We start from the raw sequence: 144,179 nt of genomic DNA, 5'->3' as shown, positions 1-144,179 counted from the left end.
CCCCCTTCTGCACCCCACTACCAACATCTTGGCAGTTACACTGCTTGCAATATTATCTTAGTATTGGACACTGTTAATATGGTGTTAATTCATTCATAAAATGATTTGTGTTGGCTTGTAAGAACTAGGTGAAAGTAAGAATGTCTCTCTCCCTGTAAACACTACTTTCCCTGCTCATCCATCCTCTCGCTGTTAAGTGAGGGCCTTTTTTGTTACTGGGTTTCTTGAATTATTTGTGTTAAGATTTTTTTTTTTTTTTTTTTTTTAACCTAGGGGCTAGCATCTGGTTTTTCAACCATGTGGGAGCAGTAGAGCAACAGTTAACTATGACCCTCCTCCCTACTGCTTTGTAGCTTCAGAAGCTCTGGCTGGCACCAAGAGCTGACCCTGCCACACCTCCTGGCCACTCACGACTCAATGCCCTGCTCCAGCACAGCTGCTCTGAAAGGGAGACAGAAGTGTAGGAACTGGAAGAGGCTACAGGAAGGTAAAGCATAATTTGGCAGTGGTGGTGCAGAGGTAAACAATGTGAATTAAATGCCATAGTTAGACATATGCATAGCAAAAAAATTTTATATGCCTGGTGTGTTTTCTGTGATCGTATTATCTGGGTTAGTGGCTATTTATTTTGATATCTTGAGCCTTTAGTTTTTAATTCCATTGTACTAGACAATAACTGTCTATATCTGTGCAAGTATTCACCATAAAAATGTCTTTGCCTGAAAAAACAGAAATAAAATATTTAATATTTCTGGTTTGATACAACATTGTTACTTACTCTTCAGTTTCTGTGGTCTTCTTTAAATCGATATGACTAATGACTTAAAAATTAAAACAGCCACTTCCCACCCCAGTGCATCAGTGGTGGTCTATTTAAATGTTTTGAAGAATAAAAAGTTTAAATTTATAAACACAAAACTAATGCTGAAATTAATGCTAAACAGCTAATTAATTCAAAAAAGAACATTCAAATTCAGTTGTTTTGAGGTTTTTTTATTACACATTACAGAGGAATAGCTGTAAAAGATGTATTAATTTTGAAGGGAGTTCCACTGAAACTCTATGCGCCACATACTATATTTCTGTCCCCAACTGGATTTTTTTCATGAAGTTTATTATCATGAAGATAATAGAGTCAAAAGATAATAGCTTTACTTTTTTACTCTGGAATTGGTTTTTGCTTTGGTAGAATTAATATTCTAAATAAATATTCTAAATAAACAAATAAATATTCTAAATAAACAAATTAATTTTAATATCTTTTTGTTCAACAACTGTGTTTGTAAAACTGAAGGAAAGTAAAGTTGAATAAATTTTTTTTTTCATTTTGTATCTTAATGTACTTTTAAAATGCATTTCTGAACGAAATAAAAAGGAAAACAAATGACATATTTCATGCTTGACAGGTAAAATTCATAAGTAAGTTTAGTCAAATTAATTCATGTTCGTATTACAAGCATTCGCTTATGAGCAAATAGGACATACAGGAATGAAACATCTGTTTATTTTACAGTGGGGAGAATAGCAAAAAAAAAAAAAAGTTGCTAAGAATATCTGTTATTCAGATGTACCTAATCCCTAAAAATTAATAATGAAAAAAAATAAAGTAGTCTCCTACTTGAGCGCTAATTCCAAGATTACATTAACTCAAACTAATGTGTCTTGAATGTCAGAATAAATTCTGAGTAACATAGGAATTGTTGAGAGTTATGTATTCAGATATTCAATGAAAAAGAGAAAGGAGAAGAATGAAAAAGGCAGCTGGAGATTTACAACATGTTTTTAGGCAATGAAAAAATAAGTTTTCTTAGAAGAAAAAATAATAAAGAAAGGGCTCTGATAATTATCAATATCTATATGTACACACAATTATGTTTCTGATAAGCAAAATGGCTATAGTCATGGACAGCTCATAAGACTTAAACACATGATTTAAATCAATCATGTTCATATTAAACTGAAGAGGCATACAGGCTAGTGTTAATGTGATAAAAATAATGGAATAAACTGATTTGTTTTGGAATAGAATATTAAGAGTGAGGAAAAGAAAATATTATTCTAAAAATCTATTCAGGACCACTACTCACGTAATTCTGTGAAACCTGAATAATTATCATGTAATTCAATTTTTCTCCCTAGTAAGGACGTCACTTTTTTGCTTGCAATTAACAACTATTTATTAAAGACTTATACTTTGTTTACTAAATTACAAGTAATGAATATTTTTATTATTGTTGTAGTTATGAATGATTGGTTTAGAACAAAATATGATCTTTCTGAATTCTAGTTCTGTTGACATTTATGAGGTGTCCTGCTCCTTTTCTACAATAGTAATGAAAATAAGTTTAAATAGTTTTCTGTTCAACTGAGGAACTTAGAGTTTTTCACATTCAATATCCTTCATCCTTTAATTTTCAATCTTTTTTTGCTGATTTTGAAAAACTTTTGACAATTTTTGCAAATATAAGCACAGAATTTATGAAGGTATATCATAAAAGTAATGGAATCCTGAGTTAGTGAATTTGCATTTGTGTGTTGAGTTGTAATGAAATTTAGACTAGAACCTTACTTTTCAAAATATTATTATTGCTGCTGTGCAGCTAATGAGTCTGTCACCGAGACTGTTCATCATTTCTGAAGCAGTAGAAAAAGTGAGTTGAAGCTGTCATTGGATTGACTATACAAGGAAGATCTTCCAGAAAGTGTGTGCTGTCTATGGCCTCATCCAAATGTGTACATTACTATTTAAAAAAAAACCAAACCTATCAGCAAACCAACCAACCAAAACCCCCCCCCCCAAAAAAAAACAAAAAACAAAAAACCCCTCCCTCCAAAAAAACCCAAAAAAACCCCACACCAAAAAAACTCCACAAGGCATCTGCTGTGGCAGCATCACAAAGTAGGAGAGGAGGGTTTTTTCAAGGACATTCTTGAAATGCACCAACATTTGCCTATGCAGCATGCACACAATCTTCTTTTCCCTAAAAATTGTAGTTCTTACTGTACTAAGTACTGAGGAGAATAGGTGTGCCTGTTGGTCTGGAGCAATGAGGGAAGTTGCAGCCAGACGATGCATGGCAATGACTTTAGAAACACTGGAATCATTCATTATTCATGCTGTGTCACATCTGTTGGAGGTAAGGTTGCTCAGGATGAGATTGATGAAAAGCACATTTTAGGTTGAGGAAGACAATCATAATCTGAAGAAAAAGGATATAGAAAAAAAATCTCTATCAAAAAAATAGAATACAAAGCGCATTATGATCCATGTTGACATGCTTAGTATGCCATATTTTCTGTACACTAGCAGATGACAGACCAAGTAACTTAGGAAAGATGTGCAATGAGCAAAGGTGTGCAATGAGAAGAAACTGCAAAGATTTCTTATCTATATCCTGGCAACAGAAGTCTTCATTTTATTCTTAGGCTATGTGAACGACGGCTCTATTTCATAGGAGCAGAGAGCAGATACATCAGATAGAAGTGACACTTCTGTGGAAGGGCAAATTTGGAAAGACAGCATAATGCAATAATCTGACAGTGCCCTAGTATGAACTCTGCAAATGCCAGCTAGTGACTGTCTATGGACAGGAGAACACTCTGCCCTTTTCCTGTCTTTTGTCAGCTGTTACCTGAGATGTAAACCCCTTCAGAAAAACGTGCAAAGAAAATTTACCAATAGTAGTGTTACTTAATGTGTCATGATTATCTCCCTTGTCTTCATTTACATGAGTAGCTGTTTTCTGATTATTGTAACAGTTTTCAGGTGATTATGGTCTCTACTTTGTTTCTTATGGTCTGTAATAGTAGAAAAAATAAAGAAGTTTAAAATACATTTAGTTGTTCAGAGTCTGAGGGACCAGTTGAAAAGTTCTGCTCGGTGGCAGTAAGCTGGTTATCAGAAAGGTTGTCTTTGTTTTCTAATATTCTTGCCTAGGGATATGTAGGGGTTTCTCAATTAGCACAGCTAAAATAAAAGTGATTTCTGTCCTCTCGGTTTTCATTTAGAATTTTTTAGTTAACCAAAATGTATTGTGTAATCTTGGTATGTACAAAATGCTGCTGTCCTAAGATACAACACAGTACAACCATTTTGCACATTTGATAGTACATGCTTAGTAGAACAAATTTTGTGGGCTATAAATTGAAACAAAAAGATTGTTTCATAATTTTTTTTTTCATAAATTCATAAATTGGCCAGGTTACAAGATGTGGAGTATTTGCTTCCTGATAGGATGAATTATGTCTTGTCTGTATATCAGTGTCCAACTGTCCCACTCAGAAGTTTTACCACAAATTTCAACCTGCACAGCAGCTCAGTACAGAATCACTGCTTTAGCATGTTTTAAAATCTGTTATGGTTTAGGTGAATGCAGTACACCTACGGGGAGTTCTCATCCCCAGTCATCCAGGTTAAAAGTTGGTACACTCTAGAACAATGAGATTGCAGTCCCTAAGAGGTGTTACAGCCCTCACAGTGCTTCACAGGTGAGAAGATGCTGTGCATTCTCAGCCCTGCGTACACAAAATAGTGAGTCTGGGTTCATGCTCTCAGGAGGCACATGCATAATATGCAGACTCAGTTTACCACTAACTCATTAAGAGAGAATTATGATTTTACAGGCATTGCATGCAGATGAATTATGTTCACATAGATGTCAAAAAAACCTAAAGAGAGCATCCTGTTTTCTCACCACTAATTTTTGCTAGTAGTCCTGTACTGAAAAATACCCTCCACCTTTTGTATGATTTTCCTCAGCCAGTAAGACCCTAGGCCTCTGCCTCATTCATTTTACAGTCCTCAGAACTCTTGTTCTGCTTGCTGGCAAGTCCAGATTGAAGTGCTTTTATGTCTTGCACCCAAACTCAAACCCTTGGGCCTGGACCAATTGTCTGGTTTGCAGGGTAGGTAATAGGCAACTTTGAAGTGCACCAGTATTTTGTATATTTGCACAAAGAATTGAGACCACAGCCAGGAAAACCATTAAGAATTTTATGAGGTTCAACAAGGCTGACTGCCAGGTTCTGGACTTGGATCACAACAACCCCATGCATTTCCACAGGCTGAGAGTGGAGTGGCTGGAAAACTGCCCAGCAAAAAAAGGACCTGGGGATGCTGAGCATGACCCAGTGTGTGTCCAGGTGGCCCAGAAAGCCAGTGTCATCCTGGTCTGTATCAGCAGTAGTGGAGCCAGTAGGATCCGGGCAGTGATCATCCCACTGTACTTGGCATTGGTGAAGCTGCACCTTGAGTACTGTGTCCAGTTTTCCATTCCACTCACTGCAAAAGAACACTGAGGTTCTGATGTGTCCAGAAAAGGGCAATGGAGCTGGGTAGAGGTCTGGAGCACAAGTCTTGTGAGTAGTGTCTGAGAGACCTAGGGGTGTTTAGCCTGGAGAAAAGGAATCTAAGGGGAGAGAGTCATTGCACTTTACAAATGCCTGAAAGGAGGCGGTCTCTTCTCCCTAGTAACCAGAGGTAGGATAAGGAGAAACAGCCTCAAAATACTCCAGAGGAAGCTTAGATTGAATATTAAGAAAAGTTCTTCAATAAGAGGGCTGTAAAGCACAGGACCAAGCTTCCCAGTATTAAGTAACCTGGGAAGTAAACTGAGTGGTTAAGTAACCAAACCTAATTATAAAAAATAGTCTAATTAGAGGATAGAATGGGTTGTGTTGGTCAGTCACAGATACTAGTCAAAAAACCAGTACTGACCAGCATCTTGATTATGGGTGAATGGCACCATTTTAGCCCCTTTGTCTCATATTTCTTGTGCTTGCTTTTTTCCCATCCACTTTCTTTTCTATTCTTTGTTTCAAAGCCACTCTATTCCTAATATATTATTGCCCAATTTTACTAGAGGTTTACTACATCTGTACATAAATTTGTTATGACGGATATGATTACTGGGATGTTGTTGGACTAGCAAGGCTCTGTGCCTTACTACTGTTCCAATTAGCTTGTGAATAATTTCCCCTAATTTAATGTTCTGTGAGATCTGGACATTCCTCCTAGCATTGTCATAGCTTTTGTCAGCTTCTTGCTATGTTGCTTTTTATCACTAGCCAATTTCCCATGTCATGTCCTGCAGTTTTCCATGGTCTGTCCATTTAGCTAAACCTCAGTTGCAAGCATAGTTATCCGACTACAGGCACTACAATTCTAAAGGTAGATTTACTGACTTGCACACGTGGTACAGCTCACTTGCATATACGGCATACAATTCCCACCCCGTTTATCTATATGGAGAATTGTCCTTACCTTTGATTTCATTGAGAAAATTCATTCCAGAAGGAAAATAAATAACTGTTGCTTTTACTATAGTTTTCTTTCATTTTTCCTCCACTTTGCCACTTCATTTGGGTCTTAGCTGGACAGTGTAGTCAGTGTTGTGAAAGTTCATGCTGGTAGCATATAAACCATGGTCTATCATGTTTAGAATGCTTGACAAATCAAAAGAGGGGACATTTTAATTTTATTTTTTTCACCTTTGCAATGGTGCTCTCCCCTCACTGAGAAATACCAAAGGTTTCTGTAGACTTTTTTGGAAATATATACTCTTAAAACATTTTTGCAACACTTACAAGGACTCATACTGTGATCGAAACATTTTTTTACTGAGTGCACACTTGCAACAGTGGTTATGCAATGTGGCATTTCAATAAGTTCTATTTGGTTCATTATAACTACATCTTTGATGGTTCTGCAATTCTCAGTGTGGCAGGTAAATATGGCCTCTTTTATTCCTTGAGATGGAATGGTCCTTTGTCTGGCAGCAGTAGTCTTCCTGTTCTTGGTACCCTGATTCCTATGAATTTTCTCTTGAGTTAATATTGATGATTTAACAATTTTGGCCTTTCTTAACTGAAAAGGTTTAAAGTTGTGTTGCTATGTAAGTGAACCTGTTTGTGTGATTACAAAATAATGACTTTTTAACCCTTCAACAATTATTTTCCCCTTCAGTTAAGGTGGGTTGAGTTCCAGAGTTGAACCTCATGAAGTTGGATGATATTATGAAGGTGATAGCATTGAGTGGGGTTTGTTCATTTTTCTGCTTTATTAGTGAATGTATCGGTTATTCAAAAAGAAAACTGCCTTGGTTTACCTAAAGAAAAAGAAATATAGCTGTATTTATGGACATGATTAATTATAAAGAGTTGAACCTTCTCTTCTTTACAGCTAAGAAAAGTGTGATTGTGTACTGCATGCAAAATGGTTCACTCACCTCTTGCTTGTAATTATTTTGTTTAAATTGAAATGTCAGTACTGTGTGATTAAAAGCGTTGCCTACAGGGAATCTCTATAATAAAAACCTTCCTTCTCTGTCTTCCTCATTTTGATGTTTAGCTTTTGCTTTAAGTTTTAGGGTAAAACAATTAACCTTTAAACAAAACAAAACAAAAAAATAATACTTAAAAGACAGTGAGAATATTCCCTGGTTTTAGTTTTCTCTTTTTAATTAGGTTTATACACTACCAGTGGCATAACCCTTCAAAATCCTCACTGGTGAGGTCTTAAGGGTGAAGAAGTCATCAAAGAAGGCAAGGAGAGATCATCATCATCTTGCACAGAATATAAAAGCCATCACTCTTTATGTGTTAGCAGTTTACTCTGAGACTTGTAATACCATAATGAACTATTTACAGTTACATGATATTTATTTATAACATCATGTAACATGTTAGTATATATGATACCTTCTTTTGAAAGGAAATCTAATCCAAGGAGACAAAAAGTTAACTAAATGGATTCTAAGATGTCTCCATTCAAAAGACACTTAAAAAACAGTTTTGAAAAAAAGCAGGTAGATACGACTTTGCTCTTCTTGTGTGTCACATTGCCTAAATAGGATCCAAAAGCATGTCCAAATTATTTCTTAATTTTTATTCATGCTTGATAGTAACAAAAAAAATGTATTGATTTATATATATTTCTTTTAATATGTAGTTGAAGTTTTACAGATATGTATTCTGCCTACTCAGAAGTGCATTGTCATGATCAGATGAAAGCGAATGTTATTTTGAATGCAATTTGTTCCAAATAGAGGTCTAAAGAACAACCTTTGGAAATTTCATCCTTCACCTGTACAGTGCTGTCAAAGCTATCACTAATATGCTGGAATTATAAGCCTTAAGTGTAGGAAGAAGTCAGCAGTGCCAAACTCTTTACTTTTTTTTTTTCCCGTGTCTATTTTGTCCATTTTCTATCTACATTGCATTTATCACCCTTCCAAAAAGGGAAAAGATAATTAAAACATGATGGTTGTTTCTATGGGCAGTTAGATGAATTGGGGCAATACTAGGGAGAGGTCGCAGAGAAAAGAAAATATCAAAATATGCCAATAAATCAATAGTTTGTCTAATCTCTGTCAAAAATCTCTTCTGCCATGTAATATCAGCTTGGATTTACATTGTCACTTGTTTGAAGATCTGCAAGATCTTTGAATTCCATTGTCCACTACATTCAGTTACCTAGATAACAGTTTCTTTCAGTGGGGAAAACCGAGGTGACTTAGGCAAATGGGACGAGTAACACGCTTTGCTTCCAATTGGGCTTTTTAATTTCTGGTTCCTCCTGTCCTTCCTCTTCCATGCTGATGGATTTTGTCTGACTATGTAGTGTGGAGGCCAAGCTAAACTCCCCCCTCCTTTGCAAAGGTATTCAGATCATTATGGAAGGTGACATTCATCATCCCAGAGGCTGAAAGGTCCGCTGAAGCCCTTCAAACCTTTATGAAAATGTCTTTCAATTACAGGTCTCCATCTCTCCTCCTTGCCCTGCAGCTTAGCTGATCAAAATGAGGGCAGCATTTTCAAGCTGTGCTGTAAGAATTTCTGTTCTGATTTCTGTAACTGAAGAAGTTGAACTCAGCAGTCTTGACCAGAGAGAAGCAGAGATGAATTGTGTTACAAGACGGCAAATTGCCCTCCTTCCCATTTACATTGTTGAAAATAACCTTCAAATATACGTTTGAAAAATCCTCTTGCTTCTGCCATTCAGCAATTGATATTATAGATACAGACAGCAGAAAATGAAGATTGTACTTCACTGTCAATGATTTCCTGAAGATTTAGGTAAATTGAGTAATACAAGAAAGAAAATTACTTTAAAAAACATATTAAATGTCTTTTATAGTATCAGGCTGGAATTCACTTTGTGATCTAAATAAGAAATTCTGAAGAAAATTCAATTTTAGAGACTTATGTTACCCATTGAAACAGGTAATAAATTTACCAACATCCTTATTGCTCATAAACATCTGCTAGTTAGCTCTAGTCACAACAAAATTCTTGAGGCAGCAAAGGAAACAGCTGCCACATCAAACACAGTGTTGATGTTGTAATGAATTTTATTGATTGCCCTTTCTCATGCTACATATAACTCTTCAAAACCTGCAATATACATTTGCCTGTTCAATAATTTATATATTAGACTTGCTTGTCTATGTGAAACATACTGTAAATGCAAAGAAATCAATATATTGACTGGCAGAAAGTTAAACTGCATGCTTCTACAATGCCTTTGATAGGAAAAGCTGTGGAAAAAGAAATTGAAAATTTGAGCTGATTTGGTTGAATTGAAACTTTCCTTATAACAGTGACCAAGTCAAATATTTTTTAGTGCATACAATGATATTTTCTTGAAAATTTCCTGAACTGAGATCTTTGGTCTGTTAAAAAAAAAAAAACAAAACACCAAACAAGACAAGTGTGTAAAATATTTGCTTCCTTAAAGAAGACTTTTTTCCTGGAAGCTGTTATTCTCATACAAAACTTCCAAAAAAAAAAAAAAATCCGGGGAAATAAGTTACGAGGCATTCTAAATGATCGGTCCTTTTCTCTGTTCATAACATACAACACATTCCCTAAAAATAGGAAGATGAGTGCAAAGTCAGAATAACAGAATAATTCAATCTGACAAGCACAATATTATGCTGAATTCAGAACATATTTCTTAGATTTTTGTCCAGTCAGGTGTCTGTCTGATCATACATGAGCAAAAGAACCAAAAAGTATCTTTTTATTTTTCATTGTGTGTGTCAAGGGAATTGGTAGGTTACTGTATTGTTACCTTTGTCAGTACATTTTGAAGAAATACATTACTAGATATTCCATTACAAGAATGGAAAGAGAATTATTCCCTTCTCAACATTTTTTCACTGTTCAGAGTGAAAATCATTCATTAGTCTCATTAAATAGGAGGTGATTCCTAATTGATCCCTCAAGGTAGACAACAAGCATTAAAATTCAACCTCTTTCCAGAGCAGAGAAAGGGGTTTTTTCCCTAGATATTTCTTAAGAATTTAGGGGACAAAATATAATGTTAATGACTTAAGAAAAATTATGAAATTAAATGCTCAGGAAGTATGCATAAATATCTATAAGGTGCAGAAACTTGAGCTGGTCATGAAATTTGAGTCTGAGGAATATATTCTCTCTCTGGGAGAGAGATTTTCAAATTATTCAATCTCCAGAGTATAGAATCATAACAACAAGAGCTGAAGGAAAGCTAGTTAATCATCTTGCCTCTCTTCCTCCCTGAGGATTCTGAATGCTTCTCAAGCTTCTCTTCCCCTCCAAAACTCCTTATCTGAAATTTCATTTTAATTGTCTAAGACCTAGAAGGCAGAAATCAGAAGTAATGGAACTTCTGTGACGTCTTAATATAGTCTCACGAGTCCTAGTTAAATTACAACAGTGCTATAATCTATCCCCCAGAAAACAGAGCACAGACCTGATGTAAAGATGTGTTTGCATAAGAATCTAATGGTTTTTGTATTTTGCATATGAATTTTGTAAGTTAAACTTAATTTTTCAGGTGTATAAAACTACCCAGTGGAGGAGGAGCATAACCTAAAAAATTCTTCGAAATACACCTGGTTGTGGTTGAGAGAGAACCATATTTTAGAGCCTTTGAACTATGTACACATACATCTTTTCCATACCCATTCACATTTTGTTCCAGTGTGCAAAGCTAATCAATTGTACTATGGGACCTGAAGATGCCTTTGAAACCTGTCTGATTGACAGATATAAATATGTGTATCTCTTGGGGATACCCCTCTATGGATTCAAAATCAACACCCACTGTGTACTTCTATGGCTAATTGCAAAACATATTGGGCTCACATTCAAGAGATATTGTATTGTGAAATCACAAAAGTTCAGATGTCTTCAATTCCTGCAAATGAAAAACCAATACCTTGTTGATGTGATGGAATTTGGACCCACTTGTCCCCAGATATCTCATAAGACAAATACATCTGAAAAAACCTGGGGAAAGAGGGTAACTTTACCTTTATGCTCTAAGCTTTTGAAGGTTTCAGTAGTCGATGACAAAATGAGTTATCTCTATCAGTCATGATAAAATTTGAGAGGAACTGAGGTTTTCAAAGTATAATGTATAATTTGATCTATAGCAGGAAAAGGAATTTCCTGCAATGCAGCATTCTGGCTTGACATTCTTATTTATCTCTCATTTACTCTTTCCTCTATGAATTATCTTTGATACTGTCAGTGAACATTGTTATCAACAATTAACCTAAATCAGGACAGTGCCAAAATAATTTTATATGTAGCTAATTTACAGAACAAAATACCTGTCTATTTTCATTGAGGATCTGATGTGATGTGGAAAAGTAGACTTCATTGCTGGTTTTATATGTTTTCATTCTTAAATAAAGAGAAAATCAGAACAAATCTGCAGAAATATTTACTCCATTAAGTCTAAAAACTCTTCTTTTTTGGGCATACATTTCTGTAAGATTGTTCTGAAATAACAAGACAAGATCACTTTTGCTCTCCATCTCAGAAATAAGAAAATAAAAGACTAGAATAACCTGAAAAGACCAAAAATTGCAATAATATCATAAACAGAGATGGCAAAAAACACTCTGACAAAAATAGATCCCAAGTTAGAGCCAAAGAAAATGTCAGAACACTTGAACGGTTTGTACGACTGTATTTTATTTGTACAGGCTTTGGTAATCCTCCAGACCACAGAATCACAGAATATATGTTAAGATGGAAGGGACCTACGAGGATCATTGAGTCCAGTGACACTGCCTGTGCCTGAGAGCACTGTCCAAACACTTCTTGAACTCCGTCAGGCTGAAGCTGCGACCACTTCCCTGGGGAGCCTGCTCCAGTGCCCAGCCACCCTCTGGGTGAAAAGTCCTTTCCTAATACCCAACCTAATCCTCCCCTGACACAACGCCAGGCCATTCCCTGGGGTCCTGTCACTGATCACCACAGAGGAGAGATCAGTGCCTGCCCCTCCTCTGCTCATGAAGAAGTTGTAACTGAAGTGAGATCTCCCTTCAGTCTCCTTCGGGCTGAACAGAACAAGTGACCTCAGCTGCTCCTCATAAGGCTTCCCCTCAAGGTCCTTTTCTATCTTTGTTGCTCTCCTTTGGACACTATCTAATAGCTCAATGCCTATTTTATATTGTGGCACCAAAAGTGCGTGCAGAGCCCAAGGTGAGATCACAGCAGTGACGAGTAGACCTACCACTGACCACAATAAAAGACTCATTAATAATTATAAATCAGTCCTCTTAAAAGTGTTTATTGCAAGTGCTTTGGACACATGGCAGTGTCAACTACAAATATAGATAGTTCATAACTTCTGCAGAGTTTCTATTCAAAGAAATCTAGCTTGATTATGAATAGCACAAAAATCCATGTGGACTTCAACAATATGGTTGTTTATTTTGCTGAATTTCTAGAAAAGCAAAAATATGGAAACATATGTGGTCAAGCCCACAGTATATGGGAACAGAAAGGTCTTACTCATATAGTGAGTGTGCTGTATTTTGCATAACAGAGGATGTGAAGAAACTGGGGTTTTTTTGGTTTGGTTTTTTTTTGTTTTGTTTTTGTTTTCTGGTGGTATTTTTTTTCCTAGATTGGTATCTATTGAAGTATCTGAGTTTAAAAAACATTCTGCATAGCTGAACTCTGTAAATTTTACTCATGTCTTGTTAAAGGATAGTTAGTTCAGATGCCAAATTTGCTAAGTTTCTGAGTCTGATGTTCAGGTTTTCAACAGAATTAATCATACCTGGGGGAACTAATAATTTGATGAAATTACAAAGAACACTGTTGTAAAGCCCTGCAATAACAATGCTGGTGATGTAAGGTGTAGTAGTGTTAGATTAGATTAGTCTGTTAATTCACCACTTCATCCTCCAGAATAACTTCTATTTTTTCATGTTTTCTAATGGCCTATTTGCACATCTCTATCTCCTTTGCATTAAAGTCTTCTTGAAAAGCGAACGAAAACTAAAGCTGCATTTAAATATTCATTTGAAAATGACATTTCTTCAGGGAAATCGATTTTAATGAGCAATGTTTACTAAAAGCTATAATTGGTTACACATAAGTAATTGGAGAAATTCCTAGCTGCAGCACTCAGCTTGCAGCTCATTTTCTAGCCATTAACTCTTTAACAGTAGGGGTTGTAATAAAAGATCAGTCAAATAACTACTACTGACTTGTACACTAGATGCGGTGTAAAATGTCTGTTTCAAGGCAGGAAATGTCTCTTCGTGACTAAGAACTCTGCATTTTCTTTTTGTTGAACATTTTTGTTAAAGCAGTAGGCATCATATCACAACATTTATGTGCATACAGTTAGTATGTTACTCATTTTCAGTGTTAAAAGCCACTCAGTTTTCAGATGTTTGTAAATTGGAAACAGGTATTTTTCAAGTTGTATAATCAGCAGAAGTGATATCCCTGTGTGTCAGCTGATGATTAGTGTTGGTTGCAAACTATGTTGTTTAGAGTAGAAATAATAGTTTATACTGAAGGTCAAAAAGAAAGTCAGATTTATGTAATTGCTGTAATACAATAGTGTGTTATTAAGGCAGCACATGTATATACCATTATAAATAAGTATAGAAGTATTGGTGTGTATTCATACATGTGTGTTTTTGTACAAACAGTACCTCGGGATTGTGTATTTGGATAGCATGCACCTATGTGGTGTCTTGCCTATGTTGTTCTTTCAGTTAACCGGGCATGTAAAAGCTGATGAGGCAAAAAACCCCAGTCTCTACCTTAATTATCACAAAGTCTGAAAACTGGAACAAACAGCTCAGAAACGCATATATGAACAAGCACTTATAAGTTACTTCTGTTTTGTTATATTCACTCTCTGCACTCTCTGGGGCTCTTTTCCTTTTTCCTTACCTATTATTTGAATAGAAAAAATTTTGTTTTATTAAGCAAAACTTTCTTTGAGGTCAATGGAAAGTCTCACTGTGAGAATGAGTTCAGAATTGTTTTGCTATCCATGACATTTTTATTTACTCAAGGGTGATAAGGCAGTAATGTTCTATGTCTGCTTATAGGGCAAAGCTAGTTGTAACCTTAGAGATCTTTTAGGGTTTCTGGCGCTGAGGTCCTTGAATACTTCCTGTACAATTAAAAAAAAAATCTAAATTATAATTACATACTCTATGGCCAATAAGAAATCATAACAATGGAATTCACAAGTGCATCTTAGATTCCCAGAGCGAATAAGGTTGGAAACGACTTTCAAAATCATCAAGTCTGACCTTTGACCAAACACCATTGGATCAATTAAGTGCTATGGCACTTAGTGCTGTGTTCAGTAATTTCTCTAACCACTTGCAAGCATGTGATTCCACCACCTCTCTGGGCAGAGTTTTCCAATTCTTGGCAATCTTTCATGAAGGAATTTTTCCTGATGTCTGACCTGAACATCCTCTGGTGCAGCTTCAGGCTGTTTCCTCTTGTCTTGACACTTTTTCCCTGGTAGAAGGGGCCAATCACCACCTGGCTGCACCCTCCTTTCAGGCAGTTGTAGAGAGTGATAAGAGAGTTGTAGAGAGTGAACCTCCTTTTCTTCAGACTAAACAATCTCAGCTCCCCCAGTTGCTCCCCATCTGACTTACTCTCTGGACCCTTCATCATCTCTCTTGTCCTTCTCTGGACATGCTTCAGCTCCTCAGTGTCTTTCATGAACTGCAGGGCCCAGAACTGAACACAGAACTTGAAGTGTGGGCTCACCAGTGCCGAGTTCAGGGGGACAATCACTGCCCTGCTCCTTCTGGCCACACTGTTGCTGATCCAGGCCAGGATGCCATTGGCCTTCTTGTCCACCTGGGCACAGCTGGATCATGTTCAGCTGCTGTTGACCAGCATCTCCAGGGCCTTTTCTGTCAGTCACTTCTACAGTTGCTCCACCCTCAGTCTGACATGCTGCCTGGGGTTGCTGTGACCCATGGGCGGGACCCAGCACTTGGCTTCATTAAACTACATAGATTTGGCCTCTGCCCATGTATCCAGACTGTACAGGTTCCTCTGCAGAGCCTTCCTCCCCTCCAGAAAATCAACACTTGATGTCGCCTGTGAATTTATGGAGGATGCACACAATCCCTTCACCCAGATCATTGATGAAGGTGTTAACCCTCTGGATAGTTTTAACCCAGTGAAGAGAGCACCTGTCCAAGTGATGGGCTGCCAGCCTCTCCAGGATAATTCTGTGTGAGACTGTACCAAAGGCTTTGCTGAAGTCTGGGTAGACAACCCAAAGTTTTTCCCTTATCCACTGGGTGTGTCACTGAGTTATAAAAGGAGATCAAGTTTGTCAAGTAGGCCTGCATTTCCTAAACCCATGCAAGCTGGGCCAGGTTGACTAATCTTGCATTCTAGCTATCAATTCCTCTGAAAACCTTCTACTTTTTAAAATCATGTGCAAATTTATTTGTCATCCATGTATTGTTGATGCAGCAAGTGCATTGAAACTATGTGCTTATGTCAGTTAATATGCAGATGGTAAAAACCCATGAATTTAATTATATAAGACAGAAACTGCCTGAGTCCTTTCAAAATGGTCAGAACTTTTGTTCTATGCCTGTTATGAGCCAGGGCTGTAATGTCTGAGCTTCAGCACAGTATACTGACATACTTGCTAGTATCTTCAGCTAGATAGGAAATGAGATAAATCATGTGGAGAAATCTCAAATGATTAGTGATGACTAATAGAAAAGGTCAACTCTCTTTTGTGCTTTTGCTTACCTGAAGATAGAATTTTTGTTCATTATCAACTTGTTTTAGGCAGGTGATACAATGTAGTGTTTTTTACTCACTGCAGCCTTTTAGCAGCCCTGTGATCTCTGAAGCAATGAGTTTCCATGGATACTAGCTTATTCTTCCCCCAAGTTCCTAATAAAAGTGTCATATGATCCACACACATTTGCAAGTGTTTGCATTTCATACATGACTATTTGTAATGTCCCCTTTTAGACACAGATTGCGTTCAGCAGAAGTGCAGAAACATGTTTTCCATCTCAGAAGCAAAACAAAGTAATTTCCTCAAGTGACAGAGGAAAACTGGATTATTATTGTAAATGACAACAATGAAATCTCTGGTATAAACGAAACCAAAACCTGTATCTTGTCTTCAGCTGACAGAGTAAGCTTGGAAACTGTTCCTCCAGTGCATTGTGATTGTTGTGGACTGAAGAGTACTTGATTTTCTTGAGTTCCTATCTGGTTTTCCTATTTTATTTTCATTAAATAAAAAGAGGCAACAGTCCCCCGCTCCCAGTGAAACCACAACAACCTATGGCCCTAAACATCAGTTCTTGCTTGTGTTTTTCTTTGGATAGGCAAAACCCCACAGAATGAAAATGCTTTGTTAAGAATGGAAACAGAAAGTAATTTTTTTTTTGTAATAATAATTAATTAATATCTGTCATTCTCCTAGCATCTGAAATATTTGTTATCATTAGAAAATTTCAACTCACTAATATTTCAACTCACTAACAAGTTTTTTCTGACAAGAATGGGCAAAATTATTGACAAGGTCATTGCTGCTTCTTAGGGAAGTCAGCTGTCCATTCTCAAACATCTGCATATATGTGCCAGCATAGGTTTTTGTGTGGCCATGTGAATAGCTGGATTGATAAATTAATCTGATTTAGAAACAAGTTTAGGAAAATGATAGATTTTGCAGGGTGTTTTTCAGGCCTGTCACTCTGTGATCTGATTTGTTACTGTTCAAGTTGTTGCCTAGCTGTGTATCATGTCAAAAGGGAGAAAGAGGAGTTTGTGAGACTTAGGTGGAAAAAAAAGTCTGATACACTGCAAAATTCTAATGAGGTGACTATTGAAGTCTGTATGGCAGCCTTCAGAAACAAGAGGCATCACACTGCACTTGAAAAAAAGCTGTTGTTTGCAAGCTAAAAAAACCCATGCTGTTATACTTGTGGATTCTAAATTTAAGAACAGAAACAGAAAGCATGTAATCTCCATCTGCCTAGATAACATTGCATGATGAGAAGACACTATCTGCATTTATACAGACATAATTTTTTTTAATTAATATATTCTCACATTTTAGAGCTTTGCTGTTTGCCAATTTTTCCCCTTTTATACAAAATCTGTCACTGTAGCTTTGTTATTTATACATATTTTTTTCCCACGTGTCCTTTGTCTATAATTACTTTCTGGTAAGCATCCACTTCACATAGAAATATATCAAACACACACATGGGCAGTACTTTGTCCAGACTTGCACATGTAAGTATTGTAATATTGATATATATTTTTTTAATGTAAGCTCTCTTAAGGAATGATCTTTACAAACACACAAATTTCTTTATTTTGTAAACATCTCTATTTCTTTCATGTTGGCTGTTCATAAGTCAGACCAGAATAATAGTCCTCTCAGCTTCAGTGGATTATCTCCAAGCTTTGATCAGAAAGTGAACACTCCTTGCTGAAATGTGAAGCCTGCCAAGGCTTCATGTAGTACGACTGTTCCGTTCAGAATTTGCTGGTTGTCCATGGAAGTGTAAGAGCATATTGATCAGCGCACACACAGTGGGATGAAACTTCAGCATGAGAACAGAATGCAGTGGGAAAACTTCAGTTTATATTTTTTTAGGGTGAACAGGGAAAGATACATAACTATATATCTATACATATATATGTATATATATATCTATATCTATATCTAATCTATATCTATATAGCTCACTTGCTTATTTGAATCCAGTGTGAATTTACTTGACTGCAAACTGAATAGCAGTATTTGGTGGTTGCTTTCATTAAAGGAGAGATGTGAATCTACATAATTTTGCCCTTATTTGAAAAAATGGAAAGGTGCATGTATGTTGAACATGTAACCAGAATGCTTATCTTGCTTGCTTATGTGTAGAAAAGAGGAACTGTTGAAAATTTTGGATAAAATGGACAGCAGAGATGAAAAAATAAGACTTCCTTCAATAAAATACAGTAAAGTAGCACTGGTCTTAATAACTAGCCTAATTTTGGTTTTTTTTTATTTCCATGCTAATATTAAACTTCAGAGACTGTCTGAAAAATAAGAGAAATTCTACAAAAAAATATATTGACATTCCTTCAAACAACACTTTTCTATCTGGTGTCCAAACTGAGAGGACTCTCACTTTTTCTGTATGTGTCTAGGAAAGATTAAGAATAGAACATTATGTCAAATACTGCAGGTAAACATTTTCAGAACTCCCATAAGAAACTGCAGAACTTGCAAAAATACTCAACAAGTGGAAAGACATGTGTGTACTAAATATATTTCTTTAGTTTAGGAAATCTAGCATATTCATAATTTTTATACCTAAACAGAAATATTTTCTCAAGATTTTTCTCAAATTTCATATTTTAATTCAAGTGTTAATATATAGCTTCATAACAGAAGAAAAAGAAACTGATAGCAAAATGCTCAAACATTGGGAACAATGGATAGAAGGGCAATGGATACTGAGTATTTGGTTTTGTTTTCATTTTTCTTATACTTCAACTTTTATTGCACAATTCCAGTTTTTATTCCGTAGATATTTCTGATAGCTGAAAATACATAGAAATCTGCTTGATTTCAATCAGTAATGGCTGCTGAAACTTTGCTTTCCATCAGTAAGTATTCCACAGTGTTTTTGAAAGACCATGTCAGATAATCTTATCTTCATTTTTTCTCTATTAAATTTACCTCTTATGTCAAATTCAGACTTTGTCAATGGCACTGACTTCACTTAATTTCCCTTCTTGACCATAATATGAACCTTCCAGGCAAGGGTGATTTCTATAGGGGAACATATTTTGCTCTTATCAGGTTTAAATTGCTGAAGTTTTAAGCAGAATTCTGAAGAAGACTAATCATTCACTGTAGCTCTTAATTATTCTCTGGAATTTTAGAGTTGAGTGAAAAACTCTAAATTGTGTCTAACATCAAAGACATAACTCACAAAGTAGATTGTGACTAGGACAGCAGCCTGAACTCAACTGTAGAAAAGTACAAAAATACATGTAAGATATAAGTACAAAAAGGCATGCAGATATAATACATATGGACTTCTTTTTATGACTTTTTACTGAACTCTAAATCTCAGTCTTATTGTAGTTGCTCATGGGAATTCCTTAGACTTGAAAAAATGCCTATCCATAGCCAAATATGAGAAGTTCCTCAGCTGAGGTGATGGAAAGCTGCTGCTTCTCTTGTAGGATCTTTAACAACATGTTGTTGTACGAGAATAGTTCATCTCCCTATGTTTCCATTGAGAAGGCAAGGAACTTCTTTTGCACTGAATAAAGAGAAGACGGAAAGGAACTAAGTGGATATCAATGTCCTTTTCAATTCTGTAATTCCTCAGGCAATCAGATGCTTTTGTACCCTCTTTCTCTATAGTGAAGTTTTAAGAGAAAATTTTTTGTTATTGATAAAAGATAAAACATGTTTCCAATGCCAAAACAAATATTTTAGTTATTTCTTAAGTAACTGGAAAGATTAATTTCTTGCAATTCCTTCAAGGGAACCTTAAGCAAAGGATAAAGGAGAAAAATTGTAGAGATAATAAAAATTTTAAAAACACAAAGGAGTCCTCATTATTCATTCTGTCATGGATGTGCAGAACACTGTTTACATAGTGAAAGGAAAAAGTGAAAGGACTATTTAAAAAAACAACCAAAAAACCCAACCAAAACCAACAAAAACAACAAAACAACAACAAAAAAAGTCCCCAAAACCAAACCACCCCCTCCAAACAAAACAAAACAAAACAAAACAAAACAAAACAAAACAAAACAAAACAAAAAACCAAACCCAAAAATAAAGAAAAAGAAGAGAAGGATTGTCTGAAAGTTATTGAGTGCATAGTTAATGTCTGATAAGTCTATGCTGAGCTGCTTCTATGACAGATAATGTTAGAAACAGAGTTTAACAAAGTAGAATCAATCAGATTTAATCTCTCCATCCTTGCATATTCAGATCAGGACAAAACTGGTGTCAATAGAATTAAAATATTCTTTTCTTGATGCTGAGGGATTCAAGAACGTCAGGTGTTTCTAAGCAGAGTCCCCAGTGCATTCCCCACAGACCAAGCCAGTCATTAGTTTCTCAAAGGGATGTCAAAGGATCTTTTCCTCAGCTAAGAGTTGCTGACTCCATCAAGAGAACAGTGTTTTGAGGAGAGTGATTATTATGTGAGTGTGTTTAATAAACAATGGAAATATAAACAGTCAGATTTCCTTAGTGGATCAGTATTCTACTTTGATTAGTATTCTTAAGAATCACTAGTGAAAGAGGTAAAAAAAGGAGTCGCATATTCTTGCTGATATTGTGTCGGAATCACTTTCTTTTAAAACAGTATAATGGAAACTGTTAGACTCAAGATGTATAGAAAAGTGGAAGTCTTAGGTAAGGAACCGCTGCTCTTATTCTGGACTTCCTCATCTGAGTCAAGTCAGGTTTTACTGTAGTTAAGGACTTAACTCCCAGTAAGAACAAATTAAACCAAATACCTCTGAAAAAAATCCTTTTCCTAATCCTGAGTTTATTCCATCTTCTTATCACTAAGGGATAAGCATTATGGAGTGAAAGTTTTACGAGGAGAGGAAAATATTTAGATTGGTGCTTGAATGCAAGGAGATCAATTGCTCTTCATAGTTTACAAAAGAAAGTGATAATTAGCAAAAAATTTGGGCACAAGCTGTGACATAAATGAGAATGTAAATGATTTTATCACACAAAAAGTTTGTGAAAAATATTGATATTTTTCTCTGCATCTCCAAATATCAGCGTGCCACAAGGCTAAAAGCCAGTTTAGCAGCTTGATAAGGAAAAGGTGTGTCTCACTAACTACTGAATAAACTAGTTTATTGGCATAGATAAAAATAACCTTTTCAAAAAGCCAGTTCCATAACTGAATAAGAGGACTGTTGCACCTAATATTAGTGAAAGGAAAGTTTTGCTTGCAACCTTTCTAAGAGGGAAGCTGTCAATACTTTGCTGTACAAGATAGCTAAGCAGAGAGACAGGAAGGATGTGGAATGCAGGTTAGAAGCCTATTCCATGACTCATAAAATGTAGCTCTGGTGTAGGTTTTTACCTGAAAATGTGAGATTATATCTTTATATCTTTAAATGGCTTGTGATTGACTTCTTAGGTAATGCCTATAAATTAGATTACGTTTTTCAGCTCTCCTTTTTGTCCTGCTATGCTTTCTTAGTTACTAACAGCAGTTCCATACTAGAGGCTCATCTTTTCAACATAACTTTCTGTTAGTTTATTCCCAGTTCTTACAAAGGGCAGGACTTTAGCATCTACCTATGTGCCTTCCACAGAATAGAAAACAGATCTGCAAGTAAAACAGTTGCACACATAGCAACTCCATTTCCAGATCCCTGTGCTAATTTAAGGAAAGAAAATTGAAGAACACAATTGCAAAATGACCTTTAACTTTTCATGCATTGCATCAATTAACCGTGGTGGATTTATCTTTACCATCTTTTTCCCCCCAGTGTTTGAACTCTACACATTCTCTTGTCTAATGACTACTGGAAAGTACTTAGGTAGCTACTGGGTCACTGAATAAGGGGTAGAAACATTTCAGATGACTGTTTATCATTATTTTGCACCTGTGGTTACAAAATCCATATATATATTTTATCCAACATCATAGTGGTTAAGAATACACAGAACTGAGAGAAATAACATGGGTTATAAATTTATTAAAGAAGGAAATACCATTGGAAGATAAAAAGTCTCTCTTGTGTAAGTTACAAACATTGTGTGCAGTATTTGTAACTTGCAGCTACAGTTCCTCCACATGTGAGTTTCTGATTGTTCTAGGGGACAACAATCTTGATATGTGTTTTAAAACTCATTGGCTTAATGATTTTACCCAGTAATCACTTTAAGCAAAGATTATGATTTTCTTTGCATTGAATTCATAAATAACTCAGGTAATTCCACAAGCTGTCCTTCTTCATTTTCCCTCATTTTTCTAATGTTTTCTACAATCCTGTGTTGCTGGTTGCACCTTAAGTCATAATACAAGTGATAATAAAGTATGTACATATGCAGTGTTTCCTTATATATTGAAATTCTAAAAATAGCCTGTAGTGATGATCATTTGTCTTGTCCCTCTTATTGTGGAATTGGCAGTCATCAGTCACCAAGAATTTTGCCAAAGGTCCAAATGAAGTAAATCTTACAATTATTAATATTACCTCCTTTTTTAATGTTAGAATTTGTAATGTTCTTCTCAAAAACAAGCAAATCTGTGTTCTTCATATATTAATTCATAGTTAGGAAGGGATTGAATGGAAATATCAAGAGTGGTTTTTTTAAAAATCTTTGTTAATGTACTGATGAAAAAATTGAGCTATGCAAATAAAACTGAGAAGACTTGAAAATAATAAAAATTACTAGTTTATTAGCTTTGCTGCAGGCTAGTAAAGCAACACCTAAAAAAACTCAGAGTACTTTTACGATCAATGAAATAAGGATGTTGACGCAACTGAGAAATTAATGTACACACATATATATACTTAAATGAACAAAAATGTTCAGGTACCATTATTTCCTTGAGCTGTTTCCTGAATACCCTCTCTCCAGTTCTCCTGGCTTGACTGATTTATTGTCAGAACAACCTTAAGAATAGTTTTGCTGGCAATTCTGGCCAAATTACAATCTGATAAGACCCCTGAATGAACTTGAGAGCTGCCCTGGATCCTGATATGAACTGCAGTTCTCTTGGCACATTCCTTGCACTGATTTTCAGGAGGAAGTCTAGCAGCTGACACCCATACACATCTTTGGTGGGGAACATTTCCTAGAAGCAGCAGAACTCTTGAGAAATATTCACACTTTGTTGGTTGGTGATTTGGTTTTCCATTTATGTCATTAAATAAAACGCTAAAACCAGTGTGAGATTTTCACTGGCAAGTGTTTTTCTTGACAAGAAAACTGTTTTGTAGCTTGTTTTATCTCCTGTATCACCACTGTGTGAGTGACATTTCATTACCTGCTAGAAGAAATGAAAGAGACATACTGATTAAAACTCATTGTGCAGGTAAAAACACACTAATGTTGCAAAAACATTAATGCTGGGGAGAGGAAGGGTTATCACACAATTCATTCTGATGTTTGAGCGTCTGCTAGAGAGACACTGCATATCTACAGAACATCTAACACTGCCTGAAGCCAAATTGGTATTTTAAGTGGCTGTGAGATCAATACCTTGCACTGCACAATCAGATGACCTACTCATCAGCCCAGTAAGGACAAAATTAAAGTGTCACTGCAGGTGACGATATCTCCTTCAACAATAGGAGCAGAATGTTCCTGTTGTTAAAAGTATTTGCAAATATTTATAAACCCTAATCCTCTCTTACCTGCAGCAGACCTTGCCACTGTGTAATGTTCATGTAACATGTATGATCTTGTATGCCAATATTTAAGTTGTAGTTTTGCAATTTTGAAAGGTTCTTTCAGTTCAGTGTGTTTGAGCAATCTGTTCTCAGCTCTGTCTCACAGATTTTGCTCAGAAGATGCGTTTGGGGAAATTTCTCAGCATCATTTACTCTTAGACGAAAACAAATTTGTCTTGTCTACACCTGCCACACCAAGATGCAAATATTTATTTTAGACTATAACCTTTTCTTGTTGCAAAGAAACTGGGGATTGATCAGTGGATAGACAGAGTTGCTGGTGCTGAGAGATTTTTGACAACACTTCTCTGACAGGTATAGATTTGTCAAATTATTTCAAGTTGTTTACATTTTAAATGCAAGCATTTTAATGAGTTAGTATTGTTGCACCATTTATTAAGATCATGTGCCCTCATTTGTTGTTGTATTAATGTTACTATTATTAAAGTTAATGTATTTTGAAGTAAAATAGAAAGACTGAAGATTCAGGAAAAATTGAATTTTACTATTGTTTTGCAGATAACACTGCAAAAGAAAATAATTGAAAATCTTGAAGTTAATATTTTAGAAAGATAAAAGACAGAACATGGGTCTGATAAAAATTTCTAAGTAAGAAAAAATATATAGGAGAATTAGATATTGAAATATTTTTCATATACTTTAACATTTTGTTATGTGCTCTATTTTTGACTTTTACTGCATATAATACCTGTTTTTACAAATACTATAATAATAGCATGTATTTTGTATATAGTAAAATATAAAAGCATTTTATGTTCATAAATTTCTATTTTTATATTATATATTAATATATTTTTCTCTGTTTCTAAAGTTATATGCACCAGGTAGCAATTCTAACTTATTGCATGAATCCTATACAAATTTTAGAAAGTGGAATAGTAAATTTATCGGCAAATAAATTTATCATATGAAACTCAGTACTTTTATTGTTGGCATTAATTATTTGTATTATGTATTATTTAATACAAATTTTTCTTTTTATCATGCATATTAATTATAAAAATTACAACAATAATAATAGCATTAGTAAGAGGGTAGCAGAAGCTGTCTGCAAGTAATTGTGTGTAAAGAAGACTTTATTTTGTACCTTATCCTGGAAAGAAAGTTTTTTAAGATACCTTTTGACTTATTTTGGTATTGCTTAAATATTAAAAATGGGTCTAAATTAACCCTTTATGAAGAATGAATGAAAAAGTAAAGGAGAACTGCACAATGACTTCTCAAAAAACTTTTAAAAAGTTAATCCTTAAAACATACACATTTTAGCCTGGATTTCACATTGGAGTCTCCAGGAACAACTACCAGAGTGTGAACTGGAAACTGCAAGTGTCATTGTGACGTAGTTTTAAGCCTCCCAGAAGGAGGATCAGCCTGTAGTGCAAGATTGTCTTGGTAGACAGAGATTTATTCCCAGCTGTGCCTTCAAATTGTTATGTAATCTAAAATATTCTGTGGGGTACAGGTTTTTATCAGTGGACTTTATGAATACTCAACACTGGAGACACTCAGAACTAAAAGTAATCTCAAATACTGGGGTTTGCCTCTTAGTTTTCTCATGTGTTAAAAGAAGTTTATAGATACTATGGAAATGCAAATCCTCTATTCATTCTTTTTGACTGAACATCAGATTTAACCAAAGTGTAGGGATTTGAATTCTGAAAACCCCTCCTAGCCAAGATTTGTTTTTCTTTCAGGATTCATCTCTTCATCATTTGATGGTCTTTTTCCTTCAGACCTAATTTCTTTTAAAGTGGGAAATTTTGCCCAAGATTTCAGATTGTCAGGGCCAAGACATAGGAGCAATCTAAAAATCTTTGTGTCTCACCGTTCTTCATGCACATCCCTCCTTCAAGAACACGTACAGAGGCCGTAAAAAGTCTAAAAAGCATCAAATTTTATTGTTTCCCTAGTAAAGATGTTTTGCATTTAAGTAGTACATTTTGGTTTTTTTTCTATATGGATCAGATGTATTGCACTCTTATGAGCAAATGTGTAACATATAAAACTAGATCTAATACTTAATCACAAATGTTTGGTCCAAACATGGTTTCTCAACATGTTGTTGAACCTATTGCACCTATGGGTACCAAATCATCAGTCCTGAGTCTTCATACAGAGTATCTAATAACCGGCCCACATGTCAGAGTAGTCAAGACTGGGCAGGCAGAATGAAAGGGAAGCCTGGCATAAGGTAAGAATAGCAAGTCGCAAACACCTCGGTCGTGCCTCAGATGTTTACATAGATCGAATTTACTCTTTCCTGTATAACCGTCTAACAGAACTATGAGGAAATAAAAAATAATCTGGACTTTGTGGAGAATAGAACTTTATGAACGAGTCTAGAGGAGGTCAAGTTGATTAGAGGGCAGGAGCAGCTTTCTTACAAGAAAAGGCTAAGAGAATTGGTATGTTCAGACTGGAATGGAAAAGGTTTTAGGGCAGCCTAATTTCAGCTTTACAGTGACTGAGGGAACCTACAGTAGAGATGCAGAAAAACTATTTACAAGGGCATGGTCAGGACAAGAGTAATGGCTACAAACTGAATGGCAGTAGGTTTAGATTAGATGTTAGAAAAAAAATCTTAACTGTGGGTGTGGTGAAGTACAGGAACAGACTGGCCAGAGCATTTGGTGGTCTCCATTATTGGAAGTGTTCAAGATCAGGCTGGATGGAGCTCTGAGCAACTGGTTGTATTGGAAGGTGTCCTTGCCTAGGGCAGTGAGGTTAGAACAAGATGATTTTTAGGGTCCTTTTCAACCCAAACCATTCTATAATTCTATGATATCTAAGATACATAAAGACGTGTTATCTAGCATATTGTGTCAGGTGAAGCTAACACAATAGATCTAGCAACTTCCCTTGCAATGTTAAAAGCCCTTGAGGTACAGATGGAAAAAAAAAAACAACCAGAAAAGAAAAAGTGAGGTGTGATTTCTCCCTTTTTCCTGCTCTGGAGTTCATTGGATAAAAGGTCACTGCTGTACCTTCCTGTCAGTGGCAAAATCCAAACAATCATCTGTCATCGGAAACTGACTGACACGGCCATAAACAGCAGGCAGGATACCACAATGTTTGTGTCACAGCTGCATGCCACTCAAAAGCCCATTCAATGGAACAGAGCATGGTTTGCTCTAAGCCTCAGCTGGAGAAATTCAGTCACTGCAGTGGGATAGCACCCTTTCAGATTTGGGAAGTCCATTGTAGCCTGCTTCTCTGAAGATTAAAACTTCATTAAACCTTTTCAGTTCATTACTAGTGGAATTCCTCAATGACAAGTATTGAAAACTGGAAGATTTTTCATTTTACCTTGATAGAAGGAAAATTTTGGAATATTTTTGTAAATTGAAACAGACAACAATAGCGTCTTTGAAACAGAAACATAGCCATTACGCATTGTGGGTGTTCCCTGATGTGAGATCCTGAGCTGCCTTCTCCTCTGGTGGGAGACCAGGTGAAAACCAACATTTTGTTAGGGCATAGATTAATCTTCTTAAGGAATAAAAACAACATATGTAACACAGCTGGTAATTATCTGTGAAATATATGTTGTTGTTTATAAATGTGGTTATTTCACACAAACAAAATCTGGGCCAGAATATTAAAAAAAGAAGCCGTTATATTTTTCTTATATTTGAAGGTTCTTATTGTTCGTGCAAACTATTTAGATACTATCCATAATACTCTCCAAAAAAACCGAAAATTATATGTGAGTAAATGAAGTCATTTTTGCAGGTGTCAAAGAACTCAGTAATTTATTTTCTCCGTTTGTCTTGTAATTTCCTAATGATTAGCTTTTTTGCATTTTTCTGAAGGATGTGAAATAAAGGTGCAAGTGAGAAAATTTACTGCAGTTTGCCAAATTTTATATTTGGTACATTATTTTGGATTTATTTTCCAATTACACTGAAGACATATTTGTCTTTCATTTTGATGACTAACAAAAAATAGAAAAGAAAATCAGTATGAAAAAAACCCCATTGCTCTAATGTCACAATATATGGATTACTTTTTCAAGATTTCATTTCCCAAGTAATTCAAGTGGGGTATGTGTAACTTAGATCATTATATTTTTCTGACTTAATTTAAATAAGCAATTATTAGGTTTTCTGAACTATTCATGGCTCTTGTTTCCAGATAATTAATTGTCACACATAGTTCAGATTCCTTTTATGCAAAATGTGTATGCTTAACCAGGAGTGCCTTAGGACATTTCCAAGATGAAAACAAGGTTTTCATGCTTATATTTATCATTGATAAGTAAGTTATGGAGGCACACGCTGTGAATGAGAGAATTAGGTATGTCTATATAGGATCAGATAATACAGATATTTGTATCTAACAATAAAGTAGCCTGACAACAATTATTCATGCAGTAAAAGTATCTATAAGGCTAGATACTTTCAAAAATATTTAACTAGAAATTCTTGGCAGAAATTGTCCTCAAGGGAAGAAAAAGCAAAACAAAACCAAATCTTTCAAATAATTCTTTCTTAGTAGCATACCGCTTTTGAGTGGTGCTTGAGGGAACAAGAGACAATAATGAAGTTACAGTTTTCATTATTATGATTGTTTGTCCCTTTAAGAAAAGAAAATAAAAAACAGTTGAGTCCTTTTGCCTTGGGTCCTGAACTTCTCACTGACAGATGAGAAAGCTGAGGTTACTCAAAAATATGAGTCATTTAAGTGTAGGTGAAGCAGAAATAAGAAAAGAGCTTCATAAAACAATGGCACTGAAACACTTTTTAGTTTGTTCTGTAGTTTCCAGAGGATGCAATTTGCCACTTCAGTTCTAAGCTGGTATAATTGAAATGGATAGAATCTTATTGGTAAAAATAGCAATGACTGTATTGTCAATTATATGCAGTCTTCTTAAAACTTCTTCAGCTGTGGAAGTGATCTTTCAGAAAACTGTGCCTATGTTGTCTATTTAATTTGAAAAGATGTTGGACAAGAAAGAAAACACTTACTGAAATTAAAACAGAATTTTTGTCTTCAGGGCCTGTTGAAAGAAGTGAGGAAGGTTTTCCTTTACTCTATGTCTTATGTAAAAATATGACAAGTTAAGTAGTGCTGGTAATTTGGCAGCTCTGTGTTACTTGATACCCACTGTACCTGAATGTTAGGACAGACATTTGAAATTCAAATTGAATTTTGAATTTGAGTGCAAGTTAATGAATGTCAGGAATATTGATTTTACATATCATTAATGCATCTTTAAAAATTATTAAAGATACAAAGCAATGAAGATTGATACAATTTTTAGAAAATGATATTGATGACATAAATTTACATACAGAAATAGAACACAAAATATACAATTATTTAGTATTCAAGCATAAGACACATACAGTGGGTTCCCTTGTTTTTGACAACTTTTTTACATTCTTTTGCTATTATGTAAACCTTAATGTTTGGCATCAAAAAGAACCCAAAAAAACAAGCAGTCAAACTGGATAAAATTCAAAGAACTTCTTCAACACACTTGAGTGAACTTCAAATTCCTTTAGAGCAGTGGTTCTAAGGCCTTTGCAACAAAACCTCAAAGGGAGGGCACTGGATTGGATGGTCAAACCCCAATGTGATAATAAAATGTTACTTTCATAGACAGCTGTAGGAAATCAGTCCCACAGTCATGAGACATACCATGAGGCATGAGGCTCATGGCATGATGCCATGCTGAAGAAGGTGAGAGAGTATCAGGTGGAGGCTGGATGACCTTTATCACTGCAATGAACCAGGGAAAAGAGGGAATGATGCTAATGTGTGATGGTCCTGTTCAGTCCTTATGCAAGACCCTCAGTCTGTAAATCTGTTACACTCTTTTACATAAACATTGGCTTTCCCCATGCCCTTTACGATGGAGGTAGGACAAAATACTGGACTAGAGTCACATCTCCACTTCTCCCAAAAGTATAACTGGGCATCTAAAATACTCAGTGGTAGAGAATAAGAATACAGCTACTTTACAGAAAAAAATGATGAATTTGCTTTTCTCTCCTCCACAAACCAGGGGTGACACTTTGGTAAGATTTGTACCTCCAACCACATTGAGGTATACCTGGGAACACCTTTGAATAGCACTATACATTTATATTTTGCAGCTCTAGCGAATTTATTACCAGCAATATAAAAAATATAAAACTTTTGTTGCTCAAAAAACTGAACTGCTGGTAAATCTATGTTTTTGAAAGTCCTTGCTGAAGTCAACCAGACATAGTGTCGCAATGGTTAACTACATTATTGGTGAATTTTTGATCAGATCATGAATGAGACCAATCTAATGATATAACCCACACTACTGCTGCACCTAGGAACGCAAACAGAATTAGAATGCCAAGTTGGTTAAAATCAGGAATTAAGCCTAGTCACATCCAACTCCTTTGATTCTGAGACCCATATGGAAAACAAGGTTTTGGAGGGCTTTTTCTTTCAGACTGTGCTACTCTTAACACAACAGTAGCCATACAGAATATTGCACTAAATCTTGCATCCCAGGTTCTAAAGTAAGGAGGACTATGATTTTCATTGTCAATTTCGTACACATTCTGTAGTCAGCTCCATATTGCCAGTTGTGAGAGGATCTGAATTAACTGACTACAGTACACTGGGCTACTTTTCCAAAACAACATTCCCATTTAACTGCCTTTAAGACCATGCATTTCTGATAGATTATATTTTGTAGATGTTCCTTTGTAAGAGTGTCAGCATATTTTACTTTATTCTTGATCTAGGACCAGTGAATAATGATCACTGAACATGTTGCCTGATGAAAATGCATCTCTACAGAGCAGCAGCTCATTAGGAGAATATATGTGTATGTAATGTCTTTTCATCTATATGTTGTTAATATAAGTCTAATTGTTACAATATTACTGGTATACTGTAAGATTTCTTCAATTTACTAGATTTTCTTCAGATCACAGCTACATGTTCCCTTTAATCTTCATTGGAAAGCCAGCAACATGACAGGACAATAAAAAAGATGGCTTATTTTATGGGACATACCACTTAAGAGGTTTGGAGGCCTCCGTGTTCTAATCATAGATGTTTTACTTGGCAAGAAATATTTGTAATTAGCAGAGCATTGGCATGACTATGAACAGCAGCACTAACCTATATGCCATCTAGAAGAAGTATGAGTCATTATCCGTAGGTTTAAATTCCCTTTATGATGCCTCTAGTAGATAAGAAAGAAAATACCTAGAGGCAGTTGTGTGAAATCAAGGATAAGAATATATTTTCAGTGTTGTGTTGTTCAGAATGGAGAAGACAAGGCTTCATGGAGAATTCACTGCATCCTTCCAGTACCTAGAGGGGGTTTATAAACAGGAGGGAAAGGGGCATTTTTTACTGGGAGAGAGTGTCAAGAAAACGGTGACAGTTTTAAATTGAAAGAGGGTAGCTTTAGAATAGGTGTTGGTAAGAAATTCTTTACTGGGAGAATTCTGAGGCACTGGAAGAGGCTGCCCAGAGAAGTTGTGAATACCACACCCCTGGAGGTGTTCAAGGCCAGGTTTGATGAAGCTCAGAGCAACCTGGTCGAGTGACAGGTGTCCCTGCCTGTGGCAAGGGAGTTGATGTAAGATGATCTTTAGGGTCCCTTCAAATTGAAATCATTCTATGATTTTATTATTTAGTTTCTGCTATTAAAATGTCATAGTGAAAATACTAGAAGTGTTTATGTGTAAAAGTAATAGACATTGCCTGAGTGTTAATGACTGAATAGCATAATTTTATACTGCAGAATCATACATTGAACTCCAAGCAGAAAATTGTGCACTTATCTTCAAAACTGTGCATCCCAACATAGAGAAAGCACGTTTAATACATGTGCATATATTTTGCCATTTAAAACCACAGCAAATTTCAGTGCTCTTACACTTTCTCTGTCAGATTCTCTATTGATTAACATTTTCCTGTCTAGCAGGTCACATTGTAAATATGTTTCTGTATATATTTATGAGTATGGCTAGTATTATGCAATATAAAGACAAGGAAAATTAATACATTCATGCATTAACTTCTATTTCTTTGAAAGATTTCTTGGCTTCTCTGACCTGATGTACCTCCAACAGAGAAATAAGCTACAGTTGACTTGTTCAACTAATGTATCAGTATCACAAACTTCAAGCCCATAAAATTCTGGTGAGCTACTTTGAGTTATTTTTGTCCTCATATCCTATCATAATGCTCTGGAAATCAGGAATAAAAGAGTCATTTTACTTTTTGCCTCTTTGATAAACCAAAAATGTTATCTCTCATTTCTTCAGGGACAAGACAGTGCAATCTCTGTTTTGTGGAGGAAAAAAAAAAGAAAAAAATTATCAAATGCAAGGGTAATGTTCTAAGAGATGCATAATAAAGATAAAGTTGTGGAAAGAATGTATTGTGCTAGGGACTGTACAGAAGAAAATAAGAAAGATGCTGCATTATGTATCAGCTGAATCTCCTATGAGCCAAAGCTCTGGATTTCACTGGATTTTATCACTGAATTCCAACAGTGATAAATCTTTTGCTTCATTTACTTTTGCTGTTAAGTAAGGTGATCTTCCTTTATAAAGATGATTCATAATCATTTTTCTGTGGCATGTTTTGATTTTGGACTTGACAGTACATGGACTTATACTTAAAATAAGACTAACTTCTGATCCAGTCATTTTCTGTTCCAATCCTCCTTTATAGTATAATGAAAGACTAGAGGTCAAAATCCACTTTACTGTCTCTGTAAATACCTGCTCCAATGTTTTCCAAAGGTGCAAAGCATAATGACCTGCAAATGCTCAAGTTGCAAACCCAAGTCCAGCTGCTGTCATAGGTCTGGCCAGCTGTTAGTCCAGCCTGGCTGGGCCCCAGATGGCTCCCAGAGGGACATGGGTGCACTTGGCACTGTGTAGGCTCTCAGAGGCTGTGACTCCTTCCATGATGAAAGGGAGAAGGGAATATGTAGTTGATGTGTTACCAACTTTCAGAATTATTTCAATCAGCACACTCAGCACCCCACTCCTCCAAATTTGTAGATCTTGTCAAAGCAGCTTGAGTTTTCTCAGTTCTCTTCTACTTGTATTTTCTCCTTCTGCCTTGTGCACGTACTTGAGACATCCCTTAGGACTTGTGAAATGTAATCTATTTATTTATTTCTAAAGAAATATGTTTGGGTGATATTTTTGGGGTTTTTTTTTTGGGGGGAGTTTTTTTTTTTGTTTTGTTTTGATTGGGTTGGTTTGGGGATATTTTAGTTGTGGATGCTGGGTTTCAGTTTTACTGATGAAAATGTCATTATCAAGAATTTTTATTTGCTTTGCTTTGGTCATTAGAGGTATTTTTTAGCAGTTTCTACTCTTGGGAGAAAATACTGATACTGTTGAACAGATTATGTGGGACTATGAACACGACCACATTTTCACTTCCTAGATCAGTCTCTTCTCTTTACTCTCTCATAGGACAAAACTTGGTAATTAGATGCTGTATTCACAAACCTTGTTTCAGGAAGGAGTTCAAAGTAAACTCAAAATTCTATTTGGATCTTTTAAAAAAAGTTCCCTGACCCCTCACATAAAACCATATAGACTACTAAGAGCTAAGAGGAAATTTTCTCTCATGTATTAACATGAAAAAAATACAAAGAAAATACCAAGATATTGCTATTTTATAAGTATTAGTCTTTTATATCTATATATATTGGTCTTTTATATCAATTGGTCTTTTATATCAAGTCTTGGTATTTTATATCAATACCAATATCATGGTATTGATATAAGTTTCTGGCATAAAAAACCCTAACAAGAATCCTACAAGTAGTAGTATACATCTTATTCTCAAGTGATTTTTAAAAGGGGTTGTAGGTAATATAATAATTCAAAATTATCTCTTAGTGTAAAAATTAAAACCAGCCAAAAATATTACAAAACAATTTTGCAAACTCTAAAAACTAGTCAAGAAAGCATTATAAGAAATTAAATGCAGATAAATACACAAAGTGATGAACGAGGTCAATCCTCAGTTTAGATACAGAGTGATGACTGTAACATCTCAGAGATATTCTAGGCATAAAAGAGGCATTAGAAATTTTTACAAAATAATAGCTATGAGAACATATATACAGCTAAATTCCAATGTATTACTGTATAAAGTTTCAGCCTAACTAACTCTTGAATACTGTTCACAGTTCAGAGACATGATACACAAGTAAGCAGCAGAACAGCTCATCTCCTTTTATTATAGTCTGAAAATAATCAATTTATACAACAAAAATTCACCACAGACTATGAACACAAAAGCTATAATTAGTAAAAAACTTTTTCAGCACTTAAGCTAGTAGGTTGTAGTGGTTTGTATCCAGACAACATTTTTTTCCTTCTCAAAGGTTAATGTCTGCTGAAAACAGCCAGTATCTTGTGCTGAAGCCCAGAACCATTCCCAAACATGTTCTGGGAATTCATTCATTGACACAAATTATATTATGTTATGCCTATGGGCATCTTTTGTCTTCAATCATCAGAATAAGTTCTCAGACTTGTACCCTAGCCATGTGCAGTTGACTAGCAAAAAAAAGTAAGTAGGCATCTGTTACAGGCTTTTGACACAGATGGGATATGCATGTAAATAAGTCATTGCTCCAAAACAGTCTGATTATTTTACTTTTAAAAGTTTTCAGTGGTGCTGAAAAGAAGAATCTTCTTTGGGGTCTATACTGACCTTATTACCATTTCTGAGAGAAGATTAGAAGCACGGGCTGCATCAAAAGCAGTGTGACCAAGAAGTTCGAGGGAGGTGATTCTCCCTCACTTGCTCTCATGAGACCCCAGGTACAGTTCTCCACCCAGGTCTGGGGTTCTCAGAACAGGAAAGGCTGATTGACCTGTTTGAGATGGTTCAGAGGAGAGCCAAAAAATATTAGAGGAGTGGAATGTCTTTCTTATGAGGAAAGACTGAGAGAACTGTGGCTGTTCAGTCTGGAGAAGTGAAGGCACGAGGGAGACCCCCTTGCAGCCTTTCAGTACTTGATGGGGTTTATAAAGAAAAATGGCCACAGACATTTTAGTAGAGCCTACTATGCTAGTACAAAGGTCAATGATTTTTTAAATGAAAAGGAAATATATTCAGACTAATTACAAGTGTGAGGAGCCGTTTTAGTCTTGTTATGCCTCAACAAAGATGGTCAGAGGCATGTGGGGAAGGGGTTGCACATGCGCCATGTCCAGGAGTCAGCCAGGAGAAGATGAAGGAAAGCCTTGTCTTTGGGGGGACTTCATCTGGCAAGCAGTTCATGTCCTGTATGGGACAGGCAGTCAGCAGGGGAACACTGAAGGCATTGTACCCCAGAGACTCTTCCCATTCAGATGGCAAAAGGTCTCTGCCAATATCTGGGATATCGGACTGGGCCAATGGTCTCCTGTCAGCAGCCAGACTTTGGGAAGAGCCAGGAGCAGAAAAAGTAGCTGCATCATACCCCTTGGGGAGTTCTTTGGGGTTGTTCCTTTCGACTCTTCTGAGGCTCTTCAAATTTGCTTTTAGAATTCTGCCTTTTGGGTCTCCTGCCCTCACTGGCTCTTGCTCACCCTCACATCTGTCCTGCCTCTCTGTGTCCCAGAGCAGCACCTGGCCTGCTTCGTCTCTGTGTCCCTGCCTGAGCCACTTGCATCCACCCCATCTGTCTCTGAGTCTGCCCACTACTGTGATCCTCATCGTGACCCTGTCCAGGCTCCTGCCCTCCTGCCCACTCCCCTTCCCCTCTCACATCCGGCCACTGCAGGAGCTGTGCCCAGGTTGGCTGTGTGCACAGTCCTACCTCAGGACATCAAGGCCACTCCCCAGTCTCTAGACAGTGACAACACTCTCTTTTCGCTCTGTCTTCTCTGTCCCTCTCTCTCCCATTTTTCTTCTTCTTGCTCTATGTTCTCTAGCCCTCTTTAATTAAATAAATCATTTTTATTTTGCTCTTTCGTTACCAAGAAATGCTTCTCAAATGTAATGTTTGCCTTGTTTGGCTTAATTTAGTTCCTGACCATCCATCATTCAGTTCCGCACATTGGAACGTGACAACAAGGAAAAAAAATTATGATGGTGGTGTTGAAACTCTGAACAGAGCTGCCCAGAAAGGCAGTAGATATGCCTGTAAACATTAAAAGTCAGATTGGATGGGTATCTGAACATCTTGATGTAGTTGAAGATGTCCCTGCTTATAGCAGAGTGGCGGACTAGATGACATTTAAAGGTCCCTTGCAACACAAACTATTCTGATTCTATGACTCCTTCTTTAGGAATTTATAGTTCTGATGTACTTCTATATATGTCTTGGGTCATGCCAACAAGCCACTGATGCCTTCTTAGAAGACACATTGCTGTAAAGGAAATGTCATCTCTGTAAGGAGACACAGATGAGAAGGACATGATGTAATCTGTAAGCTAACTGCATGCCTGCAAACAGATTTTTCTCCTAGAGTTTAGTTTCACAGTTTAAGGATAGACTGTCTGCAGTGATCTTTTGATTTTTTTTTTTCCCTTTAATTGCATGTTTACTCAGGATACAAATTCTCCTCTCATAAAAACAGAGGAGCTGATGCACTGAATGACCCTTCAAATAATACTAGATACATTGTCTCTGTACCACAGATAACTTCAATGCTTTTTCTGAGCATCTGCTTCACCACATGAAAGATCTAGCAATATCTCTTTCAGAAAATATAGTAACATCGTGATTTATCTTACTCATTCCTTCCCTTCCAGTTCTCCAAGAACACAGGCTAAAATTGTGGTTTGCTACTGCCAAAAATAAATAAAACAAAACACCTCCCTTTTCTTTCAGATGCTCTCAAATTGCCTTGATGGAGGCATCAGGGTGGATATCAAAGGCAGAACATTTTACAAAATTATCTTACCAAAGATGAAAAATCTTACAACTGCTTTATTAATGAATTCTCAAGACCATAAGTTTAAAAACTAGAACAGCAGCAAGAAGACACTACCTTGAAAAAGAAGACTGAGCAAAGGTAAGACCTGATTATCACTAGTGTTTATGATCAAAATATGCTAAATATTTTTGTTGAATTTTAATAGACTAAATTTTAAGAGATTGAAGTCTCTGCTTTTGTGAATAATTTATTTGAGAAGTTGTCAGTCTGCTTAGCAAAAATGTTTTTCTCTTTATAAACTCAGAAAAAAACCCATTTTTAGAAGTCTTCTGTGTTAATTCAGAGGACTTTTATGATTGTAGGAAAACCAGATTATTGGTAAGGTAGGATCATACAGGGAGAAATTTTCAAGGTTTTTATTGAAATATTAGTCTTTGTCACAAGACTCAGAAATATAAAAAAAATCTATAAGTGGCAATTAAGAAATAAAGAAGGAAAGAAATATTAAGCCAAAAGTTTCCATAAAAATGACCTCTAAGCCTTCAAGAAATAGATTAAAAGAATCTGTGATTCAGAAAATTTAACAAAATACATTCTTATTTTTAAATTTCAGGGAGTTAAGTATGGAAATAAGAAAAATTAATTTAGTTCTTACATGAAGAAATCATGGTATTTCCCTACACTGTACTTCTTGGTGCACCTAATTTTATGTAGCTGGTTCAAAGTCTTACACCTGACATATGTAGAAAAGGTAGTGAAGCTGTAGATGTTCCATGTTTATTGTTAGTTTTTCAATTAGATTTTCCCACTGGCTTTTAGCTTTTCAAATTGTAATTAATATGGGAATTGATTCCAAATTAGTTAATCTGTTTATGTTCTTTTCTCAGACTGAGTAAAATAATTTTTGGTCTCAACTTCCATTGCATTTAAGCATTCATCTGTAGAAAATGTCTTGAACCATAGTAGAAAACTAAAAACACACACCTTCCTTCAGGTCCAGTAACATCTCTACACCTCTACACTCTGTTATTTCTCCTTTTTTTTTTTCTGTGAGTTTTAGAGGCAAACATGCATAGCTCACACCAAAAGATTTGAATGTTCTAAGCTAGCAAAAGAAGAGCAAAAAAATAACTCTTGAGCTCCTGAAGATCTCAAAAAGAAGACCCACTGCTTTCTCATCAGTATTTTTACTTAACACCTTTTTAGTTGGAATATCTAAGCTTACTGCAAGTTTCATATACTTTTACTCAACAGCAAAGCTAGCACAATTCTAAACCAAGCCATCCACTTCCAATACTGTAACACATCTTCCTTTAATTTTATCTATTCCTCTCTTTGAGGCTGAGTTGCTAAACAGGTAATTGATGTGAACAAAGTAAAAAATGCTCTTGGGAAAAGAAAGGATTGATTTAGAGGCTTGCTGCTCCTTTGTTCCTGAAGTGCTGATGCCTCTGTACTGCCCTTCCCCCTGTAAGGTTCTTTATATGAGCCCCCTTAAATAACAGTGCTGCTTGTCCTACTAAAAGAAACTAATACACTACCTGATGTAACAGACAGTGACTGTGTTAGGTAAGGGAAAAAAAAGGGAGAGCATAAATTTTTGTCAGCCTGAAAAGCAACAAGCTGATTCAGCTGTATGATACACCAAAAGAAGAGCATCAGTAGGAGTTTAGGTGCATCAGTTTGGGCATACCAGTTTACATTTCCATATTGTGATCTAGAATAGCAAGCACAAACCTTGTGTTTGCTATTCTTAACAAAATTCTTGCTATGTCTAGACCTTTCCCTTTAGTATTAAGACCTCCTTACCAAGACCCTGTATGTCAAGGACTAAATAGCAGAGTGATCTCCTCAAGACAGCTACCTTTGTATTCTAAAGCAGTCTTTTGCACACACTGTTAATCTGCTTTTAAATATCCTCTAGGAGACAAAATATGGTTATGGTTACAAAACAATGCGGTTGGAAAAATGGAATTTTAGACATTTATCCTTTTTTTTCACAATCTGTTGATATGCTTGGACAGAAAGCTTGTGCACTACTCACAGGCAGCTTTCTTCAGTCAGTGAAAATTTTTCAAGATAATCAATGGACAGAATTCAAATGTCCAGATGCAATTCCTGCAGCACCTTCTGGACATCAGAATGCATTTAAGCTTCCTCTTTCCCAAGACAATTCTTATTTTATACAAAATGCCTTTTTTTTTTTTTTTTTGGTATTTCTTTCAACTTTTCACTGTAGTTCTCTGAATTTTTAGGGATTAAAAGTTGAAATATGTTTCAAACTCATTTGAAGTTGATAAAGTAGCCTTGCAATATTTGCTTAAGTTAGAAAGACAGTCTGACAAAAATGAACAGTTTAAAGTGACTAACCAACTGAAATTTCAATGACAAGAAACCACTTGGATAATCAACAGAAGTTCATAGTTAGTCTGATGCAGGGTTGATGTGTTTTCTTCCTGTTGATTTTTTTTTTTTTTTACTATTAGTGTTAGTTAAAGGCAATAATTTCACTGTGCTTTGACATCAATGGTGTTGAGAAGACATCTAGATGTTCACAAGAATTGAAGGAAACTGACATTTCTATATTGTTACCTGTGAATCATCTAGGATACTACTAAGATGATGTGTCTGCACACAAAAAAAGTGTCCATGACTAAAAAATGGGGGAGTATACTTGCATGTAGTGCAATCTATTTGTGCCTGTATTACTTAACTGAATTCTGCCACAAAACTCTTCAGACTATTGATTTAGCTTTAAGTCCATGTTCAGAAAACACTCTCCAAAATAAAATGCAAAAGTATGTCCCATTTGTGGCAAGAGTCAATTGTCTTGAATTATTCTAAATTTTTCTTTAAAAAACAGAGCTCAAAAATCAGGAGAAATACAAACGTTAAAATCAAATATATAGTATCTTACTTTCTTTTCAAGTGTTCACTTGAATTTAAGTCTTAAACGTTTATAGTATGCACTGCACTTTACTGTTTTTATGATCATAGTTATGACCTAGAAAATTATATTATTATATTGCATTATATTAAGCACTGTGGTTTTGTCAAAAAAAGGAATTTCCATTCCTGTTGTTTGAAGTGGGAAACAGTCAAAAAGATCTTCAAAACCTGCTTCCAAAATGAATGCCACAAATAAAAAGTATGAATCAATGAGGAAAGAAAAGATGAGGAAAGGAGGAGCAACTAATTTAAAGGCCACCAGTATTCTTTTCGATTTTAATCAACATCATGACAAGAACTTCAGATGCTACAAATATGAAAAAAGCAAATACTTTAATGCTGCAAAGATTATCACTTAAAAATCCACACCTGATATTAATTACTCAAGATTTGAAATATTTAGATGGTTTAGAGGATCATTATATGAAAAAGTGAAGTTTATCTAGTTTATATTCAATATGGACATTAATGATTTTCATTTATTTAAATATGATTTGTGTCTAATTTGCTGATCAATAAATCCTACATAAATGTGTGCAAAACAGAAGTTTAAATCTGTATACACAGTTTATATAACATTTTGTTTCTTCCTTTGGCTTGCTAATACTTAAGATGGTAGAAACACCACAATTCTTTTATTCAATTCACATTATTCACTTCAGGAAAACTTACCATTGCAAAACATGGAAAAACTTTACCTCTGTTGAATTTAAAAGACTACAGGTTAAGTTCAATCCATTATACATAGGGCTATAAACAAAGATTTTGACTACCATGTACTTGAGAAAAGAGTATGTTTTTTATTTTGACAGAAATTGCAGTTGTCGGAAAAGATACTATTCACAAAAATTTTCTAAAATGTATTTCCTCTAATTAATGAACTTGTTGGATAGGGACCAAAGCAGTAAGACTTGCATATTCATAAGCAAGAAGGCAGACAAACACACCTACCAGAGTAGTGAAGAATGCTCCCCAACCATTTCCAAAGGGAAGGAACCTAAGTCCAGCTATCCAGCTACCTTAAGTGCATGTATAACAGTAATGTGGGTAACAAACAGGAAGAATGGCAGCTTCATACTAAACCCATGAGTTATGAACACCAGAGGAATCATAGAAACTTGTTAGGAAAGCTCACAACTGGAAAGCTCAAACTCTTTCAGTGGAATAGGAAAGAAATCGGAGGTGGATTTGCCATTTACGTAAAAGGGGGAAGGTAAAGGTTCATTACTAAACAGGGATTGAAACTTCACTAATACTGCTGAAAAGAGAGAGATGTTCAGTATCCTCTTTGCCTCTGTCTTTGCCAGTGCCATTGGACCCTAGATCACATAAACAAGAGGCTGTGGTGCATACATTGACACACTGGTGCTGTAAGATGGACTGAGCTGTGATCTCTTGCAAGGACACAACCCACATACATTTATGGACTCAGAATCTACCACAAGGTGTCAAATAAAAGAAGTGACTGGCACTGTTTCAAGGCCACTGCCTATGACATTTGATAAGCTGTGAAAATCAAGGGATGACACTCATTACTGGAAGAAGGCAAATGTCATGCCTACATACAAAAAGGACTCAAGGACCAGGAAATTACTGGCTTACTTCAATATCTGGCAAAGTAATGAAACAATTCTTCTTATAAATTATTAGAAAACAAATAAAGAGTCAATGGGGGAAAGCCAGCATGGGTTTAACAAAATCAAGTCATGACAGACTAACCTGATCACTTAACTTAGGGAGAGCAGTGGAGGTTTCTTACAAGGACTTCAGCAAGGCATGAACCAAAACACTGTTTCCCTTGCCTCCTACTGGAAAAAATTGTAAGACACAGATTGGTTGGATAGATGTGAAATGGATAGGAAACAAGCTAACAGGCTGCAGTCAGAGCATGCTGTTCAAAAGCTTTTAATCAGATGGGAAGCCTGCCCAAAGGTGGCTCTCAGGATTTGACAGAGGGCCCTATGACCATTCAGTGTTTTCACATTTCACCTTGACAATGAGATAGAAAGCACTTTTGTCAAGTTTCTGATGACCTGAAACTGGGTGGTTAGATGGACAAGTGGCTCAGCAAGATGGAGAGTGCCATCTTGGGGGAGGGCCTTCTCAACCATTTTGTTTTATTTTGTTCCTGGGGAGTCCATGAGAATTCAGCACCTTTTTATCAAGTGATAATTAGTGTAATATTTACCTGTTGCTGTTTCATTTCTTAGTAAAGCTTTTTTTCTTTTTCTCACTTATATATTTTCACATTCATCTCTTATTTGTGAAAGGGGAATGGTTAAAACTAAATGGGAGGTAATTTATTTTCAAGTGTCTGCCTGTTAAATTGCCTCAAACCAAGACAGAAGGGTAGGAATGGGAAGACTCAGTTTAATTGGATAGAAAAAAATTGGTAATAATTACATAAAATAACTAAAATATACAAAACCTTGGATGCACAATGCACTTGTTGACCACTCATTGACAGAAGTCCAGCCAGTTCCCCTCCATTTTTATATTAAGTATGTTCTACGGCAGGGAGTATCTCTGTGGCCAATGCAGGTCAGCTGTCGTGTCTGTGTCCCCTTCCAGCTTCTTGTGGGCCTTCAGCCTTCTCACTAGTAGGACATGAGAAGCTGAAGAGTCCTTGACTTACACGGGGTAAGCCATACTTAACAATAACCAAAATATCTGTGTGCCATCATCATTATTCTCATACTAAATCAGTAATAACATCACAATAACAGGAAGAAAAGCTCTATCCTAGCAAAGATCAGAACAATCAGGGAAAATACTTTCTAGAGGGAGAGTGGCTGGGAGAGTGAAATATCAAGAAGAGAATGAAATTTAAGGAAGAAAAGTGCGAGGTTCCACACCTGGGATGACAAAGGTGTGTGTCTGGGCAGCAGCCCTGCTGAAAGGGTTCAGATGGACAAGTCAGTGTAGCACTGCAGCAATGAAGGTAAACACATCTGCAAGTGTATAATAGCACAGAGAGAGAAGTGATAATCCCAAAATACTCAGTGCCTGTCATGCTGCACCTGGAGTAGTGTCCAGTTTCTGGTCCCAACAATCAAACAAAGATGCAGACAGCCTGGAGACAGACCAAGGGGAGTGACAAAGATGACCAAGTGGCTGGAGAGACAGCTCTTGGGGAAAGACTATTGGAATGAAGCTTTTGTCCCTGAAGGCCCTGGGGGGATCACTCCAAGTGTTCCAGTATCTGAAGGGTGTCTACAAAAAGGATGGAGGCTTTCTTTTCCAGAGGGGACAAATGGAAAATACAAGTGGAAAAGTTTATAAGTTACACCTTAACGTAAGAAAGAAATTTTTTACAGTGAGAACCACCAATAACTGGAACGTCATCTCCAAGTATATGGTTAATTGCCATCCCTGCACATTTTCAAAATGTAGTTGAAGTGTGCAAGATAATTTCATCTAGGCTCCCTTTCCCACAATAGGCTGAATGTCTTTTGCAGTCCTTTCCAAACTGGGTTGCTCCATGGCTTAAAAGTTCTATGACATATTTGACACAAGACGCCACATCCTTAATATGGATATATTTCATAAACATGACATAAGATTCTGGACTCATACTCTTAGACTTCACTGCTGTCAGGACGCTGTGCCATTCATAAATCATCGAGGAAAACAGATTGTTCATATTTTCTTGCCAGAATTTTTGTAATTGATGAGTGCATGTCTTGTCTAACCCCAGAATAAGGGAGTATAAATGAAAGGGGGAAAAAAGCAAGAGAAGTATTTTTTTAGTCAGAATAAGGACACAGAGTTAGGTATCCCACTTTAAGGCAAATGTACTGTTTGTTGTGCACAAGACAACGCTGAAGCACCAAGAGACAGCAGTCAACAGTTTCCCACATATTTTATTAAAAATTACATAGCATTGGATTACTAAAGTTATTAGTAAGGGACACATTGCCTTTCAGAAATTATTTTATTCCTACCAATTAAGTAATAGAGTGGTTATTTAGATGCTGTCACTTATAGACTGGTAAAATTAGTGTGATTCAGAAACAGCAACAAAAGATTCCCAGATAAAGCCCCAAAGAAGGATGTTGTGACCAAAACACCTGATCATTTCCAGTAGAGAACTTGCTAATGGAAATTTTAATGGTGCATGCAGTGATAGAGGAACTTCCAACAGCAGACAGTAGCACAGCAGGGGTGTAAAAGCTTAGTTATTTGGAATTTGTGTATCACAGATGGAATAGTGAAATTTTTGTGTTCCATCTTAGTCCAAAGAAGCCATTTTCCATTTTACTTTCCTGTTCCGATTTAAGCAAGTGTGAACTATCCACACATTTGCATTGATGAGTTTCTTCTGTTCCACAAAATTTCTGCGCATACCAAGCTAGTAAATGGACTCCCTAGGAGTACTACAGACAGCTTGAAAATCTGCCTTGGTCCCTCTACAGTAACATCAGAACAATAAAAAATATTAATGTTCCTTTATGCTTATTAAAAAAAAAAATAGAATTTGAATAACAAATTACAGGAGGAATAAATCTTTCTTGAAAATTCTTCAATTTTATAGCAACTCTGGTAAGAAAGCAAATCAGCACACAGAAGTAGCTCACAATATATTTTCCCCACAAACATAACTGTTTGTGGGAGAAAGACTGGTAAAGATGAGAAGATACATATTTTTAATTTCATAAATAAAATTATTCATAGAATTGCTACACTATTTAAATCCAGATTGATTAGTGGTACCTATATATGTAGTTTTTGCTTTAGTTTTGAGAGGACTTCATGCTCTTTTTAATTCAGAAAAGATATTTTATAATTTCAGCCTATGTGAAGACTATAGATTGTGCTAGGTATAAAACAGCAGCAACAACAAATCCAGATAATAAAATGTTTTATTTGGAAGCAAAATTACAAAATTCATATTGGAATGGGGGAACTTGAATTCTTTTCCTTAAAGAGGTTTTACCAGATATATTTCTATGTCAAGAGGAAAGAAAGGCAAAAAAATTCAGATTCTGCATTCTGGTATCTCAAAGCATACATTTATAAGGTTAGGTGCATTAAACAAAAAGTCACTTGTCATCTGCTCTCCTTCAGAGTTTTGCTGGCAAAGGTTCCAAGGAAACAGTACGGTCGGAAGTTTTCACAGGTGAATCCATCCTTCTGTATTTATTTGGTCATTAGGGAATGCATGCACATGCAGGAAGCGATATGAATGTAATTTTTTTCCAACATGTACATGTCACACGGATTGATTTGACTAAGAAATTAATAATATGAAAATTTATTGTTGGGCTGCTTCCAGAAGCCTAATATTTAAAGCAGTGTCTGCCTTTACAAAAGCTTTTATTCTTCATTCCCAGTTGAGGTTCTGATTTTCACAGAAAGATTTCAACTGTATATCTAAGCAGAAGAAATAATTTGGTGAAGCTAGAAAATTTTCTCTTATTATCCAGTAGCTCAGAGCAGCTGTATGCAAAAGAAGACTATGTAACAACCAAGAATGTGACATCAGTGTAAAATAAATTTCAAGTTATTATGATTTAATCATCCACTGCAAATATAAAAAACAAGTACCAAAACAGCATGTAAGTAATGCCCCTATATGCTTGTTTCATCTGTTTCATTTCATTGTAATTTCATACATAATTAAAATGAAATAGAATTTAAAATTGCATACTGGGCTGAGGTACACATTCAATGATCCTTTGTCAACATCAATGATTAGTTTTTATGTATTCAAAATTTTAATGTTGCATTGTTGTATATGTAATGGATAAAATGGACTTCAAGGCAAGCATTCCAGTCCCACAGCCTAGGCAGCAGCAATGAAATATCTACTGAATAAAACAAATCCAAGGTTGAACAATTCAGCCACATGGCAGAAATGGCAATGAATCAACTAGAGACTGTAATGAGTAGCACCGAAGATGATGAAAATAAAAAAATGACCCCGCCCATTCTTTTCTTTCTTCAAAAACATGGGCAGCACAGTACAAATGTGTTTACAAGTCAGTATCCCGGCACTTGTCAAGATGGTGGTATTAACATTGTGACCCACTCTCTGGTTTTGCAGCAGCAGGAGACCAAAAATATTTCTTCTTCTTCTGAAAACCAAGATGATGACAATTATGATGACAATGTTTGCAATTTTTTAGAGTAGAAGGATCTCAAAATCTTGCTCTTGCTCAATATGGGCAAGGATGCTTCTCCAAATGTTGCCATCAATACAGTATGTCTCACTATCATCTCAAAATGCACATTCGAGACTATTGCATAGAATCAGGACAGCAGGTTGTGAGAAAAATCCAGAACAGTGCCATAGACATGCTTTTACCTTCTGCCTTCCACTTTGCAGCCTAATGTTGAGTCTCACCAGGCCCCCACTGGGTTGGGTCAGATTGATGACAGAAGAGAATGTCATATTGTCACATTTAGGGAAGACCAGATGCAGTGCAGTGACTTTCCATCACTTCAGCTGGTGATTTAAACCTAGTAAGAACAACAGGTCTTTCTGACTGTGTTGTATTTGCAGTCCACTTTTCCAAGACAGTGCTGTACAGAGATTTTGAGTGAAAGTCAGAGAGTTCAACTCATCCTTGTGTGACTGCCTAGGTCGCATTACTGACTTGGTTATGGGAAAGCAAAATAATTAGACAGTAAAATAGAAATAAGGGAGTAGTGAGGTTAGTTATGAGATGCAACAACTCTTCTTGTTAGTTCAGCATTTGTTATACAGAAATTACTCTTAATATATTTATTTTACCATAGCACATTCACAGCTTTTTGTCTGTTTTTGCATTTTTGTAATCAAACACCATGCAGGTTATCTCAGGAGGTTTTTTACCTTCTCCTGAGAGTAGGAACTTAATTATGTAAAGCTAGAAACAACCTTTTTTCAAAGAATAGTTTTCATGTTTTCTTTAAGTTGTGGTCTTATCTTCATCAGTTTTTATGATATAAAGGGTATGCATTTGCATAAAAGTAGGAAATTCTCATCAGCACAGCTGGAAGACTGAGAAAAGGTATCAAGAAAAATAATGAAGGCAGCTAAAGGAAAAGGAATGAAATGGTCCTAATTTTTTAAGATTAGTTGCAATAATACAAGCGAACAATTCAAAATCATATATTTTATATTTCTTTCAAAATTGAAAAGTACACTTCACCCTCAAACACTCATTAAGGAATGAATAAACTGTGCTGACAGTAGTGTGATATGACTTAGAACTGAACAAACTTGTAGATGTTACGAGAAAGAAGAAAAGGAAAAAAAGGAAAAATGGAAAAGGGAAAGGAGAGGGGGAAGAGGGAAAAAGGGGAAAAGAGAAAAAGGAAGAGAAAAGGGAAAAGGGAACAAAGGAAATGGAGGGAAAAAGGAGTGCTGCTTTTCTTATTGGCCTGATTTGTTCCTCAGCTTGGCACTCTAAATAACCTCTATTTAAAGGCAAAAAATAAACAAAACCCAACAAAACTAAGCCAAATATGTAAACCCTTTCAGGAATTATGTTCAGTAGAAGACAGATTAAAAAGACACATACTGTAGATTTTAATATAATTTTTTCCAAAATAAAGCTTCAGCTTGTGTTTTGGGAATCACAACCATGGCAAATTAAAATCCTTAATGTTGATATAGAATTTGCAGTACAAAAAGAAAAACTGATTTTGTTTCAAGGGTCTGGAATTGTTGATCAAAGACAGAAAGATGCTTTTAATTCTACCCACAATATATGGAGAAAGGGGGCATGGAGTATGCTGCTCATTTGTAATCTGAGATATTCAAGATACTTAAATACTGACCCAAAACGAAGAGGATTTCAAACATGCAAATAACTTTGTCATAGAAGAAATATAGATGATCTAAACTCAGGAGGGCAAATTAATGATTTAATTGTGTGCTAAGGACATTAATTATTGTTTATGTTGATATGTGGAAAAATATTGAAAGACAAAGCTCAGGAAGAAGGAGTGTCCAGGCTGGCAAACAAAAATATTTCCTTCCTGAAAAGTGGAACAAATGTTTCAAATCCTAAAGCACACTGGGTTATACTTGCTGGTGATTCTGAATGAAATAAGAATAGTACCTAACATTCAAACTTTTCCTAGAGTCATTTATATTTGAAGTTCAATCTTAGCGGTACATATTTAAGAGAAATTTATTTGATTCTAATGAAGTACTTCAATGCCATTTGTAAAGAGTACTTCTGATTTAGGTTAAAAATAGACTTGCAGAGAGAAAAAAAATGCTGTATCATGTCAAACATTTTTATCTCCTTTACCATTTGGTATTTTTTCTATGACAATACTACCATGAAATTCCTATCATCTACCTTTATGAAGGAGATCTCAATCAGGATATGTAAAATTTTGTCATTGTACAGTTTTAACAATGCTTATATGAAAGTGACATTCCTTTCCCCCTTTTTTTTTTTAAATTGAAAAAAAAAAACCCAATGATTCAGTTCTTACACTACACAGACTTTTCTATTATTCAACCAAATAATTAGACACACACATGCCTCTACAAAGTTTTGATTTACTTGAAGATAGAATAAAAAAATTAGTTAGACTAAAGGAGCAACAATCTTTTTCTTTCTTTTAGTCACTAGGCAAGAAAAAAAAACAGTTTAATTTCTTCATCTTATCAGAGAAAATGAACTATAATTTTCATTTCTGTACCTGCAGAATTTTAATAATCTAAGACAAATAACAGTTCTCACGTAAATCTTTAGATTCTTATTACAATTTGCCATCTTCAGAGAAAACCTTAATACAAACAGCTCTTTTTGTATTTGCAAACATAGAATACTCATATTTGGGAAAAGAAAGAGAAAAAAGAGAAAAAGAGAAAAAATAAAAGAAGAAAAGAAAGATGAAGAAAAGAAAGGTAAAGAGAAGAAGAAAATAAGAAAAGAAAGGTAAAGAAAAGAAGAAAGGAGAGGGGAGGGGAGGGGAAGGGAGGGGAGGGGAGGGGAGGGGAAGGGGGGGGGAAATCTGTTTTCATGTTTTTTCTTATTCTCATTATCCAAGTCTCATTTGACTGACAATAAAACATAAAACCAAGCATCTTTTGGCTGTGACAATAATTCCTGAGTGATCTCCCAGCTCTTATCTCAAGCCACAAGCTTTTTGCTATATTTTCTTTCCCCTGTTTAGCTGAGAAGTGATAGAGTGGCTTTGATGGGCACCTAGTGTGCAGCCAGGATCAAGCCACCACAGCTTGCAACAATTCTTTGATACTGGAGGGCTCTCCCTGGAGCTTACAGGGATGTGCATTTCTTCTTCATTTTTCTCTTTATATTATTGAAATCCTCTCACTTCTATTTAATTTCCACCTACCTGATTCAGTGTCTAGTGAGATAGTTCTGAAAAATGCATGCACATTTTGTCATTATTTGTTCTGTGAAAATCAGACATCAATGGTTTTTGACATACATTTTAATTTTTTTACAGCTCCTCTGTTTTCTACACCAGAAAAGTTAGATAATCCAAATGCAGTGGTTCACAATTTAAAAAAATTATGAGATACTTTGCTATATTACTTAGAGCATTTTTTCTTTAATTTTTTCCTTTTAATTTTTTCCTTGTGTCCTATAGGAAAGGATGGATTTTTAGAGCAGACTGCAGAAATTGCTGCACCATATCCCATTCCTATTTATACTCTGTTGAACTTAAGTAAACTAAAACCCTGATATAGGCTTACCCACCCCTGTGAGAATAGTGATTTGCTGTTTTTAGCCAGCCAAAAGAGCTTCCAGTTCCACTGCCTCACCACCCTCACAGAAAATAAATTTTTCATTATAATTAATCTAAATCTACTTTCAGTTTGAAGCCATTCCCTGCTGTGTTGTCACCACACGTCCCACTCTGGGCCTCTTGTAGGCCCCATTTAGGTACTGTCAGGCTGCAGTGAGGTTCCCTGGAGCTCCTCTCCAGGCTGAACAACCGCAGTTCCCTCAGCCTGTCTTCCTAGTACAGGTGCTACAGTCTTTGGATACTTTTTGTGGCTCTTCTCTGAGCCCACTCCAATAGGTCCACATATTTCCTGTGCTGGGAGCCTCAGAGCTTGATGCAGTTCTCTGACGGGATTTCACCAAAGCCAGAATCTCCCTTGACCTGCTGATCACAATTATTTTGATGTAGTCCAGGATACAGTTGTCTGTTTTCCCAAGCCAAACTAAATTTTGAAGTTCAGATATTTAGACAAGTTTTCATGTTTGATATAGTGGAACCTAAATCTATTTAATGTGTGGGTGCTTATGTATTCTGTTCCCAAAATTGTCTTGTTTCTTTCTAGTGGCTTTAAAAAAAATAAATCTTGTGGTGGTATCACATGCAATATTGTTTTTGTAATTAGGTGATCAACAAAATGACTGCTGTCCCAAATATCATTCTTCAGCATTACCTAAATCTGCAATGAAATTGCTTTGTGCCTATTTTATTATTCTCATGTCCTGTGTTGAGTATTGTTTTATTTAATCAGTAAATGTAGCTGCTTATGGAGGAAGACATTTTTCATATCATTGCGTTCACTTCAGCTTTTTTTTTTTACCCTATTTCTGACTGCTTCTAGTTTAGGTGCTTTATTATACTCTGTACAATATAGTTTACTAGAGATAGTTTTGGTAACTTTTCATTAAGGAGAAACTACATGATTTTACCCCTCAGACTGAATATTAGGACTCTAATCTCCTGTTTACCCTGTAAACCTGAGAGACATTTTTTCCTATGGGGCCCTGTGACAGAGAATGATTAAAGTGATTTCAAACATAAACTTCTTCAAACAAAGTATTATTTATGCACCCCAAGGGCTCATAACAGATGAAACAAACAAGCAAGAAAAGAAAAAAATATGCCTGTGTGCACATCTCATCTTGTGTTACTTTTATGAGGTTTTTAAGTTTCAGCAAAGCCAGTTCAACCTAGTTGTCTCAACTTACCTGTTAGCTGAAGATATATCAAGTAGCTAGAATCCATTCATTGTAATACTCTTGCTGGTATTCCTTTAAAATTTTGCACTTTTTGTTTCCCTTTGATTCTGACTGGAAATAATAAATCTTGCTCCTTTATTGTTTTTCAAATATTAGGATGGAAATAATGTTCTGAATTATAGCTTTGCTGTCATTTTCAGGTTGATCCCTTATATTCTTGATGTGCTTTATTGATGTGCTTGCTTGTTATTTGTTAATCACATTCTTTGACTTCTCACAAATGGGAGGACATTAGCAATCAGACACAGTGAACTGCAGTGGATACTTACATTGTGAATCCTTAGACCTTTATATATATATACACATACAATATTAGTCTGTATAACTAGGTAATTCACATACAGATGGAAATAGCAAAAGTCTTTAAATAAGCAGGAACGGAAATCTCAAACACAAGTCAAGATGGAGTGTTTTCTTTTTCCCTTTTTTTCATAGAAAAATAAAATCAGACTTTGTCAGTTAAAGCTATTCATGAATGCATATAGAATGCATCATGCTCCTTGTTTAAAAAAAAGCCACTCTATCAAAATTGTCTACTTTTTGAAGAAAAAGTCAGAATGTCAATTTTGCTTTGACATTTTCAGAGCAAAAGGAATTAGAAATGTATTTAGGTTGTGCTTTTTTGTTTGGTTTATTTTAAATTCAAAAAACGGACTAAGATTTTACAGTGACCAAATATTTTAATATGGATTTTTTGCAGTCCTTTATTCTACTGGGAGAGATATTCCTCTAATGCTTTTATTAGCTTAACAATTTGTTGTTATCTACCAACACCTGCCAAATGGTTCATATCAATTCTCAGGCGAAAAAAAAGTACAAGTACAATATTTTGCATCACTTTTCATTAGCTGTTGTAACATTTTCAGAAAATTGATTTCTATCTGCTTCGCCACAGAATATTTTAGAGCAATGAGAAAATAAATTGCCCTCCAAATCTTTCTTTCTTCCAGCCTATTTTTATCTTTTAAAAAGATTAATTTGTATTTTTCATTGTTTGTAATTTTTTTTTTTTTTAATAATAAGACAGTACTTGAAAAAAAATAAAAAAACTTGAACTCAATCTTTGGCAATTTCATGAGAAACTCCTGTAAGGGAAAAGGGATATTTTGCAATAACCTTTGAGTATATTTTGAAAACAAATATGATGATGCATCATTCTGCCATATATTGTTCAGATATAAAACAACTTAGTTATACAGTTTGATTTTTTTTTTTTTTTTTTTAGTTTAGGTTTGGGTTTTACTGATTTAGCAATGCAATAATGGTAATCCCAAGTAAAGCTAGATCAATGATCTAGCCTGTGTACTACCTGTTTTCGTAGCCTTTTACTATTCCAAAGAGCATGCTTGAACTATCATAGCTTTTACTATGTGTAGGGGTAAATTTTTCTCCACAGTCAATAAATATTGCAAGACAAATTTTATGAGATAGAGCATGTCTTCTCTATCAATCCTATAGCCTATTAAGAACAATGCCTTGGAATTTAACCTGATCTATTCTCCTGTGAGCTCATATTTTTGTCCTTGTAATGAAGAAAACTTTAATGCAATCGTTCCTGTGCTGTAAAATCAAAATGGAGGCAGAATGGGTGACCCTGAGGTTCTACCTGATCAGTTCCTTATTTTAGCTATACTTCCTATGTTTATGGCATTCATATCTGTCTTTATTGAACTTTATTTCTTTGATGCTTTCACTGTTTTCTCTGCTAGTCTGCCACCATTAATTTTAAAATAATTTTCCATTTTTTTTGCTTTCTTAAATGTATTTTGTACTTAAGTCTTTCAAAAATTTATTTTGATTTTCAAAAGGTTTGGAATTTGTGTTCTAATTTCGTGGCAATGCTATTACAGCCAGAAGTGCCTACTTTTCAATAATTTTAAATAGTCTAATTTAAGTTAAATAAGAAGAATGTTTGTTTGTTGTTTTTGTTTGTTTGTTTGTTTGTGTGTCTTTTGTTTTTTTTTTTTTTTTTTTTTTTTTGGTTTTTTTTTTTTTTTTTTTTTTTTTGGTTTTTTTTTTTTTTTTTTTTTTTTTCAATTAGCAGTGTCCTTAGAGCTTGGCAATATTCAATGTGTCACGAGAACTGTGACCTTCCTATACCTGACAGGAGTCTACAAGAAAGATGGAAAGACACTATGTACAAGAGTGTGTATTGACAGGACTAGGGGGATTGGGTTAAAATCACAAAAGTATACATTTAGATTAGACATTAGAAAAAAAATCCTTGCTGTGCGGGTGGTGAGGCACAGGAACAGGTTTTCACAGAGCAGCTGTGAATCCCTGAAAATGTTTAAGGCCAGGTTGGGTGGGGGTTTGAACAGCCTGGTCTATTAGAACCTGGTCTACTACCTTCTCCATGGCAGAGGAGTTGGAACTAGATGGTCTTGGAGGTCCTTTCCAACCCAAACCATTCTATGATTCTGTGATTATAAAGGGAGGAAAGTGTTAGCACTTTCTGGGTTGAAGACAGTTTTGTATTTGCTCAAGTATGTTGTCTGTCTCCAACTTTTTATGATTTCAGACTGAATCTGTTAAAAAAGGACAACGTCTTAGATCACAATGCGACCTAAGGAATTAAAGAAAACCTTCCTTTAGGACAAATGTTGTCCCTGGGTATTTTTGGCCAAGGCAAGAGTAAGCCTTAGAAAAGACAATTGAAAATAAAGTCTGATAACAGCATGACCTCAAATCAGAGTATTTTTAATTTCAAAACACTCCACATTGTACAGCTTATCTCTTTTATCACTGAAGTTATGAAAGGGTAAATGTATTCCTGAACAAACAGCCAAATTGTTTATAAGCCCTTAAAAAATGTCAAAGAGATGACAAGTAAGTAGCAGCAAACAAGAAAAACCTATTCTACAAGGACTGAGAGTTTGCATAGAATCAAAGGAAGACTGGACAAGTTAATAAAAAAGAGAAAATGACAAAGAATGACTGAAGAGAAAGTGTCCTATTCTGCTTTTTCCCATCTCTCACTCAATCTCTCCTCTCCTCCAGCCTACGATGTTCTCTCTGTAATCCATGGAAAATGTTCCAGCTATATATGTTATAAATATCCTGACTTTCATCTATGTCCATATCCAGTTATAGTTAGATATAATATTATTTAACAGGATATGTCACCTTCTGCAGGTGACATATCCTGTTAAATTATCTTCTACATCAAAAATGGCCCAGAAACTCTTGTGTGAATGGTGTTTGTGTCTGAGCTTGGAAGCACATTATGAGCATGCCCAAAATGATATTTAATGGCCAGTCAGTGTTGCTGGCTTCTGCAGATTGGTTGCTGTGCAAATTAATGGAATTGCTATTGACCTGAGAAAAACCAACCTGTTAATGTTGTCAGTACCACAGAATGCAGCCTTTCAGCTTTTCTTTTCTGAAAGAAAACAAAAAGTTTTTAGAAAACCTAGAAGTTCATTTGCTTTTTTATTGTGAAGGTGTGAACAGAACATTTGCTGTCAAGCCTTCTCTCTATTTCTGTCTGTTTTCTTTAGAGAGTGCATGCTGCACTGTGCAGACTAAAGACATCTGTCTGTGGCAAACTGTGAGGAAAAAAAGGAAAAGGGCTATTTGTCATAAACAATTAATTAAACAAAGGTTTTATATTGCTTAAAACCCAGGAACTTTTGGGGTTTGCTTTCCTCTGTATAATTTATTCACTAAAAGCTTATGTAGAATGTCACCTTGTTTTTTGCAAGCTGTCTACTTTGGCTTTTCAGATGAGTGCATATCTCCTGCCAGGTTTTCAAACAAAGTGCAATGGTAGAGAAAGTTGTCAAAAATTAAGTATTTTGTATACCAAATAACTATCATCTTATAGCAGAATACATGCAATAATTTACTATTTATAATGTGTATCTGTTTCTCTAGTTCAGCATGCCTTGTTCATCACATGGACAACTGAATGAGGGAGGTCTCAAACATACACAGAAAATAAGTATAGCCATTTGGATGAAATGTAAAAAATAATTGGAAAAAAATTAAACATGAAAGGAAAAAATAAAACAAGCTGACTTACACTTAGTTTTGATTTTTTAATGTTGATTTGCTTTCTCAATAGTTTTGAAAAACCTACATTGAAGGAATTGTTATTTTAAAAACAGGCAAGAGTAATTATCTTCTTCTATTGCCAAAAAAAATTGAATCTTTACTAAACCTATGAAAGCCTTGGACTACATTTTATACCCATTCTGCCTTTACCTTCTGACATGGCTGTCAAAATGTTAAAACAAATATTTCATAGGAGAAAATGAATGTTATTCCCAAATCCAGAGAATTACTCACTCTCATGCCCCAAACTTACACTCTAAATTTAGGATCTTTGTACACAAAGTGTTTCAATTTGTCTCTGCTTAATATCTTATTTCTACACTAAATACTTAGATGGGATGTTAATTTGCTAATCCTGCAAATTAGTTCTGCATTTGTTTTTACATTTCTTTTCCAGAAACATTTATTTCAATGAATGTTAAAATAGTTTTTCTATATATGGAAGGCATGGACCTAAAATATAAGAAGCATACAGAAGAATTTCAAAGGATTTATTTGTCACTGAATCACTAACTCAAAGTGATGAAGCAGTTACACTGACTTGCAGAAAAAAACCCCATAATTCTAATGTTTATTGTTATTATATTCCTGTAGGGAAAATGTACTTCATTATTATTTATTGATAGTTTTAACTCTCTTGTTAGTATTCTTTTGCATTTACCAAAATTATGAACAGCTTTAATGCTAATGCATCCATGCACTTACCTGAGCTTTTTTGTTGTTGTTGTTTTTAAATCTATCTAGTTTAAATGTTTAGTCATGTCACTAGCTTTTACATTTTGAAATAATATTTTGATTCATAAGTACCACAATAAGTGTGTGTTTATGTAACATGAAATACATTTTTTCTGAAGAGGTACTTAGCATATACATTTCTTAAAAAAATTGTTTTCTTATATGTGCAAGGGTTAATAGGAGCAAATCCTGAGGAGAAAAAGTGAAAACATTTATGCATGTATGCATTTTAGTTTTCATAGAACATGCTCAAACTCTTCACTTTAGTTTGCAACATTTTGGAGACTTTTCCCATTTAGTAGCCAAATTACAAAGTGTGAAATATCAGCTGGGAAGAAAAGATTTTTTTATTGCAGGGGGACAAGGAAGGGTTGTAGAAATGACCTGAGCTTCTGCCAGACAGTGGCTTCCCAGGCATTACATTGAAAGAATCTGATAGGATCCTGTAGGTTCAGGGGCCATTTAAATTCAAACAAAATTTTCATTTTGTGCTGTCAGCATTTTTGGCCTTTGAATGATGCAAAGAAGTTTACAAAGATTTCAGCATTGTCATCAGGCAGAGCATTTAACTGGTTACCTTTTCTTTTTTTCCTGTCCAAATTTAGAATTAACTTGCTTCCTTTTTTGGCATGACCTGAATATTATTATAGCCAAGATATTGTGAAATGCATCATCAGATGAAAATATGATGAACAACTGGCTGCACAAGTACTTGTAAGATTATTCAAAAGAAAAAATCCTTCTTTTCTATTTGGCACACCAAAATCAGCACTAAAAAACCTGGCTTAATTTTCAAGGTTTTAACATCTTATATATTTGTAATACATGCACTAAAGGACCATTCCCTAAAATATTTTTAGATACCTCTTTAAAATCATGCATGTTTTTGTTTGCTATAAATAATATGTATTTTAGATATCATATATAGAATATTATATATTTCTGGAGGTTATAGAAATTAAATTAAAAAAAATTGTATTTATATTAGTTAGCAACAAATACCTTTTTTTTTATAAATGAAGAAATAAATGAAAAATTAACTTCTTACCAGAAAAAGTTAGCAAAGAGTGCTAAGCTATTAGTGCACTTCTCCTACTTTGTACCAGTTTACAGATTTATGTAAACACAGATTACTATATCTGATTAATGCAATATCTCTGACTTTTTCCTTGCTTTAAGCTGAATATAAATATAGCTGTGTCTGATTTCTGTTGAAAAGTTTTATAGGTTCCAGGTCCAGCATTATATTGTAAAACTTAATTTACATTAATTTGTGTATTTTTAAAATTAATTTCAAGAAATTCATAAGATTTTCCAGGTTTTGCAATATAGTGTCCTTGACCCTTTCCTTCTTTCAAAAATTTGGATATGATTTTATTAAATATCACCTCAGAATAACAATATGTTCTCTACATTACAAACCAATAATTATAACTATTCATCTAAATCTCTCTCAATGAGTTTTGGAGTGGCAGATTTGCATTTACCAGCTCTGTTTTCTTTAGCAGGACAGGACAAGGAAGTGCTAACGCAACTGCACCCATATTCAGAAATCATCCTACTAATTAATACAAAGGTATAATGTTGCTTTCTGTCTTACTTTATAAAGCTTTTTGGAAAAAATAATTTGGGTATTTCACTTGTTTGACCATTACAGAATATTTAGCAAGCAGTTTCAAATATCTATCAACTACTTAAGCTCCAGTCTGAAACTAACCATATGTCCTTCTTAAATAAAAACTTTATTTCCTGAACACCTTGAAAAGAAAAACATATGCAAGAGGTACTTTCTTTTGTACTGTCATGCCTTTTCAAATCTCAGTTATCCATCAGCCTCCCAGGCCAATGGAATTTCTGCTGATCATCACAGAGTTATAGAATGGCCTGCCTTGGAAGGACCCTAAAGGTGTATTTGTTCCAACAACTCTGCTGTGGACAAGAACACCTGTCACTGGACCAGGTTGCTCAGAGCTGCATCCACCCTGGCCTTGAACATTTCCAGGCACGGAGCATCCATGTGAGGGTGGAAGAGGTCCTTGTGGCTTCTTGGGGTGCCTCACAACATCATAAAATCTAAAGAGTAATTTTTTTGAAAAATTATGGACCAGCACACTAAACCATTATGACAGGTAAATTGATGTTGCACATAACCACCATCTGTAGATAGTGAGAGCTATAATTCAATTTAATTCTGCCTTTAACAGTTTAATCAACATCTACAACTAGTTTTTTGATTGGCATTGGGATTTCTTTCTCAAAATCATGTTTCCTCTACTACTATTTTCTTAGCAAATTAACAAATTTTGTGAAAAAGAGGTCATTCTTGGCAAGTGTATTAAAGCACATCCTTTAGCATTCTGCTGAAATGCTTCCTGAAAATAATCTTTTATTTATGTATTTAAGTAATGTGTTCTTCTTCTATATTATGTGGAAGCAGCAAACTGCTCACTACCCACTGTTTTCTTTGATTCCTATTATTAAATACAGCCTTTGCTATAGGTTAAGTATAGCTTGTCTGTGATGCCTATTGTTATGGTCTACGGCAGCAGATTTCTTATATTTTCTTTGTTTTGACAAGACAGTATCATATGCTCCTGCAAAGTGGTTTCAATAACATAAAACTGGAAGTGTTCTGACACTGAGGGTGCCAGTTGGCAGTATCAGGCATGGGTACCTTGTCTTATGCAGCTTCTTCAGGATTTTAAATTCATATAAATGTATAAATAATACATGCATTTTTCCTAACAAATAGTTATCCAAGAGAATAATGATTATTTTGAATAAGCCAGAAAACTAAGACACTTAAGCATAGTTACAGGGAACCCTTTATCAGTGCTGTTTGTTAACACCATTACAAACCTGTGTAGCTTATATCCATAAAGATCTAAAACTTGAGTTTACTGCTATGCAGTTTGTACTTCAAATGGAACTGTATATATGCTACATCAAACTTGTTTCAGAGTGATCAGCAGGCTCACATTTCTCTTTGCAGAGAAAATTACATGTCCCTTCCCCCTTTGTCTTTACCTAACCATTTTTTCAAAATATTAATTCCTTCATCTACCATTTGTTATACCAAAATTCAAATCCTGGGTTCTCGATAATCAACTAACAGTGCATTCAAAACTCATAAGAAAGTGTCAGAGGACTTTAATACCTTTTAAAATAATATTTTATTATACAGTCATATGTATCTCAACACTAATTTCAACATTTTAAAAATATTTAACAGACTTTATTTTTTTAGTAAATTTTGAAGTATTGAAGTGGTATGAACCAATTATTATTTATCATTGCTTGGGGTTTTTTGTTTGCTTGGTTTTGCTTTTTTTGGGTTGTTCTGGTTTTGGTTTTGTGGGGTTTTTTTTGTTTGTTTTTTTTTTTTTTTTTTGTTTGGGTTTTTTTTTTTTTTTTGGTGTGTTGTTATATTTTTGTTAGAAGCATGCAACCTCACTTAAAATAACACAGTGTTGATTGATTTTAAGAACAGACAAAAATAGTTTTAGGGACTGCGTGAAAATGAGGGAACTATGCTATATGGTATGGAAGTGGAGTTTTATCCTTGTTTGGTTGGTTGGTTGGTTGGTTGGTTTATTTTTGGGTTAAGAATGAAGGATGTTATTGGTCAGACAAAGTTTTAAAGGATAATATGTCTCAGACTTTAAAATTATTTAACAATGAATTTACATGCACTGCATACATAATGTTTAAGTGAGAGATTGATAGACAAAAAGTTATTTGCTGCATAGTTATTAAAAAAAATGAAATAATGCAGGATCTTCTAAACCCCAGAAACAGTCAAGCCTTTTTGAATAGTTTTAGATGCAATTACAAAAAATTTGTCTTATAAAATGTCCAGTTAGGTTTGTTTGATAACTGTTAAGATTTCCTTTCTGTGTGATATTTTGAATATTTATATCTCAACTAAGTACAAGAACCTTTGTTGTCTTCCTTGCAATTTACATTTCACTTGTCTATTTGTTAGGGGGAAGGAAAAGCAACAGAAATGCAAAAACACAGAATTTGCATGTTAGAATCATTAAAAGTGTTAACAATTAGTTTTATTATACTAGAAGGTTTATTTTATAAATTAAATGTTTGTTTTACCTTGCATACTCTCAACCCATCCTGCCAATAAGAAGGAATACTTTTGTTATTACTCTGTTGCTCAAAGAACAATCACATGATGATCATGAAGGAAGGACAAACATTTTTAACATAAAAATCAACTAATTCAATTTCTAAATCAAAGAATATAGTCCACAAAACTATTTCAGAAATTGGAAGCTATATTTATAATTTGGTTTGTGGGGACTAAATCAGCTACAAATCAGCTACAAACTGTGGATTACTTTCCACAAAGACAAATGTATGTTAAATTATCCATCCTTCTTGACGTACCTAAGAAAAAAGGACCATTTGGGACTTACAAAGGAACACCACAAAACTAAATTGGCTTCTCAACAGATTGCTTTGCTATATTCCAAGTAAGTTTCTGTGCCTTAATGCTGCAGACTGGAGGCCCATCAGTACAGGAGAACCCCTGCTGAGTGACTTTTACTAGTTACAAAATAGTATATCCTGTAGAAATATCCTGTTGCAAACTGAAGATGTAATTTCAGAAATTGATTTGAAAGAGCTTTTTATATTAATACCATTTACCAAATAATTATATCTCTCACTTCAAAATCACTGTTGCCATTTCTCACTCCCTGGTTTTCTAAGCAATGCATTGTAAAGTCCAGGTGTCCTGTTTCGTATGTTCTAGAACAGAAGTGTCTCAAAAGGCAGTATTTGACAGCAGTGAGCAGAAGCAGGGAAAGTACCTTCAGGGAGATGAGGCATTTGAATCCACGGGCCATCTCAATATGCTGCTTTTATTTAACAAATCTGAATATATATTCTGCATATTGCTCGATCTGGGGCCCTTCATATCCTAGGGCGTCGGAAAAGTGCTGATCACTGTCACCTCACAATCAGTAACCTGCTGTACTGATGCCATTTGGGTTTTGCCTTTTTTTCTTTCTGGCTTTCTATGTTCTCTACCTTTTTCACATGTGTATTTGTAATTCTTTCCCCTATTGTATTAGTAGCTAGTTTTCCCAGTAATTTTCCATGGCCTTTCCCTAAGCAGAAAGATAAAATAAATTCCAGAGCTCCAAGTTCCAGGAGGTACAAGGCTCCGTGCTATCTTGGTTCTTCAGGGAGCCAAAGCTGAGAACAACCCTTTGAGATACATTCTCATGGACAAAGCACAGCTAGTGCTGAAGGGGGGCTCCAGAGAAGAGGCTTGACCTGGGGGGAATGGCATCACCACTTGTCCTCCTCATTGGTGCTTTTCATCAATTATGCTAATTTCCTAAAACCTATAAAATGTACTCACCCTGGCTGGGAGTGTGGTCTTTTGTGGACATCTTTCCATAGCTGCCACTGAAGGCCTTCAAATAAAGATCTCCTTTCATTTTACCTCCTCACTAAAATTATCTTGGGTTTCATTTCCAGGTTGGGAAAAAGGCAACAACAAAAAAAGCAGTGTTTTATATCCCTTAATGTTTTTTGACCTTAAGGAACTCAAGGTGGTACAGTAGAAGCAAACCTTGTTCCAATTATGTCATCAAGATATGGTTTTTTAATGACCTTTTCATGCAAGGTTTTCTTAAACAAGATGGCCTGTCAGGTTAACATTTTGTATTCATTTGTGAACAAGAGGGAAATTAGAATTTTCTACGTGATATTTGTTTAACAACTAGAAACCAAGCAGGTGCAAGAGCTAGGGAAAAAAACCCAGAGGTCTTTAGGAGGAAAAATGACCATGAAAGCCATAAATCCCACTTGGATATGGCTACAGTAAAAGTAGAAAGAAGTGATGTAAGAAAGGTTATAGAGAAACAATCTGAAAAGAAAGCCAGAGGAAAAAGGGAAGAGTTCAAAAATCAAAGCTTGAAAAGGTAAGTTCAAACTGGTGACAGGAATACCAAAATATAGCCTGTTTTCTCCCTTCGTATACAATACCTAAATTTCAGTTAACTCTTCTAAATAGTGACTGTTTTACAAATATAGGGTGGGTGCTATCGTATGGACTGTAGGATTACTTCTTTTTAAAAGTTCTCAAGCAAAATAAATCAAGCAGAATAGAATTCTATAAACACACTTGGGGCATTTAGCCAAGAACTATTTTAACCCCCTGCTTTGTCATGTAGTGGCTGGAAGAAGATAGATCAAAAGACAATGAAGTATCAAGAAGTATCAAGAAGTCAGCTCTGTACTTGATATTGTTTTATTTGATAAGCAATGGAATGCATAGGGCAAGTCTCATGTAAATCTGCTCTGTGCACCAAGGTCATGAAAATCCAACTAAAAGTGATGGCTCAGGAATGAACTTTCAGCAGTCCAGCACAAAAATAATGCAAAAAATGACCAGGTGAATATTTAGATCCTTACTTCTTGAAAAATGCAGAATTAAGCCTGTGATTATTAGATGATGGGTCTACAACATCAATTCCCTCTTTACAGGCTAAGAATCATCAATCGGAAAAAAACTGGTTAATCACCTCTAGGACCAGTTGTTGATATCTTCCAAATTATTAGACCTAGATTTCCTGCTGACTAGGGCAGTTTTTGATAATTTTACCAATTCTTTAATCCCTTAGTTTCATTGTTGGAAAGGCTTGACACTGACCTTTTAGAAGGCTTTCACTGACCGTGAAATTTGATGAATTAAATTCAGCAGAAAGCAGAAGGAAGGAAGGTTCTATTTGAGAAAATGATATTCTTAGCTATTTAAGTGCTAACATCACCTATAAAAATGTTTACTCTGGCCAGTCTGTCCCAGTTCTGAGAAAGAAGGATGTCCTGAATGATGGAATAGGCAGTCTGGGACAGCACTAGAGGAATTTGTATGCAGCAACTTTCAGTGCTCATACCTGGAAAAAGTGGACTTTAATCCCAAACCAATTAAAGTAAACTCTCATGCTGACCAATGAAGAGTACAAGAAAAACAAGATTATACAGTCTTAATGCACATGAAGTGGAAGTGATATAACTCAATACACAATATGGTTCTGCATCTTAAAGTACATTTTCATGGTGGTGGGAGAAAACAGTCCACAAATTAAAATTTTCTTTATATGATATTTGTATTACTGTTCTCGAACCCTGAAAATCTAATTAAATGAGCCATACATACTATGGCCCATACTCTGCTTTTTGCATCTCCTCTGCAAGGGTCATATTCTGTGAAACTACTAGATGTTTTAGAGGGTGGTTAACAGCCAAATTGGTTTTCAGATCTGACTGTTTCAGTTTTAATAACTCATTGCTATTGGAGTGAGTGGTTGCAATGAATTTTGCAAGAGACAAAGATCAGCAGAACACAAGAAATGATCAGATTTCAGATTTGACACTGTTACATGATTTTTTTTAAGTGCTGCAGTGAATTTCATTTGATGAAGGCATCAACACTCTAGCTTTCCAGATGTTCTTTTACAGCACAGAGCCACAATGTTGACTTCCCTATTTCAGGATTTCTGGAATGCACATGCGTTGTAATTGTAAATAACATTTTGAGCAAAATAGTTCAGTGAATTAAATATATGATCTATATATCTATAAAATGAACAGTGTTTTTCACTGATGCCTCTATGGTTAAAATAAAATTTCATAAAGCTTCAGAAAAGCTCACATTCACATGATGAACTTGAAACTCTGTACTAAGATAACACAGCTTTTCATTCCCTCCAGTACTACCAAACAGGTCAAGTATTGAATCTTCAAGTTAGTGGGGAAAAAGCATTTTGATTTTCTGTGCTTTTATCACTACTATGTAAAATGTTTTATTTCATATTTAAGCCAAGAATCAGAACGTTCTGTTTTTTTTTGTTTTTTTTTTTTTTTTTTAATTCTAACTTTTACAGTATTATATTAACAAAGAGATGGAGGTGAAATTTAGGTTGTGTCTGTCCCTCAAATAGATTCCACTTTCTTAACAGGACAGAGTTTTAATTATGGTGGCAGGCCCATTGCTTCTGTGCTGTCATGAAACTATTCAGTGTTGATGACTTAGTCCTTTGGAGCAGAAGTCACTCAAAGGTGACTGCTACTGTGCATTCTTGAGTACAGTGATTTGTGATGACCCCCCGGGCTGTGTTTTACAGGCATGCTAGATTCACCAAGCACTTCCATAGATTCTCCTCCAGCTAGCTGGGAGCACCAGCAGAGACTTCTGGCCATGCTGAATATGTTTTTTCACAAAGAATTAGTGTGTGTAAGCAAAGGAAAATACATTCTGATACCTATGACAGCAGGGTGAGCTGTGTTTTCCTAGAAGTTGTCTCTGTAATTTGTCCCTTGCTGACAAACCTTTTCAGTTTTCTATTCTCTGAAACAACAGGAACAAGTAAAGCCATAAAGATTGATAACATGATGCCCACAAGCATGGATTATTGCACTCCTTATAATGAAATACCTATAAAAAGAAAACTCTAAGTCAAAGTAGTAGACTGAATATATTTTGGGGCTTTTTTCCCAGAAATGTATTTTAACTATATTTTCTCAAATATTATTTTAAATACTTCAAATCATGGTGCTGTTTTCAACATAAATATCTCTCAACAAAAGCCACTAACAAAACACCATTTGGTATTTTTGCCACTCTTTAATCACATGCAAAGAAAAGTAATGTAAAAACAGTTATCAAGAGCTGTACAAGACACATAATTTATATTTTTGTTTAATAAAGTCATTCTATGACAGTATTACTTCTGTTGGCATTCAGTAATTAATGAATGATGGCTATTCTGGTTTAGCGTATTTTATTAAACCTGCCACCAAGCATAAAGGAAAAGAGAATTATTACCTTTACATTATATGTAAATTGAAAAATTTTAATTAAACCAAAATTGGTTGTTGCCTTTCTATTCTCTTTCCCACCTCTGAGACTAGAATTGAATATTACAGTATTATCTTACCTTCTTCTGCTCCTGGGCTACTTAAAAGGTTTCCTAGCAGATTTGATTGCTGGCAGATGTTTGGCATTCAATTATTGTGGCAGGAGCTAAAACCCTCTGGAGTCCTTAATATATAACTGTAAATACACATACTGAATTAGACAAAAAATGATGTCTTTAAAGTGGAATGCCCCAAAATTATTTAATTTGCCCCTAATAATATTTATCAACTTTCTTACTTGCATTATCCAATGCGTTATGACTATATTCTGCTAGTAATAGATGACCTAAAAAATGCATTATATGCAGCTGGCATCTAATTATCTGCAGATAAATCTGTTTTGGACACAGATAACTAAGACAGTAACTAACAGTTTGGAACCCAGGCAGGTACCCTGGGCAGACGTACTCTGATCCTCAGAGCTTACCATTTGATGTCCATAGCAGGTTTGGGAGACCAGAAAATTTTATTGATCTTCACCTAACTTAATTTATGGGCATGTCCTAGTCCATGCTTCTTCATTTATCCTTGGGTTACTACCCTGTGTCTTGGTTAAACAGGAATTGAATGGCTTTTTGTCAAGATGAATTAAATGTGTATGCATATAAATAAATTATTAATCCACAAAATATGCATCGAAAAGCCCACCTTATTTTAAATCATTTAATAGATAATATTTTACAGCTCTGTATATAAAACAGTCTCATATTGCTAATACAAACAGCTCTTTGGAAAAAAGGTGAATATTTTTATTTACAGACAGCTTAATAAAAGGCAGTTTCAATTGCAGATTCAGCAACAGAAAAGGATTCAAAGACCAAATAGAAAATAAGGATCCATATTTATTAGCTACCTTCTCATATCTGTATTTGGAGTACTGAAGATCTTTTTTCATTAAAGATTCTTTTATTTTCTTTTACTGGCCTCCTATCTTGACAGCTTCAAGCTAAATGTGACAAAGAAAAAGCACCAATAAAGCAAATTACTTATATTTCTTTCCCAAGTTGGAGGCTATTTCTCTCTCGATTTTGTTTATTTTTCTTTTAATTAAGCCTATGAATTGTTACTTTTTGATAGATTTCAACTTATTTACAAGAGGAAAGTGTTGAATAAATATATTTTGGAGGAAAAAGGCAAAGCCAATAAAGGGGAGTCTGAAAATGGCAAAATATAGTGAATGAAATTTCCATCGATGTTGAATGTTCAATAGAGAAATTTTACAGGGAAAAAAAAGATTTAGACAAATCCCTCTCTAAAATAGTAAAACTGTCTTTTGCTACAATAAGGCTAATGTGTATCTACATGTTTTTCAATAGAGTGAAATTCTCAGTCAATGCAGAGGAACCAGGAATCAGGGGAGTTATGACAATCGTGTAAGTGGCTTGAAAGAAGGCTGGGCAGAGAGAGATAGAACAAGAGGGAATGGCCTTACATTAAGATGAATAGATGTAGATTAGATAGTAGGTACATATTCTTTACTGTGAGGGGGGGGAGGCATTGGAATGGGCTGTCCAGAGACGTAGTGGATGCCCCATTCCTGGGAGGGTTCAAGTCCAGGCTGGATGGGGCCCTGAGCAGCCTGGTCTAGTAGATGACATTCTGATATTCCTGTCCATGGCAGAGAGGTGATGGTCATAAACTACTCAGTGATTTTTTGTTTCTATACTTTTAGAGGCTAGATCATTCTTCCATTAAAAAAAAAAAAAAAAAGAAAAAAAAAAAGATGTGGGAAGAGAGTTAAATTTTTAGACAATTCTCTATATGTTGCTCCATGACAATTGGGAATAAAATACAGTCCTCCATGTTTCTGCCTCTTCTCCTTTTCCCTGATACACCTCTATCCTTTATTCCTGTATTCCTCTGAGGTACACCTGTATCTCAAAGATATGACAAACAATTCACATTTCAGAAATTCAGCTGTACTTTGTAGTCAGTTTTTCTTTTCAGCAGTATGAGGATCATGCTTCTTTTGTCCTATTTGGTAAACCCCTCCACCCTGAATTTCTCTCTTTTATGAATAATCTTTTCAGATATCTTGATGCATGTACACTTCAATATAGCAGTGTAAACATATTTCCAGATAAACCATTTATTTTTAATTAATTATATACTTATTCGCTTAGAATATAATGTTTTAAAAATATAATATAATTTAATGTATTTAAAATAATTATATATTTATTATTTAACAAATTTGCATAGAAATAAAAATAGTTTAAATAGCCCGATCAAATATTGTTTATGTACAATCTGGGATTCTGTTGAGTGACTGTGTGGTACTCAAAGGGAAGAGAATCAGGTTTGGCATGGTCTTGTCCCAAGTGGGGGGAACATGATTTCTAGACTGCTTTTCCCCATCAAAAACTACAGCCTAGGAAAGAACTAGCTAGGGTACTCCAAGAAGGAAAGAACATTTTATCATTAAGCCGGATTTTGAACTTCTTCTCCTTTTGCTCTTAAATATGGTTATATTCCTCAGTGAAAACTCTGGATGCTGCCCAGATAAGTGTCAAAGCCATTCCTGCTGACTGGCAGACCTTCTCAACAAAGTCCTCTTCACCTCTTGTGTTTCAGGTAGGGCTGGGGGATCACAGAATTTTTGTCAACTGCAGGCTGGTTAGGGACACTCAATCTACAGCTACTTAAGCCTAATCAACATGGCTTAGAGCTAGAAGTGCTCAGCTGGACAGATACAGAGTTAATTATTTCAGTTTCTCATAAATGGGTTTATCATGAGACCAGGATTATGCAATATAAATAATCCAGCTAATACATCCACGGTGGTCTCTGCACAGACCTGCACTGAGGACATTGTGAAGACTTAAGGCCCAAAACAGTTACGCAGCTGAGCACATGCTTACCCTTAAGGATGAAGAATGTGGTATCCTTGGGAGTTGTGCATATCATCTGATAGAGGTTTTCAAATCACTGGCAATGCTTAAGGGTTGACATAAAACTATGCTAATATACCGTATGCATAGCCAAGTATCCTTGTAATTGTGATTATTAGGACACTGAAAACTTGTTGTAGGGAGAAATTACTGGCACTGGTAGACAGTAAGCAACCTTTCCAGGTCATTGAATTTGGCATTTTTCAGTGTGAGACAGAATAGGTCATATAGGAGATACATGACCATTACGATGATTCCCGCCATTTCTTAAAAATAATTATCCATCAGCACACCAGTGATTGCAATTCTAAAACTGACTGCCTACAGACAAAATATTTTTATTTCCATGTCTCGCATTTGCTAAGCAGTGCAATGTAGTAGTTGGTATTATGTTTTAATTCACTGTAGTTTAATATTTTATATAGAGTGAAGCATTGCAATGCAGTATTCACAGGTAGTTTGATTTAAAAATATTTTTCACGGTATTTGAAGAGGTTTATTATGCACTCATCATCAATTACCCTATATATATGAACAAAATAATAGACATTTATCTAGCCTTTTTTAACATGCTCAGAGTGAATGTTAGTTCCATACATCCTTGCAGCTTAAAACACATATGTTCTATTGAAAATAATACAGAATCAGGGAATGGATGATGTTGGCAGGGACCTCTACTGATCACAGAAACACAGAATCAACCAGGTTGTTAAAAACCTTTGAGATCATCAAGTCCAACCTACAACACATCACCTCTAGAATATGGTACAGATTGCCATGTCCAGTCTTTTCTTAGACACCTCCAGGGATCCTGACTCCACCACCTGTGTGAGCAGCCCATTCCAATGCCCAATCACCCTTTCTGTGAAGAACTTCCTCCTAATGTTCAACTGTCTTGGTTTGATACTGGCCCAACACCAGGCACCCATGATAGTGGCTAACTCACCCTCCCCTGCTACAGCTGCACACAGGAGAGAGAAAAATTTAATGAAGGATTCATGAGCTGAGATAAAGACTGTGAGAAAACACTCCAAGGGCAAAACAGGCTCAACTTAGAACTACAAAGTGAATTTATTGCTAACAAAATCAGAAGAGGATAATAAAAAGTAATAATAAGCCCTTAAAAACACCTTTTCTTCCCCCATACCTTCCCTCCTTCCCACCCACAGAACAGGGAGACAGGGCATGGGGGTTTGATTAGTTCCTCACTAAGATTTTCTTCCACTGCTCCAGGAGAGGGGTCCTTCTCCTGGGAGACCATGGGGTCCCTCCCATAGGAGACAGTTCTCTGTGAACTTCTCTGACATGGGCCCACTTTCACGAGCAGCAGTCCTCTGAAAACTGCTGCAATGAAAGTCTCTCCCATGGGCACACAGTCCTCCCAAAACTGCAGCAGCATGGGTCACTATCCCACAAGGTGCATTCCTCCAAGGACAGGCTGCTCCAGCCTGGAAGCAGGGCCCCTCTCTCCACTGGGTCTCCCACAGGATCACAGCCTCCTCCAGGCATCCACCCATCTGGCATTGGCATCTCCCCCATGGGCTGCAGGTGTATCTCTGCATCCCCCGTGGATCCCCATGGCTGCAGGGGCACAGCTGCTTCACCATGGTCTCAGGTCTCACCACGGCCGGCAGGGGAATCCCAGCTCCAGTGCCTGGAGCAGCTCCTCCCCCGCCTTCTCCTCTGAACTTGGTGTCTCCTGTGTTTCCCTCACATATTCTCACCTCCTTCTCTTCTCTGGCTAGAACAAAAAACCTGTGCCTCCCTTTGGTTTGATTTTCCTCTTAAATCTGCTATCACAGAGGCATTACCACCATCTGTCATTGGCCGAAGCTCGGCCGGAGGCACTCCCATCTTCAGAGCCAGCGGGGATTGGCTCTGCCGAACATGGTGGAAGCTTCCAGCAGCTTCTCACAGAAGACACATCTGCGGTTCCCCAAAAACCCATGCAGGCCATGCAAAATCAACACACCAACCTAAACCTTTCCTGGCTCAGCTTTAGATTGTGTTCACTTGTCCTATCACTGGTTGCCTGGGAAAGAGGCTGACCCCCACCTGGCTACATCCTCCATTCAGGCTATTGTAGAGAGTAATAAGGTCGCCCCAAGCCTAATTTTCTCAAGCTAAACACCACTAGCTTTCTCAGATGATCCTCACAGGACTTGCTCTCTAGACCCTTCACCAGCTTTGTTGCCCTATTCTGGACATGCTTCAGCATCTCAATATCCTTCATAAATTGAGGAGAAATGGATACAGCCCTCAAGGTGTGTCCTAATCAGTGCTGAGTACTGATCACTTCCTTTGTCCGGATGGCCACGCTATCGCTGATAAGGCCAGGATGCCACTGGCCTTCTGGACACCTGTGCACCTGCTGGCTCATGTTCAGCTGCCTGTCAATCAGTAGGATCATCTAGTCTACTCTCCCTCTTTAGTGTTACAGCTACAGCATGTTGCTAAGGGCTGTATTCAGTTAGTTTTTGAGTGTTTTTCAAGGTCAGTGATTCCACAAATTCTTTGGGAAAGCCATGCTTAGGTTTTACCTCATGTAAGAGCAGCCTTTTATGCTTAATTGTAACCTGGTTTGTCTATTGCCACTTCTCCTGCCACAAGGTACCAGTGATAAGTGTCTGGGTCCATGTTTTGTATTAGATATCTAAATGTATGGATAAGATTCCTCTGTAACCTTTTCTTCCACAAGTTAAACAACCTCCCTTTCAACTTTTCCTTGTATGAGCCATGCACAAGACCATTTATTATCATCACATCCTTTAATAGGACTCCTGCCAGTATATCATCTCTGATGACATATACTGAACTAGAGATCTCTGTGTAATGTCTGAAAAATTCTGCGTGATTTCTCCTAAAATCAAAATTTTAAATCTTACTAATCAATTGTTAGGCAAAGAATCTTGACTGAGGCTATATGTTTTGCTTCTTTTACTTAGAGGGTTTTACGGAAAATATTAATGGTATTTGCCCTGATTCTGTTCAGGACAGGGTTGATCTCTGTGGTAGCCAGAAGGGGTCAGGGGAAGGGAGTCTCTGTCAGGAAGAAGTACTTCCTACTGGTGGAGCAAGCTTGGTGGATGGAGTACTGGAGTGATGCTGGTTTGGAGCTGGAGGGCATATTTATATAATACCAGTTTGTAGCCAGAGGGAGCTGTGAGAGAATCATGGCAGAGGGAGACATCCAATAATGTCTGTTGTTGCAGTTTCCACAGTGACTAATTGAGTTTCTTTTCTTGGACCTTCTGTTTTTAGTATTGCTGCTGTCACTGTTATTTTTCTTACCTCATTGCTTTATCCAGTAAATTGCTCTTATCTCAATCCATGGTCATTACATTTCATGCTTTCAATTATCCTCTCCAGCCTATCACAGATAAGACAGGGAAGGTGAGAGTGACTGAGTGAGCAGCAGTGTGGTTTGGAGAGTCTCAGTGGGTGCACTAAATTGGGGAGTACGATTCCTAAACCATGGCACATTTCTACTTAATTTATTAAAATCTGTTAAAATGAAAATTCTTGTCATGAAAAGAGATTGCTTCCTTTTCCCAGTCCTCTCCATTTGCAAGGACCTTTTGCAGATCTTGTCAACTATAATTTGTAAAGTGGTCAGCAGTTAAATATTCATATATTTCTTTTAAATACTTCTTCGGCTTTACTCAAGACTTGTCCTTTTCTTCCAGTTAATAAGTATCTGGTTTAAAGAGATCTTAGGTCTCTGAGGGTCATCTGGTAAAAATTGTGATTCACTGGAATATGGATTTCTCCAAACAACATCTTGAATGGCAGCACTTGCTGCATCTGTTTGTGCACTACTTTCACATTTTCTTCCAAATTATTCAAGTTATTTTCTAGTCCCATAATTTACCAACTGTGCATTGCTCAGGATTTGTAGAAGCTAATATTTGCATCCTTTGAAATGACAGTTTCAACATGTACTCAATCACTGTAATCACTACTTATATATGGTATACTGTCAGGGATTCAAACATGTTTGTGCATATCTACACTTGCATTGTAAATAATTATACATTAAGTAATACCTAATAGCATTTTTAGCTATTACCATAACCTCTAACCACATTTTTCTAATTTCTCTAACTTTTTCTAATGACACTGTTCTGCTGAGTTGCAACCCGTTTCTTTTATATATTAACAGTTTTATGTTCTTTCTCATAGGAAAACTACATGAGCCTTAATAAATACTGGCTAAATGCTTCCTATGGTAGCCATGTAAAAACTCTTGAGCCATCACTTAATTTTAGATTTCAGAAGAATTATCTGTATTAACAAAAGTTTTGCTGTTCAGTAGCTTTGGTGAAATATTAAGCCAGAATTTTCTGTAGTGTTTTGTCTCTGAGTTTATACATCTCTGAGTGTACCCAAGAGCAATCCTGGACTTTCATCTTGATTCTTAACTGTAATATCTTTCCAAATAATAATCTTATGATTTATATAATGAAAGAGATTCTGGTGTTCCACCCTTTTATTTCAACACTATGGGCCATAGCTTTGACAGAATTTTAACTATGACTGCTTAACCTAAGCACAGTGGACATTAACCAGACATCCTTAACAGCAGAGATGTATAAATTTCATAACTTGTCTGGACACAGTGCATGATATAATTGCTTATCCTTAATTGGCTTGTCTTATAGTGTAAAAATATTGAACAGAATTGAAGTTCAATTCCTTTTGGACAATTGAAATAAAGATATTTCTGAATCTGGCATTGATCATTGTGTACAAAGTTAAAAAAACCCCAAAGAGCTGATGAATAAAAATCAAAAGAAGCACCTCAGCAGCCAACCAGAAAGCAACTAATTTTTCTTTTCAGAAGACTAATGTCCTCTTTCCTGTTTATGAAGACAGCCCTATTCTTACGAAATGGTAGATTGGACAAGAAAATAAATGTTTATGAGAAGAATGTTCAAGCCATGTGGCTTAGATGAATTCTTTTTCTATTTATGCTTCAGACAAGTCCAATTAGTTTGCTAACATCCTAAATTGCAGAGCATCTAACAAATGGTGAACCATCAAAACTAACGTATTTTAAAACGGTCTTAAATGGATGGGACAGGACTCTTTTTGTTTGCATGGGGAAGTCTGAGATTTGCACATTCACCCTAATGGAAAAAATAGTAGTAAAGAGTGTTAGTGAACAGCCAGGCAGGAAATAATTTTAATTGTCATTTCAGTAAATTTTATCTTGTTAATCATTGTGGCAAAAGGTTTGAGACAAGTAGAAATCATTACTGTTTTGCAAAGAAAATCCTTTTTAAACTTGAAAGAAAGGAGAAGTACAATTTACTTCATTCATCTAAGCTTTTGAAAAAAGCCTGTAGCTGCTTTTTATAGATTGTAGTGTGAATGAAAATAAGAACAATTATGAATAGAAAGTAAGACAAGAATGTGTCTAAATTGTCATCAAGAATGTCTTTTAAAAAAGTAACTCCTCCATTTTGAGATTATATATTTTTTGCACATAAATGATGTGGGTTTTTTCAACACATTTTAGCAGAAAAAAACAGCTCTGTGGTTTAAAAAATTGAGGACAAATTCTGAAGATTGGACAGAGTTACAGACTAACTGTGTGGTCTTCTTACTTCTTCTCTTTGGAACATTTGGAATGGCAAGTTTAATTCTATGGAAAAAAATTCAGAGGAATTTTTTGTATGTAAAAAAATAATTGCATGTGGCTAAGAATTAATTTTTTTATGATATACTTTTGTACCAATATCTCACATGTTGAAGCACTAAGTGTCACGCTAGGTTTTTTGGCAAAGATCTATCCAAAGGCCTCTACAAAGACAGATGGAATAGTTCTTGCTAGTGAACCAAGATACATGTTCATTCCTTCTTCAAAAGGATGACTTTAAAAACGTCTAATGTTTCTTTGATATTCTCTTCCACCTTTTTCCCTCACACATGCTTCCACCAATATTTGGTATGTGGGGTGGAAACCAAATTTGAATCTATTTATATGTTCATATAAGTGGATGCTGAATATGTTTTGACTTTTTAATATGATTATTATTTTGACTAGTAGGCAACAGTGGCACACACAGAGACATACATATATACGTGTATATATATATATATATACACATACACACTAATACATACATACATAAAGATTCCTGGACTAATATTGAACAAGATTTTACATGATCAAGAAAGTCATAGTTTACATCCATGAGATACCATAACTTCTTTGCAAGAAATAATGTAATTTCAGATTACTTTAATGAGACCTAAGGAATGGCCTCTAAAACCTGGGAGAGCTTATTTCAATGTGAAAATTCTGCTTTGTGAAGACATGCAAGTTTCTAATCAGTTCTTCATAAACTCACTTTAAAAAAAGCTAAACACATAATAATGGCATATTTAATGAAAATCAACAGGAAATCAAAAAGATATGATATTATATGGAAAGATATTATAAAATATGAATATAAAAGGGAAGCTTCGTCTTCAAAACAAAAAGCCCTCCCAGATTAAAAACTGAGAACCAGGCTGCACTAATTCTATCAACTGCCTTTCACATGGGAATTGAAAATAAGACAAAGCCCAGAAGCGCTGATATGCATACAATGCTGAGTTAATAAAGAATTTAGTTGATTACAAATGGAACTGTTCCAAGCTGGGAAAATTTGGTAAATTGATAATTTAATAGGAGTATTGCTGTACTTAAGAGGTTTGGGATGCAAGTGGTGATAGCATACCATTAATGTTGTTGTCAGAAGCACAGCCTGAAGCCAGAACAAAAATAATACATAGGGCAAATAATATTACCTAACAATGAAAAATTGTTCCTGGAAACATGATCTCTTTTAAGTAAAGGTTACTTTTTTCAACAATTGCAATTATTATAATTCTGAGAGTATACAGAAAATGTAGACTATCAGTCTTCTTCTGACACACCTGATTTGGAACTGTATTTTATAATGCCTTCTCCTGACCGTTCTCTTATATATTTATTCTTAGTAGCACATAATCTTTGCAGAGTAGATTTAATTGAAAACTGAATGAAGTGTTCCTTCTTGGCATACAAATATACTAAAATATTTCAAAATAGACACAAAAAAAAAGAAAATATACTGAAAAAAGACATCAAATATCTTTTAAAGTGCTGTAGACAAGTGAAAACACAAGTGCTATTCAATTTTATTATTCTAGTCACCTAACTATCCATTGCAGTGAAAAGATTTGTGTGAAAGTTAGATTTCAACTTTTTAAATGAAAGTTCTCAATCACAGTATTTTTGTTCTCCTTAAAGAGCAGAAAAGCATTTTTTCCCAACTTAAATTTCAGACCTCATTTCTTTTTCTGAAAGTTTTAGAGAAATTCATTGCATTGTCCTTCTCCCACACTTCCATCATATATTGTAAATATGGCTGGCTTCCATAAGCCAGGTAAATTTCCAGTTATGACTTCATCAATTTTGCTAATAAAAATGGATGCCAGCTTTTCCTTGAGCACTAGTCAGTGTGAAGTTCAAAATAGTTAATCTATAAGTAGAAAGACTCTTATACCCATTGCATAGATGAGCAAAGATGGCTGGGGCTAAAATTAGAGGAAAAGGAGAGGTTGTATTCACATCCTAATACAAGTTCATTATAGCTTAATTGTAATATTAATGCACACCTCTATCCCAAAGTTACCCATTTTCACTACAAGGTTATGACCACCCTTCACTGGGCATGTGTTCTATATTTTATTGACCATTCAGTAACAAAGGTATGTATGACTACAGTAACTCTAGCTCCACCTGAACATAAACAAATAGTAAAAGTTAAGTTAAGAATAGGAGTAAAGTTAGGGAAGACAATCATAACTACTGGAATTGCTGGACAAGCTGTTTTCTTTCTCATAGGAAAAGAACCATATTGGGTAAGAGCCATACTCTGTGCATGCTGAGTGCTTTCATTGGGTATTGGAGCTTGTCTGTATATTGCTTTGAATTAGTTTTTGCGGTTAGGTACTGTCAGTGGCAATCCTCAAATCTTAACGTGTCACAATTCTCCGTTAATAAAGACAGCAAGTTGTTGGTGTGAGCCCTTCACAGGCACTGACAGCTGCTGTGAACAGGTATCATTCTAGAATACAGTGGGAAGACCCACTAATGTGTCATAAAGTAGGAAGACCCACTGAGGGGTCTCCTTATGCTGTCAGTGAGTCCTGGAAAAAGTCAGTCCAACTGCCTTCTGATTCAAAGAAACTGTTCAGGAAAGGGTCCCCCTAATGGGATGCTGACTGCCTGGCTGGGCACAAGAGTCTTTGCTTTCCTGAGAAACTGAGACAAATCAGATACTGAGGGCCAAGGCAATCTTACATTTTCATGTGAAAATATAAAAAATCATGTCCTGGAAGTTGCAGAGAGTAGGTAGCATTAGATTTGGATAGGGACTTAGAGCCTGTGTGATGAAGACATGGAAAAATGATTCAGGAAAACCAGAAAAAAACCATATGTGAGCAATAAAGGGTAGTCAGGGGGGATTTATATTCATATGGGTCTCCAAAAAAGAGTATTTTGAGGATGTGTGATTATACTGGTTTGTAAGGACAGGGATGAGTTTGCTTTTCCTTCTTTTATATACTCTATTCTTGTAATACACAACTGACTTCATACCTGCAGCTTAATTATAATTTATCAAAACTTCCAAGGAGTGCTCTCTTGTGGTATACAATACAGGTGCAGTATCTCAAGTGACTTACAGTTTTTATTTTTCTTTGAAGCTATCTGTTGCTGACACTAGTGTGCCCTGTAAAACCTAAATGGGAAACTCACAAGCTTCCATTCAGGACTACCAAACAACATACTATTGTCATCAACATGGCTTTCAGGTTAATTTGCCGGTTCTTACTCCCTGTTGCATCCCCTTGCATGGCAGCTTTCTTGTCTTTATCTGCAAAGGAACCACAGCATTGAATCTTAGGCTAGGACCTAAAGAACCATCACCTACAATTTCCAGTGACACTACATATGTCTATCTCTAGGAAGCTGCCTTCACTTCATCTGTATCTTTTGCCAGCATCTTAAATCAGGACTTTTAAATAATAGAATATATGCATTGGATTTATTCTAATCTTCTCCATCAGCTAAAGTTTCCTCTTAATTGTGAAATAAAAATTAAGTTCTTACACTGTATAATCTGGTTTTCCTATTTTAGCCTGCAGTAGTACCCTGGTTTCTGTTATTGTATCCCTCACTGTATATTGCTCACAAAGTGATATTGGTGCTTGTGAAATGTATTATTTTTTGAGGAAATTTAAATACTTACTAAATAATTTTCATCTTAAAATGCAGCAGTAATAGTCTAAACCAGCCTGAATAACTCTGGAACACAAGCATGATGGGAACATGTTGAAACAAAATAATGTAATCTAAAGCAAAGCTGCTAAATATCATGGAGTGCTAAACAATATCTCTAGTTGTAGAGACCTCTGTACAAACTACTTCAGTCTGTCAGTTTGGCTTTTTTCCTACCAGTCTACTTGCTAATATTTGGAAAACAAAGATCTCTTCATGGTTCTAGTATCTTTAGTTTCTAGGATTATTCTTCTAGCTCATTAATTCTCTGATGATAGATGTCTTTGTGAGACTAATGTTATCAGATAATGCATTAGACAATTGCTGTTTTTTTAAATTTAGAGACCCTCAGTAAAGTTTCATAATGTCACACATTACCTTCCAGGATATCCAACAGTCTATCAAAGAGTTTCTACTGTGGATGGGTAAAATATTTTAGTTCTACTAGCTGTAATTACTGACCCGGTAGCAGACCGAATGTCTTTATCTCATTATAGAAATTAAACTTATTTTTTTATTAACTGTCATCTGTGTCTGTGTTTTTACACCTGTGTCATTCAGCTAGAGATCTAATCACAAAATTTGATATCTTTTCACATTTACATTTCAAGACCTTAGTCATCTATTTTTCCATTAGATATACTTAATTTGGAAGTAGTTCTATTTTCTATTCAGAAAAATTCCTTTTGCTTCATAATGCAATTGTGAGCAGCTTGGTTTGACACAAAATTGATTTTCTCTATACTACATAAAATTGTTTTAATCTCTGTTACTAGAAAGAAAAGTCCAAATTTTGCTTTTAAAATCATAGAAAATACATTTGATGACATTTGCAAATAAGGAATTTTTTTAGAGGATTTCTGATACAGATGCAGAAAGATGAAGAATAAGTGTCAGTTGGATACACAATACAGTAAGTTTGCAATTTAATACTAAACAGATACTGTATTTAATTTATCAGTTTTTGATGAGGTGTGGTTTTCTAATACACATAGCTTTATCTTTTAATATAAACCAAAATGTAAGCATCAGAAAACAAAGATAGTAAATATTTTCAAGGTCCTTGTTTCCAAACTTTTTTTTATGGACAACATTAAAACATGCAATATGCTGAGAGCTCATAACACATGACAGTGAACATAAATAGTACTAAGACATGTTTTTCTTCTTGGAGTACTTATCTGAATCTAAAATAGGTGTGAAAGAATCTTACAGCCCCCTTCTTTCCAAGACTACTTCACTGCTAAAGTAGAATCATACAGTCTTTTAGGCTGGAAAAGACTTTTAATCAAGTTCTATTATAAAGCTAACACTGTCAAGCTCACAATAAATCTTGCCCCTCAGTACCACATTCACACATCTTTTAAATACCTCCAGGGATGGTAACTCAGCTACTTTCCTGGACAGCTTGTTACAATGCCTGACAACCCTAACAGTGATGATTTTTTTCATAATATCCAAGTTAAACCTCCTCTGACACAACTTAAAGACATTTTCTCTCATTGTGTCATTGGGAGAAGAGTCACCTCTCACCTGGGAGAAGAGATTGCCCCCCACCTTGCTACAACTTCCTTTGGTAGTTGGATACACTCTCCTGAGACTCCTTTTCTCCAGGCTATACTAAAACAGATTCCTCAGCTGCTCCTCACAGGACTTGTGCTCCAGACCCAGATCCTTCACCTGCTTGGTTTCCCTTCTCTGGACTCACTCCAGTACTTCAGTCTGTCTTGTAGAGAGGGGCCCTAACTAAACCAAACACAAGAAAAAAGAAGAAAGGGCTTGCTGAATTGCTGCAGTAAATAATCTCAGGTTCAGAAGAGAGGTACTGTGGGACTACATCCTTGCCTACATAGGGTACGAAGTACATTGCCCAGTGAATAGAGAGGCTTGTGCTTTTGTGTTTACGTGATCATCATTTGTTGAGTTCTTATTTTACTGCTATTAGGCTTAACAAAATTTCATTGCACCTAAAAGTGTAGCAGTTTTCAGCTGCTAGAAACAGCACAATAAGAGAATGTTGAAATGGTAAATTCTTTGTTGCTTATTTTGCAAGTGTTTGATCTATGTGTGCAGCAGACATTATTTTTATAGCATGTTAATGATCTAAGACAGTGCATTCATTTCATTTTTGCTTTTATTGCATATTAATGTTCCCCACCTTTTCCCCCCACACAATTCATTTCATTCCAAATGTTCTGAACAATGTTTTTCTGCCTGTTGCCTGTAAGATAATCACATTTCTTGAAGCTCCCTTTTTTGCACATTTGGTTCTACAAACTACCAGCAGACATTTATTTTCTCCATCTTTAACTTAACTCCCACACTCCTGACCTTTACATCTACTGAACTTTAGAGTTTGCAGATTTTATTTCAGATCTGAAGAAGGCATGACAAAAAAATTTCCAGCAATAGCAAATTATTCAAGTAAAATATATTATTTCCAAGTACATAGCTTATGCTGACTTCCTTGCATCTCTAAGACATGTAAATAAATAATATTTTTTTCTTTCAGTTATTAAAAAAGTAGCAAAACATGTTTTTCCTGCACACAAAAGTTTTAGTGAAGTTTTGACTTTACAAAGTGCTCAAATTACTATATCTGAGACAGATACAGGGAAGTTAATTCCACTACATATGCAAGACTTAAATGTGAATATGAAAATATTATGAAGTCAATAATGCATCACTTCCTTGTCTATATAACTGCACTGATACAGAAATTAAGAGTCCTTACATATAATAGCACTGTATCATGTGTCTAGGCAGTGAATAGAAAACACATCCTCCACGAAGTGATTTATTGTAATGACAACATGATATATATGTTGTCACGTGGGTTTTTGATGATCAGCTTATTCAAGGATGTTTAAGTTCCTTGAGGGCATCAAATGGCATCAAATTACAAACAGTGCCATAAAATTACAGGGTTAGTTTCTTTCATACTTTTTCAAAAGCATTCAAAACTTCTAGAAGATGTTTAGAACACTTCTAGAAGGTGTTTACGTACCAATGAGATGGGTTCCCATGAAAAACCTTAATCTATTTATCTATTTCTATTACTGAAAAGCATATATCCAGTCCAAAGGCTATCTGTTTGCTATCCCACTCTGGCATTTTCCAAAAATAAAACATCCCATTTATTTTAATCTATAGAAAGTACTGCATAGAAGAAATGCAAACATAATTCCAGCTTTACATCTTTGTCACCATGAAAATATTTAACAAGAACTTGAAAATAGTTATAAAGAACCATATTTATGATGTCTTTATAACACAAGCACATAGCAGAAAGCAATTTTTTTGACAAAACTCAGAGGGGTAAAGAAATAGATATTTCTTGCTTAATGAAAAAAAGGAGTTGGCAGTTTGCCAGTAGATACGAGGCATTTCTATAATTAAAAAAAAAAAATCTATAAGGAAAATACAAAAGACAAACAAGAACAGTCATACTGCATAATATAACAAGTTCCTCATTGAATCCTTTAGTTAATTTTCCCATTTCATCCACAGGCGACACCTGTCAAAGTCAATCAATGCAGTGCTGCCTGTTTGCTGAAGCAGTGCCAGCTCCTAACAGTTATATAAGCCAGCTAGAAGTAGATGGTCTATTAATTTCCTGGAATTGGTGTCTTGTGACAGAAGAAAATAAATTTCAAAAATAATTGCTATCAGGTTAAGTAGAAGGCTCATTCCATTTATTAGAGAAATATGTTGATGCATTTCTCTTCAGTAAGGCACAGTAATTGAGTAGCATGATAATAAATGTTTAAGTCTCTATTTCAAATCAGGACTCCTTTTGACTTAGCTGATATTCCACTGAGCAATTTGCATGTGTTTGTAGATATATTATTAAGCATAACTTTAGAAAAATTTTGTATTTTTCTGTATATCAATCTAATCAAATCTCACTGCATCATTAGGTTTACATTTTCTTAATTTTAGTAAGAAAATAATTTAAGGACTACAATACAGTATTATAAAAGTCCAATTACCGCATAGTTAAGGTCATGCCTTTGCTTACTGGAATAGTTCTGTGAGCTATTTTAGATAGTTAAGTTTATGTAATCAATTAGACATTTTAGAATGTGACTATTGAACATGCATTATCCTCAGCATCATCTATCTTGGTACTGTATTTACAGAAAAAAAAATGTGAGTATAATTTCTGTAGAATATGCCTGTAAAGCAACATAAAGCATGAAATTGTGGTAATTTATGTAGTAACTTCATGAAAGTAAAAGGAAAAGAAAGCTAACAATAAACATAATGCAGTGAACTACAAAAAAAGTAGTAGTAAGAGTTTTGTCATGTCTTTAAAATGAAGGAAATATAAAATTTATGTCAAAAATAACTAATAAAAAATGTGTAACACAAGTTTTGTAGAACTCATGGTGAGCATATTGTTTAAAATCTACCTCCCAGGTCATAGTTAATTTTTTATCTTTTATTTTTGTTAACTTCTTTTGAAGAGATATAAATTAAAATTTATACATTTTTTGGAGAAAAAAAAAAAAACCTCTTTTATGAAGTATATAAGTTATTCATTTCTGGTTTAATTAAACACACAAGAGCAATAACACAAGGAGAATAGTAAATAAATGCATTTAGGAATCAAAGTTGAAACTGAAGAATCAATGAGTGGAGAGATAATTAGACTTGTTCCCTATTTAACAGGTAAAGAACTTTTCAGAACAGCAGATGGATAAGATCCAGCTCCCAAAGCTTGAGAAATAAGGAGACATTTGAGTAGGCAAAATGTTGGTGTGTAGGAGAGGCCGATCTTCATCTACTTTAAGTATTGACTTACTGTACGCATGGAAATTCCATTGATGGATTTGTAGATTTTGCCAAGCTAAATTTTGAAAAACAGGTCTTGCATGAGGGAAAGTAAGGGCTTTTTTACTCTGGATTGAAAGCGGAAGATACCTAATATTGACTGAAGTGGCCCTTGTTTTGCATACAGGATAGGCCACAGGACTTTAGGTATTGTTAAAGCAGCACAGCAGAATTCCAAAAAGAAAATCAAGTATTCAGTAATTCCATCTACCCAGCCCTTACCTAAGAACTTTGTATTTTACAAGACAGACTATTACCATAGTTAAATAGAGGAATTTTAGAATAACTTTAGACTGTGTATATTTAATCTTTAAATAACACATGTCTTCTAAACATAAGACACTGTACAGAGAAATACTGAAATCACTTCATGCATCTGATGACTTTGAATATTTTGTCTGACATGTCTTTGAAACACCATTCCCCAAATAATGATTACCAGGCTATTTCTCATTTATTGTTTTATACCACAGTGGATTTGAGATAATTCAAATTGATTAATGTAGAACCACATACTTTTGTCTGATATTAAATAACAGATATTGCTTGGATTTGAGTTATAACACTGAATTATAGTGACGCTTCTAGAAAAATATGGTGGGTTCATATGTTGTTCAGCATCAAATAAATCAACATGTGAGTATTTAAATAGCTGTTAACTTGAGGGTTGATTTATCAGTAATAGTATAGACAATGAATGCTTTAATATTTGCAAAGCACACAAAGCAAGGCTGAGTCTAAGCTACTCTGGTTTTGCTCATGGACAGGTGAGCCTAAACTTGCAATAGCTAGTTCAGTTTTGATAGTGATTTTGATTATGCTTAAAAGATAGGAATACACGTTTCATTTTCTGACTGGTGCAAGTGTTCTTGACCTTGTTCTTTGGAGCAAGAATTGTTACTTTATGTGAAATGATAGTGATGATGGAACAGCTATGCTTTAAATTATACTGAAATTTGCCTACTAATAGTTTCACCCACTCATTAACTTGAAAAATACCTTCAAAAAACCCCAAAAAACAAAACCTAAAAAGCCCACGAAAACTTTATTGTATTGGTTTGTTATTAAATTTTCAATAAGAATATGTTTTTATTTTAAGTAGTATTTATTGTGACAGCACATTGCATTAGTTTTCTTAAATGTGTGTGTGTGTGTGTGTCTGTATAAATACATACACACAGACACACACACAGATATAGATATATATATATACATGTAATGGTTTCAACCTAGCTGGCAGCTAAGTATTCACTCCCACTATCATCCAGTGCAGCAGAATGGAAAGGAAAAGTAAACTTCATGAGTTCCAGCACAATGCACCCAATGTATGATTTATTTTTTCTTTATTTTGATGGCACAAAAATATATGCAAATGACTAGATATTGAGGTTTTTGCCTTCATTAGTATCTCAGTTGGAATAAGGAGTATATTTTCAAGCATATCTCACCACTCTTCCCAGTTAAGACATTCTACGTCTTAGGTTATTTTCAAAGTTCATGGTCTTAAAAAAGAAAATACATTGCTGCAGGAGTGCCTTTAATGCACTGCAGCTGACAGCAGAGGCTTTTGATAGCTAATGCAGACACAAGGTTCACAGTAAGGTATCAGAATTCCAGTTCCACCTTACACAATTTAGTTTGGCTGTTTCTTTTTTTGGGTACTGTCATGCTTTTTATGTTTATAAAATAATTCCATCTGTATTTGACTAAATGAGCTGCAGTATGCTTGTGATGTCAACTGGAGTAGTACAATGTGTTCTAAGGGAAAAACACAGGGATCTAGAATACAAAAAAATAGAACAATATACTCCTCTTTTGTCTGTCTTATTAATTAGAGAACAGCTAATAATAAGCACTGTTGTGTCAAATAAGAAATATTGTTTAAAGTGACTATTTTTATTTCTGGTTTTGACTTCAGCTGCCTGCAATAAAGTCCCTGTAGGTGCACATAAAAGTAAGTGTTCTATCCTGTTTCAGAAATTTTGGCAATAGAATCCCTACTTATTTGCTAGAGAGGAAAGAAAGAAAAACTGGGAAAGTAAGACAGAGGGCAAATTATTTCTGTGACCTTTTCTAGGACTCATAAATAATTGGATTATTTGCCATATAGACAACAAGTATTTTCCTGTTTTAAGTATTTTTGAGGAAGAGCAGCACTAGCAGCAACCAGAATTCTTGTGTTCAGACTGAATAACTGTAGTGAGGTAGTTATTAGTCAACACAGGATCTAAATTGAGCCTGACAAGAATTCAGTACTCCTACTAACCCACAGTGTGTTTATCTTAATATTGTTATTTTCCTTTGCATGCTATGGAAAAAGATCCATACTCTTCTCACAATGATTTATCCAGTACAAGAGAATTTATACTTGTTTCACATGAAATAGTTTTGGCAGCAGGGGCACAAAATGCATCATAAAGTGACAAATACCAGTACCTGCAATGTCTGAAATATGTTATGTCTTAAGCTTGCTAGCCTTGTTTTGCCATTCCTGAAATTGATCTTGAGGACTGTGGTCAAAGTACTTTCTGGCAAACATCTCTTCCTGCTTGAGGTGACCTTTCTATAGAAAAGTGAGGTTGTTTATTACATGATTTAAAGGATTCTAATTGGTGAATTTAAGAGCACACACTGGCTTTTTCATATAGTTTAAATATCTACAGATAGATTTTTTTTTGGAGGGACCAAGCTGTATTTGTTTATTATCTGTCTGCAGTTGTTTCATAATAACACAATATTGAACTTGGTGTTCACAGTAAAGAAGAACTTTCAGTTTTAAGCATGATGGATGTGGTGAGTAAGCAAGCAGGATGGGAAGGGTATGCTCTAAGGGAAAGGTCAGCAGCTTTCAAGCTTATTATACTACACCAGACATGGTTTAAGCAGACATGATAGTATAATTACACAAAGGGTCAAAAATATGTGAAATGGTGTCATGATCCAGTACTTCTGTGTTTTAAATTGTGTATGGTTAATTAATGCCCAGCTCCTCATTTTCATTACTTCTGAATTTTTAATGACTTTGGCTTGCTGATCTGCTGTTCTTCCTTTCTAATTTGATCAGACATGAAACAGAAATGTGTAGTCTAATCCAGTGCACTAAATATCAAAATTCATGGGGGCATATGTTGTTGATCAATGAATGACCATTACAGAACAAGAAAACCAACAAAAAAAATCCCATCCTCCTCTATTGTAGAAAAAACCCAACAAACACCAACTTATTTTACTGCATGGAAATAGAAAACAACTTATTAAAAATTGTTTAACATCCAGTGGTCATTTTTGTTCATATATTGTAAAGTTCTTCTCTTTTCCTCACTCTGTTTCTTCATAGAAGGTCTGATTTGTTACAGAAAGAAATATTACCCAAAAAAAAGGAAAAGGAAAGAAACTGTAGTCTTGGTCTAAAATTTTTAGGATGTTAATTCACAGTGGTATAAAGTATATTCATTGTACCACTGAATCTGAGATATTTTACAGAAGTGTTGTAAAATGTGTAGCACTCTGCATCTACTGGAAAAATATGTTGCCTCAGGTTTCCAGTCTACTGAGATTCTGCTGTTTTGGTATTCTCTTCTTGTCAGTCTGGACTCCCACTGTTGCTCATTGAATAATCAGGTACATTTTTATTAGTGTATCTGCAAATTCCAAGGTTACAGAATTCCCAATTGGATGCAAAACACTCTGCTTAGTGTCAGAAAGACATCTGAAAAAGCTGTATAAGAGTTGCAGCCTGTGATTAGTCATACTGGTATAGAACAATCTTGGTTCCAAATTGCTCATTCTCTTTCTTATAGCTCAGAATATTGTATTTTAATTTGAGAAATCTGGCATTAGCAAGAAGCAATGATATTGGAAACAAGAAATCACTTATTTGTTAAACCAAACCACTATCATATGTAGTGAGCAAGTTGCTTTTGCCCCTTTTTGAAGCTACTCTATTAACTTTCAAATGACACATTATATGAATTCCATAAAAGGTATCAGTGTTTTTCTGCTAAGGCTCAGCTGGGCTTGTGAAATCCACCTAGGAGCATGTTAAACAAGGCCTCCACAGAAAGTTATTAAGGGCTGTGTAAAGCTCTGCTGTCCTCAAAGAGATGTCCTTCAAGCACTGGAAAATACTGCAGTCTTCTGGGGAAAAAAAAGAAAGAAAAAGAAGAAAGAGGATAAGGATGCCTACTGCTTTTCACTTTTCCTCAATTAGTCATGGAATTATGTAAAGACGGGAAGAGTCAATTTTGAAAGTACACAGGGCCTTAATTTTGCTTAGATTCTGCCTACAGAACAACAAAAAATATCTCTACAGTAGTTTTTTCTTTTCGTCTCTGTGTTGTTGCTACACAGCAAAGCATACAGAAGGAGAGGTCATAAGAGGTCAAAAAGACTTCTTCTGTGCCCTTTTTAAGGTAGTCTAATAGTCTATTAAAAATATCTTTCTGGAGATATCTCATGTGTTCTTGCTTTTGAATTGATTTTTCTGAGATGAAAAAGTTTCTCAGTTTTACTACTACAAGGGTTATGCATTCCTTTCCCTCCCCTAGTTCTTGGTTGATGACCTGTCTTTTTTTGATTCTTTCCGTTGTACATCACAAAGCTGAGAACAATGTATCTATAAGTTGAACACTAGTATTACTTTGTTCCTTGCTCATGCTTTGTGCTTTTCAGAAAACTGGATAGCATGACCAAGTGTTATACTTAATACACATAAGACTCTGAACTCAAAAAGAAGAAAAGCAAAAAAAAAAAGGTCTACCACTTGAAAAATTATTTACAGCTAACTCTCAGCCTAATTCCTTAGTGATAGCTGGAAGGTTTTTGAGCCTATTTTTAAAAGTGATATGTTTTCCTTCTCTGTACTTTTCTCTGGTATCTTCTTCATATAGAGAGATATACTAAAACATCAGTAAACTATGCATTAGAAAACATAGTTGCATCAGCTCATATAAATTAACAAAAGTAATGAAAATTTCTTTTATAGAGGTAGACGCAATCCTACTTATGACAGAACCATTTCTGAAACAGAGGAGCAGTGACACCAGTAGCATAGACTGAAGATGTTATGTAGCTCCCATCCCTTTAGGAATGGTGCATAAAACACTGCAAGTCTAATTAGATCTCCAGAGAGTAGAAATGCCCATTTGACAGTCAATTTAAAGACAGCAGTGCCAGAGCACTTTTATTTCCATAGACTTAGAATCTGAGCTATCTTTGCATGAGGTGTGTGAATGTAGAATATGATATTTACTGGAAATCAGTACTGATGTGCTTCACAGTGTAATAATTTTTGTCATTTGTTTTAGCAGATGAAAGAGAAGAAAACAACATGAAAGTCTGGAAAGGAAGCATATTGCTACCCACTACCAAAAGTAATTTGTTAGTGACCTTACTTGCGCAAACTGGTAATTATAATATAGCTCATACATATTCTCAATACTAATGTTCAGAACCATTTTTACTCAGTGATATATACATGCATACATACATTTATAAAATAGTCTAACACTGAACTAATTTGAAAAGTTTGTTTTTCTTTTTACAGTAAAGATTTCACATTTTGAGTAGAGCCTTCTGCACTGCTTTGTCCTAACCCGACTTCTCCTTTCATATGGGAAACTCTATTACTTGTTTTGGAAGAAATGGAGGAAAAATAGATCCCTCTCTGTGTAGCTGATTGTTTTAACAAAATCTGTCTTGGCCTTCCTATCTACATGTGATGTAGATATAATATCATACCAATGCTGTTTTAATGTTTCCTGAGCACGATTCCTGACTACCTGTCTGCAGGTAATCCATGTCAAAGAGCATTTGATTTTGACAGACTTTTGCAAAACATTTATCTGCTTAAAATGAAATTCTATAGGCAAGAAGAATTAGCTTTGAAATTTTTGTCAGATATGGTATATTATCGAGTCAACAAAACCAGAAAACTCAAAAATAATGAATAGCCTAATTTCTGCTACTTCAAAAGTACATATATTTGAAGGTTAAACATAGGGTAAACTCTGACTCAGAGATGGAAGGTTCTGTTTTTCAGATATTTCATAGGCCACTGATTAAGCTTAGAGAAGATGGTATGTCTACTTGTCTTCCATGTGGAAGGACAGCTCTGTGTAAGTGATAATAAAAAAGCAGCTTTGCTTTGATGCCAGGTTCCTCTGGCCTTGACATGATGCTGTTGCAGAACTGCCTGTCTGTGGATCTTGATTTCAGAGCTCTCTTTTAGTTGGAAAAGACATCCCTAACTACTGAACAGATTTAAATATGAATAGGAGAAAAACCTCTTCCTTCCTCCGCTTGAACTTTGTAAATTATGATCATGATCTATTGTAAGTGTATGCCTTTCCTTTTCCTCTAGCTAAAGAAATTATTAAAGATTGAAGACAAAATTGCAACTTAAATTTTAATCTAAAATGTTTTCTAAAACTGAAATTTTAAAATTTTTGTGTTTAACTGAAATTTTTCAGCTGGACTGTGTAGATTTCAGGCCAGATTTGAAAAAAAAAAGTGACCCCAATGCAGAGAAAAATAGTTTTAAAAATAGTTTTTAAAATATTATCTTAACTGATTATAAAGAGAATAAAAAATAATTTCAATGTCATTAAGGTATGGTAAATCAATAAACAGAGGTAATTGCTATAAATTCTTTGATAAATTATTAAAAAAAATAAAATACAGGATTGCCTAACATTGCTAAAAAATGGTAACTTTTTAATTACCTCATTAGGGAATCTAACAGGTGGGAGTATTTACTTGAGACTAAGCCTACAACCAGAACTGTAGTTCCTCTTTTGTTCCACTTGCATTAATAGAAGTGTATTCTATCTTAAGATAAACAGATATATCTTATTTGTTATTTGTATCAGACTGATTTGATCAAGTGTTGATTCATTCTTTGCTTCCATTACATTCCTGATATTTTATTTCCTGCTTCGTGACTTAGCCTAAATTGTTTCAAGGGATGACCTGTATTTTTGTAACTTTTTAATAAAAATCCTTATAAAATACATTTTATAGAGTTTATTACTGAAAAGCTGAGAGGTTGATTGGCACGTGTTTCTGTTACTGAAGGACAGCTCCTGCAAGTCCCAGCAGATCATTGGGCCTGAAAAAGACGAATGGACTTCAAAAGGTCTGAACAAAATTTGCTAGCAATATTTTGAAGTATCTTCGTTCATCAATACATTTAATTCTAATAACCTAAAATGGTCTTATATAAGCCTAAATTCATTTATGCCCTTGGTCCTTCTACAAACAGTGTTGAAGAACAACAAAACAACCTGCAGAGAACCCTGCAACAGTAAAAAAAAAATAAAATCTATTGAACCAGCGTTGGCTGTAATAGCAATCACACAATTTTCAGTATAATCTTATATTTTCCTCTGATTTGTTTTAACAAGCATGCTGAGAATTCAGTGTAGTACATTAGCTTTATTTCTTCCAGGACACGACCAGCATGTGTATTATGTCATATACCCCATATTTGTCCTTTTGCTTCTCAGGACTTGCAATCGACTTTGCAATCGTATCTACCTGAAATTAAGTTCTAGCTTGTTCTCACGTCTTGATTTCTAAAAGAGACAGCATAAAGGCTATTAAGGAGGGGAGAAGAAGGCAGGGAAAGGGAGCAAAGATCAGACTTCACTTGGGCAGTGAGTGGTTTTGTGGTGAAGATTTAACAAAGTACTGCAACTGTGTAACAGTTCCTGGAGAGCTGTTCAAAAAGTTGATATAAGACTAGGAAAAATCCCAACTAAAACAAAACCCCTAAATCAGGCTTTTTAGTGTTATATAAGCACAAGTTTGCATTTATAAGTGAACTGTCAATAGAGATAGTTTTTGTAAAATGTATCAGAAGGGTAAGAAAAATTTATTTATTCAACAATTGGCACTTCACCTCCATTGGCTAAGTTAAGCAAAGTAGCTCATACAGCAATAGTTGATTATTTTTCTGTGATCCATCTTCTTTTCAAAGCTAGAAATACATGATCAAATAAGATTGTCTTTGAAAATAAGATAAGGTTCCTTTGTTTTTTTAATCACAAAAGACCAAAAGCTATTCTGAAATTTTATAGAACATTAATATCTTATAATAGTAGGAAAGTTCTCAAAAAGAAGCTATTACAGTACCAGGAAAATCAAAACTCTACCAGCCTCCAAAGTGCTTGACATTTTAATGAAAACACATTATGTTTTTAAAAAATAAATACTGTTTAGGCAATCATTTCAAACATAAGTTTTTTTGGAATCTCCAATTATTTGGCCAGAATCTGGTAAAAACTAGAAGCTGACCAATGAAATTACTTACTTAGCTTAGAGTAATGCAAGTGCAGTTTATGAATCAATGCCAATTTTCAGTAGCAGGACAGTAATTAGTGAACATGATATTGTTAATTATTCTCTGAACATTCTATTAATTCAGAATTAAATTAAAAGAAAGGCATCCCATGTTTCATAATTATTTTCCATTTGATCATACAATAAAAACTGAAACCAGATTTTCTCATTTTCTTTCTCTGAGATGTACCAGTCTGGAATTTTGCTCTCACTACCATCTAAAGGCTACATACCCTTAAAACAAAATATTACTAAAATCAAACTGATGAATATGAAACAATTCCCACATTCTTTTCTGGTTGCTATTTTAGCAGTGCTATAAGTAATGTCATTTCCACTAATCCAGCTAACGTCTCTGTGAGTAAAATCAGTATCAAAAGGAAACAGTTGACCTGCTGAGTTGATGCCGCTGCAGCTTCTTTTGTTTGCAAATAAAAACAAAGTCAACCAGCTTTCATTGTGGCAATAGTCATTTCTTTCCATTTACATCTAAGAGAAAGTGCTTTTCAAAAGATCCAGTTTTACCAAAAATGTTTTGTTTTCACTTTATGCATTTGATTACTAACATTTCAGCCTATTATTGAATAGTTTATAAACATTTTGGTCATTTGCATTTTTTTATGTGATAATTTATAAGACTTTTAAATGAAAAATTAACTTACTGGAAATTTAGCTTCATTGGAATGTTTGTTTAACCAGAAGAACAAAAAATATTGGGAATTTATTGCTTATCCAGAGAACAAATCCACAGGGCTTTTTTGTCACCTGAAGTGGTTTGAAAGAACTACAGAAAGGATGGTGCAAAAAAATATAAAGGAGATCAAGGAAGGAACAAGAACAGAGTGCTTCTGAAATTCATTCATCCTTAGTAGGAAATTAAATCTACTCAAATCACCTTTTAAGTCAGCATTCAAGTGGCAAATTAAAGATGAAATGCAAGCCAGATAATGTAAGGAACACAGGCCCTGTAAGAGAATAGAAATCAGTTTTCTTCTGAAAATGAGATAACAAAAAGAAAATATGCAGGAGAAATTAAGGATTTTTCCCCCTTTTTTAGTGACCCAAAAGAAGAAAGGAAGGAAGAAAGAATTTAACCATTCAAATAAGTATCTGTTAAACTCAGAAAGAACGAATAGGGAAAACTTTACTTTTGATTTAGGCTTTCAAGTAGTCATTCTTACAGTCCAAGAAATGCAATCAGAAGGATTAGAACTTCTCCACCAATTATCTTATGTCATTGTAAGCATGTAGAAATAAGATGACTTGTACAGTACTGTTAATAAGTACAAGATGATTTGATAACTCATATCAATAATAGCAAACACTAAATTTCTGTTTATTTACCTCAATGTACAGCAGCACTACAAATTAAGAGAACCTCAGAAATTTCTTGTAGGTCTTCAAAGAAAGCTCTTGGGGAGTGGGCAATAAAGATGCACCACAAAGGAACACAGAGCTCCATCAAAATGAGAATCCTCACAATGGGGATCTTCACATAGTGAAATGGGATTTTTTGCAATTGGTAAAAAAAAAAAATTGATAGGGAGGTTGCACTGTCATGTAGTTTCTTTCAAACTCAGTAAGAGATTTGTTAAATTATGAAGGAAATGTTTCATAATCACTCTGCAAATGGTCTTGTTATTTGATGATTTGAATCAATATAAGACAAAAAGATGGTATACCCTTGCTAGGTCACCACTACTCACAAAAAATATATTTTGTCTTTCATGAGGTATTACACACCTGATTGTGTGTAGTAATATTTTGCATCAGAGCTACAAACTTTAAGATCATATCAGAATTTGTATAGACACAATAATATTTCAACTAAATTGTGTCCATTGTGTGTTCTTATCATAATCTGAAAAGATTTAACACAGGCTAAAAAGATAATGTGATTCTTTTATTAATTGTTATTATTATTTGTGTTATTTGAACACATTTATTTTATTTCATGGTATTTACCAAGTTATTCCTTGAATTTATATATAACTATGTATTTATTAGAATGCAGTTTTATGTAGATATAGATTTTATGTGTTCTATTCCAAACCAAGGAAACAAAAAATTCTTGTCTGTTGCTGGAGACAATTTCATCCTCTCTAAAACTGTGATGATACGCCACAAACCATGGGCTACAAACTTTTCTGTTGGGGATGGCATCATTCAGTGTTCACTTATTTCAATGGAACTAAATAATTTGAAATTGATTTCAGCAATGTTTATTTAGATGGGAAGAGAAAAATAAGAGAAAAATAATTTGAAAATAATTTCACAAGAATTAATAATTTGAAGGCATTACTATTCTTGTTCTGTAGAGACTAACATGGCAACTGGTTAGTTAGAGCCTTAGTACATGACATGATAGTTTAATACCTTTATTTTAAACTATCATTCTGTCTGTATTTTATGTAGCATGGTCTTTATCAGCAGAGAATACTTTGTTTATATATATTAATGTACTGTCAGGATTATGTTACAGTTATGTTGACGATAATTAAATTAAATCTAGGTGTCCTTTGCAAGAATAAAATTATTTAATTCCTACAGCAAATTCCTACAGACACTCTCTACTCTTTTTCAAACACAATTAATGCAGTTACTATTTACAAATAATTTGTACTTAACAGAACTTTGACTGAAGTATGATTTTCGATAATTAATAAAATGTCACCCTGGCTTAGTGGTGTTAGCATGCAACTGAAAATGTTTTTCTGTAGCTAGTCATTCAGATCTCCAAAATGGAGTCAGTCCTGGACAACTTTCTCACTCCTGATGTCCTGATATCAGATCCCAGGAAAAAAGGGATATTTATGAAAATCTCTAGGAAAACAGTTCCAGGTTTCAGGTAAACTGGTACATGAGTTCACCACATACAGTAATATATCTTGATACAACCTTGAACAGATTTTTTTCACACTTTACACCATTCTTGGATATTTTTGCAGAAGTGCCAAAAGTAGCAATTAATACCATATAAGTCCATTGATATTCTGCAGAGAAAAACATTTTTTAGAGATTACTAACTGAAGTGATCCAAGAAATATTGCAAAGGAAATAGCTCACAGTTAGTTACAACACAAGTCCACTCATTGGTAATAGAATATGCCAGGAACTAATGAATCCTTAGACTTTGAGAAAAATGTAGTCACAATTGCCATGTTACCTGTTTGAACTCCAGAAGTGAAGCATTAATTCGGGAATAAATATTGGGTGGGGAAAGTGGGGGGAAAAATATACTAGCTCTCAGCAACATTTGTGCAGTGATACATATGACAACCTTTGTTCATGTTCCATTATCATTGCTAAAACAAAGATCACACACTGTCAGGAATTCTTCATACAAGGTAAGCTTACAGCAGAGGGTTGTGCCATCATTTATTTGCCATCTGGACTTGTGAATCTTGTAGTTGCAGCTACCCAGTGGTTAAAATTGTCCAATTTAGCCCAGTGTTTAAGATACTTTTTTAGGAAGAGCTGATCTGTCTAGATGAAACTGACATGCCCATCAGTTCTCAAGACCAGTAAGTCATTGTGAAATAATGTGGGTGGGTTTGGGGAGAGTCCTTACACTTAAAGGAACAGATATTCTGACACCGGAACAGATAGGTGCCTAATAGGAAATTCAGGATCAAGAATCCAGCCACACTGCACTTCTTTTAACATGGGTTTAGCAGCTTTCTACCAGCTTTTCAAACATAGGATCACTTCATGGATGTATTGGCTGTAGATGAAATGGAGATGTGCAGGTGTGTACCACTTTGAGTCCTTCCAAATTCTTGTTCAGGCAACGTGCTTTGTCCAGATTTTCACTGGGTACATTAGAACAGGGAAGCCACAAAGACAAAATCATGCTGGTCCTCTCTGACATAAAATATAGAGGCTATTTTTCAAGCATGAGTGGTGCAGAAGGTAGATAGAGATAACTGTTCTGTCACACACAGAGAGGCAATAGTTTTAAAGACAGCGACAGAAACCAAGGACCCCACTCCTCTAAGATCTTTTAAAACCAGCACCACAGAGTTGGGCAAACAGAGCGTTCAATCAGTGAACACATTTGAGACCTTGAAAGTGTATGGTTTCTTTGTGTAGGAACTCCAGACTTGCACAGCCTTTGCATGGCTGTTGGATCCATGTGGATGTTGTTGCACTGAGGGGTGACTGTTCTCCACCATTTATTGCTTTCTAACTCAGCTGTTGGCATAAGCCACCAGTGACCTTGCTGAGCATAAAGCCCCATGCTAATCTCTTTGACTTTGTCCATAGTTAAAGCTAATAGTTGGTTGTTCCCTCTGTTTTCAACCTTTGTTTTCCCATCCTGAGTATGTCACAAGGATGTAATATGTGTGTTAGTGGTTCATCTGTGGGATTTCTGTTTTTATTCCTCCCACACAAAGTTCAAAAAAATATAGCCAGCTAGATGTATGCTTTCAGGGAGTCCTCCCCCATAACACTTACCTCTGATTCCTTCCTCTTCCAGTGAACACCAGGGTTACCTATCTTATCAGATGGGAGCAAATAAAATCTGAGCCTTATTTTATCTGAACAATGCCTTCAGGTAGGTTTCATCCAATGATACTATTTCACCTAAGCCAGAAGAATCTGAGTAAAATATTTTGTTGGATGCTTTAGTGTTTTCTGACTTAATCTTTCCATTTTGCTACTTGCAATGATTTCCTTCAAAAGAAGCCCCCAATGCTAGAGGATTTTCCAAGCAAGTTGCAGGTGTTATCAATATGAAGGCAGGGAATTGAGGTGTTTTTTTGACCCCTATGTGTTTGACATGCTTATGAACTACATTTTTTCATTTTAAAGAATGAATGTATTAAGCAAGGTGCATTTGTAGACATCTAAGACATATTGTTGCTTTTAGAAAATTTAATCAATATGCAAATTTTGTCTAATCTAGTTGTGGCAAAAACCGAAAAGTTACAATAAACGATCATATTGCACTTTAAATGGTTGAAATTTATAAAATATTGTAATAAAAATAATTTGTGTTTAAGAAAACATGCTAAAAATAAGTATTGTGGTACTACGACTAATAGTAAAGTAGAAAATTATTGCTCTTGCAGTGTACTGAATGTACACTCTACAATTAAGAATTTGGATTTATGGGGAACAGGTTTGGTTTTGATTTACCATATCAACAGCCTGTTTCTTATGCTGTCAAACTTATGCAATTGCTTGGTCAGTGATAAGGAACTGGTGCACATGACTTTATTCAGCTCCTGCTCATGTTTTGGCTGAACACAGCCCATGTTAAAGATTGATGTATGCTGGGAGCAGCACCATCAGATCCATGAGACAGCAACATGTACAGGACATGATGGCTAGGAAGGCGTGAAGGTCATTATGTCACTGTCACCTGCAATCTTCTGTCTCCTGCAGCCACCGCTCCTGTATGCAGATTGTTGTGCAGTTAATTCAGAATCCATGAAGTTATGGTAATGGGGTAGACATACCTTCCAAGCTGGAAGACATGGATGTGTCAGCTTACAAAAAATAAGGTTTTGAGCTGGATCCAGTAAGAGTGAAGAGACTTTTGTGGTTCCCTGTGTCACACATGGGATGCCTGCACCCTTATGAGGAAGGAGGACAGGCACTCACCCTCAGCTAGGCTACAGTTTTGCCCATAGGCTTGCACATTAGTTACAAAGTGGAAGATTACAAACTGTGAGTTGGAGTCAGGAAACAAAGAAATTGTGAGATAGAAACCTTATGAATTAAGTGAATGCATGTTAGACTAACCTTTATGAAGGGGATTGAGCCCTTCTGCCTTGTGTTTGTTTTCTTTCCTGATGAGCTCATAAAGTAAAGTTCAATTGACAGAGTACATTGCCCTGCAAATTTGAGAGCTCCAAACAGGCTGTGACAGTGCAGGAAATGACAATATAGGAGAAAAGAAAAGTCATTTAAGTGCAGAATATAAATCCCTAGCTTGTTTCAACACTAATTTGAAATAAAAATGTATGCTGTCTTTTAGTTAGGATTAACTTCTTGTTCTGATGTCTGTCAAGAAATGGATTCTACTTTTATACATTAAAATAGTCATATTAGCAAAGACTTCTCATAACAAGGTGTACAGGATCTTTCTTTGATTTTTTTTCTGCTTTAACCCTTATTACAAAGTGGCAGAAAAATATGGATGTCACCTGGATATTCAAAAAACTTTAATTTTTTTATCTTTTAAAAGCTCTCTTGTTGTAAGATAACAAATACATTAATGATACAGTGTGTTTGTAGCACAATTTTTATTAAAATTTATTTAAGACACTCTCATCAACCCTATTGCACATATTATTACACCTAATATGTGCTCCATGGTTCTGAAATTCTCAATAGTGTTAGAAATCTCCTAAGAGGGAATCTTAAGCAATATTCCAAATTCACTTTTGGGAATGTTAGTCAATATACATGTTTATTTTGCAGCAATCTCAAATACTATGGCCATTTAAAGAACATTGTAGGTATGAACACATTACACTGGATAAGTTTGGACCCTTATGGTGGGTAGACACTAGCCCCAAGGGCAATACAGAATTGGATACACTGTTCATACCTAAATCTGATGCAGAATTTTCTCTTCAGGTTAGTTGTCTTTCTGCAGTGTTTCTTGCCAAAACCTAGAGGCATAATTTTAAAAAAAAAAAGTTTTCTCTAGATTTAGTAAAACCCTGATGAAGTTGAAGAAGAGACCATGCTCATATTTGGTTACCTTTAAGGAAACTTAAATTTTTCCTGGTCTGGGTTTCAGGCCCTCTTCTCCCTGTCCTGCTTCTGAGGGTGTCCTGCTGTCACCCTCAAGCCTGCCATGCTATAGGGTGTAGACTTTTTGGTGACATTGGCTGCCCCTGGTTATGGGACAACCTTTGTGTGTGACCTAGCTGTAACTTTTGAAATTTAATGAGGACATATCAAGTCATGACATTTAAAGCTCCATGATCAATTATTTAATTTCCATCTTACTTTATATTGGAATAGCAGGTAAGACACTGGTTTCTAAGACATATCCTGTAACAGGGAAAAAATACTCTCACAAAATCTTGCCAGCCTTGGTTACCAAAAAATTATAAGTAAGTAAAAAAAAAACCCCACAAAAACAAAAACAACAAAAAAAACAAAACAAAACAAAACAAAAAAAACAACAACAACAACAAAAAAATAAAAACCAGAACATGGATACAGATTTTACGGAATGTTATACACAAGTATGAACAAATTATTCTCAGAATAAATTACAGAAAATAAGAAAGTAATCTAAGTTGAATTATGCAAACAGGCACATGTCCTCTGACCATTCATAATTTAGAGGCAAAATGAAAAAACACTGAAAATATTCATCCTGATTTTTCACTAAGTGCCTGTGTTTTTAATCAGATTTTATATTTATCAGCCAGTTTTACATGGAATAGAATCTGGCTGAATATTTGACTAAACATTCTTTATTTGGAAGTGTGAAAATAAAAACATATTGAAGTTTTTATACGAGTAGTAGGATGAAGCTTATCACAGCTGATATAGTAAAGACTTGATGGATACAGATAAAAGTAAAATGTAGGAGGCTATAGACTATCTCACATGTGAATGAGTTAGGGGAAACACCAAAGAAACTCACTGAAGTGAGAAAAAGTCTGGCTCAGTGCACACCTGAATGCACTTTTCTCCAGGTTTTCATAATATTTTTTTCAATTTTTCACATTCTGAGCATATGTTTTATTTTAAATTCTTCTTCTCAGACCTAGTAAAATCTTGGCTTTAAGGGAGAAAATCTCACTGTCACCAAGGGGTAGGAGGCTAGCCGAACAGATAGAAGGGGAAGAAACGAAGGATTTAGATGTAATTCTGCCAACTCAGTCATTACGTGTATGTAGTGATGTGAAAGTTGCCTGTTCATTTACTGTGGCTCTGTAAGATGACTACAAAAGCTAATCCAGTTTGTACACTTCTTGATTCTCTCTAAAAAATAATTTCTAATATAACTTCTCAAACACCAGGTTACCTCCCATTGTTTTCTAACTATATAGAAGAGAGGCAAAAAGGGCAAGATTGCCAAATAATCAGTGATTTTAAGCAAGATTGGTAGAACACCTGAGATCTTGCGAGATAGTAGAGATATTGAAGTAGGAGTTGGCAATAGATTGTGAATCTTTGGACATAATGTTTTGGCATAAGTATATGACAAATAAATCAAGGAAGTAGAAAACTATAACAAGTACATTACAGCAATCTGGATTATTTCCAGGGATCTTATCTGAGTACTTTCTTTTGCCTACTTGTGTGACAACTGACATTTTGAAAATTAGGGAACTTGACTTAGAAGTCAGTTTGCTAACTACCAAATGCTGGGTTTTCTAATGAAAAACACGTGAGGGATTTCACAGGTGTTAATTTTTATAGATCCTTTAACACTGTATTAAGATACTAAGCAAATTCAGAGAAAATTGTGGAAAAACATGTTGTCCAATTTTTTTTTTTCATGCATGCTATATTAAGTAATTATTTTCTGCATATCTATTGTGATGAGCAGGATCAAGCTACCGGCCACTGTGACCTTCCAAGAAATATTAGACATATAATTTATGAGTACCAGAATTCAACCAAACCATGAGTAGGTAAAAAAGTCAACTCCACACAATATAAATATATCTGTGAGCTCAAGGAAGGTCATGCCCTGTTTGATTTACACATAAACCTGTGAGACAACACTGACAAAATCACTGATTGAAGATGTGAGGGAGGAGGCATTTGCTACTGGTTGCTGTTTTATCTTTTCATCCCACAAAACTGCTAGGTATTTTCATTCTCTGAATTGTTAAATTTTTGTTCTTAGAAAGGCTTCAAGAAAATCTTACAGCTGAAAAATAATGATCTGCAACAATAAAAATTACAAGGTTTGTGATTTTGACCTGATTACCATATCATGATTATCACAGTATCCTCATAGGAATCTCACTGACTTTGACACAAAAAATAGAACACAAGAGTTGAGCATAGAACATTTTTTTACAGGGTCAGTCAGACATAAATAAAGTAAAAGCATAATACAGTATGGCCTTACAACCAGACATATAATGAAGTATGAAAGATATCATGCAAATACAGAACCTTTACTAAAGGAAATAGTCACTGAGTATCTGTAAATCTTCCCAGAAAAATCATTGTATTACTCAGTGTAGCAAGAGTTTCTAAGAGCTTTCCCTTGAATAAATACTTGCAATATACCCTAGGATAACTTTTCTTGAGGAGGGATGTTCTACAAGATGACCCAATGAAGTCCCTTCCAACCTTACCCATTCTGTGATTTTTTGCCAAGAAGTCACAAGTTCCTGTTCCTTAAGTGTAACTAGAACGTGGCTATGAGTCTCTTCTATTTAGTAGTGCAAGACACAAGCAGTATTATGGAACACTGCCCTCATTCTCAGAATAAATGTGTATTATTAGTTCACTGCATTCAAACAAAACCGCAGCAGAAGTTCATCAAAGGAAGACATCCCTAGAGCATTCCATGTTTCTGTCAATATTCAGGTGTTATTTTGTAAGGTATATCTATTCATAAAAGCCTAACAGTGAGAAAAACACTTCAAATTATTGAAGACTGCTAAGCATGCAGTGGTAGTTACTCCAGTTAACATGGAAATCACATTAAAAGGAATGAAGTCAGTTTAGTGACAGTTCAGGCGCTGAGCTAAAAAAGGAATAAGATAGAAAAGGCAGAAGCAGCAGGATGCTAAGCTTTAGTTAGATGTGCTGACAAATCCTAGTTTATTGAATGAAGGTTGAATGAAGGACTGAGACTACTGCTAGAGGTGAGAGTTTGAAAAGATATCCGGTGAGGAGCTGGACACAACACAATATAGTCTACATACTATATAGTAAATTTCTTAATGAAGTAATTTTCAGTTTGAAACTTAGAGAATTTATTTGGCAAAGTATTATTTGCTTGCTTTGTAATCCCTGACAAGTACTATGGACCCATCTATAAATCTATGTAAATTTATTGTGATTACTCATAGTTCAGTATTTGCAAGGCCCTCTTATAGCAATCCCTCTAAACAAATAAAGGCAAATTTATATTTTTTAAATGCAAGGAGAATTCAATTAGCTGTTAAAATTAGTACTTTTATTTAAACTGTTTTGCCAGAAGAAGTGTCTTAATTGGCTATTAATATACTGGGGTTTAATTCTATGCTACTTTATTCTTTTCTGAATATTGATGTATATTATTTTATAGGAATAAAGGTGTATCTAGGGCTTACTGTAAATATCTGCTGGTGAGGATGCACAAAAACCAGTTGCCAAATGTGCAAACTGTTCTTTTATATCTTGGAGCAATTTTCTTGGTGAGGGAATGCTATAATCACACAATTTTTGCTCATACAGATATCACTGTATGAACATTTCCCATGAAGATGAAAAAGGAAAGGTACAATTTGTTGATTAGATATCAGAAAATTATATAATGCTGATCATTGGAAACTAATGATGAAAAAAATGAATCATCAAAATGCAATTTCAATTTTTTTGAAAGATTCCACTTTGCTTTAAAAATTACATGGAAAGCAATATATATTTAAATTTTTCCAAGACATATTTTTCTGTCATAAATTTTAATTTCACAGATTTTTCCTAGCATTTCATTCAGGGTACTATCTTGTATATTTATAATCTACATTTTGTATTGACCTTTCTTTTATAGTAGCAAATATTATATATACCTGATAAAATCATCATCTGCTTTTTTTCTATAGTTAATTGTAGTTATTACTGTATTTGATATCTTTCTACAGTAATATCAAATACTGAAATTCTCAGAAACCTTTAGTCCTCATTTGGTAGCTTTACATATATTGACATACAGACAGTGATAAGGATTGTAACTAGCAATCCTGTTTCCTTGACATGAAGAAGTGTGGAATACTTAGGTTTGAATATATATGCAGTACATGACTGAACTTCAAAAGTCCAGTTCATGAAGTAAAATTCAAAGATCAACTTCTTTCTAAGATCTGGATTTGTGTTGTTCAGAGGGAGGATTGTAATTTCCCTAACGCATTTTAAAGGGCATAAGAATTAAAGAAAGTTTATTTCTCTTTTCTGAATTGTAAAGGACAGTTTATCTTCAATAGACTCACCATATTTTTTTTCATGTTAGGTGGTTCTTCTGATTTATAAATTTTAGCCTAAATAATCAGAAATGCTTATTATTTGCTAGTGAGAGCTAACACTTGAAATCCAATTGTGAAAATAGAAATGCTGGCTTTCCAGAATGAAAATTATATCAGGAAATTGGACACTGGAAAATACACTATGTATCTCCAACAGATCAGCCCAGTTACAACATTAATGAAAAGATTACTTCTTTTAGTCAATGGCACAATTTTTTCAAATTGTGACAGTGATCTCAGTGATCATCAGGAACATCAGATAATTTATTACAAGTATGTGCCTACAATTGTATTTATAACAATAGCAGTCTCATAGCATGAAAAGAAATTAAAGAAAACATCAAATGAAACAAACTCAGGGTATGCAGGGAGAATATAAATGCTATGTGTGATAAATGTGCATATTTTTCCTTGCTGAAAAGATTACTGTGAGTATGCTCCTAAATTTTTTTTTTCATCTGTTTGTTTGGGTTTTTGGTTTTTGTAGGTAGGTAGGTTGGATAGTTGATTTGGTTTGTTGATTTTGGTGGGGTTTTTTAATCTATTTGACGAGAGAAGTAATTTGAGTAGTTTCCTGAGAAGATGACATCTTTCCACCATGAAAATGGTGACTTTTGATTAACAATTAAGGGAAGAAGTGACCCAGTCTGTGATAAGGAATTAGTGGAGAATTATTTCTACAGAAAAAATGTGGAAGAACTAATCACTATTAAAATCAAATTTTCTGTGTACTTTCAGTCAGCCTAAGGTTCAGTTCACTGCCCGTTTTTATAAATGGGCAGTTTATCCAAAGGATTCTACCTGTTTTGAAGTTCTTCTTGAAAGTAGCAGTTGCTAAAGATTGCAACATTTCTAGGCATAGGTTTACTATTTGAATTGCTCTGAATTCTGCTTCCAAAGCAGCAATTGCTTTTGTTGGCTGTGTAATGTGATACATGCATCTTAAGAAGAACTTTTACAACAGATGTAATTTGGTCTATTTATTCATGGCAATTTACTGAACATTAGTGTATCTCCATGGGGCCTTTAGCTACCAACAGGTAGCTGAAGTGTCCTGTTTGCTACGGGGAAAGAAAGAAATGAGACAGCAACCACCTGCCAGTGTAGTAAACCAGGAGTACTCTCTTCTGTATATCATAAGAATTCTCCAGGCAGACAGCAGAAAGTAAAGTACAATGTGGTTTCAGGGACAGGGACTGCTGTTTGTAGTTAATTTTATGACACACAAGTATGAATGTGCTCAGGTTGCTAAAAGAAAAATTGTATTTGTGAATCAGGTGAAGAAAATGCTAAGAAGTAGTATTTGAAAAATGTTGTATTTGCCCTCAGTCAGTTTACCCTAATGCCTGAAAGTTAGCGATAGAAATAAAATGTGGAAAATAAGGCAATAAAAGCATCTGATTGTTGAAATTTTCTTTTTCTAGCACATATGGATAATTTTGCTTCTCCCTGAATATTATATTTTTTTAAAGGTATTAACTGGTAGGTTGTTACAGATGCTTGAAGCTACAAGCAAAAGAAATTAGCATAACTAAAGTATTTCAGGTTTATTCTACTCCCTTCCAAGGTTTGCTTCGTTTTTTTCTTCTTATCTCAGTCAAATGTCTTTAAAATCCCATTTTCTTAGCTTAGGATATAGTAGCAAGTTTTTACAGTTTTATTTTGGGGCATTTTTGTTTCTTTTTGGAGCAAGGGAGTTGTTTGATATTTCTTTCTCTGTTAAGTATTAATTGGCCTGATTGACTTGTATTTTTGCTACAGCACACAAATATGTATATGAATAAAAGTATAAATATACAAATACTTACTTGAATAAAAGCATGGTATGCCATTGTGTCACCTGCATTGTTAACATTTTTCTTTTTTTATAACATGTGTTAGATTAGAATTTGTCTGCAATATTCTTTGTCACAAGTCATGGACTATTTCCATTGAGGAAATATGGAATACACACACCAGGGAGAATCTAGTGACTGAGTGTTCTGTAATCAGTGGCCACTGTTTTAATGAAATACTATTTCTCTGATTTTTCAACTGCCTTTGTCTTAGGGAAGAAACTCTTACAGCATGAGGCCAGTACTTATACCTATAGTTATTAATCATGTTAACTCAGTTGCCATTATTTGTGTATCTAAAGTTTGTCACTAGGAGACAAACCTTGACCTGTGAACAGGAAGAATACAATTCCAGTGTTTATCCAGAAGAAAAAAAAAACAACCAACTTACTGTGTCTGTAAATGAAGTGACCTGGGACTGCGCTCTGTCCTTGGGGTCAAGGCTGATATAACAAGACTGATCTAACTAACAGGAGCCGATCATTGCTCAAAACACATCATGCACAACTCTGCCTCAGGTGTATAGCTGCCCTTACTTCTGTATCATGACAAGTGCTGGTTGCCCACAATAGCTGAAATTTAACATACAATCATTCCTTACATCCTTCCTTCATGACCTTCATGATCTAGATGGGCCTTATTTTCCCATGGTCACTCCGGAGAAACAAAGTTACCCTGCTGGAAGTTAGTGGAAGAAGCTTCCCTTTATCCGCTCCTGCTTTTTCCATGCTCCAAACCTGTATTACACAAGAATTAAGTGGTTGCCATGTCACCCTGTGTCAGATGAACAAAGCCCAGGAGACTCCTCCATGCCACGCATACCCGTAATCCTCTGTATCAGCACTTAACACACAGGACAAGATATTGCTCTGTTGCTATGCGCATGCAGTTTTTGATAGATGCTGATCTACCAGCTGCACTTTTTGTGAAAGAATGTCTTCCTGTTGCAGTGACAGTTTCATGCCAAACTTTCTTCCTGGTTCTGTGCAGTTCAGCAAGATTCTCAGCCTAAGACAGCATGTACCATCTCCTTCATTCTCCCCCATTTTCAGGAACCAAGAGGTTTCACTCACTGGAGTCTAACATCAGGCCTAATCCCACTACCAAGCTTCATTTTCCCTCATTTAGAATCTCCTGAATGAGCAGTGCCTCTCATGGCACATGGCGAATCAGAACAGAGAGTCTAGAATTTAGAATTCGTTTCTCAATATAATCTGACTAATGCAGTCAGTACGATGCTGAGCAGTACTAGAGCAGTGGATCAGGTTGTATACCTCCATGTACCTAATTCGAATTATGTGTAATGGCCACTGTGCCTTTCTCCATACCTTTTGTGACTTGAGGTTAATAGTTAAACAGCTCTTATGCCAAAACTCTTTTACTTTTGTGCAGCTCTCTTATGAGTCCACAAGGACTCAATCCTTGGGTACACACTCTTTGACTCTAACAGGTCCCTTAAATATGACATTTTTAGACATGGCATTCAGCCTGGAGAATTGAACAGGCATGGCATTATACTTCCTTCCTGTGCTGGATATTCCCTGATCTGGGTTAATCCTCAAACCTTTCTGTGGGGGGAGTAGAAAAATGCTTTTAGGGCTGGCTATAACTGCAAATACTGACAGTCATCAGAGGCACTTCACAAGAACTGACTATTTACAAAATGTTTTACTACCACCATTCATAGAAGCAGGAGCATCTGACTATAAGCACTGGAGCAGCACAAGCCAGGGATGGAAATTTCAGGCATGAACAAGAATTGATGTTAAGATAGTAAGAAAGTTTGTGCACATTTCAGGCAAGGCTTGAAAATTCAGCTTAAGTGCATAGTTTTCAAGCAAGGATGACAGCTACTTAATATTTTGATTTGGTTTTTAGGCTGCTTTTTAAATGCTATTTTATATTGACTCCTACGTTTTCTCTTTAGAACAGTATTTACAGGGTAACTTCGTATTGTAAGTATTAGGGGTTTTTTGTTTGGTTGAGTTTTATTTAATTCTTTGGAGCAAAAAACTACAAAATCATTTGAGTTGACCTTTGAACTTTTAGTTTAACTATAAATAATTATTTCATTTCCACAAATTTCTAAGGCTAACTGTAGGAAAATGTTGTAGTTGAGGGACAGAAAATCCCATAGCCTTTTAACTCATGAATAATTTTAATTTCTTGTGTCTTGATAATGACTGGAAGAAAAGCACAGAGCTGGTTTCTAAATGGAATGCAACAGTATCTGTTTTGGCTTTTGTGGCAGTTTGCGTTTGCCAATCTGTTTCCTGGCCAGTGCAGCAATTTATGTAGTGGGTTTAGTGATGGCCAAATGCCAGTGCACCCACTAGAAATTATTTACTCATTTCCTGCTGTGAGATATGTATTAGGAGGAGGAGGGCAAAACAGGCTCAAAACTTTAAAGGGTACAAAGAAAACTTTATTAATAGAATTAAAAGAAAAAATTATAAGAAAATCAGAATAAACCTTCAGAACTCTCTTCCTCCCCGCACACCTTCTTTTCGTTCTCACTGACAAGATAAAGAGACAAAACTTGGAACTTTCAGTCAGTTTACCACCTCTAAAATAATCTTTCTTCAGTCCACTTAGGGAGAGGAGTCTCTCCTGCCATGCCGTGGAGACATCTCCACAAGAAGCAGCTCGCTCATGGCTTTAATGTCACCACGAATCTGGAAAAGAAAGGAATCTGCCCCGGAAAGGAAAATAGGTTTGCAGTGTGAAGGTCCCTCCCATGCCTTGCAGCTTTCCCAAAGCTGCTTTCATGGGCCATGTCAACTTATGGGTACTATTTTAAGGATGAGCTGTTCTAGCACAAAAACAAAAGTTCTCTTATTTTATCTCTGGGAACAGAGGTTTTTCTTCTTCTATCTCTGGGAAAAAACTTCTCATCTCTCTCATCTTTCTCTGTTGAAGCTTCCCACTGGATTACAGCTATTCAGCAGCCACACACTCCAGCACGAGTGCCCTTTGCTCATGGACCGCGGGTGAATGCTGCATCCCCCCATGAATTCCATAAATTACAGGGAAAAAATAAAGTCTGATATATCAAAAAATATATCTCCACCATAGCCTCACAAAAGAATTTCAGCTCAAGACTAAGACTCAATCTCCTCCCACATAGAATTTGACTCCTTTACTGACCTCAGTGTGCGGTATTGTTTTCTCCATGTGTCTTCACCCTTTCCTTTTCCTGATTTGGGAAAAAACTAGCATTTGCAGGTTTGTTTGTTCCCAATCTTTATCAATTGAAACAGCTTTTACAGAGTCCTGCAGTGTTGATCTCGTCCGGGCTCCGCAATTGAGGAATTGCTGTTCTCTCGCTGCTAATAGTGTGGTCCCTGCCAGCACTGTGTGAGTTGTACTGGCTGCCCGCAACATCCCTGCTACTTTTCTTCATGCGGGGCAAGGTGAAAAAGAAACAAAACTGCTGCTGCTGCTTTTGTCCTTCTGCCCACAGCATGGCTGGCTAAAAGCAGCTAAGAAAACAAAGTCCATTGCGAGTCATGCCGAGATAGCCGCAGCCACGCAGTCCCGGCCATGAGGATGCTTCCAGACCGTGCTGGCAGCAGCCACTCCCGGCCCTGGCTGCTCCTGGCCTTGGGGCCATCCCCATCACTGGTAGTGGGGCCACTACCGGCGCTGGTGCAGGAGTAAAACAAAGTTCATTTGTGAACCATGCCAAGACAAGCCCCAGCTGTGCGGCGCTGCCTCGGCTGCAGAGACTCCAGCTGAGCAGTCCCAGCCACATGGTCACTCTTGGCACTGGGACAGTCCCAGTGCATGGTCCGGTGGTGGCTGAAATCCCAGCCAAGCAGCACACCAACCCAGGCCCAACCAGCTACCTCTTCAGAGGCTGGAAGCTGAGAGAGCTTTTTGTGCGCCAGCTCATCCTTAAATGTGTTTTCATAGAGGCGCAGCCAGCTCGTCTAAGTGGTTTAACCAGGTGTCAATCTCCAAAACTAGCCTGCTGATTGGTTAGTCAGGTGTCAATCTTCCAAACTAGGCATCTGATTGGTCTTCAAAACCAGCCAGCTTATTGGCTCCAGCAGATTGCCCTATACAGGGTACCATATGCTCCCAGCTGAAAACCAGACTTCGTTAAACCGCAACAGCTTTCTTTTTTGTTTGTTTGTTCGTTTTTAATTTATTGCTTTAGGTAGGGAGAAGGAAACATTTATCCTTGGATCGTATATTTGTCTAATCTATGAATGGCTACTGAGTGTAAGATCTTGTGAAAAAAATTACATGCTAATTAGTAATGAACTGGAGGAAAGGGAGTTTTACACCTTCTAGGAAAAAAAGGGGAATTTTTGAGAAATGAGATGCAAACAAGTACTCTTAATATAATAAATGTATAATTAACTATGGCAGATAAACAATTTAATTAAAAATAGAAAAAAGCATCTCCTCTAACTAAGGGGAGGGGAAAAAATGAAAAAAAAAAAAAAAGAATTTTTGTCATGAATTATTATCACTTAAAATCCTCTGTGGGATCTGTAGAGAGCAGGTCCAATTTCCATGAAGTGAAGATGCTTACATCCAAGTAGAAAATATGATTGATACTTTTTCATGAAGGAAAGAGTCCTTCTGTTGTAACTTCAGTTAAGCTGTGGAATTTGTTTTGTTTGCTTAAGAATTTTATGAAGATTTTGAACAATGCTGTATGGTTTAGATGATACAGATGGTTTATATATGACATTTGTCTTAATTTGGGATTATGCATAATTTGAAGTAACTGCATTACAGTTCATTATAGGGTTCTTAAAATTCAATGATTTGATGATATTAAAAAGCAAAACCTGGAGAAATAGAGTATGTTTCCATCAGAAAACAAGCCAGAGATATACCATCACAAAGGCCTGAAGAACTAAGTTACCTCTAGGTGACTGTGTGGGATTTTGAAGGCTTCTGATATACAGTATCATCAGGTAAACAGTTCCCAGATCACAAAAAGAGTGTCCCAGCACCATACTCACAAGTACCAGCTTTAGAGGATTTGTTCTAAAGCTTTTCAGAAAAACAGTCCTTCGAAGTTCCAGGGACTTGAAAATCTCATAAATTCCTTTGGATTTATGATCATTTATACTGCTGTGGACATCAGTAGCATAATTTAAAAAAACCCCAAAAAATCACAGTTTGTAAAAGATCCATAATAAACACAGAATAAACATAATAAACAGAATATTTTGCTGAAATAGTGCATCATGCTTGATTTAAAGGAAAATCATGAATATTTTTGACCTCTTTCCCTCTGTGAAGTTTGGTAAGACTCAGACATAATTTTGAAGACAATATTAGCCAGTGCTGCTGCAGACCTTTGACATTATCAAGAGTACCAGCTAACTGGAGACACATGTCAGAAGACGCTATTGGGTAAGTAAAGTGGTAATGGGTTAGGGAACTGTAAACCTAGAGCATGATGGCAAAGAACAGAGCAGGTATTCCAAAATTGCTGTGAGAACCACTACTCAGTGTCTGCCTGTGAAACAGCCTGCCTCTCTTTTCTTTAACAATCTAACTCAGGCATCATTCTGTACTCATGAAAGTTCATAGCCTGTTTAAATGCTTCCATAGGCAACTATCTGGAAAGAGCAAATTGAAGAAGCAGTCTGCAAATATGGAAAAAGTCTGAACTGTGTAGTTGTGATTCAATCTCAGCCTTCAGAAATATTCAGAGTAGTGAGGCTGATGACAGAGACAAGAGTAACCTATCACAAACTGACCTTAAATTGAAGGAAAATGGTTGTTTACAATAAAGAGAAAGAAATATTTTCAGTTATGTTCTTAAGGTGGCATTTGTGGATTCTGTTTATATTTTCAAACATTGTTTTTCAAAATATTAATTGAAATCAAGGCAACTCAGACTTCATTTGATCTACATTTTTCTCCATTCTTGGTTCTGATCTTAAACTTATTTTTATTAACGGATGGCAAGGACACAGAGGTAGTAACATAAATAAGAATGGAGAGCAGCTGTCTTTCTCTTTTATTACTTACTGAATTGTAGGTTGCTTATATACCAGTATGCAAAGCCAAAATAAAACTGGCTTGATCTAACCTTCATTCTTTCTATTTTCTGTGCATAGAATCCATGAAATCTCAGATCTCTTTTTATTAAAGATTAATATCTTTCTAACCTTGAACAAGAAATTGGTAAAACAGAGATTGACTTTAGTGAAGTATAGGTACCAGGCTAAGAATACACCTGCATTGCTTTATAAATACATAAACAGGAAGAGCAAGAAGCATTATTGGTACTTATTGAAGTTGAGCCAACTTTCAATTACTTAAGTGATGAGTTTAAAACTTGGAGTTTTGATCTGCAGATGAAACTCAAAGCCTTCAAAGAATTGCTATCCACTCACAAGATGTTTCCCATGGAAATCTCATGAGAAGAAACAGCACTCTGAAAACTTAGTCATATGACTACAAACTCCCAAATACTTATGGGGGATATATTTCAATTGGAAATCTTACCTCTGCTTTTTGTCTTAAGTATCTTGATTTTTGAAAGAAAATGTGTCACAGTCAAAGTCGTTAACTCTAAGGTTAGAGAACTTCACAATTCCACCCACCCATGCATCATGGTTTCATTGTCAAAATTCTTTTTAGGAAAAAAATTCCATAACTTGTGTGTTAGCAACTGTATACTTCCATTCCAATTGAATTTTTCTCGCCAGCCATCTCGTGTGAAGGTATCAATAAATAGTGATGTAGTTTTGTTCCCAATATACATGTATTTTTGAGATCCTATTAACTCTTTCCACTCTTAGGAACTAGATCAATTCCACACTTCTGGAGGAAAGGGGTTTTTGAAGAAAATCTATATGATCACAGTATGAAAGGCTTTGCCACTCTTGTCACAACAGTAATTTTCATTAGGGGTTTTCATAGGTAATTAAAACATTTTAATTAAAGCTGTTCAAGATGTCCTTCTGAATATTTAGTAGGTAATAGAAAGATGCTTGTTATCCCAGAGTATAACAGCAAGTAATACAAGGATGCTGATGACATTAATTAATTGCTTTATCACCATGATATAAAATATGTATTATTTATCAGTGACAATGTAGTGTCTCCATTAGAAACAATTATAATTATTTATTAACATGTTAATGCTGCAGCTTTTCTCTTGGTAACTTTGCAGTAAAACAGTGAACCCATGTCCCTATTATACTCAAGTGTGTCAGTTAGTATGTACATATTTTCCAGAACTTTCAATGTTCTTTGTGAGAATATTTTTATGGACAATTTCTTGGGGTTTAAATAAACATTTTTCTAATATATATCAGCTATATCAGCACGTGAGAACTACTTTATATTCAGTTCTGTAGGTAGTCTGAATTATTTTTTATTATTTTTAAATATTAATGCAGTACTGCACTAACTGTAACGTGTAATATTGCAATATATATTGAGCTCTAGAGAGATTTGCAAATCAGGTTAATATAAATCTTGCTTTACTTGGAACTGTTTTCCACATTTAATAGGTAAGTGGAGAAATCTGCTATTCTGTAATATTAACAGTAACAAACAAGCAATATAGTTTTTGACTCTGCAAGATCATGGTCATTAGAAGGTTTTATTTATTGTCTTTCTCCATGGTAGAATGATACACTGCAAGTAAGTTGTCAGATCTCACGAAAGTAAATTCAGTGTGTTTAAATGCACACATCTGTATTATCTTTACATTTCACTAAGTTTCTATTACTATTGTCTTTTGGTAAAAGTGTTAGAAAATCTATGAGGCTTTTATTGCAGTTCGCTGCACTGTAAAACAATATTTTTGCATTAAATCGTACCCAAATATACATAAATCATGTTTCCTCTGTTCATCTAGGAGTGGACTTGGCAGTGTTGGGATAACAACTGGACTCAATGATCATAAAGGTATATTTAAATATAAACAGTTCTATGATACAGCAGTTGCTCAGAATTACAGATTAGTCAGCCGTACAGCTGACATCATTAGGCATATTACAGTATAATGTACAGAAAAGCAACCTTATTTTAAATAGCAATTTCTCTACCTGATTTCTTTAATAAATCAACTCTATTTTTGGCACATTTTGTATTTAAGTAAAATAATTGACATAAGAGCAAGCATTGCAATGGACAAAAACCGAGGTTGTATTTGGTACAATAGAGCTATATTTAGTGAAATAAAGAATGTCATTGGGCACTTTCAAGTTAAAATGTATAATTTGCTATATAATGCTATACAGAATTAGTAACAAGACTTTATTTCACTACTAACTGAAGCAGGTAAATAATTTCAATTTCTTAGATCTGCAAATGATAAAATATAACTGCATCTGAGGTGGCATTTATCACAGAATCAAGGAATAACAGAAAAATTTAGGTGGAAAAAGACATGTGTGGTCATTAAGTCGAACATTTGATTGATCAGCTAGACCCTGTGAACTAGACCATGGCACTAGGTGCCACAGTCAGTTGCTTCTTGATCACCTCCAGGAATGGTGACTTTACCACCTCCCTGAGCAGCCCATTCCAATATCTGAAAATCTTGGCAGAGAAAAAATTCTTCCTGATGTCCAACCTGAACCTCTAACCTGGTGCAGCTTGAGGCCATTTCCTCTTATCCTGTTCCTGGTCATCTGGGAGAAAAGAAACAATGCCCACCCTGCTACTCCCTGCTTTCTAGTAGTTTTAGAGAGCAACAACGTCTCTCCTGAGTCTCCTTTTCTCTAGACTAAGTCTAGAGAAAACAGTTCCCTCAGTTGCTCCTCATACAACTATTCTCTAGATCCTTCACCAGCTCTGTTGCCCTTCTCAGGACACCCTTCAGCACCCTAATATCTTTCTTGACATGTAAGGCTTTGAACTAGACATGGCACTCAGAGGTGTGGCCTCACCAGTGCTTAGCACAATGCAGCAGTCACATCCCTGGTCCTGCTGGCCACAATATTTTTGATACAGTATTTCTGACATTTTTGGTTTAAGTCTGCTAGCTAGATTTGTGCAATGTTCCTAAGAAATACTATATGTGAGTTCTAGCCATTAATTAATGTCCAGTAAAAATGGATTTTGTCCAATAGGATTTTGAAAAAAATTGACTTTGTCAATGGATTTTGAAAATATAATCTTACTTCTCTTCATGGGAAGAACAGAATTGAGGAAACTTTGACTTTTATGTAACCGAGAAGTATGGGAACTATAGACCAGACACTGAGATTCCTTGCAGATCTGATTTGTATCATAAAGGAGGTATCCATGGTAAGAAGCATCAGCAGAAGGACCCAGCAGGGCTTGGACTGTCAGCATGAACTGTGTCTATGGCAGATTGTGATGCACAAGTATTTTGGACCTGCAGCCTGGGAGCTGGTCAAAGGATTTGGACAGCAGCAAAACTCAGAAGCAGGAGAACATGAAGGACACATTGTTGAAGCACTTTAGATGAAATGAAATCTTTGTACTTCGAACTTGTTGAACTTCTTTGGGCTCCTGCCAGGACACAGCCCAGTGGTGATGCAAAGAGCAGTACCAAATCATGGCTCCAGGAAAGAGGAGGGAATCGGGTGCTGCTGTAGCGGGTCTGGACTGGGCAGTGCAGGTTGGTAGGACAGCAGAGCCCTTGGGCCTGGGGAAAGAGGGTGCAAGGAGGAGGAGAACAGGCCTAGATAGCAGGTAATAAGTGGTGGGGTGATGAGACCTGCTGGAGTCTGCATGTGGATATGGTTGTAGGAGCCCTGGGCAACATGCAGAGCATCAGAGCCTGTGGCTGCTGGAAGGCAGTGAGGCAGAGGCTGTTACAGCCTGTCCCCACTGCCAGCACAGGGGTTGGCCCCTGACAACCATCCAGCCAGGAAGGCAGACACGCCCATTATCATCATTATCTATGTGGCTCTTTGTTAGTCTCAACAGACTGAAAATGTGTCTGGCATTTTTACCCAATATTAGTGATTTGAGTTCCTTCTCAAAGATCCAGCCTGTACTTCCCTAGATACTCCTTCCCAGGATGCTGATGAGTGCCTTTTTAGCCAGCATATGCAGCTGCATTTACTGAAAATTTTGTCTAGAATCAAATTTAACACTTCCTAGTCACACTATCAGGAAATATGCAAAATGAATAATGATAGCAAACATTAGATAAAAGTTTATTCTGAATAAAAAATGCAGGTGATAGCTGCAGTTAAAGTTCACTTATCTAAGCTTAATTTCCAAAATTGGAAAATTTATCTCCCTGCTTTTTAAAGGTCACTATGCCTTTTTCTCATTAATATTTACTTCATTTTGGAGCACTACTTTGTCAAAAGTAATGCGTTCACAGCTCATTGAGAAAAAAGGAAGAAATGTCCAAAATGAAGTAAATATTAATTTACCTCAAAATATGAATCTTGGGGGAAATTTTAAGACTCTCTTATGTGCTCTAGAGGCATCATTTTCTGGCATCACTTCCCTTCCAAAATGTAGAAAAATGGTATTGCAGAGATTTCATTCAGAGTTATTCTGGGTAACAGTGTTAAAAGGGAAATTCTTCCTCATTCCCTCTGAAAATATCTAAAATTGTTTATTTTCAATAACACCTAACAAAATAAACTACCAGATCAACAAATATTCAAGCCAATTACAATAGGTTGTGAGAGAGTGGACATTTCTTCCTTTTTCATATAATTGATACAAGAAAGCATATTGTTGAAAACTGCCACTACGTATTAATAGCATTGGAATGCAGGTGGTGTTTGCTGGTGAGTAACACCAAGTATATAAATGTTAATAATAATTTGGATTATACTTTTGCTATGTAAAATGATAATATAGAACAGGTAGGATGAAATATTTTGTTCAAACCACTATTATGTAGTATTAAACCTATATCAAATATATGAAGGGATTTCTATATGTTTTATGATCTATTTTCATTTACATGAAACACATAGATAACTGGAGTTTTTGTCTTAGAAGCCTTTTATACTGGCTGGTTTCCAAACCCCCACCCAAATTGTCTCTCACTTCCTCTTCTCAGCAGGACAGAGGTAGGAAAAAAGCTTTCACAAGTCAAAGTAATGACAGAGAGGTCTTTTGCCAGTTGCTGTGACAGGGGTAACAAATTGAACTTGGGAGAAATAATTTAATTTATTATAAACTAAAGCTTGAATCAGGTGAAAAGGATCAAAACCCTAAAACTGTAATAACTGCCACTCACACCCTTCTTCCTCGCAGTCTCATCTTCACTATTTTTCATTCCTAGCTTCTCCATCTTCTCTCCTCCAAGCAGCACAAGGGAATGAGAAATGGACATTGTGGCCTGTTTATAGCACTTCCTCTCTGTTGATCCTTCCTTCTTATACTTTTCCCCTGCTTCAACAGGTGCTTTCCACAGACCTTAGGAAATATCCACCTGGTCTGACATTAAGTGCTCCAGAGGCTGCAGTGTGGGTACACACTCGAGGATCTGAAGCTCTTCCTCACCTGCTTCATCTGACTTTGGTGCCTTCTCAGACATTTTTTTCTTCATTCCTCACACTGATGGGCAGGGATTTGTGGATATTTTCATACAGACACTCAAGCTTGGCTGAGGGTCCCAGCTGTGACTTGCAGTGTCTCTTTTGGTGCCAGCTGTAGTTGTCTGTGTAGCAGACACTGAGCAGCACCAGTCACTCCTCACAGACACCATCCCTGAAGCCCTCCCACCCCACTGCCAACACCTTGGCAGTTAAACCCAATACAACTTCTCTGTTTTGTCCTATCCCCGTCTTCATATTTTATGGTGAAACATCCAAGTGAGTGTTGAATCATGAAAGATGTACTCTCAACATTTCTCAACTTAATGCAAAGCAAGTTTGTCTCTTCTCATATCACAAGCAATATACAATTTTGACTTAGTATGAAAAATAGCTATGTTTGAACAGCATATGAGTTTTCTCTTATTCAATTCGCAGTTTAGATTAGTCATGAGTGATTTTTAAAATTTGAATAGGCAAGCAATCGGTGTTTCATCTTCCTCTTCAGTTTATGTCTCAAATGTGCTTCTCTGCAACATGTTAGAACCAGTAGGGGGAAAATACTGGGAGAATTTCCCAGTACTCTCCCAGTTGGAGCTGGGAGAATTACATTGAGGGAGGAGAGGAATGGGAGAGACATATTAACTGACATCCACTGCTCATGGTCTTTCTCTACATCAGAAGAAATATTATACAAATGTTCTCAAGACCAAACATTTATGCCTAAGACTGGAAAACACCAAATTTAAGCACAGCTCAATGCACTTTTCATGCACTGTTTTAAAAATGAACAGACTTCAACTACAGCAAAGTTTTAGTACTGCATCACATAGAGAATGATAAGAAGGAATAAGAGTTCTCTTCTCTTTTACTTTGGTCTTTGAATAAAAATATCAGTCAGACTGATATTTTTAAAAGAAAAACTTTTAAACTGAACTCCAGAAATTCTACTGTTGTAAGAGAAGCCAGTAAAATCAACAAAGTACAGCCAAGAGGATAGAATTTTACCTTTTCTCATTATTAGAAAGAAGAACAAAACCAAATACATTAAGATAATATTTAAAAATCAGTAGAAATAAAACAATTAAATTACATGCCTTACATATTTTTAAAGTATTTACTAGGATTATGACACTTTGATAATCTAATATTGCAGTGTTTAGAAATTTTTAATCAGGATTAGATTTTTTGTGTGTTTGCAATTTTAAATTATAATCTAAAAGTGCTCTCTTTTGATTTTAAAGGTTTTCCCAGATTTTGTCTTCTTTTTGGTTCATAACTCTTTCTGTATTAATGTTACTTTAATCTTATACTCTTGCCAATTTTATTTTTAGAAAATAAGAGTAGAAAATGCGATAAAGAAATATTTCTGAAAAATCAGGAACAAATATGGAATTGAGCTATTCATTAAAGTTGCTCTGAAGTGCTAATTGTATTTAAAATGTGCAATACATAGACAGTATGACCAGTTCGAAGAATTCATCATTACAGATTTGAGTACTTACCATGCAATGCCAATTGGATATTTAAGTTGTAAAGTCTCATTGTATTTCTGTTGCTTTCAAAAACCATTTTACATTTAATTTCTGTTTCTCAAACAGTTACTTCACCTCTGACATTTCAAGAAAGGACATGAAAGCAAGACTTTACGATAGCATCTATTGTTCTTGAAGGTCAAGATTTTCTTTGAGCAGTGAAAGCGAGGTGGAAAGCGATCATTACAGTCTTTACTGTGCCTAAAAACTCTTTGATTTTGTTCAACATTTGCCATTTTCCAGACACTCAGACCAGAAGAGTACATAAGGATCTGCCATTCTAGACAGTTCCTCTGTATTAGCAACAGGTAATTTTACAGCTGCCATGTATGAGATCATCAATTTAGTCTGTGTAGCTGAGATAGTAAATGCTTGCTACCTATGCCTTTAATTGTTTGCATGCCCAGTTTCACAAAACCTATTCTTTAATCAGACACAGATATATATTTATTCTGGAGGTATTTCTATGAGGCACTATCTTTTCTCATCTTTGATTCACAGTACTGTGCTCTGGTCACTCTCTCATAAGTAGTCTCTCTGTTAGCTTGTCCTCTTTACCTTTCCAGTTTTGCTAAGTCTGAAGGTTTGGTCTGCTCTGATCATTTATGAGATGCAGAATCTAAGATGCTTTTTTTATCTTCCTGCACATTTATAAATCTCTACCTGTTCAACTGCTTTCAGAATTACAATGCTGCAGACTTGCCCTTGATTATACTTAAAATTGCTTAGTCACTAGACTTTACAGCAGCTGGATCTCATTAATTAAGTTTAATATTATAAAATCATACAATACAGATCACAATTCAATTGTGACTAACAAATACTATAAATTTCATGTATTAAAATAATTCAGATAAATACAAATATGGATAAGGTAATGACATAATAATTCATACTAAATTGTAATAGTGGAATTTCCATAGGTGAAACTGAGTTAAAGAAAAAAATATGACACCCTTATAGCTTAAAGTAGCATAGTTTTGCCACTAAAATCTGAGACCTATGAACCTTTTATACAATTTAAAAGAATATATTTCTTAATTACTTTTCTATTTAATTTCTATTTCACAGGTTCATGTTAACAATATGGAAGCAACAATTATACAAAGCAGTGTATAGATTTAATTCTACAAATCCTGTGTCAAAACACATCACTGCCATGAAAACAATAAGCGAGAAATCTGTAAGGCTTAAAGATGCAGAATATTACATTTAAGTTGGAAAAGAAGTGGAAAAATGTGCAATAATTTAATTCAGATTGAATATTTTCATATTCAGATTATTATTCCTGACTGTAAAACACTGTCATGGGCTATAAATGCAAGGAATTAAAGTACCAGTGTTCATTTTTTTACAGCATACAGAGCCATGGATCAATACTTATCTATTTATAGCTATTTGTATAGTTTTCCAATTTGACCTAAAAATATAATTAATCTAAAATTGTATTGTATAGTATATTTAGATATGCTATCCTATACAGATCTTGTTGCTATATATAGTTGGAAATTTATAAGCTGAGAGAGAGAAAATAAAATCTTACTTCAACATGTATGTTTGTGCTGTAAAAACTACAAAATCTCTTACAGACCAGTATAGAGAAAGCAAAGATTATTTTTCCTTTCCTTACTTAGAAATTAGAGCTTGTATTTTTTCTTCTATTTCTAATGCAGATCTCAAAAAGTTTTACTGTATGTATTTTTTCTGAGATTGATTCCAAGTTTCTTTTTCATTAAATTTTTTGAAGTAAATATGAAATAACTAAGACTGAGAATAGCACAAAAATCTTTGAAGTGTGTGTGATGATGAAGACAAGACTGATTTACAGATGATCTTTTTTCTAGACACGGTACTGGATGCAGTAGGGCATTTGAAAATTTTTTTCTTATCAATTTGATTGTGTAAATTACAGAGAGGTCAATTAAAAAAATAGACAAGTGGTCTAACCAGTGTGCAAATTCTGACAGTCAAAAAATTATTTGATTGCTGAAATTGTTAATTGGAGAATAAATCCTGTACATTTATTAAATAAGTTAAATTTTTGTCTGTTTTCATTTGAGAAAGTGGACTCAGTGTGGGAAATAAAGATTGAATTTGTCCTCATTCAAGATGAATAACTAGCAAATTTCAATAAGTGTAAAGCAAAAAAAAATTCACATTGAATCTAAAGTCTAATGAATCAAACATAAGAGTCCACTAAATTAATCTTGTAATTGGACTATGCATCAGTATACAGAAGATCATAGTATTTTAAAATTGATCAGGAGTGGTTCTGAGAGATTAGACCAGGTGAACTAAAACTCTTTCATACTACTGTATCTGAGGTTGACATCCTAAGACAGATATTACAGTTGAAGACCACCTTAGATGCACTGAAATATAAATTATCTTACACAAGATGGAACATGACAAAATACATACATTTAAAACTATAACTTACACCAAACATGCAGAGGTAATATGATTTATGTGTAGAAACTGCTTAAATGTAACACTGGGTATTGGAATTCTGTATTAATTTATACATAACATTCAGACTAACTTTTGGAGGAATTTTAAATAGTTGTTATACATAAGGTTCTCTAAAATAGTCTTCTGACTGCTAAGTGTAAATAATATTTGAGATGTTTGACAGTGTTGTGAATAATGTCTATGTGAACAAGTAAACTTATTGCAATTTGTAGTAAAATTTCGCTAACTACAAGGGCAATAAAAATCTAGTGCAGTTATGCATATAAATTAGATGTTTTGCATCTCCAATTTATTAAATTGCAATATTTTAATTACTTGTACAATAAATTGCATAATTATGTAATGAGAACCAGGAGTAATTATGTTAATTGTTGCTTGCCATTGTATATCAAAGAGGAGAAAGTATTTTCTTGACAAAGCCATTTTGCAGAAGTGTTATTTTGCATGGAGGTGCTAGAAAATATCCATAATTAAAGTAGTGTCAAAATTTATATTTATAATTCTTTATTTAGCTATGACTGAATTCAACAATTCTTTCTATTATTTTGGATGGCTTTTGGAGTGGTTTCCAAATAAAATTAGGACTTATTAAAATCCTTAAAAATTAATTAGACTGTTCCCTCCTCTCCTCTCCTTTGTGTTCTTTTACAAAATGCAGAGCCATCAAATCGCCAACAAAAAAATTAGTAAATGGGGTAGCCATTTTACTATCTAGTGTCAGAAATGAAAGCACATTAAGGAAACCTAGGCAGCTCTAGTTAGAAGTTGCTTATAATTCTGCAATACCTTAGCATCCAATCAGAAATATTCTTCTGTTAATAATTAAGTCAGGTGCTTGTGTTTTTTGGTTTAGTTTCACATATTCCATGTTTCCTGGATTATGGGAAATAGCTGCAAAATTCTAAGTGCCATCTATCCAATACTGACTATTAAAACTTGTGTTGTGGATTATCATTGTCTTTGCTTTCAGGAAAATGTCAGATTACCTTATAAAGTTTTTTTAAGCCAGAGTCCCTTCTGTGCCTTACACAGCCTCTTTGGTTGGAGAGGCAATAGAATTAGGACAATCTTTTAAGGTATGTCCTTTTTTTCAAGCACTTCCAGGTGAAACCTTATGAACATGTCACAGGTGAATAAACATCTAATCATGGAACTGAATAGAGCCCAGATATAGAACACAGTAAGTGTATTTCACTTGTGATAGTTACGGGAAGCTTATGCACTCAAACCTACCTGGCCCTTCACGTACCAGGTTCAGGAGATGAGTCGTGCACAGAAATCTTTTTCCTGATTAGAAGTATAATGAGGAAAGTCCAGTAGGAGAAGACTTGACTGATTTTCTTCTGACAACACCCCCCCCTCCCCCGCCACCTCCAAATCCTGTGCTGCTGAAGTTCTCACAATCGCCTAGCTACTGGAGAAATTAGCCTATATGATTCATAATTGTTGATGTAAATCACCAGTGCAAATATAGCACTAGCTGCAAACTTCGTCTCTAGGAGTTGTTGGTCCTTCATCTGAGGCACAGAAAACACTTTACACTAGTAAAGACATTAGTGAAACACTGTTTTACTAACGATTTTTGGAAGTTTTACATTAGAGATGCTGATTTAAGCCAACATCTTTCGACAGGCAAGATTACCATCATGATGCCTATTGTAACCTTTTAAGAAGAAAGGGCTCAGAGAATAATTTAGTTTGGAAAAGATGGTTGGAATCCAACCACTCTGCAATAGATCTGTTAAAATAGAATATAATTTATAAAGATTGCCAGGTGTCAGCTAAAAAAGCCATATTGAATTTGCCTCTTCTCAAGGTTTTTTTTTTTTGGTTTTTTTTTTTTTTTTTTTTTTTTTTTTTTTTTTTTTTTTTTTCTGTGGTGGATTCCACTGACCTGTGTTATTTGTAGGCTGTCTTTAAGTTTTCTTCAAAATATTGTTAAAGCTATAATTATGATACTTATATTTATTTTTTTTAAAATAAGTTTCCTAATTTTTTATCCCTTGAGAACTGAATTTTAAAATCACACATTACTGGAAGTCTGTGAAGATCTATCTCTCCCTAGCGGTCCATTGCTAACAATGGTAAAAGGCTTAACATCTCATATTCAGAAAGAAGTCTGTTCCTGAGTGCAAAGTGTTTTGTTTCTATGTTTAATATATTAGCTTAAGCAGTAGCTACTTCAAATCCACTGAAAAATGCCAGTGAAAGAAGTAACTATACATAAAAGTACATATGTGAGCTCATAGAAACTAGTATCCCAGTAAGCTTAGTAACATATACTCCAAAGGCTTTGTATTCAAAATCCTCATAAAGCATATATGTAAAGGTAAAGAGGTTTTAAGGACTGCAGAGGGAGTGATAAGGGAATTACTAACAATGAGTTTTCACAGAAGCAAAAATCCTTCATACAGAGCCTGAGAGAAAATCAGATTTCCCTCTTCTACAGCTTCAGCTAGGAAAGTTTTATCAGTATAATGGCATTTCTGGGAGGACATTTTTGTTTTTCTCCAACAGGAATTTGCAGAAGCAAAGGTCAAATGTGCTTGGCTAATACATATTCTTGATATACATTATATCATAATATATTAAAACACATGCCATAGTCTTTAATCTGTTTGATCATCCTTAATAAAAACAAATCACTACAACAGCTAGAAGTAGTCCTTAATGAAATTCAGCTCATTTTAGCAAGATTGTTTGGTGTCTGCCTACTTTTTTTTGTTGTTGTTCTTTAAACAATGGGTATGAAATATTAGTCTAATTTTAATTGGGAAGGAAAATGCTGCAGGTTACAAGATAGAAGGTCTTAAAAACTATTAAAAGCTGTAAAAGTATAAATTATTTTAACAATAATTGCAAACTTTATTTTTCAATATGAAAAATAAAGTGTTCCTAAGCAGTCTGATAGGAGATAGAGCAAATGATCATTTTAGGTCTGAGTTTGTACAGCTATCATAAAATTCACAGAGAAAATCAGCCATAAAATGGAGGAAAAACCCAAAATGAAACACTGTTTTTCTGATAAACTGTTCTTTGTTGAACATTTGTTGTAGCAATCATTTAGTTTGAACAGATAATCTGGTGTGCTCTTTTTATCCAGTAGGATTTAAGGAATTTCTGCAGGGCAGAGAGGTCAAATGTGACAACTCCTCATAATAAAATCAAAACCAAGCTTGAAGACTTCATAATTTTAAATTATTTTCTAAGTAAGTAATATAATACAGCCTCCTATCACTCTAACATACAATTCTTAGTCTCTTAGCCCTGCTTTTTGTTTAGGTCCATGTGTTTGTAAAGTTTGTTAATTTATGTGGGAATTTCCTATAAAGATGTTGTTTATAATATTCAAGCTTATGTTATTGTTATGCATTTTCTGACTATATCACCTCAAAAGTAAAGCAATATGTGAACTCTGTGACAGACATATGAATGTAATCTGAAGTTAAGCATTTTCACTGGTTTTGAAATTACTCTGGTAGCTATCAGTTGTTATTTTAAACATTTCTCCATGCTGCATAATTTTATAGAGGCATAACTCTCTTTTTGTCTTCTCCTATTCTACAAGGACCAGAGCAGTGATTGTTCATCTGTACTCGACACTGGTGAGGCCACATCATAAACACTGTGTTCAATTCTCAGTCCTCACAACAGGAAAGACATTGAGGTGCCAGAGCATGTCCAAAGGAAAACAGAGATGGAGAAGAATCTAGAGAGTATGTTCTGTGAGGAGCAACTGAGGGAGCTGGTGCTATTTAGGCTGAAGAAAAGGAGGTTTAGGGGAGAGATAATTGCTCTCTACAACTTGAAAAATGTTATAGCATGGTGGGGGTTGGCCTATTCTCCCAGGCAATTAGTGACAGGGTGAGAGGAAATGGCCTCAAGCTGCACCAGGGAAGATTCAGGTTGAACATCAGGAAAAATTTCTTCACTGAAGGGTTTTCAGATATTGGCATGGGCTGCCCAGGGAAGCGATGGAATCCCCTCACCTGAAAGTGATCAAAACAACCCCATGCCAATGAATTGAGGCAGTGTCTGAAAAGTTGCTTTGCAGATTAGGAGGTGGGAGTGCTTGTCAACAACCAGCTGAACATGAGCCAGCAGTGGCCTAGAAGGTCAGCAGCATCCTGGCTTATGGCCAACAGGATGAGGGGCATTGATTGTACTTGGCACTTGTGAGGCTGCACCTTGAAGATTTTCATTCCTCACTACAAGAAAATTGAGGTGTTGAAGCATGTCCAAAGGGCAATGGACCTGGTGAAGAGTCTGGAGCACAAATGTAATGGGCATCATCTGAGGGAGGTGAGGTTGATTAGGCTGGAGAAAAGGAGGATCAGGGGAGACTTTATTGCTCTCTACAACCTGAAAGAAGGTTGGATGGGATGGATGGGATTCTGTCCCTTTGTCTAGGTAACAAATGACAGGCAAGAGGAATTGACATTGGATTGCATCAGGAGAGGTCTAGATTTGATATTTGGAAAAATTTTTTCACTGAAAGGGTCCATAGGCATTGGAGGAATGTGCTCAAGAAAGCAGCTGAGTTACCATTCATGCACATATTTGAAAGATGTGTATATGGGACATGGATTGATGGGACATGCAGTCAGGGACATGGTTTACTAATGAACACATGTCCTAGTTGAAGAGAGGTGGAGGATCTTAGCACCATGTGGGCATGCCCAAGCTGTTATTTTACACCACACCCATCATCGTGGGGCATGTGGATTCTGGAGGAAAAGCTGAGCACCCCATGGAGTGCACCATTTTTCCTCTCAACACCTTCCTGCCAGAGAGACTGGCAGGAAGATGTTGGCATCAGATCTGTGGACTCCATCCTCTGTGCTGCCATTCACTTTACCCCCGGATTACTCTGGGATGCTTCTGTAGGATGAGGTGCTGAGGAGAGGCAGCAGTGTGGCTCTGGGACATGGTGCTGAACAGAAAGCAGCAAAATGTGTCTGAAGCCAGTAAGGCTGGGGTGACAGGAGGTTGACACTCAGTGGACTGCTTTTTCCCCCAGCACAGCAGAGAGATCAAAGGCGTCGGTGCCAAGACGAGCCAAAAGGGAGGCTGGTGAACCAGTCCAAAAGGAGGAAGCAACCCATGAGAGCCAACCTCCAGCATGGCAGAGCAGTGGCAATGACACAGGCACCTGCATGGAACTGAGCTCAGCCAAGGGACAACATCACCGTACACAGACAACCTGCTTGTCAGGGTTTTTTTTTGTCATTGGTTTTGTCATTGTCTGTAAAAACAAGGCAAAAATCCCTTTTCTTACTTTCTTGCACCCTTATGTATCTTTAACAAAATAATGGGAAAACAAATGGAATGGATAAGACGTATCAGGATGTACAGCACTCCTTTGGCACTTTAAAGTGTCCACACCTGGAAGAATGATACCCAAGTATCCTCAGTTTCCTGTCAGACCTAGAAAGCTGTAGCCAAATTAAAATACTCACCTTAAAAATACAAATTTTGTTGCTGCCTTGAAATCTTTCATACATAATTTGGGACATTTTCTTTTCAAAGTCATGCAGAAATTTGCCCAATCATACTATTCAAACAAACACATATCACAGACTTTTTTTTTATTTTATGTGCCATAGAAGACAAGAGCCACATCTTCACCTATTTTTAAAACCTATTTTTTTAAACTTATCAATTACATGGTAGTTTTAAAGAGTAGATGAAACATTTGCCATGACTTTAAACCCTTTTTTATTCTCAGAGAAAATATGTTTCTTCTAAATCCTCTTTAACTTCTAATATTTATTGACAATATTATGTAGTACCAATTAGCAATTTTACAGTAATTATAATAAGTTTTTTATGTTTAATTACTACATTTCTCTGAATTCAAATTTATTATAAGCTAACTCAACTGATAGTTGAAACTTTAATGACTAATATTTTATGTATTAGAAATAATTAACATGAATATAATTTAGAAATCTTCATCTTCATTAATATCTTACAGAGAATCTTTCCAGAAACTTTTTACAATGTAGAAGTGAATTATTAGCATAAAGATGCACTTTTGAAGGCAGAAATTTTCTAGAAATTTTAAACAAAAATGATCAAATATTACATTATTTCTTCTTAATAGCTAGCTATATTATTTGAAGCCTGTCCAGGGTTCAGATATATTTGTTCTAGAAAGTTCACTTAGTTGTCAGAAAAGTGAGAATATAGTAATCTTAGACTTTTACTACTATACAACTAACTTTATGCATTTGCAAAATGCAAAGTAAGACATTTAAATAATGACAAAAACTGTGAGTCTGTAATATCTCTCATATTTAGGTGAGTTTTTTCTTTTCCAACACGCTAGTCTCCTCTACGTTCTCTGCTCAGACAAAAAAAAAAATCTTGAAAGATCAGTCACTATTTCCAGGATGGATTTATGAAAGAGATCAACTCATCATTACTGTTGTACTGGGCTTGCATGGCCAAGTTTTGGTAGTGGTGGCTACAGAAGTGGCTTCTGTGAGAAGCTGCTGGAAGCTTCCTCCATGTCCAGCAGAGCCAATCCCGGCAGCTCCAAAGACAGATGTGGCACTGGTCATGGGTGGGCCAATTAGAAATTGTGGTAGTGATTATGTAACAGCATATTTAAGAAGAAGAAAAAGCAAGTTATTGCACAGTTGTAATTGAAGCCAGAGAAGAGCACAGTGAGAACATGTGAGAGGAACAACCCTATAGGCAAGGTCAGTGGAGAAGGAGGGGGAAGAGGTGCTCCAGGCACTGGAGCTGAGATTCCCCTGCAGCCCCTGGTGAAGCAGCTGTGCCCTTGCAGCCAATGGACGACTGCAGGGATGCAGAGATCTACCCACAGCCCATGGAGAAGCCCAAGCCAGAGTGGAGGGATGCCTGAGAGGAGGCTGTGAGGTCACTGAAGGTCCATGAAGAGAGGAGCCAATGCTGGAACAATAGCCTTCCATGCACCCCGTGGAAGAGTGACTGACTCTACAGGAGTTTGGGAAGAAATGTTGCCATGGGATGGACTTACGCTGCAGCAGTTTACATCAAACTGTTGCTCATGAGATGAATTCATGTCTGACAAGTTCACAAAGGACTGTCTCCTGTGGGAGAGACCCACACTGCAACAGGAGAAGGACTCCCCTCTCTGAGCAGTGGTAGAAACAAATAACAACCCTATTTACTGTCTTCCTGCTCAACTAAGGGAGGAGGTGGAGCTGGGAAGGAGACACAGTGGGGTGTAAGGTGTTTAGAAGGTGTTATTTTACTTCTCATTATCCTGCTCTAATTTTGTTAGTAATAAATTCAGTTCATGTCTCTAATTTGAGCCTGTTTTGCCCATGATGTTATTTGGTGGGTGATCTCTCCCCATCATTGTCTCAACCAATGAACTCTTTTGTTATATTTTTTCTCCCCTTACAGCTGCAGAGGAGAGGGATAAAGAGGCTTTGGTGGGTGCCTGGCATCCAGCCAGCACCAACATACTACCTATTTATGAAAGACAATTAAACCTATTATTATAGCATCTCTGAAAGACACGACCTAGATTAGAATTGGGTTGAAAGTCCAAAATTATCTATTCACAGCAGCAAAGAGTTCTACAGTACAGCAGAACAAATATAAGGACTTTCAGCTGAGCCATGTGTTGTTCAGGCAGAAGAGCAGCAGTTACACAAATATTTTAATCTAATCACATTTTTCAATTATATGGATATAAATTTTCAGTACATGGATAAATCTACAACTGTCAATAAAAGTAAAAGATGAAAACTGGAAAAATGTTGAAAGGATACATCATCACTATATATCTTCAATATGGTCAAAAGCAGTATTTTGTGAAAAGTTTGGTTTCTAAAATTACTTAGAATGACAGAAAAATGATTGAGGTGAATAACAAGAAACTTCATGAAAGTGAGGCACAAAATTATTGAGATGACATTTGGATGCACTCTGTACAAAAAAAAGAAAAGAAGAATTCAGTCACAGCATATCTCTTGAAATAAAACTGATATTGATGATTCTCCTAATTTCACTGAAAATCCTTTAACTGGCCAAAATGCAAAACATACACAACCTGATTTCTTGTCACCTGACATGCAGTGTATTTAGGATTTTTTTTTTTTTTTTTTTTTTTTTTTTTTTTTTTTTTTTTTTTTTTTTTTTTTTACAGGAATCTGTGGGCTAGTCTTCTTGACATAGAATTTAGGTAGTAGTTTTACCAGGAAATGTAAATGAAATGGTAAATTGTGGGACACTTAATACTCATGCAGAAGTATACTGAGGAAAACACTATGAAAAACCTTCTAATTCTAAAATTCTAGACTTGCTCAATAGCATCCAAGCAAAAAATAATTCACAAGGTATTATGAAGTATTAATAAAGTGATAAATTACATAAAATTATTAAATTTTGCTATGGTAGTGAAAACAGAATGTTAAAAACACATATTTAATGTACACCAGGAATACACCAAATTTCAAGGAAAATTGGAGCTTATGTCTAAATACTAATAAACCAGGGTCCTCTATGTTTCCATACATTACAAAATAAGAAAGCAATATTGATAAATAGTGAGATGTATCAAATTTCTGCAGGATATGTTAGCACCACCAAGAAGCATACTCACAGAAGAACAACAGCAAATGTGTAAGGTACTTACATACATTAAATTGGCAGTTAAGAGAACATCACAGATGAAAAGAAAATCATCTGTAAAACATATTTGATCAGAAAGGAAAAGCCAAACATACTGACTGCCAGGGTCTCTTTCCTTCCGTTCCTCCACACTTGCAGCTCAGAGTAGTACATTGGAAGTACTTTCTTCAGTGCTGACCTTCCAACACATGGGATGTTGAAAAGGATCAGAAATGGGTTGCTCATTTGAATCATAGGGGAAACAATGCACAACTAGCACTTTGAAGAGATTGAGTTTGACATTCATTCAACAGCCTCCAGGCTTTATTTATAATGCAAAAGATATTTTACGAATGTTCTTCTCTATATTCAGCATGTTATTCCCCTATATCCCAAGGTCATTCTTCACCACACAATATTTTCTCGTCTTCCAGCTCAAGATTTAGCTAATTGTTGCCCTTCCTGCCATTTCCACCTTTTATTCATAGTCATGGAAATGCATGGTCTTGCCTCGGTAAAGCTTATCACTTTCTCTTATCCTTTCTCTCTAATAGCCAACTTTGTCCAACTAGAAAGAGAGAAATATATAAATATTTTTCCTATCTGTAAGTCAAAATTCAAAAATATATGCCAAACCAGTATGGAGACACTTGGGGAATTTTATAATATTTATGCAAACCTTTTTCAGATATCCTAACTTAGATTATAAATATTTTATGAAAAGTCTGACATTGTTTTGTAAACTGTTGTCTGCTCCTGTTGTATGGCAATCCTGAATCTTGCAAAAGCTGTATGCTACATAGAATTCTAAAGGTAAAAATTGATACTTTGACTATTTTGTGACTTCATGTATTCATCAAGTAAAATAACTTTTTCTCGTTTCCTCCTTTCTCAAAGATTTCATTGTTTTTCCACTATAGAAGTACCTGATAGACAAATGGCATAACAATGCTATTCAAGATGTTCAAGAGCAAATATTCTTCACACCTGTACCTTTTCAAAACACAACAGCTGAGGAAAAGGTTTCAGAAATTCCCCCCCATAGTATTTTTCAAAAATAAGATTAAGCCAGCAGTTATTCAAAAATAATACTAGAAATAGATTATCTTGTGTTCAGTGTGATTTTATTTCAAAGGTAGTAATTTCCTCTGATATTTTGATGTGAGAAGATTGATTTAAAAGAATTGATTTTTCTGACACTTTTTCAAATGACAAAGTCAGGATAAAGCATTTTATTTCTACACTGTACATCTGACATTATGACTCCTGTTTCAGTCTACTATTAAAAAAAAGTGTTAAATGTACAGTGAGATGCACTTTTATTTTTGTTGACAAAACTTACAAAAGTTATTTAATGCTTGGTTTAGTGTTACATCTGTACTTTACAAAATACTTCAAGACTTAGAATCATGGAATGGTTTGAGATGGAAAGGATCATGATGGATCACCTAATTGCAACTCCCCTGTCATGGACACAGGCATTTTGCACTAGATATGTTTTTCCCAAGCTCCTTCCAAACTGACTTTGAACACTTTCAATGATGCAATACGCATAATATCTCTGGGCAACCTGCTCCAGTGCCTCACTATGCAATAGAACCTTTTCTATTTATTTCTAGATTTATTCTATATATTTATGTTTTCTAATAATAGAAAACATCTTCCTTATAAACAATCTAAACGAAAATCCCTTGTCTTATCACTGGTAAGGAGTGTTCTGGTTCTGGTGGTTCTAGTAAAGAGTATTCATTTTTTTCCAAAATCCCTTACCTATTGGAACACTGCAATAAAGTCTCCATAGGTTACTTTTCTTCAGGCTGAACAATCCCAACTCAGCTTGTCTTCACAGAAGAGCTGTTGTAACCCTGTGATCATTTTTGTGGCCCTCCTCTGGACTCACTCAAACAGGTTCATGGCTTTCTTGTGCCCAGATCTGTGTGTGAGACTTCAAGTGGGGTCTCACAAGAATGGAGTAGAGGGGCAAACCCCCTCCCTCACTATGCCACTCGCACTTCTTTCAATACAGGTCAGGAGTCTCATGTCCAATTTTTCATCCAGTAGTATCCCCAAGCTTTTGTCTGTTCTCAATAAAGTCATCCCTCAGTTTATATTGATAAATCAATTATAAATGTTTTATAATTCCCCAAATTTACCTACCATAATATAAGAGCTGTTTAATATTCAAATGTCACTTCCTGTAAGCTCATAAGCATTGCATTCCCAAGGTCAAGAAATTGAAAAAAAGGACAGACGACCTAGAGAGTTTAGTATGGAACTCCTGTCAAAATGCACTTTGTTAATTTCTGTGATGTAGTTATGTTATTTGACAGAGGTAATTTTACTTTCTAAAACCTAGACCATTCAAATCTGACTTACAAATAATCAAAAGAGTTGTTCCCAAACTTTTTTTTCACACTGAATAAGTAGAGTGTGCAACAGTTCACTCAGCTGGACGTTGCTATCAGGCAACATGCAAGCTATGCAATATATCAATATCTGTAAATTGCACAATCTCAAACCAAACCAAACCCTCCCCCACTGCGCCAAACCTAGAGGATCATAGAATCATGGAATTCTACTCTTAGAAAAGACCTCCAAGGTCACTGATTGTAAATATTAATCTTATTTTAATTAACATCAATCATGTTGCAGTGGTTTTAAGACCAGATAGAAATTAAATTTCAAACAAACTACTGCCCTTTCATCTGCCCATTCTGGTAAGGGAGGGACAAGAGCAGGGTTGAGTTAAGAAGTACAAAGCAGTGGAATAAGACATATAAACATCAAACATCATCGATATTAATTGCAAAAGTTTACAAAAACAAAGCAAATATAATCCCTGAAGACCTAATGCAAAATATTTGGTTAAACTAACTGGTTTGTCTTCTTACCATACTGATTTGTTTCAACATCAAAACTTTCTCAGCTTTTCTGTAAAAATGAAATCACTTTGACGACAACTTACCCAGCCAGTGAAGCGGTAGTGGCAGCAGCAGCAGCAGAGGTGACAGAGGTTAAGTCTGGGAATGAGCATTAGTTTGCTCTGGGACACCCAAACAGCAGTCTAGAGCTCTGCTCAGACCTGGAAGCCATTGTGGGTTATTTGAACATCTCCAGGGAGCATGAACAACCCAGAGTGTGTGTCAGAAGGACCTCTTAATGCAAATTCACGTTCCTCAGGTGGTCACAAACCTGATCTTTGTGTGGGAGGGAGCTTTTTTCCCCAGTACCCACCCTTCTGTCCCCACCCACTTGAGAGATGTGGGAGTAGAAGTTGCCCTTGAACACTGAGTCAAACCTGCTGAGTTACTTTGTCCTTTCCCTCATGCACTGTTACCAGTTTATTGTTGTTTATTAGTGGGAGAATACCTTTTTTACTTCTCTTTTCTTTTAAAGTACCTGTATAAGCCCTCCCAGTTATTCTTTGTGCACCTTGCCAGGTTCAGTTTCAGCTTCACCTTGGCTTTCCTCACTCCATCCCTACATATCCAAACTTAATATCTTGCTTTCCTTGCTCAATTTCTTGTTCCTCGGGATTGCTAACTCTTGCACTCTATGAAAAACTTCCTTCAAGATCTTCCAGCTCTGTTTTCTCCCTTGTCTCTGAGGGAAGTCTTCCAGGGGATTCTACTATTTCCCTTAAGAGCTGGAAGTCTGCTTTCCTAAAGTTCAGGAATCTAACTTTACTCCTTACCTGATGCATATTCCTCAGAACTGAAAACTCCAAAGTACATGGTCATTGCAGGTCAGGCTGCCTCAAATCAACTCATGCTGGTGACCATCAGATCCAGTATTGAACAAAACCTGTAATGTGCTGATAAAGGCAGAGGGCTGCAACCTGGCAGCCAAAGGCAAGACTGACCTGGAGAATGTGGACATTGATCCTGCTACCTCTCACATGCTAAGTAATCTACCATTTGAGCTAATCCCTTCCCTGAAATCTTGCTAATTAGTGTCAAAAACATACATAAGTGTTGCAGGAGCCCTAATTTAAACTAGTTATTCTAATCAATAAAGGCATTATTTATATTTTTGCCTTTTTCCTTTTTAGTTAGAATACTTACTGCTTTAGACTCTGGAAAATTGTTTTCATGTCCTGTGTATGTATAGGTAGCTCTAAAATAAGTACATTTTTTCCCTGCACTTAAAATTCATGTATTTTGTTACACAAATTCCTTAAAGAATGCTGGCTACCTTTCTTATATAAATCAGCTGGCAGAAAGAAACTGTAATTTTGTAATTTAGGAGCTCCTGTGGAGAGTAAGTGTTTTCCAAGCTATCTATACCTGATTTGAGTAACTGATTAATTGAGGTGGCTGACTGTGTGAGGAATTCTGTAGCTGTCAATAATGAAACAAGAAGCTCAGGACCACACATATAAGCCAGTACTTCTGCACATGTGTGTGACTTCTATTAACTCAAAGTTATAACACCTGAGACTAGTGATGCAAGAAGTTCAAAAGGATTGCCATTCCTCTTTATTTCACATCTTCTGAAATTGGAGTATGAAAATCTCTGTGATCACTGAACACTTTCGCACTGCGTCAGGTTGCCTGACAGCATGGCAATCCTATGGGTGGTAGGAAAACCTAAATTTTTTATCTCTTCAGTCTTATGCCTATTTCAGTTTGTGATTTGTCTTTTGAGTCTTCATCCCCATACTGAGACACACTACTTACACATATGTGGCAAGGATGAATACTAAAGATGGAAAAATCTTTTACAATTCTTCCTCCATTGTATGATATTGTGTGTGTTAGGTAAGAACAGGTATTGCTTGTTTAGTTAAGTATTCAACAATTCTGAATAATAATCTAAACCTAAAAACAAGTGTGAAAATGTAGTACTAGAAATCTTAGAGAAATCATTGAGTTAGTATGGAATTTAATTTACAAAGTCTTGAAAAAATCACTGTGAACACAGGGCATCAAAAGTAAAAACTCTTAAACACTGAGTTAATTGCACTTGATTTTGAAGTCAGTGAAAGATGCAGCCTTGCATATAAGCAATTCTACTGAATAGGCAATTCTTGTAATCTGTATCTAATTTAGCTTTTTAAAAAATATCTGGATACTCTGAGCAGTTACTGAAATTCATGAGGGCTACCACTGACCAATGTTTTTAGTGTAGTACAACAGTAACTTCTACAAATAGATGTTAAATAACATTAGTTTGATAAGAATAAGAATTAAAAAAGAATTAAGAAAATAAAAAGTAAGTAAATAAATGTAAAAAAATTCAACCAGAATAGAAAGTTGGTCTTTAATCATCATAAAAAGACATTCTGAAAATGGGGGAAGAAAGGAAATAAAAAACAAAAAATTGTACCATTTTTAAAAAGTAACATTTAAAATATGATAAAGAAAAATTAAGACATTTGTTAAAAATCTATTGCAAAGGTTATTTCCATAAAAGTGCAATAAATTTAAAGTAAGAAGGCCTAAGAAATTCCATGCAAAGTACAGTTCACAAAAACAGTATTTATTTTCTTTTTTTTTTTTTACATTATTAAAAATATTCAGAAGATAGCTACCAGTTATTTCAATAATTAAATAATGGATGATCAGACCAGAGCTTTCCCTATAAAACCAGAAAAGGGCATTGCCTCATGCAGTTTTTTGTTCAGTTTCTTGAAATATATCAAATAAACCTCAAACTTTATAGAATACCTCTCATGGAACTGAATCAATAGCAACATGGTATATTCTTTCTTTTGTTAGGTTTTCACAAAGAAACACTAAACATGATGGCAGAATAAAAACTAAACATGGTGGCAGAAAAGTCCTTCAATTTATACTATGTAATCTTTTTTCTCTGGCAACCTTAAAAGAAGTTGTAGTTAGAATTCAAAATGAACAAAGCAATTTCAGAGGAAAGACATCTCATATTAAACTATTATGCTCATTTACCATCTTGAAAAATACAGAAATAAAATATATCAACCTATTTCATGTCTTATAAAATAGAGTAGGGTAGAATAGAATAGAATAGAATAGAATAGAATAGAATAGAATAGAATAGAATAGTCCAGTTGGAATGAACCTTCATCAATAATTCACTCCAAATGCCTGACCACTTTAGGACTGACAGTTACATTACATACAGATTTTTGGTATAATTTGTAAGTCCCTAAGTCCTGTGTCTTCAAGCTCTCTCTAAAATCCCTGTGAGGAAATAAAGCCCAAATTATTTCTTTATTTGTTTTTTTTTTTTTTTTTTTTTTTTTTTTTTTTTTTTTTTTTTTTTTTTTTTTTTTTTTTTACCCAAATTTTTTTTTTTTTTTTTTTTTTTTTTTTTTTTTTTTTTTTTTTTTTTTTTTTTTGTTGGTTTTTTATTTTATTTTATTTTATTTTGTTGGGGTCTTTTTAATATTACTAAGTAATGAAGCCCAGAAAACTTCATAATATTTCATAGAAATATATTTATATCAGCTGAAAAAACATGAACTCTGGATGTGTGCAAACACAAGGAGAAAGGCAAGATAAGTTTTTATCATGACGAATCTGAATAGACCCACACAGATATAGTATCTTTTAGTCATGCTTTTGGGAAGAAGAATAATATTTCAAAGATAATGCTGAAAGATATTCTATAAATTTAGAAAACACAAAAATCACCTTATAAGAAATCACAGAATATGAAGATTACAGAGACAGTTTATTGTTTAAATGATGAACGATGTGACTGTCTTGAGATGTCTTTTTTCCTGATACTAAAAGTCTTTTTATAGAAATCTGACATAAATCTAATCATTCTGCCATAACATAGGAATAACTAATGAAATATCAACTCTCCTTTTGTTGTGTAGTACTTATTTTCACTATCTGAAAATTTTGTTTTCTTTACCAGGTCTTCTTTGATGTGCCAATACTTAAGTCCCCGGAGAGAAAACCTACTAAGTCAAAGAATTTTCAATTATTAGATGATTTAAAATGTAGACCATCATGGATTCAGAAATATTTCTAATTACGCTTCCACATGATGTACTTTATTAATTGTCCATTTATGCCTGAGGAGGTGTCAAGACTGAAATATTATAGTTTACAACTTAAAACATCTTCATGAAGGACTTTTGCCTATTACAGCAAAACTGTGTTACAAAAGCTGCAGAGAAGACCCTCCCACCCTAAATGGGGCCCTGATTGAGGCCCTACACCGCTCACTGATGAAGATAAATAAAGTAACAGCCCCGGGCTGGGGGAGAAGAGTAAATTCACAGCGCACAAGCTCAGCACCTTGGGAGGGCAGACCGCAGCCCCAGGGCTTTCAGCTGCCAGGCCCGCGCCGGCCTCACACCGAGGGAGAGAGGCCTCGGGCTGTGGGGAAAAGGCCTCTGGAGAGAGGCAGTGCCCCATCCTGGCTGTGCAGAGGGCTCAGCTGAGGGGCCCCTTCGCCCCGGAGGAGCCGCAGCCGCACGAAGGACACGGGGGAGCCACGGCCTGCCGCAGGATCCCCCGAGGGGTCCCGGCCCCGCTCCGGGGCACGGCAGCGCGGTGCGACAGACCTGCCGTGCTGCAAGGGACGGGGCCATGCTGGGTCCCTGCAAGGGAGGCACCTGGGCGTCCCCACCTGCCCACAGGGACAGTCATCCACGGGATTCCATACAGCCCCGCGGGGCATGGTGGAACGGCAGACACAGGGGAGCCTCACCTAACCCATCACTCTTTCCCTGTTGCTCCTTCCTTCCTTCCTTCCTTCCTTCCTTCCTTCCTTCTCCTTTCATTTCAATATCAATCTTTTTGGCGCCAAGATCTAACCTCATTTGGGTTTTATCATGTTTTTTGACTATATTTTGAACCTTTCTGGGTTTGATTCATAGAGACTTAGTTTCCTCTCCCATGCTTAAACTGAATCATAAGAGGAATTATGTGAGAATAGTCATATTTTAGGATCCTTCGTTCATGTCATGCTGTAACATTCCAACAATAGAACCATTAAGCTGGTCTTGACGTCAGATATTTTTTCTGAACCAAATATTTTTTATGAACCAATCTGCCTGATTAAAAAATAAAGAACTTTTCTCCAAATTCATATTTTTTTTGAAAAGTTGTGGCTTCTCTGTCCTTACTGTCATATAAAGATTAATTTTCTAGGTTACTCATGAAAATATAGACTCATGATAGCCATCTCGAAGTATGATTTTTTTTTTTCTTTAGACAGATAAATTGTGGAGAAAAAAAAGAAGGCTTTTGAATAAAGCAATAAACCCTTTTTGCAAAGATCAAAGGATCTACAGTAGTTATTTTTATGTGAGCTGTGTCAGGAGGAATATTCCTGCAGCTTCATAAGCTAGTTCCAAATCTAGATATCTCCAGATCTAGGTATCTTACATGTGAGCAGCTGTATGAAGCTATGAAGCTTATGTCTGAAGCATTACAATAGCTAGATAGCACTGCTAAAAAGACTGCACTGGAAGTCTTCTCTCCACAGGACTGTATGGAAAGTGTCTGAAACAAATTTTTTTATGGTTTCCTTTGTGCTAAGACACCACAATAGTCTGGGGGGGAAAAAAACAATTTTCTGAGGAAGTATTATTTTTTGCATACTCATGTAAAACCAACTGACTTCACATGCTCTCATTTACTGGTGTGGACTTCTGCCAGATGCCTTTCACTGTTATTTTATTATGCATACACCTGCTCTGTCCCTCCATTCCCCATTCTTTATAGGGGGCTTTCAGCAATAAAATGTGACATGTTTGCTGTTCTAAGCAAATTATCAAAATAGGTTTTGATTGATATGCTGGATTGTAACTTGGCATAGAACTTTATATCACAGACTGTGATAGCTTCAATAGGTATTTTCCCTTTTCTGCTGAACCTTGGCTGTTAACCTTTTCTGGGAATTGTGATTCTGTAGGAGGAGTATTCACTTAAGCGTAAAAGATTTGGTAGAAGATTCCTAAAGGGATTTGATAAAAATTCCTCTGATTAAAAGGGTATCTTGCAATTTATTTTTGTTAATTTATTTCAAATTAATTGCCTGATAGAGTGATGATTTACTCATGATCTGATCTTCTTAGTCCTGTCATGTTCTGTGTTACTGTTCAACAGCTACAAAATGAAGCCTCTATCTCAATTGGAAACTTGTGTTTTCTGAGAGGTAGAATTTTGGAGTGAGTTGCTGTGCAGTGGTTGCTAAGCGTGCTTCTGCACATACCCTTTAGCAGCTGTTACAGACACTGTAGAGTTATGCAGGCAGATTGGGAGGATCTCTGTATCATCCCCTAGTGTTTACTTGCCCTTAATCCCTTTTTGTAGCAGAGTTATGAAATGTATGAAATGTGAGTTATCAAGCTTAAATTAAATAAATCTTTTCTGCATTCAAATGCTTCTGTATTTTATATTTTATAATTTCTTCTGTTGTAACAGGCTTCTTGAAATTCCCTCACTTCATACACATACCAGTCTGGACCAGTCTGGTCCAGCCCATAGGGTTCACAGTAAGAGAATCATGGAGGATTTTCATCCCTTTCAAATTTTGTATTAAACTTTATTTTCCTGTTGGTTTGGTTTTTTGGTTTTTTTTTTACCCTATTAGCATTTTATAGTTTTTAGATGATGTAAAATTCCTGAGGCATCCAGGAATATCATGCAGCAGGGAAAAGTAGGAGAGTGGGTAGCATGTATCCAAAGATTACTGACCCTTAGCTTAAGAGATAACTTTGACATCTCCATTATTGTCTTTTATAACTGGGAATGGGTATGTGACTTATCAGGTCAGCTGTTATCTTTTGTTTGTGACTCAATTCTCAGTAACTATAGAAGAAAGTTTCTCTTCAGTAAGGCAATGGTAAGGATGATGAAAAAAGCCTGTCTGTCTACTATACAGAGATATAGTTCATGTGTGTCTTGTACCAGAACATAAACTGACAACTATTTAGACAAAAGCATGGCATATGACATGCTAGAAAATAAAAACTGTAGCAAAAATATTATTTGAGATATCTGATTCTCAGCTGTAACTTGAGAAATGTTTGTGAACACACTCTCTACTGATTTGTCAAGACCTGCCTACTGTCTGTCTTAAAGTCTGCACTTGGCACTTTTTTTCAGGGAAATGAAATTAAATTTGCAGTGTCTTTTTCTGAGAATGCATCACAGCCACAACTGTGGATCACTCATTCACTTTAAATTATTCTGAAGGAATAAGCCTCCATTAAAATAGTGGAAGATCCAAAGTGACCTTCAGGGAGTGATGATCTTAAGTTAAGACTTTTATATATTGGGCCAAACACAGACTAGATTCAGCTTCCCAAGAAATTAATTAATTTCAGTTTATGATTTTATTTATAAAACAATAAATTAAGTGACTGATTTAATTTTCCAACTGCTACTATCATAATTTTTTTTTTCTGCACTTAATGATGTGTTACTGTTACAGTGATCATCCTGTATATCTTGTGAGACTGCTGATGTAGTGGCTCCAAGAAAGTTAGTAGTCTACAACAATTAGTAACAGGAGGCAAACCAATCACCAACACAAATACCCCAAAGTACTGGTGTTTCAACAACAAAAGCACATGAAAGTAAAACTTAAGTTTCATAAAAGCTATTCTTGTTAAAGTGAGACAGATGAAGACATTTGTTTAAAAAACACACAAAAATCACAGATGTAGATTTGAAAATATATTGAGGAAGATGCTTGTTATTTTAAGGATTGAATTTCTACCCTACTATTACTGATCCTATATAAAAACAATTATTTGTTCTAATTAATTAAAAATATTGTCACAAGGTCTGTTCTTTACATAAAAAGCTAGGTATGGACATGCACAATTCTCTTCAGATTTTATTCAACATGTGTTAGGTTTATTCATGTTAGACATATTATGTGCTCCAATATCTTGTTCACCTGTATTTGAATATATTTCAGAGAAAATGTCTCCATAGAGGGTGCATGCATTTCAGTTCCAGTACATCTGTTCATACATTTGAAATTGACACATAAGGATTAGAAGTTCTTAAAATGAATTTTTTATTCCAGCATTATGTTTATTAAACAAAATATCAGGGTAGAGATAAAAACACCATTAAAAACCATCTGTTTTACTGGTTTTGACTACAAGGGGAAATGCAAGCAATTTTTTCTGATCTATTACCAAAATGCCGAATTAGGTGATCCTAGGAACAAGATTAAAGATTTGTTCAACTAAGAACAACATAACTTGTTAACTTTACATAAGTTTCTTGTTTACAGACTAGTTAGAAACTCATCAAATATATGTGACTCCACTGTATGGTCTTTTTCATACCCTTCATAGGAATCTGAATTTGTGTAAAATCATGCTTATGTAAATCTACATGGTATAAATTTGGAAGCGTTAATTTTGTGATTCAATATGACCTACATCTTTTGCTAATGATATGGTGTAATTATTTTGTCAGTGTAGCTTTGCTGTTTGCAATAACTGAGGATGTGTAACCTGCTGATTACAGAGCATTTCAATTCAGTCATTAGATGAGAAAAAAAAACAAACAACATTTACCCTTCTCTGTTATTGTTCAACAGCTACAAACTGAAACCTCTATCTGAATTGGAAACTTAGGTAGCAATTATGGAGCACTCTACCTGCCACAGATACAATCTCAGTCAAATGTCCTTAACTTTTTTTTAAGAGACTGTCTCTTTAGAGGTTTTCTTTGGGGATAGTCTTGTTTTTATAATTTCCCATTTCATGTTTTTTTTAATATAAATGGGATGCTTTATGTTGTAGCTCTTTTTCAGCAAACAGGCAATTTATTTTATTGCTATTTCTAATAACACTGTACTCCCTGATTATAGGACAGTATTTGTATTAGTGAAATAAGCATAGTTAGGCATACAGAAATCTAGCATAGCAGCAAAGAATTTTCATTATTATTGTTTATTTTACATACACACAGATGGTTGCTATTTTTTATATATGTGTAAACATATACTATGCAACATAGTGAAAGAGCTTAAAAACGAGGAAAGCTGCAAATATTTACTACATTTTACACACAGCTAGAGTATTGTGGAAAAAGGGAGGAAGGATTAAGTTTCATGTGTCAAAAATGGAGAAGAGGAAGTGAGGTACAAACTGACGGTCGCCTCAGTATATTTAATTTGGTACATATATAGTAATAACATGTTGTGCATGATCTAGTAAGAGTATATAGTGAAGAAATCTGTGCCTTTTTATTCAGTGGGAAGCGGCACCACAAAACCACAAAAATTAACAGGGGTAGTGTTAAAGCAGGGAGAGGAATTTTCAAAGCTGATGACCACCAATGGAATGGTGATTTGCTAACTGGTCAGAAGATTCCAACTGCTACAGTCGATCTTTTTTAAAAGCAATGTCAATGTTTACAGTTGATGGAATGATTTTTCCCTAGCTACAGAAGAAACAGGTTTTAGAGCCATAAAGAAAATCTGGTTTAACATTCAGCCTACTACATTTCAATTCAGAACTATCTTCCATTAAATTTAGTGAAATTAGAGTTAAGCTTTTAATAACATGCCCTATGGAAAATCTAGGAAAAAAGGTCAGTAAAGTAACTAAGAATTTTCTGTTCTAAATATTAGTAATCTCTCAAGAGCAACTGAGACAGCAGATTCATTTAATATGAGAATCTGTGATTGACACAACTTAGTACAACAGAATCAGGCACATAAATATTTCCTAGTGATGTTTGAGTATATCAGTAGAGTGATCCTGCCTATTCACGGCATGTGATGGATAGACTCTTGGTAGGTAGTAATGTCTCGTACTATATTGCTCCTAATAATTATCCTAATGTATTTCATGCAAAAAAAAAAAAAAAAACAAAAAAAAAACCAAAAAACCAGTCAACAGAAATAAGAAAGAAGAAGATATTGTCACAAAATTAACATCTTTACTATATATATGTATGTATGTTCACTCATACATATGAGAAGGAGCTATTTAAGTTCTGATTTCCTTTGCACTGCTAGTTAAAAAAAATCAAACTCAATTATTAGTCTAGAAAGCTAAGTAACATGCATCACAAATTTTCATGTCATTGGTAATCACACGTTTAGTCCATTCTTTGCCTGTTTCATAAGTTTTGTAGTTATGTAGTTACGATTGATACTTACATCAAATGAAAAGTTTTCTTCCAGACAGAATATTCTTCAGAATTCTCGTGAGAATACAAGAGGAGAGCCCTGTGTTGAGGTATAAGATTCTTCCTTTTGTTTCTTTCTTTCATGAAGTTTTCTCCCATATATGTTGCTAGGAGACAGTAACGACTGGGTACTTATGAAAGACAAGAGAAGTGGCCACAGCTCAGAGAAGAGGTCCAGCTGGCTACTCTTTTTTTTTACCTGGGGATTACTCTGGGAAGGGCAGAGGTAGACAAGAATTCTGCTGGGGAAGAGGGGCTGGGTGCAACTCCTAGCTCTCTTTCCTAACTCTCAGCATTGGGAGGGGAGAGAGGCTGTGACACTGGGGAGAATTCACCACCACTACAGGGTTCTGTCTGCGGCTGCCTTTCTTCTACCACGAATGGATCTCTGTTGGTAAGAGCAGCCATTTTACTAGGACCTTATTACCACCCTGCCTCACCAAATAGGGGATCCTTCACCATCTGCTCGGGTGTCTCAGGGTAAACCTGAGCTTCTTCTCTCCCCACTCACGGGAGCCTCTCTCTGCTATGTTTGGGAACGGGGCTGCCACTGCCTAGCCCCCCACTGTTTCTTTGCCGCTGCTCTGATTTTTTTCTGCTGCACTGTAGCCCCACACCCCCTGCCTGCTGGACTGTACACACACATGCTAGTAAATATGTTATTCCTTTTCCCATATCTTTGTCTGAAAGCCCCTTAATTTCAAAGTTATAAAAATTAGAGGGAGGGGTGTCATTCTCTCCATTCCAAGGGAAGTTTACACCTTCCTTGGCATACACCTGCCTTTCAAACCAAGGCACTCTGATGATTGGGACTCAATTACATCTAAGAGTAGAGATATAGGATGATATTCCCTGGAAGCCTAAATGGCATCTCTATTATCTGTGCATATTTTTATAATATATAGTTTATCAGATATTCTTATATATCAATAACTTGCTGATTTCTGTAGAATATAAGAAATATTTTTCTGAGAAACTCTTGACTTCACTGGCTGTGGCAGTGGGGGTTTGAAGTTTAGTCTCTCCCTGATTGTGGCAGTGAGGTTTGGAAGATTATATGTTTAGTTTCTGCCTCTACGTGTCTTCCTGCCTTTTCTCTGTGGCAGTTATAATTCCAGATTCTTATCTGTCTATCCTCCAAAATCCTGCCCCTGCAGCTTGTCTGTAATAATTTGCTACATGCATTTATCTAGGGGATTTGCTGTCAGTTATGATATTTCCCTTCTCTCATTGGCATGTACTCTTCTCATTCCATTTTTTATTGGTCTTATGTTTACATTTGTCTCCCCAGCCCTGTCCTATCTAGCCCTTGATTCGTTAGACGGTCTTCTTCCGAGAATCCACCCCCGGCTCCATAAAAGCCACTGTTTTTCTTTGTTTCCTGCTATTTGCTGCTGCTCCCCCTTTGAGCCATGTGGCTTCCGTGCCCCACCTGCACCTGCATGGCGCTGTGTCCAGCCTCAGTGCCACTCCTGCTGCGGGAAGGAAGAACACCCACGTGGTGCTAAGGCTGCCCCGTGATGCTGCTCCAGCACCACTCCTGCACAGGAAAGAATAAAGGCAGCTTGGAGAAGCAAGCAGAGTCCTTCCTTTTTCCTTTGCTCTGGGCCTTAGACGTGGATCTGCATTTATCAGCCACTTCTGGTGGTCCGGGACCCCAGTCAGTAGCTAAACCATGATCCTGCCTGCTGGTGGCAACAGTGGGGCATGGCCGTTCCTGGCACACATGCCGAAAGCAAAAGGAAGTCAAGGTGTGTGGGCAACCAGCACCACCGCCCCTCCCGCGATCAGGACGCAATGTCAACTGGCCATTGTGGAAATTAGTAATTTGGAAAAATCTGTTGCAATTCCACATGCAATTCTACACATACATTGCATACTAGTATGTGTGTGTGTCTTTTCTCCATTGTAGGGAAAAATGTATATAATATAGTTGACACAGAAAGTTTTCAGCCCTATGATGTGTTCATAATAACTTCAGACAAATAACAAAGAAAATGCAACTTACCTCTCATAAAAAAAAAACCCCAAAAAACAAAACAAAAAAAAAAAATCAAAAAAAAAAAAAAACCAAAAAAAAAAACCCCAAACAAAACAAAACAGAAATAACAAAACCAAAAAAAAAAACCAACTCACTAAGCTGAAGAGGAAAATTATATGGTAAAACCAAGAAAAATTTGTGAAAATTTACTAAAAAAAATGACCATAAGAGAAAGAATATGAGAATATGACCCACTGGAATCTCTGGAGTCTTCATGTAAGACAAAACACTCTGGTGAAATTTATGGGTAACTTTGTAAGACTTCTTTAAATGAAATTAGTACTTCGGTCTTTGATGGGTAGACATGGTACAACTAGAACAGATCTTGCAGCTGGGGGCCATTTAAGATGATCACCATCCTGGAGGCTGGCAGCTGTGTTGCCACCTGCAACCAGTCATTTTGACTGTAGACTGTGACAAATGGATGCAAAGCTCACTCAGACTGAAGAGTTCAGACACTAAAAATATTCTATATTTCCATCCTAAAAACCTAAAGCTGAGTTTTCAGTTTAGCATGTGGAATTTAAGACATAAATATTAAGGTGTACATCTTTAACTGGAGTGTCCACCTAGTATTGTCAGAAAATATGAATTATCAGAGCAAATGAAAGTGGCAGACTCCCCTTGTGTTTTGTGTTCTTAGGTCCAAATTGAAAGGAGTTTGTAAGGTATTGTTGTACTTACAGAAACCTTGGAAAAAGATTCTTTATAAAGTCTGATAATCAGCTAATTTCCTTTGCATCTTAAACTTTTCAGAAGGTTTGATTAACTTGCTTTAATGATAATCCCTTAAAACTAGGTGGGATAGTGTGTCTCATGATTCCTGGACATGTAAGTTAAATAGCTAAAATTGACTGTATCAACTTTAAGAGGATTTTTCCTTTTGGCAACTGCACTATTTGGTGAGTTTGGTTCAGAGTAATTGTAACTTGCTTTATTTAGTATTTGAAGTTACATTTGGATTATAATTTGAATAGTCATTCAGTTTTGTAGTTTAGAATTGTTTATAATAGTGAGATTTTGCCTTTACACTGAAACCGTAGGTCAGGATTCTACATGTCTACCGATAAGCAACTATCTGCTTACGTCTTAAGTTAAGTTTTACAACTCCAGAATTTAAAAAGAGGAATTTTAATATCTATTCAGCTTTTTTTTTTTTTTTTCAAATTAATAGTGTCAAAAATGGTGCACATATATTTTTTCATTTAATCTACAAATGGATTATCAAAGAAAAAAGGTCTTTTGGATATTCTAGGATACTACTCATCTTATTTGCAAACACTTGCTAACTTCTGAAAAGGTAGTTGTATGTTGACTGGTGATAGATGGCATGCTGTGTGTTCTGTATCTTCTAAAATCCCATCCAACTGTGATTATGCCACATATTTTCTCATGCTCTTTTGAAGTTTCCAATGTACCTACAGGGAATAAATATTATTTACTGAGATTGTAAACTGCTCTTGTTGTTTGTTTCAGTGGGAGATGTAAGAGACACAAATTGTTTCTTTGAAAAAACAGCTCTTTGAAAAACATGAATAAGTTAGTCTCTTTCTGTGCATTTGCTTTGTTGTCCTACTTGTAAAGACTATGAAAAGGATATTTCTGAAGCAGTAGGTGGCTTTTTCTTAATACTGCCCTTAAGGCTTATGCACTGGTGGACGGCTCATTCCAAAAATAACAGAACTGAATTTACATAAACTTTTGTTCTGCCACTTAGGTCAGCCATGAATGGATCATTTCTTGCTGCAATAGTTTATATTATGGGTTTCAAGTCTTTCCTTCAATTAGTTTTTGTTGCTTTGAAAGCTTAACATTTTTTATTTGTGCAGCTTTGAGACCTATCAGGAACCCCTTCAAGGCAGTCAGTTTGTGAAGTAAACACAGAGCAACTGCGTTTTACAAAAGCAATCATTTTCCCTCAGCTCATCTTTCTTCAATTTTTTAACTGAATCTGATGAAATCTAAGCTGATTTCATCATACACTCAGGCCTGGTTCCCCATAGCTTGGAAATTGTGCTTAATTGCTCTTCAAGACCCAAAGTACACACTTGAGCCCAAACTTTTATATCATTACCGTTTGGTAACTACCAGTTTTTGAAGTAATTTCTAAGCATTCATAACTCTAGGCTGCTTTCTAAAAAAGTCTCTTTCCAAAGCATAAAACATACATATATAAAACTTTGAAATATCTGCTGATATGAAGTTTTACAGAACATAGATAAGTGCTTAAATTCAAATTACAGATAAAGAATAATAGCAATGTTCTTTGCTGACTGTTTTATCACAGTGCATTCCAGTGCTAAAATATTACA

At 35.5% G+C, this 144,179-nt stretch overlaps 1 protein-coding gene and 2 long non-coding RNA genes across 4 annotated transcripts; 2 read left to right on the top strand and 1 right to left on the bottom strand.

Moving 5' to 3' along the window:
* Window positions 1-32,213: 32,213 nt before the first annotated feature.
* LOC121333365 (dnaJ homolog subfamily C member 15-like) lies at window positions 32,214-32,555 on the bottom strand. Its single transcript, XM_041399638.1, is given in 1 exon segment — window positions 32,214-32,555. A coding segment is annotated over 1 exon segment (342 nt).
* A 3,535-nt stretch (window positions 32,556-36,090) lies between these two features.
* LOC121333369 lies at window positions 36,091-48,360 on the top strand. The gene is made up of 3 exons (XR_005952278.1): window positions 36,091-36,142; window positions 36,548-36,731; window positions 48,314-48,360. It is a non-coding gene; the product is annotated as an uncharacterized LOC121333369 (long non-coding RNA).
* Window positions 48,361-48,388: 28 nt separating this feature from the next.
* Window positions 48,389-118,768, top strand: LOC121333368. 2 transcript variants are annotated; one of them, XR_005952277.1, is made up of 8 exons: window positions 48,389-48,427; window positions 56,800-56,867; window positions 86,590-86,685; window positions 94,101-94,178; window positions 107,889-108,002; window positions 110,470-110,519; window positions 115,696-115,937; window positions 116,701-118,768. It is a non-coding gene; the product is annotated as an uncharacterized LOC121333368 (long non-coding RNA). The 2 variants fall into 2 exon arrangements; XR_005952276.1 differs by having other exon boundaries at window positions 115,696-118,768.
* The last annotated feature ends 25,411 nt before the right edge of the window (window positions 118,769-144,179 follow it).

Source organism: Onychostruthus taczanowskii, unplaced genomic scaffold (genome assembly GCF_017590055.1).
Source record: "Onychostruthus taczanowskii isolate IOZ18803 unplaced genomic scaffold, ASM1759005v1 scaffold168, whole genome shotgun sequence".
Taxonomy (NCBI): Eukaryota; Metazoa; Chordata; class Aves; order Passeriformes; family Passeridae; genus Onychostruthus; species Onychostruthus taczanowskii.
Note: the sequence above shows the minus strand (reverse complement) of the source record. Positions and strands in the feature narration are given on the sequence as shown.